This window comes from Carassius auratus, chromosome 8 (assembly GCF_003368295.1).
Source record: "Carassius auratus strain Wakin chromosome 8, ASM336829v1, whole genome shotgun sequence".
Taxonomy (NCBI): domain Eukaryota; kingdom Metazoa; phylum Chordata; class Actinopteri; order Cypriniformes; family Cyprinidae; genus Carassius; species Carassius auratus.
In genome coordinates, this window is record NC_039250.1 from 2,399,991 (window position 1) to 2,521,825 (window position 121,835).

Below are 121,835 nucleotides of genomic sequence, written 5' to 3' on the forward strand. Positions count from 1 at the left end.
AAGCAAGGTGGAACCCTGCCGCTCAAATGCATTAGCATTAGCTCGCATTAAACCAAAATGGAAACACGAACTAGCCGTTCTCATTGGCGGATCGCTGAGAGAGATTTTGCACTCTGCCATAAGCAAACTCAATATGCATTAATGAATTCCATTGAAATGCAAAGTCTAGCAGCAATTTGTTCCATAAAGCTCTTAGGGAAATATGGATTAGACAGGGGGGCGATACATTAGGTGTTTTAAATAGCTTTGAGACGTTGCTGTTTTTCTCCATCTTGCTTGTTCTTGACTGAGAAAACCTGCTGTGGTTTCAATATGCATGAAGCCCTTTTCATGTAGGCCATTCGCGCTCTTTGTTTGGCTCTGTAGGTGGCATGAGGTGGTCAGTAGACACTCAGGCTGGTTGTTCACATGTTTATAGAGTCACAACAAAACCTGATTTATTGTTATGTTGCTGCAGGCAGGTCGAAGATATTAGAACTGGGCTTAAGTTTGAATGAACTACATAAAGGACTTCTAATCTAAGAAATGTTGGATGGGTTGAGAGCATGATTTATGCAAATGTATGTTCAAGTAAAGAAAAACCAAATTCAGATTTGTAGTAGCCGATAGTGCCATAGATTGTTATATATGGTTTGCAATCGATAATAATGTCAAGCCATAAATGTCCATGTTGATCTGAAGCCGTGTCTCTATGCAGGGTTCACTGATTCACATTGAGTTAGGGGCTGTCTGTAGTAAACTTAAAATGTATTTGCATTGCCTTGTAACTTGTAAATCAAAAACACAGTTAAATATTTTTGCTTCTTAAAACTTTTTCTGTGTGAATTTATTCCTGTGTTGCAGCGCTGAATTTTCAGCATCTTCAGAAATCATTTTGATATTCTGATTTACTGCTTAAGAAACATTTCTGATTATCTTCAAAACAGTCATGCAGCGTAATATTTTCGTGGAAACGGTGATACATACTTTTTTTTTGCAGTATTCTTTGATGAGTAGAAAAGAACAGCATTTATTTGAAGCATAAATGAACATCCACCTGTTGCTTTGCGCTGGATTAGCACACATTGCACAAGTTCACAGTGTCTCCATTTGCACTTAAGACCATGTTGTCTTCAGTACTTTATAAATGGAAAGCATCCTACTTAAATCTCATTTGATGTAATTATTTTTTGGAACCTGATGGACACAAGACAAGGCTGGCACATATCTACCATGGTGCATGGTATAGCTTCAGGTCACCAGAATGAGAGTAATTCCCACACACATTTACACTTCCAGGAGGCCTCTGGTGTGAAGAAGAGAGCCAGACGAGAGTAGGGCCAAATCAGTGACAGCAGTGACTGTACGGCTGCTGTTAGACCCTGAAGCGCAGACTTAATTAAACAGACCCTCTCTCTCTCACTCTGTTCCAGGGGGTCTTTAATGAAGTGGTCTCCTCCATCGATCCTGCTGAACATTGGGTCTCCTTCCTCTGCTGGTTTGGCTGGCAGCCATTTGGCTTCGCTCTGTCAGCTTCACGCAGCTAATTAGCTCTGTTGTTCTTTTGCCTCCCTGAGATTTCCTCCCTGTTTCAAGTTGAGGAGGGAAATGCAAAGAGGGCTAGATCAGGCATAACAAATCCAACTGCCACCAGTCTTTACATTAACAGCATCATGCTACAGCATTGGAGAGACGTAGCTTCATGAATAAAACAATGGCCAAAATGTCTGTATTACAGTGTGTGGATCCATGTCAACAAGTTATATCACACTAATAAACTCTCTGACAGTTTTTGAACAGAGTATCAAAGTATTAATATAACTGAATTGTATGTATAGCCTATTAAATATAGCTTTCGTTTTTTAAGTGATGTCAAGCTAGGAGCTTATTCATTGGGAACTGACAGGATTAAAAAGTCTCTAAAAATGGCAGTGCCCATTTTAAGCAACGTTGGTGTTTTCCCCATTCATTTCATTCAAAGGGATTTAAAAAACATCTGCATTCAAGATTTATAAGCCATGAACCAAACAAGCCAGCTGCAAGGTGAAGTGCAAATTTTCTTTTGAAGCAAATAAAAACTAAAGTCAAAATTGACTTTAATGAGGGAAAGAACCACAATCTATGGGCTATATTGCAAAATATGCATACATTTATATATAATATGCATGGCTTCTACCTTCAGCTTTGGAGGAATCTTATTAATGTTATCAGAAATAAACAATACATATACTTCGAACTGGAATTTCACATTGGATTTGTGTCAAACAATACAGTCAAAAGCTATATAGTCAGTTTCAGTGTTTAAATTGGCATTCTGTGTGTGTGGGGTTGAAGATAACAGCGGTGACAGGAGATATTTAAGGTTAGCTCATATCAAGCGCAATTGCAGCGGAACTGCTTCATTGGCGTCATATTCACACCCACCGAGCCAATTTAGCATATGGGAAGCAGCATAATAACAAGATATACAATTATATGCTGGACTGACCCGAAACCATTAGACGGAAATTGTGTCTTATTCAAATAAGACGCGAGATATCTCCATATGTGGGCAAAATGAAGCGCGAGAGCCGCGGAAATCCTGTGAAAAGGCGGGAAAGCGACTGCCGCGCGCGCGAGGACTCTGCGAACTCGGGAATATTTTTATTGACGGGGATACTGGTAATGAGGAAAAGAGAGGTTAACAACAACAATTCAGCTTAGATGTGAAGATATTAAGCGCTGTAAAAGACGGGATTCATTCAGCTGTGAGTTTCCATTAAATGCTGAACTTGGTAAAAAAAAAAATGTTTTTACGATTTTGTTACTATTGTGATTCTTTGTACTTTTTTTCTGTAAAAACATTTAAAACAACTATTTTTTATAATGTTATTTCCCTTTTCCAATTATATCAGATAAGATGGCATTATAAAGCTGATGTTTATCATATGAATACTTATAAATAATGTGGTACTTTTTGTAAAAAAAAAAAAAAAAAAAAATGTAACCCTGTTCAGTATACTTTGTCCCGCAGAGGATTTTCTTTTGATAAAAAATGCTAGTTAATATTATCGAATTGGACTAAAACTTACTGACTTTCCTCTCATATGCAGTGTAACACTTGAAAATGCACTTTTTTCTTCTTTTACTCTTGTGATGTTACCAATCAAAGATGGGCTACAAAATATTGCTTGTAAATCTTTATGCTATAATATTACCAAATATCAGATTCACTCTATATATCAGCTTGTTTTCTTACAGTTATAACAGAGTTTCTTTTTGGAACTGATTAATTAGAGCCCTCACTGATCTGAGTTTATGCACCTCAGTTTTTGAGTGAACACTTGATAATTTTTTTTTAAATATTGCATTTTTCACAAAGGGTTAAGATAATCTTGAAAGTTTTTTTTTTGAAGGCATCAGATTCACAAGCCAGTGAGCACGTGAGCTTGTTCTGCCCTCTGCTGGTGAAAAACCTGAAGTGCTAAAGGTGCTTCAACAACTGCAACTGCATAAATATGCATCAGGTATATGATTGCAAGTTAAAAAGTGCTGTGCCTGAGGAAAAAATGCACATCTATAGGTTTGCTTTTATCTTCCACAACCCTGTCTGAGAATATATAGCTATATACGGTTCTTCTAAAGGAATTTCCGAGCTCTATGCATGTCATCACAACGACATCCATCTGTTTTACCTCAAACGTGTTTGCAAATGAACGGGCCATACCTGTGAGTTTATACAGTCCCTCAGTCTTCCTCACATTGGCCTGAGTATCAATGTTTTAGCGCAGCTGACAGTCCCAGAGAAACACATCTCTAATCATGGCAGGGTGTCTGAACACAAACACCGGGAATGACATCCCGTGCCCACAATGCACATCCGACACTTCTCTCCCCCTCCAGATCCCTCCTTTTTGCTCTCGTGCATTGTTTTCCACGCTTGTCTCCCAGCAGCGAGAGCGTTTCTCTCTCTTAGTGTCAATTAAAAGAGTGAACTCTCTGCATTTGTCAACATATCATCTCCGGGCTCCGGCGTGACGCGTGGATGATTTGTCGGTGCTTCCTGACACGGTGTGGGAGACGGTGATCTCCCTCATTAGAGACAGAGCGAGAGCCATCATATCTGACATGATACTTACCAGCTGAACCCCCCCACCCCCAGCCACGAGTCTGTCAGGCCTGTCACATCAAGCCCCCTCCACCGTCTCCTCTCAGGGAGAAGCCAAGACTGAGAGAAGAGTTCACACGGGCAGCCATTTACTCACAAAGTCAAAGATTTGGTGGACGTGCAATCAAAAGTTTGTTGATGTAAGGATCTCATATAGATCAATCTCTCAAACCTGTCAACATGTCACCTTCAAATTATAACTAAAACCTTACCATTAAGATAAAAAAAAAAAACTGGTGAAGGTTTACTGATATAACCTATTCTGCTGCTGTTATAGTTGTAGTCATATTTTCTACTAGAAATATTTATATTTTGTTTTAATTTTAGTAATTTTATTGTGTTTTTGTATATTTTTGTTCTTTTTAAATGTCATAAATGTAGCACAGGTATATTTGTAGCTATTGTATGGTTCAAAATTATAGATTTTTTTATGTTCTAGTTTTTTTAATAACAAAGATAAAATAATGACAAAGATTTTTATCTTCTCCCACTTTGGCCTGAATATTCGCCATACTTTTTCATATTATGTTACCTTAAAGTAACAGGCTTTCTCTTTATAATAGGGAAATTAGTTTGACTGTAATGATCAAACAGCTTGCAAAATAGAAAAACCAACACAACAAGGAATCGTGATAAAATCATATTTCTTAAAAATATAATTACATTTTTGCCATATCACCCATCCAAACAAACCCATACACCCTGATCATCCCCCCAAACCATATATATAATGTATAATGTAATGTGTGTGTGTGTGTGTGTGTTTGCATGCATATAATGTAGATGCACATGCACATGCACCTGATGCTGATGACAGCAAGTGTGCAACCGTTCCTACCTACCTAAGTTATCAGTTTTCACCAGTGCAAACTGTAGAAGCTTGATTTTGCATTACTTGGCAATATTAAACACGAAGCTAAGTTAACTGATAGGTTGCCTTGGGAAAAAAAGTGCTATAAGAATATAAATTGACTTAATTCCAGCAAATGCTACACAGAATGCAAAAAGCTGTGCTACTGTTAAATTAAATTAATCACTTAGCTGAGGCTATTATAATGCACATATGGAAAAACCATGTAAGCAGTGCAACAATACTGAAAATCAAGAGTAAACCAGAGCAATACAAACCTAGAGAAGACGTGTGTGCAGAAAAGAGATAAACAGGAGGAAATAAAGTGATTTTCTTCATCTGTACTAAAAGTTAAAAAACTTAAACTACTTAAAATAAAATGCCCACAAACTGAAATAAAATACAATATAAAAGTGTTTAACTTGATTTACTAAAACAACTAAAACAGAAATAAAACATTTTGTTAAATAAAACTATTTATTTTAAACATTAACTATACTTTTAAACTTTAATAATTTCACCTAAATTAAAACTAAATAGACATTTAAAAAAAGACAACCAATTTTAAACTTTAGAATTAAAATCAAAACAAAATATAGATGATCAAAATATAAATAAATAAAAACTTGATATCTCAGTGACACTAAAATAACCCTATCTAGTACAAATATTTATATCAGATGCATAAACATTTTTTTTTAGAAAGCAAGACTTCTCATCTCATGACATGTTGCATATTTGTACATAAAAACAAAAATAAACATTTATTTTTTGCTTGTTATAGTTTTTCAGAAAACTTACTTTTTTAAAATTAAAACGTAAAACATGAAAATAAAATAAAAATAAAATAAAAATGTTTATAAAACTATAAGTATCTTAATGATACAAACATTTTGAATAGAACACTTTTTTATGGTTTTAGTTTAATTTCAGCAAATTTACTAAAACTTTAACCAAAATTAAAATGAACCTAAATATGAAAACAGAAACTTTAATAGTATTTAAATCATATTAAAACAACATTTTGTGGAGTTTTCCTACGTGCGCCTACAATACGATGCGCATTCAACCATTGATATATGTGCATTATTAGGAATGATGTGAAGTAAAGTCATGTGATAGACGGAGCACACTCACACACCTTTGAACCCCCGGAACACGAGGACCGAAACACATTGATAAGATCTTCACAGCTGCCTCTGATTTCACACGGCGTGCCACTCGCATTCGATCACGTTAACTGCACATCCAGAACTATCACCATCAGCACTGGTGCCCCTCAGGGCTATGTTCTCTCTCCGCTGCTCTTACTCGTTTTGCCATATTTTCTGGAATAGAAGTAACATCCAGTGTAATTTTAGTATCACTGAGATACTATTATAGTTTTCATCACTAATGGGATATTACATACATATATATATATATATATATATATATATACATACATATTAACATTTCTTTTAGTTAAAAGTTTAGTTTTTGTAATTTTTAAAAGACTATACCGATTTTGATTATTTCAATTTTTTATTTTTTTTTTACTGCAAAAAATAATTTCCTTCCTGAGTATTTTTTTATTTTCAAGTACAAATATCTAAACATTCTTGAATCAACATACATTTACTTCAGAAGCAAAATACTTTAAGATATTTAGCTTTGTTTACTGAAAAATGCATTCTTTTTATTATTTTTTGCTTAAAAAAAGAAAAAATATTTGCCGATAAAAGTAGGTAAATTATAATAATAAGTCAATTGATTCTCAGGTATTTTAAGAATGATGTCTGTACTTAAAAACAAGACAGAAATTACATTTCTTTGCACTGTAGTACATTTAGCGCATTAAGTTTAACTAAACTAAAATGAGAAAAAAATATTTGTTCTTTTTTTTTACTTCCATTAACAATTATTTTTAATGGTTTAAGTTTTAGTTTTCTATAAAAATCTTTTTTTATTATCTGACTTGCAACTTACATTCCAAATTATTTGTATTTGTGCTGAATGAGAGATTTATGTGAGCCCACGTTAATTTCTATAGGGCATTTCAGTTCCAATGAATTAGTTTAGGATTAGCATTTATAATAAATTAGGTTTTAGAAAAATAGAAAATGAATTATTTCAGCAATTTTATGAGTTGAAATTTAGAGGTTAGGGTTCGGGACAGCCACCTCTAAATTGAAAGGAGGTATTTATTTATATTATGCATAATAATATTTTAAATATTATTGTGGGTGTCGATAGATAAAAGACGGATCTTGGTAAACATCTGAGTTTTGAATACTTAAATGCTTTTTAAAGATGTTCTTTGGTTGTGGGAGAGCAGTTTGCACAAATTCTATAGAATGGCCCTTATATAACCCTACCTCTAAATGAAAACATAACTTACATTTTTATTATTGTTAAATTAAATTACTTTATGCATGGCACGTTTGTTTACAATAACAGATCAACACGTGCCTGTATGTTCACAAGGACACTCATAAACGCACGCACACGGACTCAGTCGTCAATTATTAAACAAACATGATACTGTTCAGTGAGAGAAAGAGATCACACAAGCCACAGCCATTTCACACACACACACACACACATCTGATCCTGAACGTCGACACACTCCCACTGGATATTTCTCAGGATTTTTCTGCATCCTGATGATCTCTGACCATCCCTGATGGACTCAGGTAAAGACCGGCCTTCATCATTCATGCACAAACTCATGAAAAACTTCTGTTTATCGTCACGTCAGAGCGGTGGCGAGGCTGGAAAACGGCCAAGAATTTAGCTATTGTTTAAACGCATCCGTTTATAAAACACACAAACAGGAAGACCGAAAGAAGACTGAAATGAAAACAGCAGATATGAAACGAGAACTGCTTTTGTTTGAGCCACTGTTATTTTAGTATCATTGATATATTATTATAGTCTTTTTAAATATTGTGAATTATATTAAGTTTCGTATTTTCTGTTTTCACTTCAATTTTACTTAAAAATAGTTGTTTTTGTCATTTTAATTCGTTTTTTTAATGTCTACATTTATTCATTTTTATTAATTAGTTGACGTTTCTTAGTTCTTTTAGTACTTCAACAAACTAAACAGAAATGTTGCCTTGGATAATATCTGAACAAAACAAGTATTAAAATAAAATAATAATTCAGTTAACCCATGTTTTATTTCAAATTATGAAATTGTTAGTGAAATTTAGTTTGTTAACAATATTAACCCTGGTTTGACCATGTCTTTATGCAAAACAGCTATGAAGTAAAAAAAACACTTTATTAAACAGCAAAAATATTTTAAATCTACAAAAAAACCGAATAAATACTGCTCTCACTAAGATTACAGCTTGTGAAATGGTTCATTATGTCTCTTTTAAAAGAAATCGGTTTTAGATTAGCTATTTATAATATTCAGTGCACACTTAAATTAAAAAGAAAGAAAGAAATTCATAACATCTCTGCTTCTCTAGTAAGAGAATTGCATGTTTATGAGTGTTTGTTATTTCTAAAGTGTGTCAGTTAAGCTGAGAATGAGAAACCTCTTCATAAATGTCCTTTTCTGAGCGTTAAAGGGTCTTGAATATCATGAGTGAATAATTGATGGGCTGTTGTGCAGGTGAAGGTTTCTTCCCGAGCTGAGTTTCCGAATGGAGAGTGAGTTTCAAATAACTCTCAGGTGGAATATTACTGTGATGTGTGTAGCAACAAAAACAAAAATGCAAAAAAATAACAGCCTCAGCCAAAGCATTCTTATGCAATTACCAAAGAAATCACTCAAACTCATGATCCTGGTATAAGTCAGAATTTGACATTTGAAAAAAGTTTTGGGTGGATTTTTTATTTTTAAGAAATAAATACTTTTATCAACTAAGGATGCATCAAACTGATTTTAAAAAAATTTGAACATTTATAATAAAACTTAATATTTATTTCAGCTAATGTTTATGTTATTACAAGTTTAAAAAATTAGGGTTTCGATTTTAAGTAATTAAAATATAGATTTTTTAAGTAATGATAATTGAGCGTGTCCATGAAAAACTATTATCCATTATAAAACGTTTTATTAAACAGTAAAAATAATAAAGATTTTAATATTGTTTTAAATAAATGGATTAAAATTACTGAACTGGAGTCAGAACTGTTCTCCAATTTAATGAAGTTTGAGATCAGTAAGATAATTTTTTCTTATTATTATTAACTTTTATTTAGCAAGAATGCACTAAATTAATCAAAAGTGACTGTGAAAACAATGTTACAAAACATTTCTGTCAAAGAAATGCTGTTTTTCGGAACATTTTTGTATTCATCTGGGAATCCTGAAAAATAAAATCTATTGCAGTTTCACAAAACTATTCTGGAGCACGACTGTTTTCAACATTGATAAAAATCTGAAGATTAGAATGATTTCTGAAGATCATGTGACACAGAAAATACAGCTGCGCCTTACAGAAATAAATTACATTTTACAATATGATCACACAGAAAACTTATTTTGAATTGTAAATGTATTTTGTTTCATGCAAATAAATGCATCTTTGGTGAACAGAAGAAAAAAATTCTAAAATTCTTTAAAAAAATCTTGCCGACCCCAAATAAAAATAACAGTACCCTTAACCTTCCATCTGTCTGTCCCGTTCATCAGCCGCTCCTCCGAACATCCCTGATGACCGAACTCATCCAGGGCCTCCCGTCCTCCAGGAGGCTCATGATTCCTCCAGACAAAGAGAAGCCATGACATTACCCAGCGTTCCTGCATACGACTCGGTCAGCATCCTCACCGCTGGCCCACTGAATGACACTGACAGCATCCAAACATCCCATCATGCATACGACACGGACAGCAACCGCACCCTAAACCCAGCATTCGACACGGACAGCACCCACACCCTGCACCCGCCGTACACGAGCCCCGCTGGAGGAGACGCCTCGACCAGCAGCGTCCCGGCCAACCCTCCTCCATACAGCCCACCGGACCCCAAAGCTGTCTACGTCATGTACCCACAGTACCCCAACCAGCCGGTCATCGCCTGTCAGCCCGGAGCCAATCTACCTGGAGCTTTCTACCAGCCCTCCTTCCTCCCGTCGTCCACTTACCCATCCTACACTATAGTAAGATCCCACTTCACAATACTTTCAGTGCTGGGCCGTAACTGATTCAGACCCAGTTCTACAGTGTAGAGGGTGACATGGGAGTCTCCCATCTCAAAAAAAAAAAACTGGTAGGAAATCCCGTCCTGTCCCAAACCTAGAAGAATGACTCCCATTCCCTTCCACTCCATGCTGTGTTTTTTTTTTTTTTTTGTGTGGCAGGAATCTGAGTTATAGTAAAAAAATAAATAAATAATACAATATAGATCACAGAATGCCCACTTTAGTTAAAAAAAAATAAAAAATAAAAATGTAGTTTATTTTATTTTATTGATCTGAAACCAGCTTAAACAATGCACAGTGTGTATTGTACACACACTAAATTTCAAATCATGCATGCAAACACACACACACACACACTATATAATTATATAATATATGTGACCCTGGACCACAAAACCAAGTCTTAAGTAGCAAGCATTTCAAACTGAAAGCTAAAATGTATAATATTTCCATTGATGTATGGTTTGTTAGGATCAGCAATATTTGTCTGAGATGCAACTTATTGAAAATCTGGAATCTGAGGGAGCAAAAAAATCTCAATATTAAGAAAATCATCTTTAAAGTTGTCCAAATGAAGTTCTTAGCAATGCAGATTACTAATACCAAAATTAAGTTTTGATATATTTACGGTAGGAAATTTACTAAAGATCTTCATGGAAAATGATCTTTACTTAAGTAATATCCGAATGATTTTTGGCATAAAAGAAAAATCTATAATTTTGACCCATACAATGTATTGTTGGCTTTTGCTATAAATATACCTCAGAGACTCAAGACTGCTTTTGTGCAACGTCTGACGTCTGACTTCATTCTGATTATGATTTTCGCGGCTACAAAGTGCATGGCAAAGCCTTCTTCTTCTCTTATATTATTGGTGGTTGGCATTGGCAATCCAACTTGGTGCATTAGCAGCTGTTACGGTGTGGAGCACGTCATTCACTTAACCAGACACACCAAAGCAAACAGGAGGAGAGCAGAAAGAGCAACTAGAATTAAGTATTAATGATTTAATATACAAAACGGTATATCTGTGTGTAAAGTTGGGTATCATAGTGTTATTATGATTCCCAGTCCCATCTACTACCGCTGACATTTTTTCCAGTCCCGTTCCAATCATGTGATTCCAATCCCGCAGGATTCCCCCAAAAAATGTCAGCCTCTACTACGGGGGGGAGATAAAGAGTACAAAGCACCTTTAGTTAAAGATTTTGCAAACAGTTTAATACTTGAAGCAGTGTAGCAGACATGAACTTGCTGAATAATATGCATAGAGTAATAAAGGGGGTAGAAACTATTTTTGCTCAGAAACAGCTAGCAAATTTCACAATTTGTTTAAAGAAACGGCAAGTAACATTGAATTAAACGTAGAAATTTTGAAATGAATTGAAATGAATGTATAGCATTTTCTTGCAAAACCTTTCTTTTGCAAAAGCTTTACTTGCAACATTTTATTTGCAGTGTATTTGTCAAAATTGATTTACTACTTTATTTTTTATTTATATAAATAATATTCTCAAATTGCATTTATTAAAATTGCTTAGAATCAGCTAATGTCCTACTGTAAATATATCAACATTTTTGTTTATTAATATGCTAATGACTTCATTTAGACATTTTTAAAAAGCCGATTCTCTCAATATTTATTTTTTTTTTTCTGCGCCCTCTTTTTTTAATAGTTGTTTCTCAGCCAAATATTGTCATATCCTAACAAACCACACATCAATGGAATGATAATTTATTCAGCTTTCAAATAATGTCTAGATCTCAATTTCACAAAAGTTGACCCTTATGACTAGTTTTGCATTGCAGGGTCACTGGAGCTTCAGGACTAGTCAGTTTTTTTATTCTTGCGGTTTGGATGTTAACGTGTAACACTTGATTTCAGTACATGAACGGTCCGCCGCTGGGAGAGGAGCACCCTCCGTTACCTAAAGATTACCTGGTCGAGTCTCTGCTGGTGACCATCTTCTGCTGCCTCATGAGCGGCCTCGTCGCGGTCATGTACTCGTATGAAGTGAGCACCTGAAACACAGCGCATTAGTACAAATACACCAGCATACTAATATCAGACTGACACTGATTAATGATGACCTCTGACCTCTTTACAGACCCGTGCGGCGCTGACCAGAGGCGACATCCGTGAAGCGGAGAAAACGTCCCAGAAGGCTCGTCTGCTTGTCATGTTCAGTTTGATGTTCGGCATATTTATTTTTGTGGGCTGGATTATTTATGTAGTCACAGTGCTCTGTCCATAGAAACTTTCTCATGCTAACCAAGCATTTATTTAATCAAAAAAAATCTGTAAAAACTGTTAAATATTATTACAACTTAAATAACCGTTTTCAATCTGAATATATAGTCAATTGTAATTTATTTCAGTGATGCAAAGCTGTATTTCCAGGCTTCAGTGTCCTTCAGAAATCATTCTAATATGCTGATTTGTGCTCAAACATTTCTGATTGTTATCCATGTTGAAAACAAGTTGTGCTGCCCAATATTTTTCTGGAAAATTTAATGCATCCCAGCTAAATAAAATTATTAATTTCTATCAAAAAATGTAATCTTACTCACCTCAAACCTTTAAATATTAGTGCAATTGCTGTGAAGATACTAATTTTATAGATTTTGTCCGAAGGTGCACCATCACTTCTTTTTCTTAACTGTTATTTTAAAATGTGATAAATAGTAGTAAAAGTTATGAAGACTATATGGGAACTATATCAGTCGACACGTCATTCAAACATATGACTGTGAAATATGTTGGAAAAGCAGACAGAACTGAAAATCATTGAAAGGGACTTTCAAAAAGTGTGAGATTCAAACATTGATTTATTGCATCATGTTCTATGATACTGTATGTACTTTCAGATGATAATCATCAATGGTTTGTATTTTTCTGTCACTGGTAATAAACCTATTTTTATGTAAAAACTACCATCATCTATGACTGTGAACAAACTGAATTAGATGAACAGTCTTTAAATGTTTATAAGAAGAACTATTGTGTGAAACCTAATGTGTTTCTGTTGCTCTGAATAAAAAGTAACCCAAAAACGACAACACTATTTCATGTCTTTAAATGATCAGTGAAGACCTTGAAAACAATATATAGCAATAAAATGGCTTTTATTACATTACTAAGCTTGATTCTCTCCACATGGCTTGAAGAGTCGCCTTTAAATACAATGAAGAGCAAAAGAGAGCTAAAAAAAAAAAACAGAAATGACCAGCAAGAGCTTCCTCTCAGAAAAAATAAATTACCACATTGGCTTAAATGGGTTCATTTCTACATAACCCATAATGATTTACAATAAAGTAAAGTAAAACATTAAATACTGTACACTGAACAAAATATCTAAAGAATGTTTAGCTGCACTTTGACACTAATATAATAAATAAAGATGAAGCTCTGAAGCCCAACTCTAAACCTAAAAAAGGTTTAAAATAAATAAACAATAAATATATTAATAGGTGTCATACAATACAGGTTGTGCAGTGCAGTTCATTATGGCATAAATAAATCAAGTATGGCTTACATCGAGCAAACTGGTGTATCAGAAATGATGTTTAAAAATGTATTATTGTTATTACTATTATTAAGTAACAAATAAAACAGAGCAAAACGCATTTAAATCAGTAGATGAGACTAAAGAAATAGTTCAGGCAGAATGAAAATTTGCTATAAACTTCCGAGATCTAGATGAGTTTGTTTCTTCAGATCAGATTTGAAGGAATGTAGCATTGCATCAGTGTCATCAATGCTTTGCAGTGAATGGGTGCCGTCAGAATGAGAGTCCAAACAGCTGATAAATACATCACAATAATCCACATCACTCTCCAGTCCATCAGTTAATGTCATGAGAAGACAAAAGCTGTGTGTTCAAAAGAAACAAATCCAATAAGACTTATATATTTTTGCTTAATAATAATAAAAAGTGGTCTGATCTGAATCAGGAGAGAAATCTGCCCAGATCAAAGACCGTTTACAGTCCAAAACAGCCTAATACATAGATGCACTGTCATACGAGAGATGGAAGCGTTATTATAGACTATATTAACTCATATTTTGACAGGAAGCAATGATTTAAAGTAAAAAAATGTCTTGATGTATTTGTTTCTTACAAACAGGCAGCTTTTGGCTTCACGAGACATCTACTGATGGACTATTTGTGGATTATTGTGATGTTTTTATCAGCTATTTGGACTCTCATTTTGACGGCACCCATTCACTGCAGAGCATCCATTGATGAGACACTGATGCAATGCTACATTTCTCCAAATCTGATGAAGAAACTCATCTACATTGGCCCGAAAGTGAGGACATTATGTGCAAATCTTCATTTCTGGGTGAATGATTCCTTTAAAAGAACAATATAGTTTGGCGACAGCACATTTCAAAACAATAGTAGTTACAGTAAAACTCTGTAAATCAGTTCAAACTGGGCATTAAGATGGAGATACTGCATATGATTGTCTAATTAAAGGAGACTTAAAATAATTGTAACTCAAGTGGCACTTAAAGCAGAGCATCTGTACTTTTTCTGAGCATGAGCAGGTATTATTGCACTGTCAAGTTCTTCATGCAAGAAAGACGAGCTTTATGAAGACTTTGAGGCTGGAGATCAACATTCATATTCTGATCTCGATCACATGGTCACTATTGCAGACGTTATTAGCTGTGGTTCATTACATTTGTTACATCTGTCCGCATGAGATACAGTTAAGGCCGTGTTTCATTTAGGCTTACGGAGGTCTGCTAGAAAGCAAAGTCGCCAAACAGTGCAAATATGCTAGTGCTTAGACCTTTGAACATTTAATAGTGAGCTGATATTAGTCTTCAGCTGAATCAAGATGGTTAATTGTATTCTGAAGGCAGGAAAGTCATTCTGAGTGACAACAGGACAGGTTTTAGTGAAGAAAACAGCCACATACATACATGTGATCATAATGAGTGGATGTTTCAGGCATTTCTGAAGTTCGTTTTGCACTGGTGAGTATTTGTGTGATTTAGTGATTTACAAAAAATGTGATGTTCTATGAATTATAATGCATTATTCATTAATTTATAAGGGTTTAATGTTTAGTATTAGGAAGCGGTGGATTTTAATATTACCAAGTGATATCACTACTCCAAAATAAAAGAAAAAATGGCAGAGGCTTCTTAAATATTAAAATAAAAAATAAAAATGAAGCCCCATTGACATGCATGTAAACACACAATAGTTAGATTTTCGGTTAAGAGATGTATGCATGGGTTGATCTCATAAGTTTCTATGATTCTGTGTGTGTGTGTGTGTGTGTGTGTGTCTCGCCTCTCTAGCTCAACAGCTCCAGATAGGTAACAGGCACCCTCCCCTTCTGGTTTCCTCGCTCTCCAATCAGCCAATCAGAGTCGATTCCAGGCACTGTGTACACGGTGATGAGCTGACCGTCCAATCAGATAAGTGTAATTAATTCAGTTAGAGTCTTTAGGATGCTTTTCAAGCAAACACATATAGCAAACTGTCTGAATATTCAATAATATTCAAATGAAATGGCTTAAGAGCAATCATCAGTTGAACCTATCTTTCACTGTAGCCAAATATATTCAAAACATCCATGAACCAAACAGCTTAAAAATCTAGTTTGTAAATGTTTACATAACTGTTCACCACTATATTTACGATGTTTAATTCCACATTGCCAGCAAAATCAGTCAATATACTTCAATATTCAAGGTATCACCCAATTTTACTGAAGAGAAATTTAAACAAGCCAACTATAATGCTTTAAATCATTATGAAAAACAATTCACAATTCATTTAATTTTAACATTAAAGTGACATATGATGAACATTAAAATTAATGTGGTATTTTCAAGTTAGAATGAATATTCAGTGAGAAATAATTCATGGCAGGACTTAATTTTATTCATAACTTGAAAGGATCATGAAAAGTTGGCTTTGATGAAGTAAATAAATGCTTATTATTGGAAAAGGGTTAAATATTCAACATTATTCAAATGAAATAGTTTTAAAAAACCATCAATTCAACTAAACTGTTACTACAGCCAAAATATTTTAACATATTTAAAGCAAAATGCATTAAAAAATCTCCTTTTTTTTTGTAAATATAAAAAATATACGAATATTCAAAACATCTGCAATTTTTATAAAAAATCAATAAAATGAATCAAAAAAATAAACTGGCCTAAATCAACTTATTATGCATGAAATCATCATGAAAAATAATTCACAGTTTAATTGTAACATTAAATGTGACATTAAAATTAACATTAATATTAATTAGAATTAATGTCATTTTCAAGTTAAACTAAATATTAGGTAAGGGCTTAATTATATTCATCACAATTTGTTTGGATTAAAAAAAGGGCTAAATTAAGTAAATAATGTATTTTTATAGCACACATTTTAAATATTCAGAAAATTTTTTTTTGAAAATGAAACACTTCAACCAAACTTTAGCCAAATATATTAAATAATGTTCAATGCAAGAACCAAAACACATAAAAAATCTACATAAAAAAATATATCTTGGTATATTTTCCTCAATGTTCCTCACTATTTACACAATGTTTAATTTTATATTTCCAGCAAACTCATTGTAAATATATTAGAATTTTCAATATCAATCACCCATTTCTACTTTAATGATTAAATAAATAAATAAACTACCTAATATCAACTTATAATGCATTAAATCTCATATATATATATATATATATATAATTTTATTAAATTAAATTTATGCATTTAGCAGACACGTTTATCCAAAGCAACTTACAATAATTATATATATATATATATATATATATATATATAATGTTTGTACATAAGATATATAATAAACAATAATTTTAATTTTAATTAAATGTGGAGTTTTCAAGAGAAACAGATTATTCCGTTAGAAATAATTTAGGATGGGACTTAATTTTATCCATTACAATTTGACCGGATCATAAAATGTAGGCTTGGATATTGTGCAATAATATTTTTCAGAGCCCCTAACACCTCATCAGACCCATACCAGACCATCTCTCTTCCATCAAACATCTGCTCACCTCATCGGCCCGCAGCGAGAGCTCAATGGAGTCTGCAGCGTCGTAGTCATACAGCACTTTGGCCTTGCGTGTGCCACTGGCCGGCGGCTGAACTTCTTCAATCTGCAGAGCGTCTCTTTCCAGCGGAGACGAAGAGTTCAGCGGCAGGAAGGCAGACGGGTCCGTGGGGCTTCTGTCAGGGAGGCAATTCACATCCAAAGAGCCGGGGCATCTTCTGAAAGAGAGGAGACTGATAAGGGCTCTGCCGACTAGTGTGAACACCAACAAGACGACGAACTCGAAACTCACATGTCTCCACTGCAGCTGTGAGCAGACGGATGGGAAAAGTAAAACAGGTGTTTATAAGAATGACTGTGATGTCATGATCTACAAATCAAATATTGAAAAATTTATATTGGATGGATATGTGCTCACTCTCAAGCCATCTGAGACGTAGCCGAGTTTGTTTCACCATCAGATTTGGATTGCATCACTTGCTCAGTAATGGATCTCTCTGCAGTGAATGGGTGCCGTCAGAATGAGAGTCCAGACTGGAGTGCTGTAGATTACTTATGATGTTTTTATCAGCTGTTTGGACTCTCATTCTGACGGCACCCATTCACTGAAGAGCATCCATTGATGAGACACTGATGCAATGCTACATTTCTTCTCATCTACATCTTGGATTGACTGAGGGTGAGTAAATTTCTCATCAAATTGTCATTTTTTTTTAAACTAATCCTTTACGGAGCACCAAGTCATATTTTCCACTCTTAAGTTTTCCTCTTAAAGAAATCTTTAATTTAATAGTCAACACTTTACAATAAGGTTCTATTTGTTCACATTATTTAACTATATTAGTTAACATGAACTAACAAAGAATAATACTTTTACAGTTCATCATTTATTAATTCTAGTTTTTTAATTCCATAATTTAGTTTAATACATCTTTCCAATCAGGTAATGCACTATGAGCTAACCTGAATGAACAACCACTTTTATTGACAAAAATGAACTGGAAGAAATATAAAATAAAAAAAAAACAGATAACTTTTCATATATTGCTCATGTTAGAATATGCATTAACTGTGAGACCCTACTGTAAAGTGTTACCATTTAATGCTCTATTCTAAGCCAAATCTCATTTTGCACAATAAATGAAATCTGATGCACAAGCACCTGCCCAGCTCTCTCTGCAGCTCCAGCATGTACTTGTGACACTGGCTGTAATACATCGCCTGCGCTTCCACAAACTCACACAGGCAGCGCAGATGATTCACCTGCGCAGACAGAAAAGACGTCCTGTCACTTTAAAGCCCACTGCATGCTGTGCAAACACAGGGTGCACTTCATTTGTTTGCATGCATGAGGATAATAGATATTTACAAAGGGTCTTTTGAACAATGATTGTGAACAATGTTTTGAAATGCTTTTCTATGTACTTCAAAGCATGCATATTGAAATATTTTTATGAAAGCCCATCCTAACAATGAGCGTTATCAGTTTGAAGTGGCTTGTTTACATAAAGATATATTATTCAAACACACGCTTCTGTGTGTTAATGCGACTCACATGTGTGCTGCTGATGCCCTCCAGGAGGAGTCTGGTGACCTCAGCCTGTCTGTCAAACTCCGTCTGAGCAACACGCAATTCATGCTCCGCCTGCACATGACAGAGCAAACAAATCCAGAATTGACACCGGCATACGATTCATCTGCATCTAGAGTTGCATGAACATGCATATATAACATATATGACTTTTAAGAACGAATTTGCAGTTAGTAAAGTCAATTATGCTTTTCAGATTGAAACTAGACTGATGTATATTTTAAATACCTGTTTTTTAAGAGTAGTTTTAAAGAAAAAATGAGATGGGTAGAAAAATTATTTTATACAACTGGACCCAGAAAACTGATTCTGAGGATTCTTTCCAAAGACAAATAGGAAAAATTAGAAGGAAATAATAAATATATCTTATATAAAAAAAAATAAAAAATAAAAGATTTTAGGACTACCATGATTTGTGCATTTGTGACATTTTTTTTTTGACAATTTTTTATGACTGAATTTGTATTTTCTCTTGTATTCTTAATTAAAATTAATATTCTCAATGTTTTTGTCATTATTTAAAAAATGCTAAATAGAGTTAAAATATTTTTCATTTACTGAATTTATTTCATGCAAAAAAATGATTCTCACTCCATGAGATTCGTCCAAATTTAAATTAAAAGAACATGTATTTCCCCATCAGATGAGCATTGTTATTTTTGTATAATTTCCTATAGTTTTCTTATTAGCATTTAAAATTTTCATTTTAATTGTAGTTAAAATTATAGCAATTTTGTTGTGTTCCTAACATTTTTATTAGTTTAAATTAGTCCATAATTATATTTTATTAGTCTATAATTCATGTTGATTTCATTTCAGTCTTAGTTTTAGTTTAGTAAACTATGTTAAGTAAATAAGAAAATATCTCTTGGTAACTAGCTGAAAAAATACAAAAATAAATAAATAATATACTTATGTGTTTTTCTTTTATTTCAGTTCACATTTGTTTGTTCAAGTAACAAAAAGTTTTTTATGTTTTTAGTTTCAGTTTTTATTTTAGCTTTAGTTGGCAATAATCCAGCAACATGTATAACGTGTTAAACCTGACAATTAATGACAACCAAACCAGAAGACAGTAACTAAACATTACTAGAGAATATTTATAAACATCAATGTATATATCGGTCACATCACACTTACTTTATCAAGCTCCTCATTCCAGAGCTGATCGGAAGAGAGACACAAACAGAAAGACAAGACAAGATAAACGCACAGAGAGCATTACAACGACAAGAAGAGTTAAACTCAAGATGTGTTTGATTAGAGCAGAACACAAAGGAACTAAGTGTGATCGTTAATATGATTCAGAAAGCTGACATCTCCAAGGACCAAACTATAAATGATGAAAGTAAACATGTAAATAATGTGTGATTAGTTTTGTTATAAAGGTAAGTATTAGGTTGGATGAAGTATGTACAAGAGCAAAGTTATGGAAGGATATTTCTGCCAGGGAATAAACAAACTAAAAAGCTCATTGTGACTTTTTTTTCGTAGAATCTAGCAAATGTAAGTTATAAACTCGTACTTTCGGATTAATGACTTTTTTCTTAGAATTCTGAGTTTACATCTCGCAATTCTGTTTTTTTGCTTCTATTACGGAACAATAAAAAATGATAAAGGTGTTTGTGACTTTTTCTCTCACAATGCTGACTTTGTTTTTATTTTCTTTTTCTTTTTTTCTTTATTCTGTCTTGGAAATAAGTTTCCATATCTGTATCATTGGTAAAATCACACCCCTCACAGAATGAAGGATAACAATGTGATTTTTCAACAGCGTGTCAGAATAATGAATGACAGATTGTGTCTCTCATGAATATTAATCCTGGAAATGTTATATGTGCTTGTGTGGAGGACAGGTGGGATGTTCTTACCGCAGATGCACTGGCAGACAGCACATAATTACGTGGTCTTGTCTCTTGAAAGTCTGGAACAGCCTGAAACAGACAGGAACACACTTAAAGAGACTAACTGGCTCCATCTTCATCCGCTGCACTGGACTATAGCATGATAACTGCTGGGCATTGGGAGAAACTAAAAACTACAATTATTGAAATATGGATTCTCTTCTAAAAGCTTTCATGCATCAGAACTACAGCTAAAAAAAAATCATAAATCAAATAATGTATTCAAGTTCAGATGATGTTTAGCTAATCTTTAATGAAGCGAAAATAATGAAAAAAAATCTGATCTTTGATCATGCTGAATGATGAAATAAAGATTTTGCAACTGAAAAAATTCATCTTTAAGTGCATTATGTATAAATTCTGTTGCATGAATGAAACCCAAAACAATCTGAGTGGGTGTGGATTATGATATGATGGAAGAGATGCTACACTTTCTGTTCATAGATTAGCCACTAGAGGACGCTGACAGAATAACTGGAGCATCAGCTTTCACTCTTGACAGAGGAAGGTTTGATTCATTTCTCTGAACCAAACCCTCGATGTCGACTGTTTAGACATAACTATCACAGACAGCATCATAACTGAAATTAATCCTCAAACATAACTGATTTTCAACAGGGGCTGAAACTCGGCTAATGCTCACAGCAAAAATCAGTAGTTTATAGTTGCATTGTATTGCTAACTTAAATAAATAAATAAAATTATTTAATAAAATAAAATAAAATGTAATTAAATAAAATGGAGAAATGTTGCCTTGGTAGCTACGTAACTGAAATAATATTAAGTGTTAAACAAAAAATAAATCAAATAATAAAAGCTAAATATGAAATATTAAAAAAGCTAATACAAAAGAAAAAAGCACATACAATTGCTAAAACTTAAAATTAAATGAAATTAATGAAAATTAAGACAAAAAACAAAAATAAATACTATAAAGCTATTTAAATAATAATAAAATAACACTGGCATGTTTAAAAGCCAACAAAAATAAACACAAAAATACAAAACATGCATAAGCAGTAGCTATGTAAAATTGTGTACGACACTTGCACATTTGACTTGTTGCAATAAAGTGAATTTTATATAGCAAGAACACTAATATTCTTAGTAATAAAATACATTTTTAAAATGAAAGGCATAACAACCTTTATTTAGAAAATTTAGAAACCATTCCCCCTACTTTTTAGGAGACATAAAAAAATCATAATAAAAAAAACATTATATATATATATATAATGCATTCTGGAATCTATATTTTAAAGGTTCACTCAGATAGAAGTATCATATCATTCCAGAGAAGATCTTAGTAGAGCTCATGAAAAATGAGGAATAAAACTGAAAGGACTTTATGTCATTGTAAGTAAAAAAAATAAATAAATTAAAAAAAACAGCATAACGTGCATAAGAGGAAACGCACTGCGATACTCACTTCTCCCTCACACTGTGAAGGTTAAAGCAGAAACACACAGTTAGTGCTCGATCAGCAGGGGAGAAATCACTCAATATTCACAACCACTTCACAACAAACATGAGGAAGAGACCCACATCGAGTGATGTCACCAAAGAGTGACAATAAGGAATGAGAGGATTGAGAATCCAGAACCAGTTATTATTCACAACTAGTTACCTTTTTCCAGAATACCAAAACCCAGTTACAGTTTGGAAATGTTTGCATTCTGCAGGACAGAAGATGATAATCTAATAAAATACATATAATAAGAAGGGAGTCTTCAAGAAAATCGACTTTCAAGTATTTGATTGTTTTGCAGATTGACAAACTTCTCCAGTGAATGGGTGCCATCAGAATTAGAGTCCAAACAGCTGATAAAAACATCAATGTTTAGTAAATAAACATTTTGATTGATTTGTTTCTTACAAACACTGAACTCTGGCTGAACTATTCCTTTAAGAAAACTTTAATCTGAACCAAAATCAGAAATGCTAAATCCCTAATGATTCGGATCCCCAGAGAAAAGAGAAGAAGATCTTACGGCAGCTTTGGTCTCCGCCGCTTTGGCCTTCTTGAGTCGCGCTTTACAAGCGTCCAGATCCAAGCGCAGATTCTCCAGAAGTTTACGCTCTCTCTGCGAGGACGACAACATTTTTCACTACATCAGCATCAAGTTAAATCAAATCTGTAGGTACAAGAGTCAAACTCACAGAAATGGTCCTCCAGTCGCCCTCCAGGAAGTTGCGCAGGGGTGTGAGGAAGCTGATGGATGAGGTCTGCAGAAACTCTCTCTCAGCGCCGCCCAGTCTCCTCTGACAGTCGCCCACTTTGATCAGGGTGCTTCCTAATAAATAAACAACACTTATGATACAGTTGTTGTCAGATTTCCACAAGTTGATATGATTTTTTAGGGTCTGACTCTGAAATGTCTATAACATACATTGGATAAAAACTTCTCAGTGGTAGTGTAAAGCAACACTGTATTATCCTGTCACATACAGGTCTGTTCACAGCGACTCTTTTCCTTGCATGTCGCTTCAAATGTTAATGAGCTCAGCTCGCCCCGCCCCCTCTCTGAGAAGCGCTAAACTTTAGCCGCATGTGAAACTTGCTAACTAGCACGTTATTAGAAAAGACGATTTGCAAAGATTCCTTAAAAAAAAAAACGTATACTCTTTTCTTCTGTAGATGAAGCTGAACAAACGTGAACATTGATGCATTTAGGTAGACTGCATTTAGAAACCAATGGTGGACTCATGACAGCTCATTCAGGGAGGGTCTGTGGTAAAAACCAAAGCCTGACGCCACTGTCAATCAACGGTCGTGGGAGGGGCCTGTGCAGAACTACATAATTCTGTCAAGAATCTGAGATCGGCTTGATACTTGATACTGAGATCTCACTTCCTCCAATATGGGTCAGTGATTTTAATGACATCACACTGCACTTCAGCTTCTCATCAAACTTTCTACACAGATGCTATATTTTATATCAATATGAGATTTTGACTGTTATATGTGGATTTACTGAGGTCAACAGCTCTGGTAAAAACTGTAACATAATATAATGTAGAAACAAAAGGCTATTGGCTATTTTAAAAAGTGGGCAGGACTGCTTAATATGTTTCAGTTGAAATGACGTCAACAACACCCAGAACAACGCTGCGTGTTTCAAAGCACTTCAGTAGACCATTAAATGTATTTATGTGAAAATTATAACAGAATTTATGGCCAACAACAAATGCAGTCAAAAATGAATCCACAAAAACTCCATCCGTTCATTTTACAAATAGACACTTCAAGGTTTTCTATCCTTTCGAGAGGCTGCATCAGTCTTGTACTTGCAGAGATAAACCATGTATGTCCACTGACTAACACTACAGCCCATCCTAAAAGCATGTGGTCAGTCACAGGACGTTAATGAGCCATTTAAAACCACTAAGTGCACTTTAGTTTGAGAACAGACAGCACACAGTTCTCTCTTCACTCTATGGATCTATTATCTGTGTTTCAAATGGCAACCAAACACTGCAATAGAAGCATTTATCATTCAGGAGATAAATAAAAAATAAAAAAACTCAGCACTGGAATTCATATATATTAACTTATTCATAGATGTTTACTAATACAATCTATGCCAAACCATATTTAATGTTCTAGAGTAAATATTTATTTGTATAGCACTTTTTGCAATACAAACTGTTTCAAAGCAGCTTTAAAATAAAATCATGAAAATTATTAGAATGTCATAATATCTTCATAGCTTATAGTTGCATTAAGCAGATTAGAGCTTTTTGAAAATATAATATAGTTAACAATCAAGCTTTTGAGGTCTGATGTAAATAGTATATACTGTCCTATCTGAATATACTGTATGTGGATAAAGTTATTATAGATAACTACAACTAAAACCATAAAAAATATTTCCATTGCATGAAATAAAATACATTAACTGAAAAATAATAGATATTCATATATATATATATATATATATATATATATATATATATATATATATATAATGTATGCCATATTTTTAAAAAAGACAAAAAACACGCTACAAAATTACTAAAACGTTACTATTAAAATGAACACAGAAAAAAAAGAAAACGAATTAAAAATTTTCTAAATAAGTGTATTTATTTTCTGCACAACTGTACGGTTAATTTCTTTTTTATGTTTTAATAATCCATTTTTATTCAGTTTTATTTGCATTTAGCAATGTTTTTTCTTCCCAGCTGTGCACAACTCGATCAAAACTGAACTGAAACTCAAAAACAGGTCACAGGTCTCGTTTTGATCGTGAAAGACTGCTCACAAATCACTGCTTTGACAAATGTGTTTTCTAGAATGACTTTCTAATAGCTAAGAAAGTATCAAATGCATCCTTCTGTCTGGTTTAAAACCTGAAGCAGAGCTTCAATACTATTGTTTCTGGGAATCAGGTTTACTAATATTGATAAAAATGACTCACAGTTAGGTCTATTTAATTATCATGTAAACTTCTACTGAAGGTTATAAAGGGAAAATCTCTGTGGGAGAATGCTGGCCAGGAAATGACATCACAGACTGCTGTGACCTCTGACACTATCGATCAGTCCGATGGGGAACAGACAGGAAAATGCACTGAGATTTATTGGTTTGGCTGCTTCCACACAGCCTGCGGGGAAAAACCATCAGAGACTGCAAAATCAATCCAATCACACTGAAAACTTCAACATCACAATCGTGTTTCCACATTATATCTGCAAAAGAAGCTTTAGAATCACAGACAAAGACAGTGGCTCGTAATGATACAGCAGGGGATTGAATTAGATTAAGAGCATCATGTGAAAACCAAATGAATGGATTTGTCCTCGACCCAGGAGTTCAGCTCATTTTATTCTTACAGACTAAATAAATCAAGCGTTTACTCTTGCACACACATGCAATGCAGTGTGAGGTTTGCAAAGAATTTTAAAGGACTGATAAAAAAAGAAGTTTGGGAAGTTTTAGATTCTTACCGTACGGGGTTTCTGCTCCAAACTCTTTGGCGGCTTCCAGCATGAACTGTCCTAAGATCTCTCCATTAGTGGGCCGCGGGGGAACCTTCCGGTCGAGCTTTTCATACAGGAACTCTTCGATGCGAGCACCTGGAGCACAGACGGACAGATACAGCAACATCATAAACAACTGGACAAAAGCAAGCAAGATTTGACACTTTTGACATACTAAAGGAAGAAAACACGATGAAAATGAGTTTTGTGTTTCAAAAAATTACGTACTTCAGCATTTTGGTCTACTTTGGTCTACCTAGCCCTACTTGGACACATTAATAAATTTCGAAGTCTTTATTTAGAGGACATTTTGTCATATATATATATATACATTGTGTGTGTGAGTGTGTGTACACATATATACATAAAAACACACACATTTCAATTTGTTTTATTAGGGATCATTTCCAAACTGGTCAGTCCTAAAATTTATTAACCTTTGCTTTAATTTTTGGTTCCCTGTCTAGACTTAAATCTTTCATTAATAATATACAATACTGACAAAAGATTAAAGTTTTTGTGTACGTAATATATGTGTGTACTGTGATTATAAAGACACACTCATACAGAAAATATTTACATTTATATATTTATATTCATATAAATTATATTATATAAAAATATATTTAGTATGCAAATATAAAAAAAATCTTCAATATATACATGCATGTGTTTAAATATACATAATAAATATACACAGTACACAAAAACATGGATGCGATAAATCACGATTAATAGTTTGACAGCACTAAGTATGATATTTTTTTCATAATATATATTCATAATATGTAATATTAAATGAATAAAAAATACTTTGTTTGATCAAAGAATTTTTGACTTACAGCTCCAAGACTTTTCTTCCAATAATGTTTTTATCATCATACAGTAGTTGATGTTTTGATCAAAGCGTTAATAAGATATTTATTCCAGATCATGTTCAAGGTGCCTCAGATGAAACACGTTTCTGAACTGACTCGTGACTCAGATATATTATACACCAGGTGTGTCTGAGTCACCAGCGTCTGCTCACCAGGGTTCGGCTGAAGCACGACTTCAGTCTGTCTGTAGATTTTCTCCGTCCAGTTTTTGGTGCAGTCAGCTCTGGACAGCAGATTCTCAAAGTGAGCGTCCAGCTCGGTCTTCTCAGCCTGTCCCAGTTTCTCCTCTGTAAACTGGAACAAAAGCAACAAGATCAACAAGAACCTGTCACACTCCTCCTGAGAGGAAACGCTTCAAAATAATCAGTGTTGGGAAGGCTACTTTGAAAATGCAATATTTTGCAGTTTACAAGTCACCCTATTTAAAATGTAACAAGTTGTGTAACTATTTAAGAAAGTAACTGAATATATTTAAAATACTCTTCAACGTGTTAAATGTAGTGTATGTTGAAATCAAAAAAAAAAAAAAAGATTACGAGATTCAAGTCGAAAGTCGAAATACTTCGAGAATTAAGTTGAAATATATTAGACTTTAATCTCGTAGTATTTTAACTTTATTCCCAAAATATTTCAACTGTATTCTCGTAATTTTTCGACAGTATTCTCGTAATATTTCGATTTTATTCTCAAAACTTTTCGATTTTATTCTCGTAACATTTCGACTTCATTCTTGTTATATTTTGACTTTATTCTTGTAACATTTCGACTTTATTCTTGTTATATTACGACTTTATTCTTGTAATATTTCTACTTTATTCACAAAATAGTTTGACTTTCTCGTAAGTAGGCCTATTTTGACTTTATTCTAGTAATATTTCGACTTTATTCTCGAAATATTAAAACTTTAATCTCATAATCTTAGATTTTTTTTTCAAGGTGGCACTAAAACGCTGTTGTACAATTGTTAATCGTTTTCAAATATGTAAACCTTACACAGTAAATTACGTTTGTTCTCGACACTGACTACAGTCAGTCTTATCCAAATTATTTTTTTAAATTAATTTAATAATTTTATTTTATTTAATTAAACATTTTTCTTCACAGTAACTGTAACCGATTCCAATTACATTTATTTTAAAATTAAATTAACGTTACGCGATTTATTTAACGAACACTGAAAACAGTAACTTAACGGTATCGTGATAACGTTATATTTAAATACGACTCATGTTCGACTAATCAATATTACTATTTAATTACTGTTTTATAACATACACTACATTAGTCACATTAATTATATTCGAAACAAGATTTAATTGGGCTAAAAGTGGATTAGTGATTTTATCTGTGAATCTCGGTTTGGTGTTTTGTGTATGTTAGCTAAACGCAGATGCGTGTGTCACGAGTTACACATCAACTGTCACCAGCACTCCGACTGCCGCGTTTAAACTCGTATTTATCCAGACAAGGCTCGTTTTTACCTGAACGGCTCGTGAAAAGAATATCCCAGCATCTGTAGCGAATTTCCTCACGTTGAAATCCATGTTGTAAGCGGAGAAAGAGGCGGAATCACCGCGGCATCGGGCGCTTCGCGGATGCTAGTGTGTTTCTGTCTTCAACGGTTTCTTCCTTTCAGGCATGAACCGTTATTAACTGTAGAGGGCGCTAAACGGCTCACCAATACAATCCTCCATTGATTCGCATTCAAATCTCAGAAAGGTGTTTGTGTTACTTTAAATATTTGTGCTGGTAAGAGTATAATCGTTTAAATCTGTTATCTTCTTACGATTAATAGCTGTTTTATAAATAAAAATCATCTGCTGCGAATTCTATTAAATTACTCTTAAATTATAAACGACTGTGATTGGTCCAGTTTAGCAGCGCTGAGAAAAGTAATAGTCATCACGTGAGGTTACGCTGTTTCAGCGTTTGTCCTGATAATTAATTAATAATAATAATTTACACCAGAATATGTACACGAAAGACTTTAAAATAAATGTAATTCATTAAGAAAAACACACAGTGAACAATAGAATAATTATTATGTAAACTAATTGTAATGGACCAATTACAGACAACTTCCGCCAATCCCCACCTATTTGTATAATCCATTCATCTAAATTGCCATTCTGCTTATTGTGTTTCTATGGGCTAGTCAGCCTTATTTAAAGAGCAACAGCTCAATTGACTTGAGATTGCATGAATTTATGAAAGACGAAATTACAGCTTATGAAACCAGAACTTTTCACTTTGTTAAAGCAGACATGCACACTCACCTGATAATTGTGAACTGATAGATAGCTAGATAGATAGATTGATAGATAGACTATAATTTTTTATAAAATTAGGTTGAGCATTTTACTAACTGGAAAATTTTTTTATATATACCATTTTAATGCTTTTAGAAAAAACTAAAGTGTGATTAATGCAATAATTTTACCAACTGTAAATACAGTTTGCAATACATAGCTAAAATTGTTATGTTATGCTATTATATTTTAATTAAATTATATATTATATCATGTAATTTTTAACTGTAAAAGATACTTGTTTCAAAAACCTTTTAAAAAATGTTAGCTATACCACAACTTTTAAATGCTTGTTATAAACTTGTTATCTTTGTTAACTGGTTAAATAAAATATGGCTTTAACAGGGGCCGGATGAATACTTCAACACAGTTTCTTAAACTTTATTAAAAGCACATTTGAGATTCACAAAAACAGTGCGTTACATACAAACACAAGTGAATTTCACTGAAATTACAGACATTTCTTAAGTTGTAGGTCTATCTCATTAATGCAGCTTTAAAATGTTAGCTTATTTGAGATATGAAGGGCTGTGCATTTTGTACTCTTTAACTCACTCCAAAGTTCAAGAACAAGTGAAGATCTCAGTGTTTGGTGCTGAAGAGATGAACGTCATTCTGCTTGAGTGATCCAAAGAGAACCTACAAAGTGTTTAGTGCTGATGTTGTGATTTAGAAAGCGCTAAAACTAATGCCAATCTGGAGTACGTTCACATTACAAGAAATGAGAGAACTCCTTTTTAAAGCTTAAAGAGAATGGAAATATATGAATAAAGCAGTCACAGACTGGTACAAGCACTCGGTTCACATGAGCAGCACCAAAGAGTCGATCACAGCTTATCGAGAAACACAAAACACACTTCATCTGCAGCAGAAGCATGTGTTTCTGAAAAACTCTAGCACAATCTGTATTGAGGGATTGTTTGCTGAAGAAAAATAACCAGCCAGCTGGTTCTGGGGAATCAGAGTTCCTCTGTACTGGAAAACTTTCATAAATTCACTTTAGTGATAAAGACCAACTTTAATGTCCTGATGTTTTGATCTTATGAATAATCAAACATCCATCGGTGCTGCCACTGACTGCATTAGAGTCACACTAAACATTAACAGCTGGACATATAGTAATATATATATATATATATATATATATATATATATATATATATATATATATATATATATATATATATTTTTTTTTTTTTTTTTTTTTGTATGCCGTTTGACCCCCAAAAGTATTTGGGTGAATGTCATGAAATGTCGCCAAAAAAAAAAAAAAAAAAAAAGTCTAGGTCTAATTTTTTATCTCAAAATCAGAATTTAATGAGAAAAGGAAGACTATTATTAGTTTTATTAAGAATTGTTATTTTTGTCATAACATTTAAGTACATTAGCCCATTTTTTTTTAATTAGCAAAATAATAATAATATTAAAAAATAATAATAAAATGAAACAAATGATAATAATAATAATAATGTGAAAAAATAAAAAATAAAGCAATTACTTAACAATAATCAATGTGAATACAGAGTGATGGGAATTAGAAAAAATGTTTTTTATTGTTAAAATAAATTAAAAAATAATAATGATAAAATATAAATCTAAAGGAACAAATGAGAATTTGCTGAAAATGTACGCATCCTCAGATGTAGATGAGTTTGTTTATTGAATATGGAAATATGCAAATGATTATTGTGATGTTTTTATCAGCTGTTTGGACTCTTATTCTGACGGCACCCATTCACTGCAGAGCAACCATTGATGAGACACTGATGCAATGCGACATTTCTCCAAACCTGATGAAGAAACAAACTCATCCTAATCTCGGATGACATGAGGGTGAGCACATTTTCAGCAAATTTTCATTTTCGGGGGTAAAATATTCCTTAAAATTTTCCTAAATTCAAAAATCTCTTTATAAAGAAAGAATTTCTTCTCATGTTGATTTTGAGGTTTAATGTGACCGCGACTTGTAAAGAGATTCTCTTGTAAAGTGCATTAAGCTGGTTTTATAACACTAGAATCTGTAGGGAACGAGTTTAGTGTTGCACAGCAACAAGTTAAAAGATGAGAGGACAAGAGCCAGCAGACAGGACGTCCTGTGGGACAGAGAACATCTCTGGTCCTTTCACAGCACTCAGACCGGCTGGTGCTCCAGGAAAAGCCCACCTATGAGCCCGATCATGTCAAAACTTAGTGTTCAACGCAAACAATAAACATGGCATCAGACTCGGACGACAGTGAAACACAGGTACACTTACAGATGTGAACGAAGACAAGACACACACACACACACAGAGGACATCAATGTGCAGCTGCACTCAGTGGTACACACGGAAGCCTGTTTCCAACTTCGAATTAAAACATTAAAAAACATTGCTACTTTTTAATTTCACAATTAGGGCTTTGTTTCTTGCAAATCTGACGAAAAAAAGTAAAATAATTGTGAGATGCAAAAAAAAAAAAAAAAAGTTTACGCCTCGATTCTGATTTGTAATCCACCATGGTACAAAAAATTAATAAAACATTTATAATTGCAGAATTGTGAGTTTATATCTTGCGATTCTGAAATTATGTCTTGCCGTTTTGAACTTAAATGTTGCAATTCTAATTTTTCTCAGAACTGTTTGGAAGTCTGAATTTTGAGATACAAATCCGCAATTACCTTTTCTTTTATCCTGTCGGAAACATGCTTCCATAGAAATGAGATCAGATCAGAAAAGCGATTGTGTTGTGCAGCATCAGCACACGCCGCAGTGGTCTGGCACTGAGACTTTCATCAGGACTAATTTAGATGTTAATGAAATATCGGATTCAAGAGTAGATTTGTGTGATTCTTCAGTATTTTGATGATGAAGTGACGAAACAGGAACACCACGGCGGTGATCTAATGGCTTTCGATGACGACCGGCTCATAGACTCCTGCAGAGACCCTGTAACACAACACACAGTGAGATCAGTGAGTGTGTGTGTGTGTGTGTGTGTGTGCTCTGATGCTGTAGTGTGCTGTGTGTCTGTGAGGGATCACCTGTTTCCCAGCTGGATGCCGCTCAGCGCTGTCGATCCGTCTCTGCTCACAAACAGTCTCAGGTTACTATCTGAACCCACACACACACACACACACACACACAGACGGATCAGAAGGTGAATGATGACTGACCTCAATGCATCTCCATTGAAAGTGGATTTTGTCAAGTGGAAGGTCAATATTTCATCACTACATACATCAGGACGTCGCCACAAGATCATATCAGGTATGATAAAGATGTTCAGCCAAGTCTTGTGCATTAAATTTAATTCAAATGTAATAAAGAAAATATCATGTGTGTGTGTGTGTGTATGTATGCATGTGTATATATATATATATATATATATATATATATATAAATATATAGTTTGCATTTTATCTGCAATATATAACATTTATTTTTTGCTGATATACAATAAGTAACTAGCATAATATAATAAATAAATAAATAAATATAATGTTATTTAAGTTTTATTATAATTTAAATAACTGCATCAATAATGGAAATGCAAAACAAAACTTTAAAAAATTATTTTGCATATTTTCTATTTTTATTTATCTATTTTATTTAATTATATTATTTATATATTATATCTATGCAATTTATATATTCAGTAACGCAAGCAGACGCGAGTATTTCTGCCGCAAACGTACATTACATCAGTGTTCAGACGCTGCTCATGGATCAGATGAGATCAAGTTTGATTGTCACCTTCGTTGTTACTGATGTCAGAGAAGTTCTGACTCTGGACGATCTTCTCCACGATGTCGTCTGCGTCGATACGAGTGTCGTTGACCCAGGTCGGGCGATCCTCCACCGAATCCTGCTTCCTCCTGGAAATGCCAGAAACATTTACTGTTAGAGCTGCATCATAAATCACAATGAAATCACAGTTATCATGTGTATCTTTCAGTGAAGCACGGTTCTGTGATCAGCAGTAAATCTCCATCCGAAGGCCCGCAGAAGAAACACAAAACAAATCCAAATATTAAGAAAATCATCTTTAAAGTTGTTCAGATGAAGTTCTTAGCAATGCATATTACTAATCAAAACATGGCCGTACCGTGGCGGTCTGTTTGTGGGTAAGATGGGCCGCGGGGGTCGTGGAGGCCGCTCGGGACGGGTGTCACTCTCAGACGGGGGGTCGGCGCTCACACTGCTGCCTGTAGATGTGTTCCTGCGATGGGTCAGATCCGACAGACTGGAGGAGCAGGACTGTTCGGTGCTGTAGCCTGAGCACACACACACACACACATGCATGATCAATAAACATCATGCAACACATGATGCTCATCATGAAAAAAAGCACCGAAGCTTCGCAGAAGAGTGATTTTATGATGTTTGCATCATCGTGTATATTTGAACATATATTTGAGCTTCAAACAGAAGAAAGTTGTGGAATCTGCTTTTTATGAATTAATTCAAAGTAGTCGATGAATGCAAGTTTGTTTCATGAAATGACTATCAAACACTTTGACCATCTCCTGAGAAAAAATCCAGACCGTTTGTTTTAATTAAAGTCCTAAATGTTGACAATTTACAGAGTAACAGAGAAGAAAAATCCTACAGCAAATAAACCATACAAAAAAAGCAATAAAATATAATATGCATGACAAAATGTTTTGATTTCTTATAAAACTTTGACAATTTTTTAAACATCAGTCAATAATATCATATGAAAATCTCATGATTACGGCAATATTCAAAACATGTTTATTAAATCAAAATTATTTAAATTTAATCAATGTTATTTTAGTATAATTCAGTTGCGATTATAGTTTTCAGTATTTTTTTTAATGTTATTATTCTTTGTTTTTATTTTTACAAATAACTGCAATATTTTAAAATCATAGTATTATATTATTTAATATTTTGATCTTTTAATTGCAGTAGAAGTTTTAGAAACTATTGTGTTTTTGTCATTTTTATTCATAGATACATAGATATAGACACGTTTTCATATGTTTTTGTTTTAGCACATCAAGTTAAACTAAAATGAGCTGAAATAAAATTATTAATTTAAATTTTTTTTTTTTGATTGATTGATTGATTTCTTATTCACTTAACGTATATTTTACCATTTCATTCATCTGAATTTATGGTTTTAGTTTTAGTTTATCAACTCTGGATCTATTACTTAAAATGTACTTAAAATGCACCATTGCGCAGAGAGATGAACTGTAATACAGCAATAGTTTGATAAAGCTGCAGCTGAATGTCCTGCAAAACACAGAGTCGTGTGAAAGAGCTTTAAGTGTCTTTTAAGTGTTTTTGCCGGAAGCGCTCCTGAAGTGTCAGTAGCAGTGTGTTAAACAAACATTCCCAACACCTACAGCAGGGAATAAAGACAGGAAGCTGTGGAGGCACTTCCTGAAAATGTACAGAATGCACTGGGCTTTCCTCTCTTCTGGAAACACACACACACACACACACACCTGATAGTTTGCTCTGCTGACTGGCATAACTTGAGTTGCGTGAATGTCCCGTGTGAAACAATTCATCAGGACTTTGACCCTGATCCACCTCCTCGGGAAAAGCTAAAGAACAAAAACAGACCAAACAAATGTAAAATGACTACAGACATACTGCACTGAAAATTAACAAACAGAAAGAACATAAACATGGACATGCACTGTGATATTCTGTGAAATATGTTGCTTTTTTTCTACCAGAGCTGAGTACAGAAGGTCTCTGTTTAGTCAGTCGGGGATAAACCTCAGCGGTTCCTTCTCCTTTACAGTCCAGCTGCAGGGAAGGGTCTCGGCCGGCCACAGAGATACATTTGGCGGTGATTGGGGGACTAGTTAAACACAGAAAGACTCTCATCAGTCACATTGCTCATGATGTTTGTTGTAATGTCGTGTATCAGCCTGAAGGGGGCTCCAGAACTCACGTTTTGAAGCAGGGGTCTCCGGATAAGAGGGTCATTCCGATGGTCACCTTCAAAATCACAGGAAAGAACATGTTAGATCTTCACAGGTGAGTTTTTTGTGAAGAATGATGCTTGCATAAGTTGTTCCCTAGACTTCACCTGAATATTTTTAAGCGAGATGATCGTGACATAACCATCATCCCGCAGGAGAGAGCAGAAATGTCATTAATCACATATTTAGAAAAATCCCAGGGTGTTAATGTTTCCTTTTTGTTCATATTAAACAAAATAAATGTCTGTTTTCTGTCTTTTATTTATTTAAAATTATTTTCTTGTATTTCTGTCTACTGTGCCATGTATGTGTGACCCTGTCCTCTTGAAAAATGTTTATATATATATATATATATTTGTTTGTGTATAATTAATTTCTTGCATTTCTGTGTTTATTTATTTTCATCTAGTTATTATTTATTTATTTACTATTTATTTTCTATCTACAGCTCTGGTTTTGCAGAGCTTTTGGCTTGATTTTAAGAATGATAAGTTTCTATTATACTTATTTATTTTAAATTATTTTTATGTATTTATTTATTTACATTTTATGCATTTATTTATCATTGTAAATCCATTTCGGTCTACTGTCGTTTAAGTTTAAGTTTTATTTAAATATTAAAAATTTATTTCATTTGTTTGTTTATTTTACATTACGTTCTCAAATATCTGTCTCTTGTCCCTTGTTTTTGCATTTATTTTATTTATTAGTCTTACATAATTTTCTTGAATTTCTCTTTATACTCTATTATCTACTCTATATACTATTTATTTATACATTTTATTTCATTTCTTTCTTTTTTTAGCTTTTGTCACTTGTATTTGAACCCTGTTCAATTGGATTTTTATTTATTTATTTGTTATTTGGTTGTTTGGTTAAAGTTTCTGTTTTATTTATGCATTTTCATTTATTTCATCTATTTTTTTAAATTAAGTTTTCGAATTTCAAAACAGGTGGCATGATTTATAAAAAAAAAAAAATTTTCGGTTTTATTTTTAATTAATTATTATTATTATTAATTTTATATAAATAACTTGTCACTCACTTGAAAATGCTGTTCCTAATAAATGAGATAAATGAGTTTGGTGAGAAAAAAAATTAAAAAAGGAAGAAGACGAGCACTGCAGTATGTGAGCTGGTGTTTGACCTCTGACCTTCAGGATGGAGTTGTCCTGCCGTGTGTTCTTGGTGTCGTATCCCTCCAGCAGACAGCAGCGCGCGGTGGAGCCCGAACCAGCAAACTCTGCCATGTTCAGATCAGCAAAGCCCAGCTGATGGGATCACACACACACACACACACACACACTGACGCTAGCTTTTGTTTATAAGCACAGGATTCCCATCATGCCATGCCAAATGTGAAATATGTGCTGATTATAGTTTGGCAGCGTATAGAGCATATGGTGCACATCAGACCGGTTCCCTCCTGCTCTTTCTCAGCCCACAGTTTGTTGAAACTTTGCCTTTCAAAACTAATTTGATTATAAGTTGAACCGAGCTACAGATCCGTCCAAACAGATCACAGTCACCGCAAAACGAATCACATTTTCCCAGAATAATCCACTTCTGGAGCTTTCTTTTGCTCATCAGGAATTCATGTTTTTTTTTTTATCAAAAATACAGTAAAAATTTGAAATAATTTTAGAATTTAAAATAACTGCTTTCTGTTTGATTATGTTGTGAGTTGGTATTTATTTCTGTGATGCTCCGCTGTATTTTCAGCATCATTACTCAGTCTTCAGTGTCACATGTTCTTCAGAAATCATGAAAATATGATGATTTACTGCTCAAGAAACATTTATTATTACTCTCAATGTTGGAAACAGTTGTGCTGCACAATATTTGTATGGAAACCGTGATATTTTATTTTTCAGGATTCACAGATGAATAAAAAAGTTCAAAATATATTTTTTTGTATATTTCTCTTCTGTGCTTTAATTAAACATAAGTTTGGGTTTCTTTTATTTATATATTTATGTATTTATTTATTTATTCTGCTTTCTATTATTGATTTAAAATAGTCTACTGTCTCTAATTTTCACCCCGTCGGCTTTATTTCAAATCAATCCTTTCTATTTATTTATTTATTTATTTATTTATTATTTATTTATTTTATTTTTTTATCATTTTAAGTTATTTTCTTGCGTTACAGTGCTTTAAATTTTCCGTTTTATTTATTTGTTTATTTATAAAAAAATTATACTTTTGCTCCCTGTCGGCTTCATTTTAAAAAAATATAATCTTTTTGTTTTACGTATGTTTATTCATTTATTATTTTTGTATTTCTGTCAACACTTTTTTTTTAAGTACAGCGTTTATTTAAAATTGAATGACTTTGCAACATTATAAATGTCTTTGCTACTAATTGAATGCATGCTTGCTTTCAGTTTCTTTTTTCTGTTCTTTTGTGCAACCATAGTCTCATGAAAATACAAGTCTAAACTGATCACTCTTACAAGTCAATTAATTTCAGTTAACAGACATTTCCTCAACTAAAAAGCAACTTCCAGTGCATTCAGTATTTGCTATTTTGACCCCAGCGAAGCGTCATTCCTGTTGCACGTAAATGTTTAGTATTTAGCTGCTAGTTAAACATCCCGTTGAGTTATTGTCACGTCTCCCCGAGGGTTCATTTCCCCGAACACCTACCGCTGCCAGATGCATTTATTTAAAGAGCCCTTCTCCTGCAGAGCACCAGTATTTTTAGATCGAGGGAAATCCAAACTTAGCTTTGCTGCGGGGCAAAATACAAGGAAAGGTTGTCTAACTGGTGAAGAATGAAGCATTCACGTCTCTGTGCACTATCTAGGGCACTCAAAGGTTACAGCCGGTCAGTCCACCAGATTGAATGCTCTTTTAAGCATTGCTTATGTAAGATAAGCGTCACATGCATGCTCATGGGTTCATAATAAGCGTGTAAATCTTGTGACAAATGAGTTTACAACATCATATTGAGATGAGTTAGGGCCTCCTGTACACAATAATACTGTGAAGCTTCATGATTTTAAGTGTTAATGTGATGTATGACTCCAATAACATCTTGTAAAGGATGCATTGAAGCCTAGCAGCACCTATAGACTAGATGTATTTTATGAGCTTTAAGTGATTTTAATGTGTTGCAAGGATGTCAAGAGAAAACAAAGCATTTGCAGAAGCGAGTAATAGCTCAAATTGGGAATCCACTGATTCAGTTCCAGTCTTTCATAAATTCAGTTTGCTATTTTATGGCTTGATTTATAAGCGACACGACTCTTTATAACATCTCGCGATGAAAGCGACCAATCCTGTGCATATTCAAAGCTTTATGCAACAAAGTCAATGGCATTCAGATCATAATCATCCCTATATTATGCACATCATTTATTTTATGTGGATTAATAAGATTGTACACAACTAATAAAATCAGTGAAATACACAAGCATTTAAAAAGTATAAATATTTGAATGTTTTTGGAAGTTTCTTCAGCTCACCAAGGCTGCATTTATTTGATTAAAAATACATTAAAAAAGGTAATATTGTGAAATATTATTGCAATTTCAAATATATGTTTTCTATGTGAATATCTGTTAAACTGTAATTTATTTCAGTGATCAAAGCTGAATTTTTAAGCATCTCCAGTGTCACATGATCTTTCAGAAATCATTCTAATATACTGAATTACTGCTCGAGAACGATCACTCTGGATGCATCCTGGTTATATTCTTGATTTATTTGAAAAAAAAGTATTGTTATTATTATTATTATTTTATACTTTTATAAAAAAAAATTAAAAAGATTTGAACTGATGTTCAACTGAAATTGTTCAGTTAATATTCGAGCTTTTGAGTGAATGTTAGATTGCTGCATGTTATTCAGAAATGTACAGTAAGGAAGGATTTCGCTCACCTTTGAATAAGCTTTTCCTCCTTTGAGTTCCTGGAATGAAAACAGGAAGAGTGTGAAGTTCAGCGACGGGACAGTCATGGATGTTTATCCCTTCATCATGAGACTGAAGCGTGAAGGATTCCTCTCACCTTCCTGACAGAGACGCGACACACGCAGGGGTCCAGGACGCCGGTGTTGGGGTTGTGATATCGACCCACGCTTCAAGCTGTGGGTCTGTTTGTGATGGCCGCTCACGTAATAAAGCGTTTCCAGGCTGTTTGCGACCGGAGAAGATCAAGACCTTCATTTATTTCCATGCAAGAGCCATTCTGAAGCGTTTTAGACACAATGTAAAGGAGATTCACATCATGCACTGAAACCAGTTTCCACCAAATAATAAATAAGCATAATGTAGTTTTATACGCACTTCTTAATGATATAATCATGTATAAGTTCAAGATGATGAAGACGTTACTATCAGGTGAAGTCATTTATCATGATTTTATAACATTGCGCATAATATTTAGGAATTTTTTTAACCAATCGAGTATAGATGCACACTGGCTTTTTCTGAGGTAAAAGTAATGTGAATTATTGCAATATATGATAATTTTATCAGTTGCTTACTATTCATACAATAATACACATACTGTTGTAGTTTTCATTAATAACCATTGCTATCAACCACTGATAACTAGTTAAAGTTTTTAACATAACTCTGTGAAAATTAGACTGCTGTACTATTCATTCTGTAATATATTTAAATGTTACAGCTTTTGATTGCATTGATAACAGATCAAAGATTTGATTATGTCTGTTGTCTTTTACTGATTGCATTGAAGTAAACACACTGACAGTCAAGTCGTGTCATAGAATAAGCTTAAATTTAACATTTTCTGTCAATGGATTTGGCTAATAAAAGTGGCTTGGGTCATTTTTGATGCATCAAAAGGAAACTAGATGCATTAAGAGCTGGGGGTTGAAAACTTTTGGAAAAATTTGGCTATCTTCATTGTGTTCAAAAGTTTTCACCCCCCAGCTCTTAATGCATCTTGTTTCCTTCTGGAGCATCAGTGAACGTTTGAACCTTTTTTAATAGTTGTGTTTGAGTCTCTCAAATGTCCTCAGTGTGATAAGATGCATCTCAAAATCATAAAGTCACTGCTGGAAAGGGTTCAAATATGCAAAGATGCTGGAAAACTGAAGAATCTGCAGGACCTTAAAGATTTTTCTGAAGAACGCTGCTCAGTTTAACTGTTCAGAACAAACAAGGGACTCATGCACAACCATCACAAAACAGAAAGACAGTCGAGGATCATCAGGTAACAGCATACTGTATTAAAAACCAAGGGTTCACAAACTTTTGAATGGGCTTATTTGAATAATTTCAGCCATTTTTTGTGTTGTTGACTAAATGTAAACATCTTTTATATACAATATCTTACTCAGGACAGTATGATCTCTCTCATTTTGTTAAAATTTATTCATTATCACAGATTCTGCAAGGGGTTCACAAACTTTCGCATGCAAACAAACGGGACGGGAACTGCTCAAAAGTCAAACATTCACAAACCTGGTGCTCATTTACTATGCAAACACACAAGTGTCAAGTCAAATACACACACAAACACATTCACACACACTCACGATTGTCATTGAGAATGTAAAGAGAGGCTTGAACAAACAGTACTCAATATATTCATGAGCTTCTGACCATCTATACGTCTAATGATATGACTGAGAAAACAACCCCAACAACAACTTTCAGTTTTTCTTAAGAAACCACGGAGTTGTGTAACAAATGAAACAGCAAGCATCTGACTAGCACAAATCACCCAGAACAAGCCCATAGCTGTCACACACCACTGAAGCACAGGAGACAAGATGAGGATTCACAGATTTTTAATGAAGAGAGAATACTCGATTGGGGAAACACCGCAGAGATGAACGGATGTGAAAGCCCAGTATCCGAGAGACTTATAAACTTCCACTAAGCAAGTCCTGGTGTACTTCAGGGCAGAGGAGAATGGTAGGCAACTGACCAACGGCAGAAGATGACGTCGATGAGGACGAAGAGGATCTGAGAACTGGAGATCAAGAGTCGGGTAAGTCTTTCACATACGCGATAGACGAGACCAGACGATTAGGAGTCTGTGAGTGCGGGTTTATATGCACGTCTTGATTGGGCAGCGGCAGGTGCAATGACTTAATACTCAGGTGAGGAGGAACGGGAAGGTTGAGCTGTAGGGTCTGACGCTGGTTGGTTGGCTGGATCCGTGACAGTACCCCCTCCTCCACGGGCAGCTCCTGAAGCCCGATGATGGTGGCGACGAGGACGGCCTCTTCCTCTGGGTGCTGGGCGATCGGGGTGATTGGTGTGGAACTCTTGGAGTAAGGCAGGGTCTAGAACATCCTCATGTGGAATCCAGGACCTTTCTTCAGGACCGAAACCCTCCCAGTCAATGAGATATTCCAGTTGGCCTCCTCGTCGCCGTGAATCCAGGATGGTCCGTACGGTGTAGATGGGGTCTTCCTCCGGTTCGATTGGAGGAGGAGGTACCTCAGCCACATCAGACCCTGTGGGAGAAGGGAGAAGAGAAGGTCGGTGAGGTTTTAGAAGAGATACATGGAAGGTAGGGGTAATTCTGCAATTTGGAGGTAATTTTAGACGATAAGTGACAGGATTGATCTGCCTTAAAATAGTGAATGGCCCCATGTATCTGGGACTCAGCTTGCGGCAGGGCAGCCGGAGGCGTATATCCCTAGTAGAGAGCCAGACCTTCTGTCCAGGGAGGTATGTAGGTGTTACTGCTCTGTGAATGTCTGCCTGGATCTTGTGCCTCCTAACTGCCCCTTGCAGATGGACATGTGCTGAGTCCCAGACCCTCTCGCTCTCCTGAAACCAATAGTTGACTGCTGGGACCTCAGAGGGCTCTCCTGACCAGGGGAACAGAGGTGGCTGGAAGCCAAGCACGCATTGGAAAGGTGTTAGGCCTGTGGTGGACTGGCGGAGAGAGTTTTGAGCGTACTCGGCCCAGGGAAGATACCGGCTCCAAGTATGTTGGTGGCCATGGCAGTACGACCTTAGGAAGCGTCCGATCTCCTGAATCTTCCTTTCAGTCTGCCCATTCGATTGCGGATGGTAACCAGATGTTAGGTTAACTGATACACCTAAGAGACGGAAGAAGGCCTTCCAAACTCTGGAAATAAATTGAGGTCCTCGGTCCGAGATTATGTCTTCGGGTAGCCCATAGTTCCGGAATACCTGATTGAATAGGGCTTCAGCAGTCTCCATTGCTGATGGCAGACCCCTTAGTGGAATAAGGCGACAGGCCTTTGAGAAACGATCTACCACCACCAGAACACAAGTGTAGGAGTTAGAGTTGGGCAGATCCGAAATGAAATCCACTCCTAGGTGTGACCAGGGTCGGCGAGGGATAGGCAGTGGAAGTAACTTCCCCTCGGGAAGATGGTGTGGTACGCTGGAGATGGCACAGGTAGAACATCCTTGAACAAAGCGTTTGATATCTCTAGTCATGCCAGGCCACCAATATCTGTTGCGGATGAGCGAGAGGGTTCGTTGGCTCCCTGGGTGTCCTGACCCTAAGGAAGAGTGTACTGAGTTCATGAGGGACAGTCTTAGAGCTGATGGGACATAGGTCAGACCCTCGGGGACTCCCGGTGGAGCAGGTTCAGTAAGAGTAGCTTGGGCGATCTGATCATCTAGAGCCCAATGGATGGGACTGACGATGATGGCTGGAGGGAGAATGGATTCTGGTAGACTGGTGGGTTGGTCTGGGGCATGAATGCGGGAAAGGGCGTCGGCCCTTTGATTCTTTGTTCCTGGACGATACGTCACTGTGAATTTAAACCGGGTGAAGAATAATGCCCATCTGGCTTGACGAGGGTTTAGGCGTTTAGCTTCCCGGAGGTACTCTAGGTTGCGATGGTCAGTGATGACTTCAAACGGATGATTGGCTCCCTCCAGCCAGTGACGCCATTCCTCCAATGCTAGTTTGATGGCTAGCAGTTCTCGATTGCCAATATCATAATTCTGCTCCGCCGGGGATAACTTCTTGGAGAAGAAGGCGCACGGATGGAGCTTCGGTGGGACACCCACCCGTTGTGATAACACCGCTCCCACACCTGTCGTAGAGGCATCAACTTCAACAATGAAGGGTAACTCCGCGTTAGGGTGGATCAAAGTGGGAGCTGTAGTGAAGGCTAATTTTAGCTGGGAGAATGCCTGAGATGCTGCTGGAGACCATGATAGATGCTTGGGTGTCTTCCGTAGGAGGGAAGTGAGGGGAGCTGCTAAGGTACTAAAGTTACCGATGAAGCGGCGATAAAAATTCGCAAAACCCAAGAATCGTTGGAGTTCTTTGGTCGAAGTGGGAATGGGCCACTGCCGGACAGCTTCCACCTTCTTCAGATCCATTTGTATTCCCCTGGCATCAATGATGTAGCCCAAGAACTGAATAGAGGAGCGGTGAAACTCACATTTTTCGATTTTGAGGTACAGGTGATTATCCCTAAGTCTTTGGAGGACCTGTGCCACATGGAGACGATGATCGGCCTCGTTCTGCGAGTATATGAGGATGTCATCTATGTAAATGATCACAAACCGATGTAGGTAGTCCCGGAATACCTCATTCATGAAGGCCTGGAATACGGAGGGTGAATTGGCTAGTCCGTATGGCATGACCCTGTACTCATAGTGCCCTGAAGGTGTGATGAAGGCAGTCTTCCATTCATCCCCCCTCCGTATCCGGATGAGGTTGTACGCACTGCGCAGGTCTAGCTTGGTGAAAATGGACGCCCCTCTCAACATCTCGAGTGCCGCTGGTACCAGGGGAAGGGGATATTTGTACAGTACGGTCTGCTTGTTAAGGGCCCGGTAGTCAATGCATGGTCTTAGGCCTCCGTCTTTCTTGGCTACAAAGAAGAAACTGGAAGCGGCAGGTGATGTAGAAGGGCGGATGTAACCCTGACGAAGAGCCTCTTCTACATACTCTTCCATGGCCTTCTGTTCTGGGATGGATAGGGGATACACTTTTCCCTTAGGTAGGGTTGCACCTGGCAGCAGTTCAATAGCACAGTCCCATGGTCTGTGCGGGGGCAAACGGGTAGCGAGTTGCTTACTAAAAACATCGCGGAATGGGCTATACTCCTCTGGGACTGCTATATCATGCTGACCTAGGGGACTCTCGATGGTTGTGGCCTGGAGGAGTAACTGGGTTGATCTAGTAGGGGAAGAGGGTCTAGTAGGAAGTTTTAGACAACTTTCAAAGCAGGAGGCGCTCCAAGAGAGGATGTCGCCCGTGGTCCAGGAAAGGTGAGGGTTATGCTGCCTAAGCCAAGGGCGTCCCAGGATGATATCTGCTGTTGATCCATCCAGCACCAGCAAGGAGATCCTTTCATAATGGGTTACCCCAATGCGTAGGGTAAGGGATGGTGTACAGTGAGAAATAATACCTTTTCCGAGAGGTTTCCCCAGAATGGAGTGTACATTCATCTTCTGGCAAGGGATTTGTGGGATGTGGAACTGGCTGACGAGGTGTCTGGAAATGAAGTTTCCCGCGGAGCCCGAGTCAATGAGGGCCTTCGCTGAAAAGGAGTTGGGGCCAGAGATCACCGATACAGGAAAGTAGACTAATGATACAACTTCAGCCCTAGAGGTCAGGCTACTCACCGCTGGACGAGGTGGACGAACGGGGCATTCAGACCTGAGATGACCATCTGCTCCACAGTAAAGACACAGGTGTTGTTGCAGCCGTCTTTGACGTTCAGCAGGTGAGAGATGGAAGGAGTCAACTTGCATCGGTTCGATGGCTGATGCTGAAGGATATTGCACTGGGGAAGATAGGGCTACTGCGGTGGTGGTAGGTGAAGTAGGAGGCGCGGGCAATCCCAGATCACATGCTGCTAGCCTCTGGGCTACCCGGATAGAACGTTGGATCAGATTCTCCAAACCAAAGCTATCATCATAGATGGCGAGATGTAATCGGAGAGATGGGGATAGCCCCTGTCTATAAGCTGTGATGAGAGCAGCCTCATTCCATCCGCTCGCAGCTGCTAAGGTGCGGAACTTCACTGCATACTCCGCCACCGAGGATCTTCCCTGCTTTAGGTGATATAATTGGTCATGTACAGAAAGGGAGTTTGCAGATTGATCAAATACCTCCTTAAAATGTGTTACGAAGGTTTCCAGGGAATGAGTTGCAGGCCCAGCTTGTTCCCAGATGGTTTTAGCCCACAGGAGAGCACGGCCAGAGAGCAGTGAGATAATAAATGCGATCTTGGCTCTATCTGTGGGGAAGCGCTGAGGTTGCATCTCAAACAATAAGGTGCACTGCAGTAAAAAGCCGCTGCAATTCTCCGCCGCGCCACTGAACGGCGCTGGTAGGGCCATAGGACCGGTCGGCAGTTCAGGTGAGGAAGCGGCGCCTGGAGGAAAGAGTGACTGCCGGAGCTGATTCACGAGTTCGGCAAATGGATCGATTTGTGACGTGGTCGGAGAACTGGGGTCCATATCTTCGTGAAATAGGGGTCTGGTCTTCTGTCACACACCACTGAAGCACAGGAGACAAGATGAGGATTCACAGATTTTTAATGAAGAGAGAATACTCGATTGGGGAAACACCGCAGAGATGAACGGATGTGAAAGCCCAGTATCCGAGAGACTTATAAACTTCCACTAAGCAAGTCCTGGTGTACTTCAGGGCAGAGGAGAATGGTAGGCAACTGACCAACGGCAGAAGATGACGTCGATGAGGACGAAGAGGATCTGAGAACTGGAGATCAAGAGTCGGGTAAGTCTTTCACATACGCGATAGACGAGACCAGACGATTAGGAGTCTGTGAGTGCGGGTTTATATGCACGTCTTGATTGGGCAGCGGCAGGTGCAATGACTTAATACTCAGGTGAGGAGGAACGGGAAGGTTGAGCTGTAGGGTCTGACGCTGGTTGGTTGGCTGGATCCGTGACAATAGCAATGTGAGCTTCTTAAAAACCTCGCCGTTTCTGGGAATCCAGGTTTGCAGCTGGATCAAATAAAACTGTTGAATGCTTTTAAAACATTATGTCATTATGGATTTGCTGGATATAAACACACACGAGAGATCAGGACCAACTCCATCTACAAAACGTTGTGTGTGTGTGTGGCTTTTTGCCAACAATGGCATCTGTTCCTAATCCTTCTTCACACTCACACACACACACACACACTCACACACACACACACACACACACTTCATATCGCACTGAGGAGTGGCATAAGTGTGTGACTCAGTTTCATGTTCTCAGACGAAAACAAACTGCTTACATGTTTGCTTACACACACACGTTCATCTAAATGAGGACACAACACACACTGGTTTTATAATATACAGTTAAACCCAAACCATGAGGCTTCGAGAGACATGCTTAAATATGTGTTTTAGGAAACAGAAACAACTTAAACTAGAATAGAAATAACAGAACTAGTGTCAAACGTGCATTGAATCTAGCTTCTTATACAGATGGATTTATGTTTTAATAAAGCATGTCAAATGGGTCTTAAGACGTCAGACACTTTTAACGCAACAGAAATAATTGTATAAAATAATATAAAAAAAATACATAATTTTATGATACAAAAAAATATATATTACGTAATAAATGTATATATTTTATATTATAAATAATTAAATTTATATCTATTTATTATTTTTGCCAAATACTCACTTTTATTTGAAACGTCAGTGTTTATTTGACACTGAAGACTGGAGGAATGAAGCTGAAAATACAGCTGTGCATCACAGAAATAAATTACATTTCACAATATATTCATGCAGAAAACTGTTATTTCACACTGTAATAATATTTTCACATTTTTTTATTTTCCTACTGTATTTTTAATCAAATAAATGCAGCTTTGGTGAGCAAAAACATTAAACAGTAGTGCATTTTTATATACGGTCACCAAATATAAAAACAGTGAAATCAATCTGATTGGAAATAAAAAAGATTCACTTTATTCATGCATCATTTCATTTACATTTTAAGATATAAACACACACACAGAGATCCTTAGTATCTGCAGCAGTAACATGAAGCAGCTGATTAACGCGCCGAGGGTCTTCAGAGGGTTTAGTTTTGTACGTTTCTTCTGTTCCAGCACTTGTTGTTATCAGATCCGGTCTGGTTCATTCTCTCCCCCCCGACACATTCTTTCCCAGCATTCCAGGGGCCATGGTACTTTGTTCTATCCCTGTAGCAACCGCAATCACGGTAACACTGACGGAACGAGACAAGAGAAAAGGAGGACACCCATAATGCACCGAGAAAGAGAGATAAATAAGAGATGCATGCACTTTTTCTTCAAGTATCAGTATTGCAATGCAATCCACCAATGCAACATCAGATTTCAAAGCACCAGTCGCTAGAATAAATATTCCCACAAACAACAACACAACAGGCTTTGTTCGTTCTTGCACTTTCTCCTCTCATGCCCTCGGCTCGACTCTCTCCCACGGCGGCTGAAGGCAAACCCAATCAAGCGCTCCTGAATGCACCGATTGTTGGGAGACTCGGGACAATATACAGCGTACAAAAGATCCACGAGCGAGATTCATTTGGGATAAATATGCATTAGATGTGAGGAGCAGGGAGAGAAAAATGACCGGCAGGTGTGTGAGATTCAAAACTCTTTATTATCAGTAATAAAGATGAGATGATAAACAATACAAGCTTTGATAGTTTAAATAACGTGCACGGTTAATGTGTATCGTAATTTTGCACACACAAAAAAAAGTTATTGTTATTACTGTGTAAAAAACAATGAAATAAAGTAGTTTTTAAAATTTTATTTTTAGAAAAATATAACTGTGTAAAAATAAATAATTAGATATTTTATATTTTATAAAACAATAAAAAGTTATTTGTCTGTGTATATTAATATAAAACAAGTTTTGTGTAGTTTTTTTTTTTCAAACAACAAATTTGATTTTAATACAGAAAAATGCATTCAGCAAAGTTTGATACATTTTGATTTTGACACTTTTTTTTGGGGGGGGGTGTATATCATATTTAATAAATATTTAATAAATTTTATACAAAATCATAAAAATATTATGAATGCATGAAATATCACAAATACCATGATTTTTTCATGATGTTTATAAATCTGAACTAACTTTAAAAAGGTCAAATTATCTTTTTCTTCTAATCATTTAAGCTATTCTAATGAGACTTTTTTTCTGAATCCTTAATATTTCACACAAAAAAAAAATATATATATATATATATATATATATATATATATATATATGTATATATACACACACACACACGCACACACACACACACACACACACACACACAAATACAGTTTCTGCACTGAATATTCATGTAAGTCTGATTGTGTGTGGTTTCTGGAGATGTAGCGTGCTGAATGCTCTGAACAAAACACAGAATACAAAACAAAAGAGAGAGGCTTCATTAAAGAGAGGAAACCCTGAAAGAGGACAGATCCTCCCCCAGCGAACACCAACACAATGATCACAATGAGCCGCTCAAACCACAGCTCCACAGACATCAGACCACTGCTCAACACCAGCTTCTGCCACTTTGCAAAATAAAAGCATGCATTCCTGTACCATAAGTATTCTGAATGCAACCGGTGCTTTGGGAGGCCTGTCGCTGTTAGTGCTGTCCAAAAAAAATACCTAATTTCGAAAATTAGTCGAATTTAACATAAAAATCCACATTTGAATGGGAAAACATTGCATTTGAGTTTTAGCTGTGCGTAAGACAGCCTTTAATGTAAGTGTAATTGCATTTGAATGTTTTTAAGCCTATCCAGTTGAACCCAATGTGGAGAAAATATTATTTACGGCAAAACAGAACAGATATTTATTGCATTTTGTAGAGGGAAATCTATCCTCGTTTCACTCGTGTCTCGCACAAGAGAGCGGCATGTTTAGAAAGCCACGAAAAAAAACGAATGCAAGTTCAACTTTAAAGAACCATGTCTCACGACTTTACGGCGTTTTTTTCTGCATCTAATATTTTTAAATGAAAAAGTACTCTTGGCTTTCGTCCCTTTGTATTAAACTATACATGCATACATACATGATGCTGTTTTTTTGTAATTCTTTAACCAATTTAATTAATTATATCTAGTTTATTTTAAAAAAAATTATGCACTTTTTTCAAAGACAGTCGTGTTATTTTATTGCGTTGAATAAGCGTGCATTAGTAATATTTCGCTCAACGAGCCCTCTTGTGGCCTCAGGAGAGAAGCCAAAAACTGATATTATCCATTTTTCTTTATAATATTGATCATATTTAAGCACAAAATTAAAATTTCGATTTTTCAGCAATTTTGACAGTCCTAGTCGCTGTATGACCCTCTTCTGCATCCGTGTAGCCCTGTTTTTGCAGATGATTCAGTCGAGCAGAAATGTGCTGCGCTCAAACAGGATTCTTATCTCCCATCCGTGTCAGAGTCCAGGCGGCCCGTGTCAGAGCTGACCGCGCTTGGACAAACATTGACGTCACCGCAGACCTTCCTTTACTATCTGCTGTCGGACGCTGAGCCTCTGGCCACATGACAGCGCAGGATAACGGAAGGGGAGACGGACAGAGGGTTCGGCTCGTTTCAGCCAGGAAGTTTAGTATACTCTGTTTACACTTGAATTTTAGTTCGTTTTAGCAACTTTCTTGTGCTTTTGTCATTAATATATATATATATATATATATATATATATATATATATATATATATATATATATATATATATATATATATATATATATATATAAAATGTTTCACTAGTATTTTTTTTAATAATACAAGTAATAATATTTTTTATATATTTTGCATATGTATTTTTCAGTAAGATTTGTATTATATTTGTATTTATTATTTTTTTTTAAAATCTTTTTAACATTTTATTAATTTATTTAATTTTTTTATTATAATTTGTAATAATCTTTTAATATTTATATATAATTTTATTTATTAATCGTAGTTTATTTAGTGTGTTTTTAATTGGATTTTAATGCATTTTTTATTATATTACATTTAATTATATTATATTATATTATATTATATTATATTATATTATATTATATTATATTATATTATATTATATTATATTATATTATATTATATATAGTTGAGTTTAACTAGATGTACTATAATTACCAAAACTAAATAAACTTATTATATATATATATATATATATATATATATATATATATATATATATATATATATATATATATATATATATATATATATATATATATATAATAAGTTTATTTAGTTTTGGTAATTATAGTACATCTATATATATATAATTTATAAGTTTATTTAGTTTTGGTAATTATAGTAAATCTAGTTAAACTCAACTTAAAACAAGGAAAGCTTTCTTGACAACTAGCTGAAATAAAATATGTTTTTTTTTTTTTTTTATCAGTTAGCATTTAGTTTATTTCAGTTAACTTTTTAAGATTAAGTTTAAGTTTATTTAACTATTTCTTTAAATGTATAATCACTATAAGTTGTGGGTACATCGGATATAAGTCTAAAAAGCAGAACAGAAATATCCAGTTCTGCAAGTCTTAACACTTTAATATCGAATAAAGTTGCTGATGTGTTGAGTTAAGGTTTCTGATGCACTGATGATGACAAAATAAACACTACATGTGATGTTATCAACTGAACACTTTCTTAGCAAGACGAAATGAGACTGAATGAGATTTATGTATTAAACACTTAATAATTGTTGTCAGCTATTTATATGACAGATTGCTGGTTGAGTGAATCTCTGAAACTTTCATTTTTGCATACAAGATGCGTTTGTGGGTTTATGGCCTTTGAAACATCACTTATACGTGCAAAACGCAAGCAGATCTTGAGTTTGTGAGGTTTTAAAGTTCAAATTTAATTGCAACAGGGGATTTGACTGGCCCCGGAGGGACTGAACGCGATCTGAAGCGTCTTCTCCTGCTGTTTTGTGATGTTTGGCCCTTCTCTGATGTCGCTGGTAAACAGCCGAAGAAATCAGATGAGACGGACTGAAGTCCTGTGGACACTGAATAATGAGGAAAAGCAAGACAGAAGAAGAGCGTTCCCAAAGCAGTGCGTGCTGGACGTGTATCGTTTAGTCTTATCGTCCAGTATTGTTTCGGTCAGGAAGAGACAGCTGTTCACGGTCAACAGTTTCCAGAAAAACTGCTTACACAGATTCACAAATCAGCAGTTATGAACCTGCAAGTCGAGAAAAAACACTCTGCAAATGAGACAGTCGGCACATTTGTTCCTATCTGATGGTCAGTGAAAAACAAGGAGCTCTAGAGTGAGTCGTAATGAGCTTTATGAGTCACAGACACTGAGAAATCTACGGAAGCTTGTTTAAATCAATTCAGACCAATTCAACAACTTTTTACAGTTTTTCTCTGAATTCTCACATTTTATCTCACAATTTTAATTTTTTCATACATTTTTGGTTTATGACTTACAATTTTATTTTATTTTTTCCTCTGAATTCTGAGTCTATATCTCGCTAATTTAAATTCATTTCTGGATTTTGGGTTCATCAACATCACACAATTGTTACTGTTTTTCTTTGAATTCTCACATTTCATCTCACAAATTTTTTTTTTCTGGAATGTTTGTTTATGACTTACAATTTTAATGGTTTTTCTCTGAATTCTGAATTTGTATCTCGTAATTTTGACATTTTTGCTGGAATTTTGATTTAGGCAACATCTCACAATTATAAATTTTTTTAATTTGAATTCTAATGTTTTATCTCACAATTTTTATTTTTTAATGGATTTTTGGTTTACGACTTACAATAAAAGTCATTTAGAGTCTATATCTTGCAATTTTGACATTTGGATTTTGGGTTAAGGTAAAAACTCTACATTTTTACCGTTTATTTCAGTGAATTCTAATTTTATCTCTCACAATTGTGACTTTTTTTTTTTTTTTTCTTGGATTTTTATGTTCACATCTTACAATTTTTTCAGTTTCTGCCACAGAATAAAAATAGTAAAGGTAACAGCATTTTCTATCTTGCTATTTTTTTTCTTTGAAAACTAAATATATATTTAAAAATTCTGAGTTTATATCTCACAATTCTAAGAATGAAATCAGAATTCCGTTTTTGTCCTGTAGCATTATTTTGAATCTACATAAAAGCGTTTGATCATCAATACTGTTGCACAAATTAGTCGAACAGAGTCAAAACTGAGGAAAGCTGCTTCCTTTTTCAGATGAATCAACTCATCAAGAGTAATTCAAAACCATACATAAATGATGATGACAAAAAAATTATGATTATGTGTTGGTGTGTTTTCTGAAAAAGATGTCTAGCTATTTTAAAATGTAATAACATTTGACTAAATTAAGTCAAGAGCCAATGCTGATGCACCACTGTAAAATCTTTTATGAAAAACATATTTACGGTTAAACTTAAACATTGCAGCATGTCTAATTTAATCTGAAGAGGAAGCTCTGCATTATTCATCTTGACTTTATTCATCAGAATGGTTCATCTTTGAAGCGCTGTGATCACGAGTACCTGTGACAGAAGCAGCTCGTATTTCTGAACCTGTGATTAAACTGAACTACAGCCTGTACGTCCAGCAGAAAAACACACAGCTTTCACTAATTAGAGGACAGCTGCACATGTGGCAACAGGCTGGTGCATGGGGCGACCCACACACCCAGTGGTTTGGGCTTTTTATGGTTAACCTTTCAAGAACAGCAGCACAGCAGACCAGCTCTAAAACTACAGACCATTATGCTGCTTTTAAGAAAAGACGTCCAATAACATCGTCATCTAAAAGAGCAAAACTAAAGTTGCACTAAGTTGTCAGCCGATAACAACGAATAGCTTACAAGACTTTAAGCGTAAAACAAACCAAAACATGTTGGTTGCATGAACTGAAAATTTACTTCTTTCAGTAAATTCAACATTTATTCACTCTCAAGTCAATCCAAAAATCATATAAATTCTGTTGTTGGTGGTGTTTTTACATGCAAAAAAAATCATACAGACCAATTTTTATGTTGCTTGAACTAAAAAAGCATCCATGCAACATGGGCAGAAAATAGAGTTAATTCTGCTGGTGTATCGTGAATCAAACATAAGGCGTGCAGCTGGACACTTTTAGCACAGAACCTGATGATTACGAATGACAGGTGAAGAATCTGCTTTAAACATCAGCTGTTTCAGTGTTTTGGTCAATGCACAAAATTAGCAAACCTTTTAAATCAGCCGCTCACACAGGCGTATGAGGAACGAGATGCTTTTCATTTAAGAGCAGACCAAACCCTCCTAATTATAAGGCTGCTTAACGAAGATTCGGCCCACCCAGCTTCCTATGACAAACTACTATTCATGGATTGGAAAATACTACATTTCTATAAATAACAATCTGCATTTGTGTGTCAGGGAAGTATTTGGATTACATTTATAGCTCTTTTGAGTCACTCTTGATACTGTTCTGAAGAATCTCATCTGAAACTATGCTGTAGACATTTATTTTCAGTATATGACATCTTTATGACATTTATTTCATGGATATGTTTTTAGAAGCAGTTTATGAAGAGAAAGATTGCTGTTTATGGCCATGAACTGTTATATTGGTGCAAATGAATGAAAATGATTAACTACAAATGTTCTTTGTGTCTGTTTAGTGGGAACAAGTGTAGATAACCTTCCTTGATTTTGTTTTTTACTAGGCGTTTTTAACATTTAATCATATGCATGCATGACTATCTTAACAAAACATTAAAAGCAACACAAAGGTGTTTTTATGTGTGTGTGTTGCATGCAAGAATTGACCATTTCTTTAAAGAGATGTTTTGTTAATTTTTTGTTCATGCAACTAACTAGTCTTTAGTTATTGAGGCTTTATTTTATTCTCATATGTGACCCTAAGATGCACAGAGATAATTGCAGCAATAGCCAACAATGCATTGTAGATTTTTCTTTTAAGGCAAAAATCATTAGGATATTAAGTGATTATCATGATTCATGAAGATATTCAGTAAATTTCCTACCGTAAATATATCAAAAGTTAATTTGATTAGTAATATGCATTGCTAAGAACTTCATTTGGACAAATTTAAAGATGATTTTCCCAATATTTAGATTTTTTTTTTTTTTTGCTCCAGGGAATGTTTTCTACCCTTTTCTCACTAAATTGACAGAAGGAAGGATTATAGTTAATCATTGACATTAATTTGCACCAATATAATAATTCATTGCAATAAACAGCATTCTTTACCTCCATATATTGCTACAAAAAAAAATGTAATTGATGAAAAATGCAATGCAGGCACTTCTGCAAACGTTCTGGAGTAAATCATTGATTTCTGAATTGATTTACTGAGACTGAAGTGAAATGAATTATATGAATAGAAACTAGTCAAATCGCCCAGAAATAAAATAGTGTCAAACGTCTAATGTATTGCTGTGTCTGCGGGCGATGGCCTCATTCCTCCTGTTCTTGTCATCTGTCTGAAACCGTGCGAAACCAAACATCTATCACCAAACTTCCTACAGAACAAAAAGCAACTTTCCGTTTCTGATTGCATTTTAACAATACCCTGCAATCCTCAAAATCTAGATAAGCAAACAGCAGGATGATGAACCCATAAGACTCAACCGCAGTCTGATCTGTGACCTTCCTCTCACTCACGTTCACTGACGTCTCTGTCTGTCCAAGAGCTTGACTTCCTCCTGAAAACCAGCCCAAGACTCCACTGAAACAAAAGCGGTTTATGTGCTGAGGGAGGTGTGTGTGTGTGTGTGTGTGTGTGTGTTTGAAGGGTGGGAGACGTGTGTGACTTGAATGAGAATGTTTAAAAGAAATAAATTAGACCTTTACAAGCTTGTGGTCTGGCACTGGTTCAGCTAAAAACAGATCTGTCAACATGATCTGATCAAAATAACTGGCCTTAAAGGAATAGTTAACCCCAAAAATTAACATTCGCTCCCCCTCAGGCCATTCAAGATTGTTTCTTCATCAGATTTGGAGAATGGATGCTCTGTAGTGAATGGGTGCCGTCAGAATGAGAGTCCAAACAGCTGATAAAAACATCACAATAATCCATCAGTTATTGTCTTGAGAACCCAAAAGCTGTGTGTTTGTAAGAAACAAATCCAATATTAAGATGTTTTAAGATGTCAACTGTGGCTTTCGGCTAAAATATGATGAAATTTGATCTCATGATGTCTCTCACTTCAAAATCCACCCAAATATTTGTTTAGAGCTGTTTTTGGACTTTAGGCTTGTAAACATTGTCTGATCTGTGCAGTCTTGATGGATGTTTCTTAAAAACATGCAGCTTTTGTCTTCTTCAGATGTTCACTGATGGACTGTAGAGCTGTGGATTATTGTGATGTTTTTATCAGGCTCTCATTCTGACGGCACCCATTCACTGCAGAACAAGAGATGCAATCCTTCACTTCTCCAAATCTGATGAAGAAACAACTTCAACAGAAACATTTTCAGCATTTGTTTTTTTAACCATTCCTTTAATTGCAAATTATTTGTGAGAGCATGTTATTGCAAAGTTATTGCAAACTCCAGCAGTGAAACACCGGGATGCACGGATGGAAAAACTGCTGTCTGAAACAACAACTGATGTGGAGGACAGCGAGTCTTTCCTGTTATTCTCAGACTGTAATGAGCAAAGAGGAGAAAAGACACCAGACAGCCTGGAAAACAACAGCTGAGCTGTAAATCACACTCAAATAACAACTACGCATTGTTGACTTTACTCTGATTATAGGAAACCTAAACTCAGTGTTTCTGTAAAGTGAGTTTGTTTGAAATACTACAGTTTTTGAGTCATGAGTAAAACGAAGGACAACAATGAAATGAATGATTTAGATCACACAGACAAATCCATGATGGAGCTCAAAATGACACGACTTAATGGATGAAGTGAAACATACAGACAGCAGTATCAGACTACAAAAACTAAATACAACAATTCAACAGACACTGCATCTGGAAGTGATCTTGTACGTGTGAGTCTGTCTTCACTTCCCTCTGATCACATGATCAACATCCTCATTTAACCTCTCAAACTGAGAAACTGATCATTAATAACAACTGCAGGCAACCAATCACAACTCTAGCAGTGTTACTTTACAACCAGATCAATGGGCAGAAGAATCTGAAATGTGATTAATAAAATAAATAAATTCATCTTCTAGAACCAAATACTCCAAAATCCAAAAAAAAGAAAAAAAATGCTTCTTGACAGTAAAAAACAAAAAAAAATACTACTTGAAATTAAAAAAACATTTATTTTATTTTAATATTTTAACTAATTGCGAACGCAACATTTTCTCATTTTCATTTAGCTTAACTTGGAAGTACAAAAAAAGCTCAAACTAAAATGTGAAGAGAAAAAGAAGAAGAGAAATCCACAGACATAAAAAAAAAAATATTTTATATGTAAAAACAAAACTAATAACAGACAAAAACAAAACAAAAACAAAAAAAAACTTGTAATTAAAATATTAAAATACTTTTTCAGAAATTACTCAAAACTATAACATCTCAAATAAACTCTGCAAGAAGGTCCTGCTCAATTTAAAGCAAGTATCTTTGTATTTTAAAGCTGCAGACCAACAAGTACATTAAAAAGAAAAAGTTCCCTGGTACTTTTCAGAACTTTTTGCAGGTTAAATACTTCGGAGCAGAATGATGCATAGATACAATGAGTCACTATGAGAGCATCTGAAATTACAAACAAATACTGCGATGATGAGGAAGATGAAGAGGTGTTTTACCTGGATGATGAAGCAGTGAAATCTCCTCCATCCAGCAGTCGGATCTTACAGAACAGCACTCCGTTGACAAACGGCACAGCTGTCAGCTCCTCCAGAGTAACGAGGGTCTGAAACTTGAACTTCTTCTTCTTGACGAGAAACGCCATGAACTCGAGCTGGGTCTATTCTTTAGTGAAGTCTAATGTTTGAAGGCTCTGATCTGGCTGTGGGAGATCTCTCTGAGGGTCATGTTCTCATCAGCAGAATCAGTCGAGTCCTCGGTGTTTCTGTCTGCAGTGTTTCGATCAGACGAGACTCTGTTTGGATCAGGGATTGTGAAGCTCCGCCCCTTTCTCTCTCTCTCTCTCTCTCACACACACACACACAAACACACGAACACAAACACACAAACACACACACGAACACAAACACACGAACTGATCTCCGGTCAGTAGTCATTTTAATATTGCCAATGATAAAAGCTTTAAATATAACTTCCAAATGTAATTTATACTGAAATATCAATATTTTAAATATATATAATTTATCATATAATACATCATATGTGGAGATTCCAGAACAGAAACCCCCAGCTCTCCCCCTCCTCGGTGAGTCATTGGAGTTGTCACACACACACACACACACACACACACACACACACACACACATATATATTTGTGTCCAAACTTTTGGTCTGTACTGTAAATATATATATAAATATATATAAATATATAAATATATGTATATTCAAGTTTTTGAACAGTAAGATTTATATATAATTTTATACACTATACCATTTAAAAGCTTAGGGTAAGCATATTAGTATTCTTTTTTTTTCTTTTCTTTTTGATGAAGACATTTATAATGTTACAAAATATTTATATTTCAGATCAATGCTGTTTTATGAAATTTATATTCATCAAAGAAACCTGAAAAATCTATACTAAGCTTTTTTCAACATAATAATAATAAAAAAGCCATGTGTTCTGAGCAGAAAACTAGAATCTAGAATCTTTGAAATAAATTGCATATTCAAATAGAAAACAGTTATTTTAAATAGTTAAAATATTTCAGAATATTACTGTTTTTGCTGTACTTTAAATAAATGTAGGCTAAGTGAGTAGAATAAATGTATTTTATTCTGTTTATTTTATTTATTTTACTTACTGTTCAAAAACTTTTGACTGGTAGTGTCGATATTTTACATTTAGTCATTTAGCAGACTTTTATCGAAAGCGACTTACAAATGAGGACAATGGAAACAATCCAAATCAACAAAAGAGCAATGAAATATAAGTGATATTTTAAAATAGAAAACATATATTAAACATTTTTATCAGCTGGTATATTATTAAAAATACTTGAACATACGATTACACAGATATCTCTCTATGTTAAAATACTAAAAGCTAATTTCTTCATGTCAGAAGTATAAGTGTGGAGTCCCTCAGATGAAATAAAGTGCACTTTGTCTCCCTCTAGTGAAAAAGTCACCTACATGCAAGAAGACTGAAAGTCAAAGGGAAATGATGTTACATTGTTTAACTAAAGTAGAGAAACTGCATTAAAACTCCTCATATATTAGAAGTGAAAGTAACAACATATAACTAAAGTAGTGGAAATGTCTAAATGAAATCATATATGTATGTCTTTCCAACTGTAAACATGTCAGAGTACAGTTAATCAGCTTGTTTAGTGCTCGAGTGAAATACATGTATACCCAAACGTAAATGTAAATGGATATATTTACAATAAAGCCTGTGGCACACATCGAGAGTTTTAAGCATCAATAAAACACAAATGAAGACTCAGACGTGTGTGGAGAGTTTCTTTATTTAGCATACTTAAATAAAAAAGGCAAATTCTCAAAAGCTAAAGAAACAAAAGCCTCCACAAAGAACCGCTGAAAGTGTGTTTTCTGTAGGCCTCTGACCCAGATTTGGGTTTTGAAGGTTTGTTTTATGGTCAATTGCACTCCCAAAAATAAAATGTCTTTGCAACTTCTTTTTTTTTTTTAAGCATCCAAATGTAAGCAACTTAAACTGAAAGGACTTTACAGTTTCTTCAAATTGTCAAAAGCAAAAAAACTGAAGTCTTTTGTAAAGTGAAACGTCAGTATTTTGGCCACTTCCTTAAAACTCTCATAAAAGTCCTCATTATGCTGCATCGCTCAAGCACATATAAGCACAAACTCTTTGAGGCACCGTGCTGTACAATAATTTACAGTCTATTCTAGACCACACACACACACACACACACAGGTCTCTATTGTGCGTCTTCTGTCTGTGGCGCTCCTTCTCCGGTCTCTGTGGCAGCCGGTGGAGCAGTGTTTGGGCTGTTGGCGCTCTGCAGGAACTTCCTCAAGTCCTTCAGAGCGGGTCTGAACATCTGGATGAGGGCGAGCAGGGCGGCCTGCGTTCCCTCCAGAGCCTGGGCTTGTCTCTCCTGAGCGCAGGCCTGGGCCTCCTGCGAGCGGCGGATCATCTGCAGCAGGTCGTTCTGGTTCTCCAGGTGCTGGGCGATCTCGCGCACGTGCAGGTTGGTGACGCGGTGCTCCTGCAGCAGTTTGGCCGAGTTGAGCGCGATGCGGCTCTTCAGTTCCTGCGGTTTGCACTCGGCCTGCGCCAGCATCTCCACCGGAGCCTCTGTGGTGACGGTCACCGGCGTCTCCGTGGTGCAGTACTCCACCATGCCTTCCTCCAGCGTGTGGTACGTCGTCTCGGCTGCGGAGGAATAATCACACACACATATGTGACCCACAGTTTGGGATGTAACTAAATTCAGAGATGCAAACAGGTATGCATGCAGGAGCATGATCAATATGTTATTTCTTGGAAAGATATTTGCTTTAAATGCTCATTTGTAGTTAATTTAAGGTAATATATATCCCTAAACAAGATTTTATTCATTATCGTCAGATAACATCGTGCATCCCTAAAAATTGTTTTGCAGTTTTGGACATTTAAGTAAAATATATATATATATATACGGTTCGGTTCGGTTTGCTGTGGTGGCAGGGTTCATGTCATTTTACCAGCAATGCTAAGGAACAATAGATTCACTTAATTTAATTATAACAACAAAAATAACTTGTCTTTTTCTTATTAACTTTGGCTTCACATTTTTAGTGCAGTCAGCATACCTGAGAAAACAAAAATGAGATAAATACTTCCAATGTAGACTAGTCAGAATAAAACATTTATCTCTTTAGTGCAGTCAGCTTATCTGAGTGAACTAAAATTAAAATATATTATAAGTTAAAAATGTATATAAGTATCGTTCACCATTTGATATGGAGACATTTGATATGACAAACATTACAGGGTGCAGGAGTGCCTGGCTCCAGTTGAAATAACTTTCCAAACAGTTCAGAGATTGAACTGATTTTGCTGGAGGATCATCACTGCTGGATGCCACATCTAACTGCTCCTCTGAGACCAATTTAACGTCATAGTTATCTTGTATCTTCATTCTGAAGGCAGTGGGAAAGGTTTCCTGTTTTTTAGGCTTCTTACGTATACCGCTAATAATATCAATGTTGGGGTGATGTCTCCGGAGATAAGTAAGTTTTGAGAAACAGTTACAACAGATTGTGTGTGCTTTTTCTTCGACACAAATTCCATTCTTGTACTCCATTGGAAAACCAAAATGTTACCACACAAGAGAGACTTAAATGTGTCCGTGGGATCTGCAATCTCAGGGAGCAGCCCCAAGGGGCAAGGAACTCGACCGGGAGTTGAAGTCGGCTGGGGGCTGCCATCTTTTAGCAGAACTTCACTTGCGTTAGCATTCCCATTGACTCCCATTCATTTTGGCGTCACTTTGACAGCGAATAACTTTACATCTGAGGCGTTTAAAGACTCTGTTTGTCCATTATTTATTTCTAAAGATACACGACAATGTATAAAGGGCTCCATTACCTTCTATGTTACATTATGGCCCCGTATAAACAGTTTTTGTAAAAAAATAGGCTAACGATTGCGTCATAACCACTCGGCTCTCTGTCGCATTACCGTACAGACAGGAGGAGAAGCTCGCAGGCAATTAACTTAATATGGCGTACTGGCGTTACATTTTAAAATACTATACAAAATAATTAAACAGAATACTTACTCCTGCTCACTCACGACAAAGAACTCCCGCTCAAGCTCGCCGTCTCTGCAAGATTAACGATGGCAGTTTGCACGCACAGCTACTAGAAGATTTACATCTGGGCAGACAGGTTGCTGACGTCATCAAGCTTCGTTTGAGTCTGCGCGTCAGAAACGGAAGTGATAAAAAACGCTAAAACTGGGCTTCATTTGTCTCAATTGAGTTCCAATGGGGTCGCTGTGTCCATTTCTTTTACTGTCTATGGAGCAGCCATCCTGCGTATGCTTCAGAGCGGGTTTGCGAATCATTTGAATCAGATCGGGACCTCATAACTGGTTGATTTGAGTCATTTGAGTCACAAGATCAAATCGCGACTTCATAGCGGGTTCGCGAAACATTTGAGTCATTTGAGCCAGATCGGGACTTCAGAGCTTACTCGCGAATCATTTGAGTCGTTTGAGTCCGATCGGGACTTCAGAGCGGTCTCGCGAATCATCTGAGTCAGATCGCGACTTCAGAGCGGGCTCACGAATCATTTGAGTCAGATCGCGATTTCAGAGCGGGTTCGCGAATCATTTGAGTCAGATCGCGACTTCAGAGCGGGTTCGAGAATCGTTTGATTCAGTTCGCAACTTCATAGCGGGTTCGCGAATTATTTGAGTCACATCGGGAATTCAGAGCGGGTTCGCGAATCATTTGATTCGTTTGATTCAGATCGCAACTTCAGAGCGGACTCGCCAATCATTTGAGTCGTTTGACTCAGATCGGAACGTCAGAGCATTCTCGCGAATCATTTGATTTGGTTTGTTTTATTATTTGCATCCTTTTTATTTTATTTTATGTACTTCAGTCTCTCTGTCAATGCTTTACACTCATCATGACATAATGACAGTCTGAATATTATGCATTAAATTTTAGTGGAAACACTTTTTTTTTACTGTGTTGAGACATGCTCCGTTCGATCTCGTACTCTATCGCAAAAGTTGTCAGTGTTGTGCTCTTGCTTAGACCTTTGCTTCATTTTTTATCTTTACATACACACACACACACACACACACACACACACACACACACACACACACACACACATATATATATATATATATATATATATATATATACACACACACAAACACACACACACACACACACATATACATATACATACATACATGAACCATCTAATGAATCATCTAGACTGTTTTTGATTAATCTGTTAAAGCAAGTTCAGAATGACGCGTGTATGATAATAAACAGTAATAGCGCGCGCAGCATCAGCGTCCCCCGGGTCCTAACGCCCTTCTGTAAAGCGTTTCGATCTGTAGGGGGCGCTGTTGGCCTACTTCTAATTAAATAAAACATAAATAAGGCTACCCAAATAACATTTAGACTGTGTTTCTGATTAAATAAAGCAATAATTAATTTCATAAAATAATGAGTAAACTTCAATGTACTGTCAAAAAAAACGTCATTGTTGTTTATTTAATTCTAACTAATATGTTCTAGTTAAAAACTAACCAATATTACAAATATTTTGCTAATAAATTCTGCACAGGAGAGACTTGGTGTTGTTTCCAAACAAAAGGAAATATATCGGTATCGGCCAAAATGAGGTGAAAACTATCAACATATCGGATATCTGCAACAATCCAATATTGTGCATCCCTAATATTGTTGCAACATTTTACAAATATCAAGATTTAATATATTTTAGCAAAATGGCATGTTATAAAAGATGAAGTGCTATGATATTGCTCAAAAAAATATAAGACAACAATGTTTTGGGAGTTTAGGACACAAAACAGGACACAGGCTTAAGCAATATCTTTTATTTACTATTTGGGTTTATGTTTGTGCTTTGTTTTTTAAGATTAACTCTTTTTTTCCAAGGCATGGATTTTGTGGTGGCTATGCATTATAAATGTTATAATGCTATGCTATTATAAAGAGAAAATAGGCTTAGATGAAGGTCATAAGTCACGCTAAAATCGTACCTTCAAGAGTTTTGATCTCACACGCTGCTGCGGCTGCTGGCTGAATGCCTATGAAGAGAGAATAGCACTTTTATTTCCATTTTTAAAACTCAAAATGTAAGTTATAAAACATAATGATTGTTTCCTTTCGAGATATCATCACTCTGACACTGCAGTCAAAACCTTAGTTTTTTCAGGCACTTTGGTGAGTTTTCAGCTATGTTGCTTTTATATAAAATTGACATTTAAGAGCTTATTTTAGTACTATTTATGTATTTCTGTCTGTAGATTTTCATTACAATACATATTTTTAAAGGCCTTTTTTTCCACATGAGACATTTTTTATCTCACAATTCGGACTTTTTTCTTGCATATTTTGATTTTATATCTCACATTTTGGTCTGTTTCTCCCAATTTTGATTTTTTTATCTCACAATTTTGACTTCTTTCTTGCATATTTTGATTTAATATCTCACAATTTGGTCTTTAACTCCCAATTTAGAGTTTTTATCCCCAAAATTTGGTCTTCTTTCTTACATATTTTGATTTTATATCTCACAATTTGGTCTTTTTCTTCCAAATTTGAGTTTTTATCCCCAAAATGTGGTCTTCTTTCTTGCATATTTTGATTTAATATCCCACAATTTGGTCATTTTCTCCCAAATTTGAGTTTTTATCCCCAAAATGTGGTCTTCTTTCTTACATATTTTGATTATATATGTCACAATTTGGTCTTTTTCTCCCAATTTTGAGTTTTTATCCCCAAAATGTGGTCTTCTTTCTTACATATTTTGATTTTATATCCCACAATTTGGTCTTTTTCTCCCAATTTTGAGTTTTTATATTTCTTGCATATTTTGATTTTATATCTCACAATTTTCATTCTTCCCTTCCCAATTCTGAGGCTATATCTCAGAATTAGTACTTTTTCTCTCAATTTTGAGTTTATATCCTACAGGTTTTTTTTTCTCACATTTTAAGTTCATATCTCACAATTCCAAATAAATTTATAGTAACGTTACATTATAATTTCATTCCTCCCTATACAAAAAACAGAAACCATCTTTCACATACATCTACATGTCTGTCTCTTTTAAGTAATTAGTGTCTATATTATTACTATATCACAATTCTTAACCAGACCCCAGACCTCACTAATGTCTGAGTGAGTGTCGAGTCTGCGCGCGTGCGGTTACGCAGCAGTCACGCTATTGTCTTACTCTGCGTTAGCGCGGCGGCGGCGGCGGAGCTGATGGGCACCGTGATCTCGGCGGTCGCGTCCGCCGCAGGGAGGCTGATGATGGTCGCTTCTCCCAGCAGATTGCAGATGCGCTGCTGCATGGAGCTCAGGATGACGGGCACGCTACTGCAGTCTCCCGTGCCCTCCATGGCCGCGCGCGCCTGGGCCACTTTCCTCCGAACCTCCGTCTTCAGATCGGACCATTTCTTCTTGACCTCCGCGAGCTCGCGCTGGCAGGTGCTCACGGCGTTCACGCGCTTCAGGATCTCCACCCACGCGCTGTTCTTGGCGATGTGCGTGACGCCCGCGTTAAAATGATTCACCAAAATGTGTTTCTGCTTCTCCATCTCCTCCACGATGATCTCCACCTCCCTTTCGGAGAAATTAGTTTTTCTCTTTTTGGCCTGAGACGCCATAACGTATTTAATTGGACTTAAGAGAGGTGGGGGGGTAATATAAAATTGCGTAGAATACGTAAAAATAGTAAGTTTTTGTCCTGACACAATTGCGCAGCGTAATGGCTTCTTGAATCGACTTCTCCTCCAACAACAACGTTCGCGGACGCAAATGGCTGAAGTCCCGCCCATTCGTCGCCTCTTACGAATCTCATTGGCTTAGATTTGCCATTGTCGGTGACGAACTTCTTTTTGATTGGTGGAAACTGTTATCAGTTATCAGGTATTACGACGCCATACGATTGCGCCAGACTTATTTTCAACCACACGAGGGAGCTATTTCATAATATATATATATATATAAAGAGAGAGAGAGACAAACACACAGCTTTGTAAATATGTAAATGTTGACCATAATAAATTATATAACAGAGACAAAAGAACATATATAGAACTTTGAAAGGTTTGGTCCACTTGAAATGTAGACTAGTGTGTGAGTGCATATATATATATATATATATATATATATATATATATATATATATATATATATATAATGAATATGAATGATATAGTTACATAAAATAATTATTCTATTTTGTTATATTATAAATCTCTACATTTAAAAAAAGCAAAATGATCCTGGTCTTATTGGCAAATTATGATGCAGATGCAGATAAATGTGGCACATAATATAAACAACAGCCCTGATATCCGACTGAAGTATCTACAGTACGACTCAGACTATTGTCACAACAAAACCCTCTAAAAATAGTCTTAAGTGCACTGGCAGGATGTTTTCATCATCCTCAAGCTTGTGCAAATACGTGCACTTGACAGTAAAGATTTGACCCGCGGCATTTCTAAGAAGTGTGCAAACTTATAACCTCACTAATTTGAACAGGACAAAACCAGAGCTTTGAAGTTCATGCAAACTATAAATCTTCTAAAACGGGTTTGTCTTTGATAAAGGCTTCACAGAAGTATTAGCAGTGGACTGGAATAGACCGTTCTGAGAATTCAGATTGATATTATAGTTTAATAAAAACTGAATTCTTAGAATAAAGTCACCTATTGTAATCAAATGACAGCAAACACACAACCCGAGGCCTTCGTATACGCTCAGACTAGCATGTTATATTTAACAGTTACAATGTGATCTGCTATTAAAGGAGTGTTGACCGCATCTGGTTCATTGTGTGAAGTGTGAAACAGCTGGAATTTAGTAACCTTGTACTCTTTATTATCAAAACAATAGCATCTGTCTGGGACAGAAATGTTCCAAAATTGTTCAAAGATCACAACCACCAACCTGTTTAAGTTATATATTATCCTCAACACACTTGACTGAAGTTAATTTGTTCTCATGCAGAGATTTTTAAGAAACTGTCTCTCGTTCGTAGACGTTTGTGGGGTCAGACATGCAAATTAAGTTCTTGGAATGGAGAAAATCTGTTATAAATCTCTGTCCATCAAGGGCTCTTGCCTCATCTTTTCACTTGACTGGCAGAACTTTGTGTTTCATTTTCACGGTCATGACACGCTGAAACACAGGAACAGGAACCTTCACAGCACACAGGGATCTCAAAAAGCTTCTATGCCTGTTATTGTTTCTATTGCGCAATCTGAATATGAATTCATGATGCTCTTGACTGCAATGAAAATGTCACCATGAAATTTCCAGCTGTTGTGGTTTTGCCTGCAACTTGTGAATGTAAAACACACTACCATGCAATCAGGGTTGTTTTTTCATCAAGGATGCATTCAACTGTGCACAAAAGAGACATTTATAAAAGATTTCGATTTCCAATAAATTCTGTTCTTTTGAACTTTCTATTCGTCTGTGAATCCTGAGAGACAAAATGTATCATGCTTTCCACAAAAAAAAAAAATAGTTTTCAATAATATAATAATATTACGTGTTTCTTGAGCAGCAAGAATGTTTTCTGAAGTATCACTGAAGACTTCTGAAAATTCAGCTGTGCATCACAGAAATAAATTACATTTGACAATATATTGACATAGAAAACAGTTGTTTTAAATTTAAATAATATTTCACATTTGTACTGTTTTTACTGTATTTTTGATCAGATAAATGCAAACTTGGTGTGCAAAAGACTCTTCTACCAAAAACATTTAAAAATCCTAATGACCACAACCTTTCTAACAGTATTTCTATAGAATATAACAGCTGTTTTGTCCATTTTATTATTGAAAAATTCTGAATCCTGTTCAGTAAACAGATCTGGTATCAGTGACTTTCTTAAGCTGCTCTTTTCTCCTGTTTTTGTTGATAAGAGCGTTTGAGAATCTCAGCAGATTCTTGATCAGTGTCCTCTATACTGAGAGACAAACAGTGACTGTGAAGCTGTTAATGGCATGTTAAATCTGAGATAGCACATTTTGTTTTTCACCCATCAGTCTGACCTCCAGGTGAAGTTTATCAGTGGATCAGACGTAATCCAGACCAAGCTCCAAACAAACACAGGACCTTGTGTCTGTATTGTGGTTAATATACACCTTTAATAGCTTCTGCACCAAAGATCAGTCTTGAGTTTGACTGAATGGAGTCTTTATGAATGGGCCGTTTATCTTCATGTACAGGATCTATTTGTACATGACATAAACTGATAAAAGGGTCAGACCTGGGCCTTATCATTATATACCGTAAATGTACTGCAATGCACTGATCAGAAAACTGATTTCTCAATATTACCTGAAAAACTACCTATAGATCCGCATTATGACCCCAAATAAAGTACTTATTATACTTTTGGGGTAATTTGTAGAGGAACAAAATATTTGTGCATTTACATAATCTTTTTTCTAAAGGGTAAATTATATTTAGACCTTAAAATGCAATTTTTAAAAACAATTTTAATACATTTCTAAAATGTTAAATCAATCTAAAATTAAAAAAGAAAAGAGAAAAATAAAAACTATAGTAATAAATTTAGTAATGATGCTAAAATAACACTTCTTCAGTCATCACAACATAAAACCATATATATATATATATATTTCACTCAAGTGCAACTTAGACACTGTGTCCTTATTTAAATATAATTTCTCAGTAATTTATAAGATACACTAGGAAAATGAAAAATAAACATATTTTAAGTTGTAAATAAAACAAAGATTACTGGCACAATTTACAAGAAAATACTTTTTCTACTTCCAAATAGTTTTCTACTTCAAGATTTCATTTGTAGTTTTCATTTCTTTGTGAAATTTTCTATCAATCTGTGAAAAAAAAGTTACTAAATCACACCAGATAGTTTTTAGTGTAAGAAAAAAAAAAGTTTATTTGCTGTTTCATGCATGCATCAAAGGTCTTGAATTAATGAGATATCACAGGATGTCGTTTCACACGGGTTCTGTTCACCGAACATCCCTGCTGGATGAAATCAGAGCTCTGTACTGACTCCCAAAGCCTGCGTCTGTCCCCGTTCATGTGTTTAGTGATCCCTAATGTGTGACTTGGCTAAAATTAGTTTTTAGAGAGCACTGGAGTCAAATTCATGTTGCATACAGTACATGAGTGCACTGCTTCTCTCCAGCTGAACTGGATTGTGTTACAAAGCTGCTGATTAGTTCCTATTTTGGTTTTGGTGTAAAGGAACCGTCATACTCACACTGAAGTTCACTAATTACTTTATCATATGACACTGTACTTATATGGCAATGCAATTGTATGTACATAATTTGTACTGATGAATAAAAAGATAACATAAATTCTCAGAATACCTTTAAAATGTACTAATCTTCAGGTCATCTAAGATATTAATGAATTTGTTTCTTGGAGAAAATAACTTGTTCAGTAATGCATCCTCTGCAGTGAATGGGTGCCGTCAGAATGAGAGTCCAAACATCTGATAAAAACATCACAATAAAACACACCACTCCAGTCTTATCAATTAACATCTTGACAGATTAAAAGCTATATGTTTATAAGAAACAGAAAACAGAAAGAAGTTCTTCAAACCATTGCTTAAATATGATGCTTCCCAAAAAGCCCTCTTGTCTGAATCAGGGGAGGAATCTGCACAGATTGAGCACCATTTACAAGCCAAAACAGCGCTAAACAAATATGTGGCTGGGTGTTTTCACTGAAGGAAGCATTATTATGAACTCATATTTTAGTTTAACACAGTCGCTTAGTTAAAAATGCCTTGTTTCTTACAAACATGCAGCTTTTCTCTTCTCCAGATGTAACTGATGGACTGGAGTTCTGTGTGGATTATTGTGGTGTTTTTATTAGCTATTTGGACTCTCATTCTGACGGCACCCATTCACTACAGAGCATGCATTGCAGAACAAGTAATCCAATGCTACATTTCTCCAAAATCTGATTTGACAAAAAACAAAACAAATCTAAATCCGATATAGCCTGAAGATGAGCACATTTTCATCAGACATTCATTTGTTGTATTAACTATTACTTTAATAATTCTGGCATATAAAGAGATCTCAACAGTCCTCTCCATACACCGGGCTTTTCCCTCGCTGCGTGTGAATCATGTCCTGTATTCAGGTTACAGATGGTGAAGGTTGGTGTCCCCCTCTGCACAGATACCGTATAAATCTCTCTGGAGTTGGTCTTGGCACAGACGCTTCTCCTTCACCAGACTCTGACGTAATATTGCAACCGGAGCAGACAGCTTTCCTGCAGGATTGTCCCCCACAAAGTTCAGCATTGCAGTTTATATTTGAGCCTAACATTAATTGCTGCTGATAGCCAAAAACGCTGCAGTGAGTGACCTGCTGGTATTTTTACCTCCAAATAGTTACATTTAGGCTTCAGTGTTATTTCAAATATTTAATCTATTTAAAGACAATTTGATAAAAAAAAAAAAGATATGCATTGGGATATGCATTCTCATAATCACAATAAACATATAAATATTTATAGTAATGTTATAGCCTTTTATAATTTCATATGCAACCACATGGACTTATTTATTCATTTTTTTGTTCAGTTTTTAATTAAACTAAGTAAAATACACAGGTATTTTTTAAAAGTCAGGTACAATTGCACAAAATAAGTTTAAACTCATAGGTTTTTCAGCAATGAAAAACAACTCAAAATGTGTTATTTTACTAGTATTGATATCCAATTATATTTCTATTAATATTTTGAATAGTTTTTTATATTTTTAACCTGATGCATGTTCACTAGCTTTTTAGGTAGGCCAGTAACTTTTTTTTTTAATAATTCTGTATTTTTTGTTTTTAGTTTTTAGTTCGCTGCAGGTCTGTGCCAGTTTCTCTGTTTTGTAAGGAGATTCACTGGAGAAAATGTGAAATTCTTTATTGAGTCACTTATTTGGAAATTTCCCAGCATGTCACATTTCTGTTCTGGCAGCTAGTGCATTTCACCCATGATTGGACGATTAACCTCTGACGTCACGGACGCCGTACAAATGTACAAATCACAATGCGGACTTCTTGGTAAAATGGGCTGTCCGCCCCCTTCCGCTCAGGGGCGTGTCTAAGGACATTTCTAGAAGTGATCACGCGCTTTACCGGCATTTCAGCGTTAACCGTCGGCAGGCGAGAGAGTTCTCGTGTTATTTATTTATTTATTGTCGAAGACTTTTATAATTTTCAAGATGTTGTGCCTGTGCCTTTACGTGCCCGTCCATAACTCGGATCAGGTCGAGGTGGAGTATTTTGAATCAAACGGATTACCCTCCGAGCTGAAATCGCTGAAGTCTCTCAGTGTGCTTCTGCCTTCGCAGGAATTCTCCACATATCGAAAATGGAGGAAGGTGAGAAAAAAATATACAAATCTGTATATTGTTCAAGTCGTGAAACCGATTAAACCTAAAAAGTAGTTCACTTATTTATTTCATTTTTTTAAAGAAACTACACATTTTTGAAGCATGACGTTTCCGCTGCTCCTTCCTCTTTTCTTGCGCGCGCGCTTCCGTTCAGGTGACCATATATGGAGTTCCCCCGAACTAAACTTAAATGCGCTGGGTTTTATTGCGGTCGACTAATTAAAGTGTGTCAATAATGTGTACTATTGTACAAATAATGTGTTTAATCACATCAATACCATGGTACTGTAACTGTAAATACATATTAAAGTTGTATGTCGTTGTCCTTGAACTGAAGGCTGTATGGCGCCCCTAGAGGTGCAGTTTCATTGCATAATACACACTATTGGAATTGATAGGTTTGAAAGTTGATCGATTTTTATTATTCTGAGCTGCTGCAATCATCTGGATGAGTGTCTAAATATGATTTATAATCTCATAAACCCATGTTTTAGTGAATGCATTCAGTAATGACAATTAAATAAGAGTAAATGAGTCACTGTTCCTATCAGTGGTTAAACATATATTTTTAATAGTAGTCAGATTGACCATCGTAGCTAATCTGATCTGCACGGTTTCTCATTTAAAAATACACTCTCATTCTGTCTGTTCTAGTTTGCCAGGTGTTGACATTCCCACATTAACTTTTACTGATTGTGGAATAATTTACATCTGCAATGCATTGGATATTCTCTCACACTTTTGCTTGCATCTTTTTCTCCTCACAGAAAACCATGAAAACTGAAGAGAAAGAGCATGATGGACAATTGGACTTTGAAGAGTTTGTTCACTACCTCCAAGACCACGAGAAAGACCTGAAGCTTGTCTTTAAAAGCCTGGATAGAAAGATCGCCGGTATTGTACCTTAATGCAATGCTTTACACATTTGCAGCTTGGTGATTTTAAAACCGCTGACATTTATTTGTTGCATTTCAGGTCAAGTGAATGCCAGTGACATTGTGAACTCACTGCGAGATCTCGGCGTGCATATTTCCCTCCAGCAAGCAGAGAGAGTCCTTCAAAGGTGAAATATTGTGTGAATAACATCGGTGCAGCATTGTCCTTTTTTTTTTTTCTTGTGGAGCTTTGACTAATAATATTCAGTGTGAAAATTAAGTCTTAAAACTGCTTTCATTTAATCTTAATTTTCAGTGTTTGACTGACATTCAATGAAAAGCTTAATCAATTAATTACTTGTTATTGCTATACTATAAAAACTGTTTTTATTATTGCATTACTTATTTGAATTTTACTCATAAGTTCGCTGGAATTTATTACCGTAATACATAATTAAATGACCAAACCCTTTGTTTATGACTATATAAATGCAGTGCCTCCTTGATCACTTTATCTCTGAATGGACTGAGTCACAGCTTTATTGGAGGATTTTATCATATCTTACATTTACTGTAAAACACAGAATTTGATAAAACGCTCTAAATGATCTTCTTTCTCCCACGTTTCCTATTTTCTTAACGCAGCATGGACAAAAACGGCACAATGACTATTGACTGGAACGAATGGAAGAAGTATCCCACATTACAGCCTGCCGAAAACATTCCCGAAATCATCCTGTACTGGAAGCACTCGACTGTAAGCATTTTCTCTCCCACAAACCCTGAACTCAGTCCAAATCCTTCAAAACAACCGACAAAGCTTATTTAGTAAAAGCTGTTTTATTCATGCCGACTGCAAACTGGCATTACTACAATGATCTGATTAACACGTCTACTGGGAAAGACTCGGATTCATTGAAATGTGCATGAATTAGTCAGGTTTGGGGTTTGGGATGGGTTCAGAGCGTTGGCCTGGTACATGGTTGATGATAGTCCTAACGTGACTGCCTAAAATAGTCCCACTGGAACACCGTGATCTAGGACGGGGTCCAGTTTAATAGATATAGTCTTGCAGCTACCAGTCTGTCTCTAGAGCATCCTTCTATTAATACAGCCGCCAGAGTTTGTGCATAAATACATCCATTAGAAATGCAAATCAAATGTCAGCGTGCTCAGATTAAACCAGGACTAACCGTCCCTCCACTGCAACGTCTTATGCAACACTTGTTCATTATCAATGACCTACTTTAGATTCTTAATGAACTTTTCTCAGCCTTTGTTCTCACGAGGCAGAGTTCAGCCCACGGCGAGACTGACCTGGAAATCTGATGCAATGTGCAGGAGTTTGCAATCAGTTTTGCAGTTTGTAAAGTCCACGATAGAGTTTTTTTTTTTTTTTTGATGAAATGGCACAATAGTGCCTTAAAAAACACGTAGACTTGTTCCAGGTTTTTAACCACGTCATTGGTCGGATCAGACGACTCTGACGCACACGCTGTTGCAGCCAAGGCCATTGCACTTCACTTCTCTTGCAGATGATCGTTGCACTTATGTTAAATACTACACTGCAAAGAAAAAATCTTTTTGGACTCAGAAATTGATATTAAATTTGAAAAATGATTTCAAAGAAATGGCAAGAAACGCGGTTAAGTAAAAGTGAAATTTTGAAGTTAAAAGATGGAAATAGTTTAGTTAGTTTTTGGTCAAATGTGCTTTTTTTTTTTTTTTTTTTTTTTTTTTTTTAACTCAAATTTACTACAAACTAAATACAATGACATGTCAAATAACATTGACTTGAATGTCAAATTAGACTGAAATAGTATTTTCTTGTAAAACACACTTTATCTTTTACTTAAAATGAGTTTCAGAAATTGCTTGTCAGTTTCACAACTAATTAAAAAGAAAAGGCAAATCACACAATGATTAAATGCAGAATTTGTAAGTAGAAAAAAAAGTAGAATTTTTTTTTTTTGTAAAACCTATTCCAATAATATTTTTTACAACCTAACTTTTTTTATATATAATTTTCACTAGTAAATTTCACAGATTACAATAGACTAGTTTTTAATTATTCATTTAAAGGTGAGATTATACTGACATTGTATTTCTCGTGCAAAAAGAGATTATTGGAGTATGTTTAAGATAATTTGAGTGTAGCTGTCGTTTACTGAAAACAGTGCTTGACGGATATCTTCATATGAGATAATAATGTCCCGTGTTTACTGTGAGTTGTTTAACCGTGATCTGTGTGTTTGCAGATCTTCGATGTGGGAGAGAACATGATGGTCCCAGATGAGTTCACCTCGGAGGAGCACCTGACGGGGATGTGGTGGAGACACCTGGTGGCCGGAGGAGGAGCTGGAGCCGTTTCCCGAACCTTCACCGCTCCGCTCGACCGACTCAAAGTCCTCATGCAGGTACAGAATTTAAATTACATGCAAAACACCAAAATCACGGCCCAAAGTCAGTCACTGCAAGGTGAAGAGAACTACATCAGTGTTATATTAAAATAATAAAGCCATGACTTATTCATTAAATCTCTGAAGGTTTTATTTACTCAAGCATTTCCCTTTAATCGAAGTCCAAACTGGTTGGCTGCTCGGGTTACATCTGAACAATTGGTTTTGTTACCCAAGAGTCATTAAAGCAGTTAATCATAAATGCATGTTCCAGTGAAAGGATCTGGACTCTGAATAGTTCTACAGTCCAGCCGGGCGACCAATCAGAATGCGAGGAGTGAAGCACTCCCTCCTGATTGGTCCGATACGAGATAGTGTTTGACGTTGTCACGGTCGAGTGATAGTGGTGATCTGTGTCATGTTCACGTCAGCTCTTGTTCAAACGGACTTTGAGAGTTCAGAGATTTGGGCCAAGACCTTTTACCTACATCTTTCTGAGCTCTTCAGCATTGCTCTAGTTTTAATTTAATATGTCAAGTCTGAAATCATCAGTTAATAATGACACACCGTTCTGTTTCAGGTGCATGGATCTCATGGAAACAACATGTGTATCGTGAGTGGACTCGCTCAGATGATCAAGGAAGGAGGGATGCGTTCCTTGTGGAGGGGCAACGGCATCAATGTCATCAAAATCGCACCCGAGTCGGCCCTTAAATTCATGGCTTATGAGCAGGTAAGAGAAATAATGAAGAAAAATGACTAGTTCAATGCCATTAGAAAAATACGCTTTATGGTTAATGTTTGAAAATAAAGAAATTTTTGGGTTTATTATTGTCCACTGAAACCAGAAAACAATTTTCATTGCTTAAAATAATATTAATAACTGAATAATTGAAGAAAAATAAAAATGTTTAGCCAAAAGCAGCTTTTATTTATTTCAAAGATTAAATGCTAAAATAATTTCAAATTCAATCAACTAAAACTTAAACCTAAAAGAATAAACTCATTAAAAAAAATAAAAATAGATTAAACTAAAAAGAAATGCATTCACAATTAATTAAATAAATCTAAAAATAAAATGTCATCCAAAATATTAACACAAACTATAATATTTATCAATAATACCTAATAGCATGGCAAGGAACATGACATAAATTTAAGTAATTTATATATTATACTCTTTATTATTGCTATAATATAGTATCATTGCAATATAATGTTTTTTATAGATTATTATTATTAGTGCATAGTCAAATTGAATGGAAGAAAAACGGGTTTTCCTTTTCTGTCCTCAGCTGATCACATGCTTGCTCTGTGTATAAACGCCATCTCGTTTCTTCTTTGTCAGATCAAGCGTCTGATGGGAAGCAGTCAGGAAGCTCCTCTGGGGATCAGCGAGCGCTTCGTGGCAGGTTCCCTGGCAGGAGTCATCGCCCAGAGCACCATCTACCCCATGGAGGTGCGTTTGTGTCATAACAACCTTAAACTGGTCTGGTTGCTATTTACATCAGTATCTCAGACATGGTTTTAGCCTTTGAAGTGAAGCTGGCATGGTGTTAAAAATCAAACCTCTCTTCTGTTCAGGTTCTCAAAACCCGTCTGGCGTTGAGAAAGACAGGCCAGTACAAGGGCATCTCAGACTGTGCCAAACACATCCTGAAGGGCGAGGGAGTGTCTGCGTTCTACAAAGGCTACGTCCCAAACATGTTGGGCATCATCCCGTACGCTGGCATCGACCTGGCCGTGTATGAGGTGAGCAGAGGAACACAAACTAAAGCCATCGCTGCTGCTGCTGGTGGCACTGAAGCAGAAAGAGCTCATCTCGTTCCCTCTTTTTCTCTTGATAGACGTTAAAGAACACGTGGCTCCAGCGCTATGGGACGGAGAACACGGATCCGGGTGTGTTTGTGCTGCTAGCCTGCGGAACGGCTTCCAGCACCTGCGGCCAACTCGCTAGCTACCCGCTAGCTCTCGTACGAACACGCATGCAGGCGCAAGGTGAATAATACATTATCTTAACTAATCATAGATCTTATTTATTATCTAATATACATTTTATTTATATATTTGATACATTTAATTTCATGTATTTTATTTAATATACATTTGATTATATTATTTGATATGTATAGTAATGTTTAACAAATTTATATTATATTAATACACTATTATATTTAATAACATTTTATATATATATATACTTTTTTAAAATAATTGCAGTATATACATGTTTGTTTATTTAATGTACCTTTTACTTATAAAATTACACATATGCATGAATAAATATATTAAGTAAAAATGTACATCAAATATATGAGAAAACTTGTATAAGCTGCAATTATATTAAAAAGTATATTTAATAAAATGTTATTAAATGTAATAGTGTATTAAAATAAAATAAAATTTATGTTAAGTATATAATTATACACATTAATTGAATAAAATGTGTTAAAATACATTAAATTAAATGTTTAGATAAACAATATACATATAAAATTACACATGCATAAATATATTAAATATGTTTATGTATTTAATATTATTTAATTATATTATATATATTATATTATATATTATTTAATACACTATTTTCTATTTAACGCATATTTAAATTATCTTTTTTTTATGCATTTTAATTTATTGGTTTAATTATTTTAAAAATCCATAAAAAAAAAAAAAAAAAATCTTCTTTTTTTTTCAATTAATGCACAACCTTTTCCAAAGTTTATAAAATCGCGTTCTTGATATTGACCAATACCAATAATTAGGGTTTTACTATAATCAAGCAGCCTTAGTTTTTGGTGCATTTTAATGCATGCATTTACTGAATATAGCTGTTCTTTCTGGAGCTGCGGTTGAAGGCGCGTCTCCGGTCTCAATGACGGGACTCTTCAAGCAGATCATGAAGACCGAGGGCCCCGCGGGTCTGTATCGGGGCCTGACCCCAAACTTCCTGAAGGTCATCCCGGCCGTCAGCATCAGCTACGTGGTGTACGAGCACATCAAGAGCACGTTAGGCGTGCAGTCAAGATGAGGCGGTGAAACTCGAGGTGTGGAGGCCATCTCATTCTGTGAATGATGCTAACCAACATCTCATTATTTATTTAGTGTTCTAGAACGGTAAAAAAGCTCAAAATCAGGGACCAGTGTTTTTTTGAATCCATGTTCGTCATGTACATGTGAAGACTCGAGTTCTGTTATGATGCAATTCAACCAACACTACAAACTACTGAAGTTGCATTGCCCGTTTCTTACAAAAGCTGCTTTATATCGACTGAAGTAATATATATTTATACATCTTGATAACCAGATATTTATACATGTTGTGGCATCTTTAATGAATGTGTTGCACGGTCTCTGAATTACGGAAGCCATTGTTTTTGTGTTTTACAGTAGTTCAACTGCTGTCTGATTTAATCTTAATTGTGTTTATTTTAAATCGACACACTGTTGTTGTTCATAATTTTGTCTTAATATAATATCTGGTTGATTTGAAGACGAATGCACTTTAATGCTTTAGTCCGTTGTGAATGCAATGCAATGACTGTAAACGTTGTCAGAGGGGGTGTGTGTGTGTGAGTGTTTTGTTACGGGGACCATATGTTTGAGTAATAAATGCACATGATATGCTTAAACTAATTTCAACATATAAATGCACAGATTGGTGTTTGTATCTGAAGGAAGTTGCTTTAAGATGGATGTTCTTGGGAATAAATGATTCAAGTGTCCGACATGTTCAATGTAACAGCATTTATGTTTCAGAATGGCTGTTTTAGTTTAGTTTTTTAGATCATTAAAAAAAATAAGAAATATCATATGTAATTTATTTTTTCAATAAAAACGTAATATTCATTGTTTATCGTCTCTGGTGGTTTTGCTTTTTACAAATGCTTCCAGATTTTATATCAATTGCAAATACATGTCACGAAAATGGTTTTTATTTCTTTTCTTTTTTTTTTAACGTATTTAACAAGTTGATGCATGTGTATAACACAAGCTTTTTGAAAAAAATAATACAATTGTTTAAAATAATACATTTTAATTCTGTAAATTGGACAAAATAATAAAACTAGAAAAAGGAATACAACTACAAAAACTAAATATATATACACGCACACACACATATGAATACATTCTACACTTTCAAATCTACTGATATTTTTCTTGCATAATCAGGTGAAATGGCTAATATTATATTTCACCATCTGACCTATTTATACCAGATTCAGTCCTAGCTAGATCTGACCTGGTGTCACTTCCAACAGTTATGGATCATATCTCTTGTAACGAAATTAAACTGCAGTGTGTGCAGGATTTCATGTAGTGCTCTCGGTTCTGATCAGACATTGAACACTGCCACCTGCTGGTGATTCTGAACACGACGTTGGCGATTTACTTTTTAAACTTAAATATAAATATGAACAGTACATTGTCATTTTATTTTAATTTTATAATATTTAATTTAATACATATAAACCACGTAGTTCCAGAACAGTTAATTTCGAAAAAATTCTATTTTGAAATCTGACTAGGAACGTGACTTTTATTTTGAAGTCCAATCTTATAATATCTACTATATAGAAATATCTATAACCAAAATCAGAGGAATAAAAAACACACGACCAGCGATTTCGTCTCAGAAATGAGCTAAGACTGGTTCAATTTATGTTAATGTATTATTATTTATTATATGAGTACACACTGAATAGAAAGAATAGAAATTATGTATATATATATATATATATATATATATATATATATATATTATATATATATATATATATATATATATTTGTGTGTGTTTCACATATTATATGCATTATTTTCGAATTGGGGGCCACAAATAAAAAATTTATAAAATAAAAATACAATTTAATTAAATTTAATTCAAATAAATAATCAAATAAATATAATACAAATATTTAAATTTGATTAAATAAACCAAATGTGATTAAAAATAAATAAATAACAATAAAAAAATTAGGTTTATTCTTATATTTAAATAACTAATAAATGATTTGTATTACAAATAAATCAATAAAATGTTATTTACAAAATGTGATACAAATAATAATTTAAAGTACATTTGATTAAAATGAATACAATTTGACTTTAAAAAATTAATTAAATACATCAATAATAAAAAGATGATAGAAGACATGATTAAAATAAATAAATATTCAAATAACTAAATAAGGTTTTATTTGAATAACTAATAAGCAGATATATTTTGATTAAAATAAATTTGATGTAAATAAATATATGTGATTAAAATAAATAATACAATTTGACTAAACTATTATTTTATTTAATTATTTATTTATGCATTTAACAGTGTTAAAGTGTGGAGAAAAAAGTCAGAATGTTAAGCAACAGAAACTAAATAATATTTTTCCCACAGTTATATATATATATATATATATATATATATATATATATATATATATATATATATATATATACACACACACATGAAATATATTTTATTTTAAAGTTTAAAATAAGGAGAATGAATGTGAATGAATGAATCCCACAGGAGCAATTCATTAAGCTGATTTGCAGTTTCCCCTCATTACACACTCGACTGTCAATCAAGATTAGACGATTATCAGTCAACACCAAGATGCTGTGAAAAACTGATGTGCACAGTCCAGCTGGGTTCAGAATAATATTGTTGACTAGTAATATTAATTGCTAAGAACTTCATTTGAACAATTTTAAAGATAATTTCCTCAATATTTAGATTTTTGCACCCTCAGAAAAATAGTTGTATCTCAGATGTATGTCAGCCAAACACTGTCGTAAGTTTATTTATTCAGCTTTTCAATTATGCATAAAACTCAGTTTCTAAATATTTACCCTTATGACTGGTTTTGTGGTCCAGGGTCACATTTTATGTAGTAAAACTAACAGGAAATATATGTACAGTATCTACTTTATAAAATAATTAGGCCATTAATCAACCTGTGCCACTATTACTGGGTGTTTGGTGTTAAGAGAAGGATTCTTTTTTCTATGCATTTGTTTCATATCTGTTAGTTTCATTAAACTTTGCTTTTTTATTGGTTTAAGTTAATTTTATATGTGACTAAATAAACTTTTGCACACAATGTTTACTGACTCACTAATGAAAAGGACTTAAATTATTTAAAACAAGAAAAACAAGTATTAAAAGGAGCCACAAATCCAGATATTTACTATTTTAATTTACCCCCTGAAAAAACCTGGATATATAGGGGATCCTAATTTTAAAAGAATGATAATGTACAGTTAATAATATTTGATTAGTAGGCAAAACTCAGTAGGCATTTATATACTGTACACACACACATATTTCCATTAAATCTATTTTATTGGGAAGAATTTTTTAATTTAAGTTTTTTTTCAGTAAAATTACTGAAATTTTTTTTTTTTATATATATATATATATTTTTTGCGTTAAAAACATTCAGGCCTTCAGACGCGTTTTTTAAAAGTTTACCTTTTTAACATAACCTTGGCGTTTTAACGACGTCTTTCCTGCCTGGGGCGCGAGCGCTACGCTCAAAGACGTCATTTTCGTTAATGTTAGAAAATAATAGAAGAGCCGCGTTCTCTCAGATTTCCATCAAAAATATGTTAATTTGGGTTCCAAATACAGAAATGTTTTATGGGTTATGAATAAGTAAGTAATGACAGAGCTTTCATTTTCGGTTGAACTAAGCTTTTATACTCCGGATTAAACAGAGTCCTGTGTGTTCACATAGACAGTAAAAGAAATGGACACAGCGACCCCATTGGAACTCAATTGAGCTAAATGAAGCCCAGTTTTAGCGTTTTTTAGCACTTCCGTTTCTGACGCGCAGACTCAAACGAAGCTTGACGACGTCAGGAACCTGTCTGCCAGATGTAAATCTTCTAAGTGGCTGTGCGTGAAAACTGCCATCGTTAATCTTGCAGAGACGGCGAGCTTAAGCGGGGAGTTCTTTGTCGTGAGTGAGCAGGAGTAAGTATTCTGATTAATTATTTTGTATAGTATTTTAAAATGTAACGCCAGTACGCCATATTTAGTTAATTGCCTGCGAGCTTCTCCTCCTGTCTGTACGGTAATGCGACAGAGAGCCGAGTGGTTATGACGCAATCGTTAGCCTATTTTTTACAAAAACTGTTTATACGGGGCCATAATGTAACATAGAAGGTAATGGAGCACTTTATACATTGTCGTGTATCTTTAGAAATAAATAATGGACAAACAGAGTCTTTAAACGCCTCAGATGTAAAGTTATTCGCTGTCAAAGTGACGCCAAAATGAATGGGAGTCAATGGGAATGCTAACGCAAGTGAAGTTCTGCTAAAAGATGGCAGCCCCCACCCGACTTCAACTTCCGGTCGAGTTCCTTGCCCCTTGTGTGTTCACTTGCAGAACCATTTTATCTCCATTCAGGTGACATGTTGTGAGAGCTTCGTTGAAATCCCGCCCTTTTAGTAGCGGTTCCAAGTCCCGCCCCGCCCCCCACAGGCGCCGACCAATCAGAGAGCGGGTCTGCGGACAGACGTCGCTCTCGGCGGGTTGTTCTGTAAGGGGCGGGGCTAATTTTCGAGCTCGTGTGGGGCGCGTTCTGTCCGAAAGAGCGCGTGAGAATCTGCGTTTCTTCCCTCGCGTTAAGTTTGTGTGCATCTCTCTTCTTGTCCTATATTACAAGTCTTCAGGAAACCGGGTTTCAAGGAGGACGATCTTCTACCTCAGCGAGTTTAGAAACCACAGCACTTGATTCTCACTGGAAACTCCTCTCGTCGTGAATCAGTGAAATCATGTCTGCCTCAGCGGCTAAAGTCAGTAAAAAGGAACTGAACTCGAACCACGACGGAGGGGACGAGACCTCGGGTAAGTGAGAACAATCGGCGGCCATTTTCACTTTCTCTTTTCTCTCAAGCGGGGTTTTAATCGCTGTTATCGCTAGTTAATTAGCAGCGACTCAAGTGTGGCTCGCTTGTGTAGACTGTGGCGAGATGCAGGGCTAGCGGTTGGATGTTTTCGGAGGAACGGCTGCAGCCGGCGGCGGAGGCCATGTTTGATTTCTGGCCGAACTTAGCGCGCAACAAAGCCCTGTTAGAGCGCACAGAACAGCCGTTACATTTCAAAAATCAAAGCGCGGGAGTTTGTTTTATTCGAACCGCTAACGGCTTTTCCGAAGGAACGCGTGCAGTTAAAGAGCGTGAAACATGCGGAGCGGAAGCGTCCGCTCGCTTTGTTGTTATGCTATAGCTTTAGCCTAGCTGAGCCACGTCTCCGCCATGATGTAGCACGGTCTAATGCTTGTTTACGCACGTTAACGGGTGAATTATGATGGAAATGAACGCTGAAGCGACTTTAAACGTGGTTAAGCGTTCGGCGGAAACCGGTGCAGCGCGATTCCGTTCACATTTAAACCACGCGGCATGAGCGCGGCTCCCCTGACTTCAATACATTCACGTCACAGAACACTTAGTTTATAATAATAATGATGATTAGTCGAAGGAATCATGCCTAGAATATGATGTAAAAAAATTATACTTTAATCGTTTAAAGTACGTAAATTGTGAATATAAGTATTTTAGCGCTAGTTTGTTAATGTTTGGTGAGAGAAAAGCCATGAAGTGTTTGCATTTATTGTTCTTTAACACTGTTTTATTGTTTAGAAAAAGAGCAGCAAGAAGCCATCGAGCACATCGATGAAGTCCAGAATGAAATCGACAGGTATATTTATTATTGTATGAATATTAATTATCGCGGTTAATGCTGTGATGCTTATGAATAGTTATTAATTATTTTTTGTTTGGTTTCTAATCTTGTCCAGACTGAACGAGCAGGCGAGTGAAGAGATTCTCAAAGTAGAACAGAAATACAACAAACTTCGCCAGCCGTTCTTCCAGAAGAGGTCAGAACTCATAGGCAAAATCCCCAACTTTTGGGTCACCACATTTGTCAACCACCCACAAGGTAAGGTCCCTTGCGAACTGCTATTGCACTATTTAATCATAACGTTAAATAAATGTTCTATTCGATATTATTTGATGATTTAGTCTCCGCTCTTCTTGGGGAGGAGGATGAAGAGGCGCTTCACTATCTGACCAGAGTCGAGGTCACAGAGTTTGAAGACATCAAATCCGGCTACAGAATAGATTTTGTAAGTGGTAAAAATGGTTTATCATGACTTAAAGCTCGTGTGTTTTGATAACTCATCCTTGCTTTTCTGTTGGCTTTTAGTATTTTGATGAAAACATGTATTTTGAGAACAAAGTCCTCTCCAAAGAAATTCACCTGAACGAAAGTGGAGACCCAACCTCAAAGTCGACAGAGATCAAATGGAAACCAGGAAAAGTATGTATGATGTCTTTTCGTTATTATTACTCTGAATTGTCAAACGGTTGAACACTTCTGAGCTTGTGAATCTTCTTTCGTAGGACCTCACGAGTAGGTCCAGTCAGACACAGAGTAAAGCAGGTAAGAAGAGACAACACGAAGAACCCGAGAGCTTCTTCACCTGGTTTACTGATCACACCGATTCAGGCGCCGACGAATTGGGTGAAGTCATTAAAGACGACATCTGGCCGAATCCTCTGCAATACTACTTGGTGAGACTTGAACTCCCGTCTGGAGCAACATCCACAAAGAAATGGGAATTTAAAAATTTTTTCAGATTAAGCTTATGCAGACTCGGTATTATTTGATCTAAGAGAAAGTTTCCAGTCATTTTAAATCATTAAAAAGACAGCGGAATGGACGTTTTGTATTTCAAACCTCAACAGGTTCCAGACATGGAGGATGAGGAAGGAGAAGGCGAGGATGAGGATGAAGACGAGGAAGGTCTGGATGATATTGATGAAGAGGGAGAAGATGATGGGGAAGAAGAGGAGGATGATGATGGAGAGGTTTGCACCAATTTAAGACTGTCGTGCATCATTGATCTTAGTTTTTATCTTTTTCTCATTTAAGAGTGCCAGAATGGCTTTTCTTTTTGTAATACATTTGTGACAACAGTTTATTTTCCAATGAGTTCTTGGAAGTCTAGAACGTGCAAACTATTGTTTCTCAAACTAGTCAATCAAAAGTGCTTCTAAATTTAAAAAAAATAAATAAATCACCCATTAATTGTCTTTATTTTTATTGCAGGACGATGACGGTGAGGATGACTGAAGCTGAAATATAGGAATATTATCCACATTTCCCCAGTCCGGTTTCCAAATTGCTTCTTTGGCTTTTTTGTTGTCATTTTTTTTTGGAAAGCAAGATGCTGCTTTTTCCATTTTTTTATTTTTTTTTTTGGTTTTGAGCTCCATCTTTCCTTGCTGTGTTGAAGTTCCCCAAACAGACTCAGAATAAACTGACTGCAAAATCTTGCCAACATGGCATCCACCATCTCAATTTCCAAATACATTTCAAGGTTAAAAGCAAATCACTGTAGTTATCGGCCACACGTCGTCTGGAGTAGACTTGCGAGTAGTGTTTTCAGTTTTTTTAATTCTAAATATATGTACAAATATGTATAATTTTTTCCTGTTTTGTGGTTAATTGAACAGAAGCCATGGTGCGCAGTGATCTGCTAGCTCTAGCGTTCTCCAAGTTTTCATACTTTATTCTTTTTGTCTAAACCCTTCATGGTTGAATCAGCAGATAGACAACAGTAGTGAATCTCTGATACCTCTTGTAACCATGTCTGTTCAGGAGGACTGAGGAAAAGAGGGTATGTGGGCACCATCATTGAGTCTTTGATTTTTATCTTGTCTTGTTTTACAGACATACACCAGATTTGAAATGGATTACATTTTTGATAAAATAAAATATTTAAAAAAAGGAGTCAAATCACGCTTGTAAATTTTTCCCCTTACAGCCTCAATGGACTTGAACTGTTCAGTTGGTTTCGTTCAAATAAACCTATGTTTGGGATTCATCCAGTGGAATAAAGGTTTAAATTGTTTGCTTTAAACTCAATGGAAGCTATGTTTTTACCCTAGGGTCAGGTCAAGAACAAAGCCAGGCATTTACCCATAGAAATATCTTTATTAAATGGCCTCAAGTGTGGTTTGGCTAATCGTCAACTTCTAAAAGATTTTGGTGTCATAAGCAGCGTGGACGCAAAGTGTTCCTGCAGAAGTCTGTCGATTATGAGCGCCACAAATGTCTGGTCTGAACCTTCAAACTCTTCTCGGGTCACCGTCCTGGGCCAATCACTGGGCTGGAACGCCCAACCTAAATCGAAGGCAAGAATTGTTATACAAAAACTGACATTTTGGGTTAAAGGAATGGTTCACATTAAAAGGAAAAAATGGTCTCAAGCCGACCAAGATTTAGAAGTTCTTCATCAGATTTGGAGTTATGTAGCTTTGCATCAGTGTCTCATCAAAGGATGTACCACAGCGAATGGGTGCCGTCAGAATGAAAGTCCAAACAGCTGATAAAAACATCACAGTAATCCACACCACTCCTGTTTATCAGTTAACATCTGGAGAAGACAAGAGCTGTGTGTTTCTAAGAAACAAATCTATCATTAAAATGTTTGGTTTTTTTAAAACTTGAAATAGTCACTTCGGTCTAAAATACAAGTCCTTTATTTATAATATTGCTTTCTCCAATGAACAAGTCATCTGAATCTGGAGAGAAATCTGCAAAGATCAGGCATCGTTAACATGCAAAAAAAATCAGTTTTATTAATGGACTAGTGTGGATTATTGTGATGTTTTTATCAGCGGTTTGGACTCTCATTCTGACGGCACCCATTCACTGCGGAGCATCCATTGATGAGACTGATCTGAAGAAACAAACTTATCTAAACAACCAGTTCTTTATTTACCCTTACAATACCCCACCAAAACATTTTCATTGACTTAAAGCAAATCTCATAGGTGACTTATTTTGATCTCAGAAAATTTAAATGAGAAGTTATATGCATAAAAGAAAAAACCTATCAAATTCTTTCTTTTGACCTAGAATGAACTCATCACCTCCATGTCGCAATTGCAATGCTCTACTGTTCTTGGAGCTTTGTTTTACTTGTACTTTTAAATGCTCGCTTATGCTATGTATATACAGTCAATGTCTACAATATTTTCAATGCATTTCATTTAAGTGAATACCGAGCTCTTCAAACACCGACCTAGGTGTGTTTTGCAGCGCGGGCAGGTGGCGACGGTCCACGCGTGACCCGGATACCAGCTGAAGTGAGAGTCTGCGGGCCAGTGCTTCAGCACATCCGCGCGCGCAAAGGTCACGACTTCGAACTGGAAGCCCTGCGGATTCTCGAAGAGCTGAACGGAGACGCGCTTCCCTCCGAGCACCGTGTGGTTCCGGTGCGACAGCGCCAGGCGGCTGGGGACGAACCTCAGGTCCGCGTCCTCCGCCACCTCATGTCCGCAGGAACGGCACAGCAGCAGCCCAGAACAGCCCAGAGCGAACCGAACCCAGCCGCACCACAGCGCCACGACACACAGCGCCGCGGGAAACTTCTTCAGAAGCATCCTGAGAGACAACAACAACAACAACACTTCCGCCACTGACTGATGAAGCTGCGTGTAACGAGCGCAACATAAAACAACAAGTGCTCCTAGTTTAAAACTCGCTCATATAGAATGGAATTATAAAACAGTTGTTTAAAATCGAACTACATTTCTAAGCGCCTACAGCTGAAACAACACAAAGCGCCGTCACTGCGCAAGCACTAAATGACAGCGCCCCCCAAAGGCGGGAAGTATTCGTTTATTAAATACGTATGTGAACACAAAACCAAAAAAAAAAAAAAAAAAAAAAAACATTTTATTTCCCTCAAAAATTAAGTTTTGTTATTTTTACTGTAGGAAGTTTACTAAACATCTTCATGGACCATGATCTTTACTTAATATCCTAATGGTTTTTGGCATAAAAGAAAAATCAATAATTTTGACCCATACAATGTATTTTTGTCTATTGCTATCAATATACCCTAGAGACTTAAGACTGCTTTTGTGCTCAAGGCAGGACACATGTGAGATTTTTTATTTTGTTTAATTTTAGATGAATGCAATATTTTAGTATCAATGAGATACTATTAGTTTTTTGTTAATATTTTGAATTTAATATTTTATGGGTTCATGTTAATTTCAGTTAACATTTTAGTAATAGTCTTTTTATATTTGTAATTTTTATTAGTTTTTGTTTTTTAAATATGTGAATATTTTTATTTCAGTTTTAGTTTAGTTCATCCAGTTAAAATAAATGAAAATTATAAATGCTGCGATGGAAACTTGCTAAAAAAAAGTATATTAGATAATATACCCAATCATATTCTGAAGTACTGGATAAAATATTGAACTTATTTTTAAAAGGTAGTCACAATTAAGTGAACATTAGGTTCATTTGTAATCATTTCTTTGGTCTGGATGCTTTTAATGATGTTGTCATTTTTGTCATGAAGTGTGCCTGAATAATTTGTATTCTGAATTATATTTAATTTTGTAATAAGCTGAGCTGAAATGCATCTGATGAATTCTGTGATGTGCTTTATCATTAAAAATAGCTAAATATTTGTTATAATTAATTAAGTCTGCTAATCCCTTTTCTAAAATATTCCTTGGATAATAAAATATAATACCAGGTTTGTAATACATTCCTCTTTTATCCCACGGTTCTCATGTGGAAACAAAAGGAAAGCAACTTTCTTGTTCATCAGATTTAAAAACAATAAAAATACACTTGGTGTACTCAATTTAATCCTCAAGTCATATAAAATCATAAATATCTGCATCAACATACAGTACATTTAATCTTAATGTACGCACATGAGATCACACTCCATCATCATATTGAAAATAAGGCTTATATTTGGGGTAAACTAATTCCCGTTAACAATCATTTGTCTAAAATGTGAATCATTTTCATATATTCGAGATCGGATGGATAGATTAAGACACCAACATGTATTAAAAACAAATTAAAGGAGTTCTTACATGCTTAAATGAAGATGGCATGATGCTCTATTAAATAAAACCTATATATGAGAAAAAATACATCAACAATCATGCGTCCTTTAAACAGTGTTGGCTTTTTCTACTTCATCTCAGTCTAGGATTGACACATTTGTCAGGTGTATTTCCACCAATCAGGAGCTGAAGAAGGCGGAGCCAAGCTCGCTCTTGGGAACAGGAATCTGCTTCGTTCTTAAAGACGTCTAGATAAGAGAGAATACAGATGCAGTGACTGTTAGCAATTACAAATCTAATGCTACAAACCAGACACTTACCTCGAGAAACTGTTTAAGTCTGGTGACAGAGCCCATCTGACCGGTGCTTGTGACCGCTTCGATCCTGAGCAAACAAGGTTTAGTTTAATCAATAAGGGCTGTTTTGAATTTATTTTGGTGATTTAATCACTGAAGGAAATTTATGTTTCGCCTGATAATGAAAGAATAGTTGACCCAGAAATTACCTTTTGATGAAAATGAGTTTGTTTCTTCATCAGATTTCGAGAAATGCAACATTGCATCAGTGTCTCAACAATGGATGCTCTGCAGTGAATGGGTGCCGTCAGAATGAGAGTCCAAACAGCTGATAAAACCATCACAAATAATCCACATCACTATTGTGATGTTTTTATCAGCTGTTTAGACTCTCATTTTGACGGCACCCATTCACAGCAAAGCAAGTGATGCAATGGTACATTTCTACAAATCTAAGGAAGAAACAAACTCATCTCAGATGGCATGAAAATGAGGACATTTTCAGCAAAAAGTCATTTCTTGGTCAACTATTCCTTTAAAACAGCAAGAATTAAACAGAAAGACAAAAGGAAGATTTGGAAGCTAATCATGTTGCTTTTCAAAGGCAATAAATACAATACATTTACAATCAATTCAGTAAATGTCTTTTAAAGTACCTAGGGAAGTATTCTTCATAAATAAGCAATATCAGTTTCCAGAACTGCCCTCGATATAGTTTCATCAAGGCATTTCCACAGACCTAAAGAGATAAGAGACATGCCACAAAAATAAAGCAAATACTGAATGTGTGGAATAACCAAAAACCAATCATTTGCAAAAGGAAGATGAGATGATTGTACCTCCAGGAAGTCGAAGAGGATGGTGGCTGTGATGTCAGCGAGTGGCTCCATGTTGAGGATTTGTGCGAGCCAGCGCCAGCCGTGATTCAAACCGTGAGGATGAGGCTGATGAAGAGACACGCTTGTGTTAGAGATTCAGCGTCTTACATGTGCCTCACACATCAGGAACGAAGCTCTGTGTTAATGCATATTGTGGGACAGGAATATCACACACCCCTTGTTTGCCGGTATAAGGCCATCTCATCTGGATTATTGCTGCATAGAGACGAATCATTCCTGACATTCTCTTCAGAAAGCTGTCCTGCCCTTCCACTTTGGAGTCATCCACACGGTATCCCAGAATCCTGATGGGAAAGACACACTCATCATGCTCTGAACAGGTGAAATGCCGAAGGATTGGCTGCTGAAAGAGCTGCTCTTGTATTGTATGTGGTGCATGTATGGCATCAACTTGTTAATAATTTATTTGATTCACGTTGCAGGCTTTTGATTTATAACATTTAACAGAATGCATATTAATATGCTGATCTTTTTAAACCAAAAACAACTAATTTAGTAAGAATTTGCATACTTTTAATGTTAACTTTAAATGTTTGAGAGTTTAAGGTCGTTACAGTAAAACTGTAGCTACTGCACCGTAAACACAGTAAACATGTTTTCCTTTGACATTTAATGTAAATGTTGGATATGTTCAAGGCATTAAATAAATCTCTCTTGGAAATAAAGAGTGTAATCTGTTTTTCCTATATACATTATAACAGTAATAATACCAAGTGTTGATCTTGAATCGCCATTTATACATAAAGGAAACTGATATTTAAATTGCATTCAAAAGTGAGTTAGGAATTTAAAGGGTCTGTATGAATGCATGCATGTAGATTAAATTAAAACTAAAAAAACTTTACATTTAGTTTTAAACTTTACTTACTTTACATTTAGTTTACCCTGAAACTCTAAAATAAAGTAAACCAATGCATTAAAATGTATTAAATAAATGAATTGGAAAATAATATTTAAATACAACAAAATTGTTAAAAATATAAAATAAAAATGTATAAAATATTATCAATGATACTTAAATAACAATTAGATTTTCCTGTGTGCATAGACTTATGACTCTAAAACCAGTGCGGATAAGAATGTAAAAACACTTTATTTGATTATAAAATGCTTCTGGCCAAGTGACTGCTGGGTGAAGCGACACACTCACTTCTGGTAATCCTCCACAGACGTGCCTCGCTCCATCGGTGGATAGTGTGGCACAGCGTATGGGCATTTCTTGTGGAGGTGGGCGAGTATAAGCTCTCCAATTTTAGGATGCAGTTCCCAGATGCCTGAGGCCACAGCGGCGATGGGGAACGCAGCCGAATGATTGGACGCAACCTCCTCTTCTCCTTGTTTCTGTGAATGAGTTATTAACGCGGTCATCGGCTGAAAAATTCACTTCTATATGTTGTTTGAACATAAATGTGTGTTGGGAGTATATCACCCTGTAATAATGATAAAAATCCACCAAGTGTTTTTTTTTTTTTTAAATCCCCAAAATAATAAGCCAGTTACACAGACCCAGGCTCCTCCCACAATTGTTGACTGACACTGGTGTTTGATCACAGCTCCGCCCTGAGTGAGCTGATATCAGTCTGCCATTGTTTAGAGGCAGGAGCAGATTTAATAATGAACATAGACATCTGAGCCGCTGAAGACGCAGTGGATAAGCTGTTTCTGAAGGGAATGCGCCCCCGATGTACCTAAATGCATTTAAGTTCATGTGAATCATTCCTGATCCAGTTTCACCAACAGAAAAAGTGAGTATACAGGGTTTTTAATAAATCTTTGCAAAGCAAAGCCTTTTTTAATAATGTGCTACTTAGCAAGATCAGCATCTAAAGTAAACGGTCTGCACGGAAGGGGCGGGGTTAGTAGAGCTCATTAGCATTTAAAGAGACATGCACCGAAACGGGTCACTGTGAAAAGAGCTGATTTATTTTGACGGGGTAATAACAGTGTCGCTTTACACTGCCATTGAGTAATCTTAACCAATGGACTGCCCTAAAGAATCATATCAACTTGTGGAATCACTTTAACATCAACTTTATTTGCCTCCAAACATCTCCTTGTTTCTTTATGTAAATATCTGCCTTACCACAAACTTTTCTGCCAGTTTATAACTGACAAACTCCAGCCCCTGAGGATGCTGGGACGTAGAGACGGTCTTTCCAGCGGACGTCACCGGACGGCTGGACAACAGTTTATCAATCTTCTCAAAGGCCTCCTTCAGCGGCGCACCTACAAACATGAGGTCAACTTTATGTTAGTGGTGCACTGAAAATATTATCTTAATCAATCTTCATTTTAATGAACTGACATTGATTCTTATATAAATATCAGTGTCTTTTTCAGTTGATGTGTAAATAAAATGTCACTAAACTTATTTGTAACAAACGTATGCTTCTGATATGAAACAAAGTCTGAATTTTCAATTGAATGCCATTTTGGCATATTTTAATATAACTTGTGAGATCCAAAGCTTGATAATTAGCCAAAATAACTCAATAATGGAGCATTTTATTAAATATGTGGAATCAATTTTTTAATCACTGTTAGTTATGTCTTCATTATTTGATGTATGTTATGAAAACAAGTTTTTATTACAGACACTGTTTAAATGTTTAGATTACACTTATGAATTAGAATAGAAACATCAATTTATTATTATTATAGATTCTAAATGTTTGTATAAAACATATAAACATGTGAAACAGTCATTAAATTAAGTTCATTAAATTATTATTATAAAATGTTTAAATAAAAATATTTTTGTTACTTGAAATAAAATGAACTTTTTTTCTAATTTTTGATTGATTAACTTGAAATATCAAAATAACAAACTAAAATTAATAAAAAAAATAAAAATGATATGTAATGTTTCTACATGTGTATATATATATGTGCACACATATGTAACAGTACAGACATGACAACATAATTATTAAAACTAAACTAACTAAAACTAATGAAATATTAGGAAATATAAAAATAAAATCGAAATATTAATAAAAACTAAAATAGTATATCAATAATTATACTGAAATTACACAAAGAAAAATATTTTTTTAGTTTTTTAAAGAGAATGTTAATTTCACTTTCTGTGTTTCTGTCAGAAATCATTTGAGTTCATCATAACTTCATGCTGCTCTTCCTCACGTTCGTCTCACCTGAGATGTTTGCGATCTGGCTCACAGGTGTGGTTGCTGCCTTCTGCAGCTCCATTTTTAATTTCTTCGTCTGCAACATAAGTGCAATGTAATTACAGACTACCCCACCATACGGTCTCCAGATACATGCTCCACAGAGCTGCCAGGCGTCTAACCTGCGTGTCTTTAGCTCTGCTGATCTCATCAAACGCCTGAGCGCACTGATTGGCCGCTTCCTGCAGCACGCTGTACCACTTCAGAGTGCTCTCATCTGCTCCCGTCTGAAGACCTGCAGATGACAGATTTCATTAGTGATATTTACATCACACACTGCTTCTTTGGAGCTTGGTGCATGTTTTTTTGCTTCCTCACCCTCTCTCTTGGGTTTCTCTTTGGCGGACAGCGCTGCAGTTTTCTTTTGCTCCTCTTGCTGTGCTTTCAGCTCCTCATGTCTCTTCTTCTTCTCCTCCTCTTCCTCCTGCTCCCTCCTCTTCCTCTCGGCAGCCTGTGCCACCTCGCCCTGCAGGTTTCTGACTAGTGACCTCATTTCCTGTAGCGCTCGCTCCGCCACGGTCAAATCCTCCACGCTGGGAAACTGACCCTGCACAAATACATTTATGAATTTTGCATTTATGCAAGTCACTTATGTTGCATTTAAGAAAATTCAGCTTTGATCACAGGAATGATTTAGAGGTGGATGTGGACTCACATCTGCAGATGATGGCACCACCTCGGAGACCTGCGAGCAGAGCTGGTTCCCGCGGGTGATGTAGGGGGTGTGGTCAAGGGCGGGGTCTGTATGTGTAGAGGGGCGTGGCTGTAGGAGCTGGTTGAGCTGTAGCACCTCCTCCTGTATGGCGTTGATGGCTCTCTGCCGCTCTCTGCCCTCCACCTGCCGCTGACGCTCAAGCTCCGCCTCCCGCAGACGCTGTTGCTCCGCCTCCCGCAGACGCAGGTTCGAGATCTGCAACACAGAAAACCAGGCTCTTACCCAACATAGGTCTGGTATTCAAGGTACTGCCATTTATTTAGTGGTATTTTTTGTGGTATTATTATCTAACCTGCAGACAAACCTAACCGATGTTGATTCGGAGTTGTGTTAATGTTACAAAATTAAATTAATGTACAGTAAAATATAAGATACGTAAGATATATAAGATAAGTGTTATTTAGTTTTTATTAATAAATTAGTTTTAATATTTTTTGTTTTGTTTTTATATTTATGTATATATACATATATAAACTCTATTTTCATTTGAAATCAAATAAAAAATAAAACTTTTGTAATTTTCTATTAATTTTTTTAATACGTCTGTAAAAAAATAAATAAAAAAATGTTGCTTTGGCAACTCGCTGAAATACAACACTTGTAATTAAGTTCTTTATATTTAAAAACTATATATATTTTTAGATTTTTCAGATAACATTAATTTTATTTCAATTGAAAAAATATTTATGTATTTTTTTAAGTTACGGTTTTAGTTTAAGCTACCTAAAAAAAGGTTCCACCTTTAGTATAATCTTTACTGACGAGATTTTTTCACTGGAAATTTACTTTAAGTTAAATTTCACTTCAACTCATTTTATAAAATCTTCTCTATTTAAATCTCATTTAACTTAATGAATGAATCTGAAGATGAAAATCATTATTTCGATGAGTTGGTAATAGAAAAGATTACTGTATATTGTCATGACTTTTTACAGTTGATTTCAAACATTTTTGCTTTAACAAAAAAAATTAAAGCTGCACATTTCTGCTTTTAAACTCTCTGGAATCCAGAACCGGTTTTAAAGCATTTATTGATTATTTAAACAAGCCAAAATGATTTCCTGTGTTAATGGACATTATGTCAGAGATGCTGTTGATAAAGCTCAACTCGAGCTCAATCTGGAAGATTTCTGAAACATCAGATCCATTCAGACTCACTTTCAATCTGTGTCTGTGTTCCTCTCGCAGCTTCTCCTGTCGACCGAGACTCTCCTGTGCCCTTTAAACACAAAACACGGCTTTAACAACTAACTGATACAGCACATGATTCAAGACACATGGCATGTAATCATCTCAACTGGTAAATGAGAATGAACAGATCAGAAACCCGTACCCTTTCTCCATCATGTCTCTCATACTCTGTTGCTCCTGTCTCTGTTTGAGCTCCATTAGTTCCTCGTAGCGTTTGAGCTGCTCAGACTCACAGATAGAGACGCTGGCCACCAGCCGCTCCTGCTGCTCCTGTCTGAGACTCAGCTCCGCCTGGGAAAGGAAACACACGTGCATTACATTCATCAATGATAGAAGTCTCTTCTGCTCACCAAGGCTGCATGCATTTAATTCATGAAAATACAGTCAAATTGGTAAAACATTTGTACAATTTAAACCACTTTTTAATATTAGGATATACTGTAAAATGGATTTTATTTCTGTGATGCACAGCTGTATTTTCGGCATCATTCCTCCAGTCTTCAGTGTCACGTGATTGTCAGAAATCATTCTGATTTGCTGCTCAAGAAACATTTCTGATTATCATTAACGTTGAAAAACAGTTGCTTCATATTTTTTGTGGATGCATTTGATTTTTCAGGATTCTCTAAAGAACAAAACGTTCAAAAGAAGAGAATCTTCTGAAATATTATAAACACATCAATTTAATGCATCTTTGCTGAAAACGGTATTCTTTCAAAAAAACTAAAAAAGTGCACGGAAACATTTTGATCGTAAGGTTCCAGGTGTGTTACCTTTGCTCTGGCCTTGTGTTTGTGCTCACACATGAGGATGCAGCCGGCCATCTGTGTGGCTCTGGGAGACAGGACGGAAATCGCCGGAGGTGAGCTTGCTACAGGACTCACAGCAGAATCCTCCTCCGGTATTCCTTCAGCTTTCTGAGATCAAAAATAAATGAAGACAAAAAACCCCAAACAATTAACTAAATTAAATGAATATGAATTATAGCTTTGATTTAAACTAATAAAGTCCTGATGAAAGAAAAGTAGCAATAGATCCTTTCTTCTGAGTATATCAGCTTATCGAGAAATAAAAGTAGGATGGGGTCTTTGTTTTCTGCATCCAAGCTGTTTATCGGATGTGATTACAAATCAGCTTAAACCAGATTATCTTGAAGTTCCCAGTTAAGTTGTCCAAAGCTGTTATGCAATGAAATTTGCACACTTACAGTGGGGCTTGAAAGTTTGGGCACCCCTGTTTGTTCTGAACAGTTAAACGGTTCTTCAGAAAAATCTTTAAGGTCCTGCAGATTCTTCAGTTTTCCAGCATCTTTGCATTTTTTAACGCTTTCCAGCAGTGACTTTATGATTTTGAGATACATCTTATCACACTGAGGACATTTGAGGGACTCACACACAACTATTAAAAAAGGTTCAAACGTTCACTGATGCTCCAGAAGGAAACAAGATGCATTAAGAGCTGGGGGTGAAAACTTTTGGAATTTGAAGATCAAGGTAAATTGTACTTAATTTGTGTACCGGGAAACATACAAGTATCTTCTGTTGCTTACGTAGGGCAGAACTATCTCAAAATCATAAAGTCACTGCTGGAAAGGGTTAAAATATGCGAAAGATGCTGGAAAACTGAAGAATCTGCAGGACCTTAAAGATTTTTCTGAAGAACGCTGCTCAGTTTAACTGTTCAGAACAAACAAGGGACTCATGCACAACCATCACAAAACAGAAAGACAGTCGAGGATCATCAGGTAACAGAAGTTACAGAACACAGTACTAAGAACCAAGGGTTCCCAAACTTTTGAATGGGCTTATTTGAATAATTTCAGCAAATTTTCTTTGTCTTGTGGACTAAATGCAAATGTCTCTTATGTAAAGTATCTTACTCAGGGCAGTACTAAATAAAAAATAACATGCATTTAGTATGATCTCTCTTTCAATTTTTGAAAATTATTCACATTTTTACAGATTCTGCTAGGGGTCGAGCCCCACTGTACATCTCTGTTAAAGCTCAAACTTTCATGAGCGATTCTGAAACTCGGTTTTGCAACACTCAAGTTATTGTCTGTGGTATGAATAAATCACATCACCTGCTCATCCTCCTCAGCGTGAATGGGAGATGAGATCTGTCTGGGACTGATGGGAGCTGAAGCAAGATCTCGTGAAATCTCGGGACTCGTATCTCGAACACATGAGGACAGAGAGCGGGTCTTGAGCAGCGGACGAGGGCTCAGTCTCTTCAGAATCTGTCCTGAGAGACGAGACAGACTGGACACCTCGACACAGCCCGCCAGAATATCCTAAAAACAGACCAGGGTTACAAGAAATCAGACAGGACTCAATCATTTGATTCAATACTTTAAAGTTTTAGTATTAATGAACACTTCGATTTCGGTTTTAGATGAAGGAGAGCACAAACGTCCAGCGAATGTGACCAAGACAAATAAGTACATTTAATGACATTTGTCTTGTTTATGAATGTTTTTAACCCTTTCTAAAATACTTTTAATACCTATGTGAAAAATGCTTAATAAATTGAGTTATATGTACCATTATGTCATCATAATTATTATTATATAATGCATCTATGACCTATATCTTTGTCCAGTGGCTCTACAGTGATCGTAAAACATTACAATACCATGATATTCTGATATATACATGTAGCTTTGTTATATTCTTATACCTTGGAATGATACAAAAACAGATCTAACACTGAATACATGTCGAAAACATCACGGTACGCTTGTTTAGTAATAAATGTGATTAATACTCCATAACGATCAAATGTGAACTAAATGAGGCGTTAATATTTTTCGGCAAATTTACCTCCCCTTTTTCCAGCCAGTCTGGACTGTATTTGAGTTTCCCCTTCGGAGAGTTTTTCAGGGCTTCTAAAGTCTCAAATCGTAGACTTTCGGATGGCATTTTGGAGGCATTAAAGTGTTTCTACCTCACACCGATTTAACTAACTAACGTAACTAGACACCTAAACAAGCCGGCGCTCACTTCCGCTTCCGTTTCCGCTTGTATACAAAGTAAAAGTCTGGATGACGCGTATCGATTATTCTTACACACTACATATTATGTATTAATATATATATTTAACGCAAACGCGTGAATCGAATGTTAACAGAATTATATTCCACTTTAAAAAAAAATATTACATTTATATTAAATATTCAAATAGTAATTTATTTGACATTGTCAGTAGATGGCAGTGGAGAAGTAAAGCATTGATCGCCACGCGCTGGAGATCAGCAGAGAAGAGCGCGCGCGCAGTTATGGCAGGGTCACAATCAAACTGGAGGGTCAGTCTGATTACTTTTATCTCTGTATTTTTCGTTTCATGTTGATTAAGTAACTCGTTTTGCGGTTACATTGCAAATAATACTGTGTCGTACTTTTACAGTGAAGTGTAGTTAACCTAGCACTGTCATTGTACTCCGGATTTCATTTTCAACCGAGACCAACACATTAAAAAAAAATGCTTTTGAAATGATTTGACCATGTTTTTGCTGAATAACTTTGGTAAACCTTGGTATTCTTAGCATTATACATATTGTATAAATACACAAAAACAAAAGGTATTTTGGCAATACCATTGTACAGTAATAGGAGGTTTTGTAAGTGTAATCTTTCAGTACTACAGTATGGATTAAAATATGATTATCGTCAGAGATTAATATGAGTTTTTTTCTTCATCAGATTTGGAAAATTGTAGCATTGCATCACTTGCTCTGTAGTGGATGGGTGCCGTCAGAATGAGAGTTCAAACAGCTGATAAAAACATCACAATAATCCACAGCAGTCCAGTCCATCAGTTAACATCTGGAGAAGACAAAAACTGTGTTTGTAAGAGACATCCATCAAGATGTTTTACATCAAACTGTGGCTCCTGGCTGAAATATGAGTCCATGGTCTGTAATAACACTTCTGAAGCATTTTTATGGATTATGGACTCATATTTTTGCTTCCTGGAGAAAAAAAACTTTGCTTCTCACAAACACACAGCTTCTTGCTTCTCAAGACATTAACTGATGAACTAGAGTGGTGTGGATTACTGTGATGTTTTTATCAGCTGTTTGGACTCTATTATGACGGCACCCATTCACTTCAGGAGCAAGTGATGGACTGCTACATTTCTCCAAATCTGACGCAGAAACAAACTCCTCTACATCTTGCATGGTCTGAATGCGATTCATTTAAATTTGATGAACTGTTCCTTTAAAGAATATATTTTTATGTTTGCCCACACAGCCACCACGTTCATGTGACGTCTACTGGTGTGAATTCAAGCATTGCAAGAGTTTATTCAACAGATTCCATGAATACTACACCTACGGCAGAGCGCCGGACTGCCAACAGTGGAAAGAAGACTATTACACCTGCAAAGAGTGGGAGAAAAACCACAGCACACAGGCCAAGGTGAGTCCAGAGCAATGCATAAACATTGCTGTTTATTCTGGCCACTAATCACTTTGTTTCCTTCTACTCATCTATCATCTCATATGCATCATTAGGAATCCCTCCAGGAGAGCGAGAGGAAGCGAGTTGCCGAGCAGAGGAAGTTCACTCCGGTCTGGGAGCTTCGACAGACGCCTCCGGCTGATTGGCACATGCCGCTCAACCAGGGCAAACCACAGGACTCATAAAGGACTATTTAAGACACGAGAAAGTACTTGAGTTGCTGGGAATCTCCTCACACTACCTCTCCAGGACTGATGCACTTCTGTTCCAGTGCAGATCTGATTTTCCTGATGTTTAGTGCAAGGCATCCTAAAAATCCTGATCAACCTGAATATCGAATTAATAAAGTGAACACCTGAAGTATAAGCATTTGACGACCCTAGTGAAAAATAAATATACTTTGGAGATGCATTTATTTCATGCTAGGTAAACTACAAATACATAAACATACTTATGTGCTTAATAAAATACAGTGCAATTGTACTATTAGTGTAATAAACTGGTATACAGTCTGCTAAACTAGAACTAATGGTGTGCTTAATGCACTTTAATTGTAGAGCTGAAGCCCAATTAAAGATATACTGAAGTATATTTGATTGTGATTAAAGTGGAACTATTGCAAGAGTACTTTAAATCTCTTGCATTTAAAGACCTATATAATTATTGAAAGACCATGCAATCATCATTAGACACACATTAAAGGTTTAATATTAAGAAATGGACATTGTGCACAAGTAGTTCTTCAAATAAAGTTAAATTGTAATTTTTAAAATCTTGAGCGCTACAGATTTGAACTATACTTAGTGTGAAATAAATGCATTTTAGACATACAACTTTTTGCTAAGGTCACTATAACACAAAAACTTCTACTTCTGCTTATTTTCCATTTTAAATATCACAAAGCTACATCTGTTAATCAAAAGGTATTTCAGTTCTGTACATGTGTTAATGAAAGCAAACATGCAATGATAAAAGCTTTTGTGGATGTTTTAACAAGAGTTTGGTCTTTATTGCTTCACTGGAGACTGCAGAAATCAGATAGTTAATGGATAATTGTTACATTTATTTGTAATTAAGTTCCTGTGACACTAACCAGCTAAAAGTCATTGGAATCACTGGCCTGAAGCTAGAAACATTAATAAAGGTATGGTAACATTTTATTTTAAGGTATCCTTGTTACACACGTTGCATGTACTTAGTATTAGAATAACAATTAATTATGCATAATGACATGCAAGTAACCATATACTGAATGCATGTAGTTAATTAATATTACTCAGTGCTTTAAAAACACCTTAAAATAAAGCTTAACCGATGGTATTAATAAGGAAACAAATGATTTAAAGCCCACATCAAGAATTAAAAAAAAATATATATATATTTTTGTATTCCAGATACACAAGCTGTACTGTAACGGGTGTTGACAAATATTAATTTGCATCAGCGTCACGGATCCTGGAGAGAACATTAGATTGAATTCAGTTCAAATGGACCGAACCACAACAATAAGAGATTTAACACTTCTTAAGTTTGTTTTCCCTTTCTTTGTAAGAAATAAAATTTGGGGAAAGTTTAGAATAATTAAGATGTGATTGAAAGAAGTTTCTTCTGCTCAACAAGAAGACAAAAATGCAGTAATATTATGAAATATTTTTAAAATCCAAAAGCACTGTTTTCTACATTATTATTGGTGCTCAGTTATTATCCTATAAATTAATATTTCTGTCGATGACCGTTTTTTACTGCCTTTCAGGAAACATGCTTTTTTTTTAAATTATGTGAATCAGTAAATACAGTTTTGTCATGACAGGAATAAATACAATTTTAACATTTTCACATTTAAAACCGTTTTACATCTACTTTTACAACCGTTTTAACATTGATGATAATCAGAAATATTTCTTGAGCAGTAAATCAGTATATTAAAATGATTTCTGAAGACTGGAAATTCAGCTTTGATCACAGCAATCAATTACAGATATACACATAGTTCTAATAATAATGTTTCTGTTTACTGCTTGTGTGATCAAATAAATGCAGTCTCAATCTCCGCCATAATTTACTAGAAATATCGACTTTATACGCATCAGTGTTGAAGATTTATGAAGTGTTTTACACATGCGGAAAAAGGGTTAAAAAAAACACGTTCGCTTTCACACACGCACTTTCCGCATTAATGTATTTTCATCTTCCATCGATATCAGGTATAGTTATATATCATAATTATTAAATGGATATTTTAAAGTGTATGTTCACCTGATAAGTAAGACATTGCTTTACATAATATAATATTTAAGAGGTTTGTCGAATGTTGTGAAGTGAATGTTGAGGGGAAGTGGGTGAAAGGTCGGCGCAGGAGTGTGTGTTTCTGTCCGCAGTGAATCTCTCAAACGGTCACGAACTCAATCATGTCTCTCCTGAGAGGTAATGCTAAATTAACAAAACTTTATATGTTGTTTCTTCGAAATCATGCATTATATTGAACCTGTCGAATGATTTGTTTTGTTTTATCTGGTTTTGCGCTTGTTTTCCGCGCTTGAAGTTCAATGTCACTATATAACGTTAACATTACCTTCCCTCCGTTTCGTATTTGAATTAATTTATTCTTTTTTTCCGTTACTGGTAAAAACACTCTAAATATTAATAGGCGAACAGTTAGTCTACTCTTTATTAAGATGTCAAATTTATTGAGCAAATTATTAAGAGGTTCAAAGCTTTGGTTTAAAACTAGGTTAAAGTTGAGTTCAGTGACTTATTGTAATGTTTACGCTTTGGCATGACCCTTACTTATAAGTAGTATAATCCAAGTTTATTTTATTAAGTATACTTAAGTGAAGTTCAAGTATATATTTTTAGTATACTTTATGTATTAAGTATACAAATATCAGTGTTCTAGTAGTATACTTGTAAGTTTACTGTTTCAGTACTCCTTGGGACTAAATTGGCTCACTTTATAGCATGTAAAAGTATACTTTTAAGTTGCAAACTTTTAGTACACTACTAGTTAACCTCTATGTTTGTAGTTTGTACTGCACTTATACTAAAAGTGAACTTATAGGTACACTGATAGTGTACTAATTAAATAATTTGTACACTTTGAAGTATAGTCTCAGTAAACTACTAGTCTAGTAGTCTTTTCTTTAACTGAACTTTACATCATACTTCATGTATAATACTATGTCACTACTTAGGTTTGAATTTGTATATATTTTGTTAGCTGCAGGAAACTGAGCGTCTCTGTCTCTTCTTTGTGTGTTTGTGTAGGTGTGTTCATCGTCTCTGCTAAGAGGACACCGTTCGGCACGTATGGAGGAGTTCTGAAGGAGCACAGCGCCACGGATCTGGCCGAACACGCCGCTAAAGCTGCTCTCGCCGCGGGGAACGTGGCTCCTGAGCTGGTCAACAGTGTCATCATGGGAAACGTCATGCAGGTGAGAGACACACGGATGGCACTGACTGAACGACTAGATTTTTTGCACTAACCCTGGTTTTCTGAAGTTGATTTGTTGTGTCTGTCTGTGATCCAGAGCTCTGCTGACGCCCCGTACATCGCACGTCACGTGGGACTGCGGTGCGGCGTTCCCATCCCAGTGCCAGCGCTGGCCGTCAACCGCCTCTGCGGCTCCGGGTTCCAGGCCATAATCAACGGAGCACAGGTACAAGGTCTAAACGAATGTGAAACGGCCCAGAAGTCTCCTCAGATGAAGTGCTGATCGCTGTGTGTTGTGTGTCTGTAGGAGATCTGTCTTAAAGAGTCAGAGGTGGTTTTGTGTGGAGGCTCAGAGAGCATGAGCCAAGCGCCTTACGCCGTCAGGAACATCCGCTTCGGCACCAAGTTTGGAGTGGATTTGAAGGTAAAGTCCATATCATTTAAAGTCACTGATTCTGTATTGAATTTGAAGTTTCCAATAATGAATTAAAATTGTTTGAGTTGTGGTCTGGTTGAAATATTTCATTGGATTTAAAGAGAGTGCAATTAAATGAGTTTTATCTAGTGATGACAAATGAGCAACAGAAATTTACTTGCATAAAAACACCTTTAGGAGAACGTTAAAAAGCATCTACGCAAAACATGCAACAAACAAAAAGAATACCCATGCGTATGCAAAATTGATAAAAGGATAATTAAAACAAAAAATTTATTAAATTAAATTACAAGAATTGACATGGATAAAAAAAAAGAATATTAAAAAGAATACAAGCAGACTAAATCTTATCAGTAGCATTACCAAAAGGCCTATTTCTCTCAAAATATTGTTCACAAATCTGTCTAAATCTGAGTTAGTGAGCACTTCTCCTTAGACAGATGTGTGAACAATATTTTGAGAGAAATAGGCCTTTTGTGCACATAAAAAAAGTCTAATATCTTTGAGTTCAGCTCATGAAAAATGGGTGGAAAAACAAAAGTGTTGTGTTTTATAATTTTGTTAAGTGTATCTATATATTTTCAGGAATCTGTCTTTTTTTATGACTAGTTAAAAGAGATTTGACAAGTGAGAAAATGTTGGGGGGAAAAAAATCTTACAAAATAAATAGACAATAAATACAGTGTTTGAAGTGTCAGTATAAGAGCAAATAATTTTAAATTAAAGTTAATAATATATTGATTTAATTAAGGTTATTAATATAAAATAATATTAAGGTTATTATAAATAATTCTATGTAATAATTTCTTATAATATTAGTTCGAACAGTGCTTAGAACATCATGCATATTTAGATACACTCAGATTGACAGGTATGTTCTGTGTGAGATTTTAAAGTGGACTTTGAATAAAAGTGTTGTCTGTGTGTGAGTCAGCTGGAAGACACGCTGTGGGCAGGACTGACAGATCTGAACATAAAGCTGCCCATGGGCATCACCGCAGAGAACCTGGCAGAGAAATACCAGATCAGCCGCGAGGACTGTGACCAGTACGCATATCAGACCCAGCAGAGGTGGAAGACAGGTGAACAGATCGACCTCACAGCGGTTCAGTGCTGCATCAATACAATACACACACACACACATGCTCACATGCACATCTGTCTCTGCTTTAGCTCATGAGGCTGGATACTACAACGCTGAGATCGCTCCCATTGATGTGAAGGCCAAGAAAGGGAAAGTGTCCATGACGTGTGATGAACATCCTCGTCCTCAGACCACACTGGAGCAGATGGCAAAGCTGCCCACCGTCTTCAAGAAAGGAGGCACCGTCACTGCAGCCAATGCTTCGGTGGGTACCAGTTACAAAATAAGAGTCAGAGAGAGGATGTGCTTTATTTATAATTTTATTTGTTATATATTCATTTATCCTGTTTATTTGTTATAAAAATTATTGTGTGTAATTTTGTGTAGTGATGTTTTTGAATGATGTTTTTGGCTCCTCCCACAGGGCGTGTCTGATGGGGCTGCTGCTGTGGTCATAGCCAGTGAGGATGCACTGAAGGCTCACAAACTCACCCCATTGGCTAGAATCGTGGCCTATCATACCTCAGGCTGTGATCCCAGCATCATGGGCATTGGTGAGTGCTCTGTCCCCAAATATAATTTTCCCACTACGTGTAAAAGAATAATAGATTTAATCATCCATCATGTTTTGTGAATGCGACAGGGCCTGTACCTGCCGTCACAGAAGCCCTGAAGAAGGCTGGTCTTTCACTCAAAGACATGGATCTGGTGGAGGTAGATTACGATAACATACTCAGGATTTCTGTTATTATATTACACTATACATGCATTTAGGATGTGACGTTTCCAGAGCTGGTCGAGCAGGTTTGATCCAGAGTTTCATATATCCGTCAGGTCAATGAAGCGTTTGCTCCTCAGTATCTGGCTGTGGCTAAAGCTTTGGGCTTGGACCCTGCAAAGACTAACGTGAACGGAGGAGCCATCGCCATTGGACATCCTCTCGGGGCTTCTGGGACGAGAATCACTGCGCACCTCGTTCATGAGCTCAGGTAAAGACACAGATTTATATAGACGCTCTTCAACATCAACATGAAATGAGTTTCCTAATGCACAGGTGTATCGTTCATTAATGTATTTTATTATAAAGAAGGAAATGTTTAAGTTTGTAATTTGTCCTTTTCTTTTACTTAAATTTTATTTATTTTTCTAGAAAATATTCATACAGTATTTAAATAAACACAGGAAAAGGGGGAATAAATTACAATTTGTTTTTGATGTAAGAATAAGTTTGTGTTAGGAATTATTTTACTTTATTATAATTTTTTCTAGTAAATGAAAGCCAACACAATAACTTTTAAAAATATATAAATAAGACACCTTTTTGTGTAAAAGTAAATTTAAAAAACATAAAAACTATTTTTGAAACGTAGAAAATAAAATGTTAAAAGTTTTAAATAAATGAATATATATATATATATATATATATATAGCCAACTGAGAAATATTCATGCAAAAGCATTAACATAAACTAAAATAATAAATCAAAATTTAATAAAGTAAAAAAATCTGATGTCAGAACACAAACAAAATAAATTAAATATAAGTAAAATCTATAAATATAGATATAAACGTCTATAAATAAAAACAGCCTTTTCTCAAGAGATTTATATTCATTGAAATTTTTTTTCTATTATATAGAATATAATATTAAAATATTTAGTTATCTTTTTTTTAATATAGGGCATGAATAGAAATTAAACAAAAATAAAATGAGAAATATCTGTGCAAAAAACAGGTAGCCTCAAAAGTTTTTTTCTGAGATCTGAATGCAAACCCAATAAATAAATCATATAAATGAAAACTTTTTCATAAAAGTAACATAAAAATAAATAAACAATCGACTAGCAACTGCTCAGCTATCAGGAGGCAGTCCTGTGTTTTATGTTGACTTATTTTTAGGATGTGTTTATATTACATGAAGTCATTCTGTTTTCTGTTTGCAGGAGACGCGGTGGAAAGTATGCGGTCGGCTCTGCCTGCATCGGTGGAGGTCAGGGCATCGCCGTCATCCTGGAAAACACAAACTGAGAGAAACTAACACACACATGCTGAGGAGACTCACTGCGAACAAATAAAGTCAAATTCAAAACCTAATTCACACCGTCCCAAAATCTGAAGCAAAAGATTCCGTCCACACATGTGGAGTAATAACGGTTTATTTTGCACATGATGATTGTTCCTTTAAATATCCCCACCTATGATGGCATGTTTAGATGTTTGGTGCCTTATTTTTTTCTCTGTGCCTGATCTAACATAAGCTGTGTTCCAGAAATGTAATATTCGTCATCGTGATTCAGCTCCATGTCACTGATGACACTCTTGATGTGGACTTGAAAATGGTTTTGTATGATGATAAATTGTTGGGAGTGAATTCTTGTCAGATTCAATCAGCTGAGCTCTGACTGTTCTTCTCATCAATAAAGAATGAGCTGAAAAACACTGCATTTTCTCTCTTTTGGCCTGCAGGTGTGTTTATATAAAACTAGATTTATTCATATTACAATAACAAAGCTTTGAATGCACCATGATTCCTTAAATAAATTAAGGATAACCTTCTGATTCAGTTTGAGTTAATCCAGGATTATTTTTCTTACATGTTTCATGTGTAGCTGTGTATAAATACAAATGACAAGTGTTACATATTGTATCTGGGATTAAAAATGTTAATAAAATGTGTGTATATATACAGTGTGCATGTATACTAACATATAATGATTACTGAAGACTGGAGTTATGATGCTGAAAACATGGGTTTGATCAGAGAAATCAATTACATTTTAAAATCTATTCACATAGAAAATGGCTGTTTTAATTTATAATATTATTTCACGATTTTTAATGCATATGTAATGCATTTTTGATCAAATAAATGCTGCCAGATGACCAGAAGAGTCTTTTAAAAACATAAAAAAAATCGTAATTATTTATTTATTTATATATATATATATATATATATATTATATATAAATTGCAAGCATTGACAGCAGTAAAATAATCAAATGAACTACTCAATTGTATAATTGCAGCCTGACCTTCAGTTTCTAAATCAAATTAATTGCTTCGATTTATTTTCTAAAATATATCAATTGAGCTCCAGTTTTATTAAAATACTTTACAATAACATTTCAAGTATTTCCAAACCGCCCGATGATCGGCGCTCGATTCCATCTAGAAGCGCCTGCGCCTTTAAGACGCAAACACGACGGAAGAAGAACCCCGAGCGTCTTACGTCACGACTATATATACGTCAAATGCCCGGATGTCGGTCTTTTTTTCTAGCTGAAGGTAATTGTGACTTCCATCTCAGTTTTCTCCAAACACAATCTGCATTAATCGGTTTCATCTAATCTTAAAATCTCACTCTGGATCGTATATAAATGTTTTAAGACACGTGTAGCGTTACTAACTGAATATTTGCGTATGTAATGTGTGTTTTATGTACATTAAGAGTGTTCGGCGCGAGTTGAGGCCTGACTCCGAGTCTGAACCGAAGCGGGTTTTCTGTCTTTATATTCACAGTAAAGATTAAGTATGACGTTTCGGGTAGTCACATGTATATACTGTCGAATAAGTTATATAATGTTTATCAATCAATTTAAGTGTTAACGTATGTGCTTTAGCATGTTAGCAATGCTACATCAGGTCACGTTGAGTTACTGCAGCCCCATGCTAAAGTCATATATATATATACATGTGGATGTATACATGTATCTATGTTCATTTGTATCATTTTTGAGACTTGTCCATTTAAGTGTTGTACTATTAACAGTCATTATGCACCATGTCGGATCTTTTGAATGTAAATTGCTGTCTAATTAAGGACTAATCATTGATTTGTGTATAATTATTGGAACAGTTGTGTTTTTGTGAAAAGCATTGAAGAGATGTCAAGTCTGATTTATTCATATGTATAGTACTTTTCATAATGGACCTGTTTTCATCAAAGCTCAGCTCTTGAGTGATGTGTGTGTTTTTATGTCCATGCATGTGTTAATACCTGTTGTGTTTTCTCAGATGGCTGAGGGCGATAAGAAGAAGAAGGCCCATAAACATGGCAGCCGTAACCCTGTCCTGGTGCGGGGCATTGGCCGGTATTCCCGCTCGGCCATGTACGCTCGCCGGGCTATGTACAAGAGGAAGACTAAAGCTCCCGTGACAAAGGTCAGCGCCTGTGTCTGAAATACAAGAGCACAGATCTCCGCTCAAACCAGGGGTTTTCTGACGCTTTGTCTTGATGTTTCAGATCGAGAAGAAAATAAAGGAAAAGGCTCCATCCACAGTCACCAAGACTGTCGGCGGAGACAAAAACGGAGGCACTCGTGTGGTCAAACTGCGCAAACTGGTGAGCAAAAGACATGTAGAACCATGAACTTCTGTTTTGCATTCGTCAGTTTTAACTTTGCATTTGATTTAATGCAGATTTCTGTGACCTATAAGGATAATTAGTCTTAAAATGCTTTTGTGAGACGTCTTTAGCCTTGTATATTCTTTCCCTCACACTTTTGAGACTTGAGTTTTGTCGATAAACATGAACATATATTGCAAAATTAAAAAATATGAGTAATATTTAGGTGTGTAGGTTTCATAACTGTTTTTTTGCATCCATAAGTCAAGTTATAAGTAATAAAAAAAATTGATTTTAAGTCCATTGATTTGCATTTTATCTCGTTAGTGCTCATAACATTTGAAAAAGCAATAAATAATAAATTTAACAAAATTAAGGAATTTAGTTGAATCCATCCATTGATTTCAAAGGAGTTGATACTGGATGGACATTTTCAGATTTTATATGGTATAAATTTCATAATGCTGGTCAAATAAAACTAATGAATATTGAAAAACTTGATGCAAGAAAGTATAAAAATAATTATAACGAGTTTAACTGAATTCAAAAGGAGTTGAAACTGGTAATTCACGGATTATATTTTTGTAAATTTGATATCTAAATGAATATCGAGAATTTTTTTGTAGTTCACGTCAAATTTGAAAGTGGGCAAATGCAGTAATAGTGTAACGTTTAAAACTTTTCGTGCATTAGTTCATTGAAATTATTGATCTAAAGATACAAATATTAAGTTATGACTGTTTTCAAGCTTAGTTAACAAAACTCAGCAGATTTGAAGGGTTTTGTGATCTGAACTGTATTCATGTTGCTGTGTGTGGTGTTCTGTGTCCAGCCGCGTTACTATCCCACAGAAGACGTGCCCCGTAAGCTCCGGAGCCACGGCATCAAGGCCTTCTCTCAGCACCGCAGGAAACTACGCAAGTCCATCACCCCCGGGACCGTCCTGATCCTGCTGACCGGACGCCACCGCGGGAAGGTACACGCACATCTCCATCTATCTGTCTTTCTGGGATCCCAGCATGGCATTCAGTACATTTACATTTTAGTCATTTAGCAGACGCTCTTATCCAAAGAGACATAGAGATGAAGACAATAAAAGCAATTAAAACCAACAAAAGAGCAATGATATACTAGCTTAACACATGTAGCAAGGTGTGTATATATGAGACCCTGGAGCATAGAAGTTTCTGGGGTATATTTGTAGCAATGGACAAAAATACATTGTATAGGTCAAAATTATAATTTTTTTTTATGCCAAAAATCATTTGGGTATTAAGTAAAGATCGTGTTCCGTGAAGATATTTAGTAAATGTCCTACCATAAATGTATCTCAACTTCATATATGCATTGCTAAAAACATCATTTGAACAACTTTAAAGATGATTTTCTTAATATTTGGGTTTCTTTTTTGCACCCTCAGATTCCAAATTTTCAGATATTGTCGTCCTAACAATCCATGCATTAATGGAAAGATTAGTAATTCAGATTTTTGAGTGATGTATAAATCTCAATTTAAAAAAATGGACACTTAAGACTGGTTTCGTGCTCCAGGGTTATATATATATATATATATATATATATATATATATATACACACACACACAAAACAAAAAAGTAGATTGAATGAAAAAATAGAGAACATTGGTGTAAGAGGCAGCGTTTGAACAGCGACTGGAGCAAACGCTGTCCTCCACACAAACACTGATCTGATCTCTATTGAGCTGCAGCGGAGTTTGATGTGAGGACTAACAGTGACTGTGTTTCCTTCTGCAGCGTGTGGTCTTCCTCAAGCAGCTGGGCACTGGTCTCCTCCTCGTCACTGGTACGTGATCGCCGTCTGCTGCTGAAGCCATGGAGGGTTCTGTCACCGTGTATAACTGAACACCATCTCTCGTCTCTCTCAGGTCCTCTGGCTCTGAACCGAGTGCCTCTGCGGAGAGCTCACCAGAAGTTCTGCATCGCCACAACCACCAAAGTGGACATCTCTAGCGTGAAGATCCCCAAAACACTGACCGACACCTACTTCAAGAAGAAGAAGCTGAGGAGACCCAAGCACCAGGAGGGAGAGATCTTCGACACGGAGAAGGAGGTTAGATTCGGTCTGGATCTTCAGGTGCTTTAGCAGAGCTCTGTGAGTTGTGAAGCTGATTGTTTTTGTCGTGTGTTTCTGCAGAAGTACCAGTTGACGGAGCAGCGGAAGGCCGACCAGAAAGCGGTGGATTCTCAGCTGCTTCCTCTGATCAAGAAGGTTCCCGATCTCAAAGGATACCTGCGCTCCACGTTCTGCCTGTCTAACGGAGTCTATCCACACAAACTGGTTTTCTAAAATGCAAATAAAATCTGTCATCCCAGATCATTTTCAGTGCTTATTCCTTGCATAGCATTTGCTCGTCTATAAACATATAAAAAATATAAGGATATAATGAGCATTAAAATTACAAATTCATACTTTGATAGTTTACTGGGCAATAAAAAGTAGTTATATAGAAGAAAATTAAAAGTAATCCATATACGGTTCAAATAAGTTTTTTTTTTTCTTGGAAAAGGGTGCTCTATCAAAAAAGGTGCAACCAAAAAGCCACTCACTTTTGAAACAGTCCCAACGTTTTTGGTTAAAATGCGTGACCAAGTGCAAAAAAAAAAAAAACACTAACTAGATTGGATTATTTTCTGAGACATCACATGTGATTGACCAATGAAGTGTAATGTTTTCAAAAAGTAAAAGCAAATCTGCAATAAGATCCATCCTTTTAAAATGCATAAATAGTGGAATTTCTAAGTCTATTAAAGTGCATTTTAACAGGCATTTCTAATAATCTTTGGGTCAATGAAACTATTACTAATTCACAGATATTTGTCTCATAGCAAATAATCACTCTGCATTTTAGTTTGTGACCGCTATTAAAAATGTAGCTCTGTGAAAACAGCTTTGCTAATGTCTCCCTGGAGTCTGCTTAAAATGAATGGTAAAAATATATATATATATATTGTAATTCGGTCTGCTTTGAGCTTCATCTTTGGTGGGTATTTTTTTTAGGTTTAATGATCACAGTGTGTTCACACCTTGATTCTGTTGTGCAGCTGTGATCATTCTTTATATAAATGGAATAATTAGTGCTGAATGTGTTTCTTGCCGCCTATTTTTCCTCAGCTCAATACTATGGCTGATTTGTAAGAATCTTTTTAATCATGTCTAATAAGATGCACAACTCTGTTAGATGTACACTGTATTAATACTCGAGGAAATCCACAGCAAACTAAAGTTACAAAGCTGAGGAAATAATGAAGGATGACTTCAAGTGAATATAAATGGTTACTAAACCAATATTAGTTGTTAAAATAATCAAATTATTGAATGTGTTAATATTAGAATTTTAGTGTTTCTAGCAATTTAGTGTACATTAAAACTAATGTTTGTTTTTAAAATATTAATCTGTTTTTATTACGTTAATATTATTTAAATGTTAACTAATTAAAATGCTAAAAACACAAATATTCTTTTTTTTTAATTGTTAAATTATTTAATATTTCGTATTTACACACACCATCATATATTTATTATATCATCACATATTCTTCTAAACTATTTCTATTTCCTAGCTTTGAGAAAATTGGAAATTGTGTTGGACGATGGATAGTTAAAAAATCTAAAAGTTTAACTCTTTATACGCCGCACCATCAACCTTCTCAGACAAGAAACTCCAGGCCGACAGCCAAACCATTTTGCTTTAATTAAAAAAAAACAGCAGCTGACATAAAACGCTCACACCGTGTATAGAAAATAAAGATAAATACAAGTGTTTCTTGATGGCATTTCCCTCTCACACTGGCTTTTTCTTAACAATAATCAGAACGAAAGTAGAAGCAGCCGAGAGAAAGAAGGCAGGTCCCAGAGCAGGAATGGTTCGCCTCGTCGGTAGTCAGTTCATAATGGGCTGTTGAAACGAATGGGTGCCGTCGCTCAGCCCGATTTGAAGAGCAGGATGGCCACCTGACCCAGGTAGAAGTAGATGAAGTGTTTGGTCTCGTGAGTCACGTAGCTGCCGAAGTTCCTTCCCACAATGCAATGCCAGGTGGGGTTGTACTTTTTGTCGAACTCCTGCAAGAAAGCAATACATTTAAAGACAATTTCAAATGCAGACTTTATTTTATTCAGATTTTTTGTTTAGTGGCATTGGTTGCTGAAGTATTTTTCCCATCGGGAAGCAAAATAGTACTGTAAAAAAAATTGGAATAATGTAAACTAATCAATAAAAGCATTTACTGTCATCTGAGATTCAGAGGATGACTAAAAATTATTTTAATGAATATAATACATATTATTTATAAATGATAAGGATCTAACTTAATTAAAAAGCTAAAATAATAATTTCAATGTCTTTCACTATTTAAACTGAACTGAATGGACTGTAAGTCGCTTCGGATAAAAGCGTCTGCTAAATGCATACATTTAATGTAATTTTAAATTGGGTAAATTTTAATGCATTAATTATATATATGATAACATTCATATTTTTAACATAAATTAGAAAAGTCAAAATACATAATTCAATCAATAAATAAAAAAATCTAATAGATGAATAGAAATCAATTTTTATATTTTTGGCTTTTTAGTTCAGCACATATTAATATTATTCATATGCATTTCAATAATTTACAATGAACTTATCAATGCAATAAAATCAAATGTTCTTAATGAATAAGTTAATAGATTTATATTAATATTTATTCAAATTAATAATATTTTGGTTTGATTTTGATTTGTTTCTATTACTTAGCTGCATAGAATAAAAGCCTCTGCTAATTATATAAATCAGCATATCTACGTCTAAAAAAGCGTTTTGTGGCCCACTAAAGCGGCGTTCACCTTCTTGATGTAGGCGGCGATGTCCTTCTCGATGTTGTACTTCTCGAGGGCCTGTGTTGCACACTCCACAGAGTCCTGCTGCATCTCCTCAGACATGTCTGCGTTCTTGATCACCGCCTTTCTGTCCGACATGCTGGATCTGGAGAGAGACAGAGACTTTACGAGTTAAACAGGACTCGATCTGAGCAGCACCCTGTGATGCACCCTATCTAGTGCTCACCCCAAACCCACAGTCCTCCAGCATCTGCTCAGAGCCAAGCGGATGGGTGTTATATAACATCATCAGCACGTGAGATGCTTTACAGCCTTTATTCCATCTTTCTTGCATAACGTCACGTGGCATTATTTCGCCAGGTTACTGTTGCCATGGACACCTGAGCTTAAGACTGTCCTCAGCACCACAGACTATTATTCATTTAATAACAATTTGTGATACTTATTATGCTTATATAACTATTCATGAATTACAGTTAACTAAGCAAAACTGTTTTTACTTACTGAATAGAATTTAAAATGATTGTTTTGATTACGTGAATGGACGCATGGTTATTTTTAGAAACAAGAAACACTCTACATAACCTTTATAGATGTTAACTTAAATGAAATAATTAGGCTTCGTGTATTTTTGTTTATATTCTAAATAAAATCCTATCATTAATAATTGATTTAATTTGTATTTAAGATTTTAAGTTGCTGAAGCATGGTTAACTCGCGTTAGTTAAAACATCGCTTACTCTGAGCCAGAAACAAAACCTGATATAATGTGCAACAGACTAATATACATTGTAAACTGTTATAAATCGTTGAAAGTACAATTTTTACCTTATTTCTGTGTAGATTTCTTGAGACCGAGAGAAAAGCGACTGCTGCTGAGTGCTTGATCAAAAGTAATGTAGCTGCTGTGCAGCTGCCGTTGGCTCCTCCCGCCCTCGCTTCCCATTGGCTGTCGCTGCCATACCGGGCTCTGCGATTGGTCGGCTGTGCAAGAGTCTCGCTGCATTCTATCTCTGCATTTTATTTCAGACCGGCATGCTTTGCGTCTAAGACGCTTCACAGGTCTCCGTAGCAACAGAGAGTGGGCCAATTTGCAAATGTTTTAAAAAGTAATATCTTAATCTGAACCCAAAGTAATCTTGATAAATATATATCATTGGAACGCTTAAAGACTGTAGTTATGATATTTGGTGACTGTTTTTTTTTAAATATTTTACAGAGCTACTGTAATTTACTAATGTACAAAAATAGTTCTCATCAGAGAGTGAAATCATGAAAAAACAATAAAAATCTTTATTCATTTTCAGGGATAATGTTTAAAAGATAGCATCCATTTTATTTTTTGAGGAAAAAATGGTCTAAAAGTGTTTTGAATATGTAGAAAGAACAATAGATTATCCTTTGTTGATGCTTTGTGAACTATAACGCAGGTCCAAGGTTCTCGTAGCATGTCTTTTATGTGTTTTTTTTAGGTTGAATTGAAATCAAATACTACCATACTGACCCTTAATGCTTCTGATTGTGATGTCTACGTCATAAATATTGAGAAAAGTATGGAAAAACATGTTTCAGGTCACTCAAAACATTTATGGAAATAAAGGCGCCCTTAAATAGTTACTAATGTGGTTTGATGGTCATGTAGTGGACAAGCTTGTTACTAAGCCTAAACAAAATCTCACTGAAAGCTCATTTTTTGAGATATCGACTTCAAATTTGGAACATAACTTGTTCATAATATTGGTTTAGATTTTCTAGCAGTTTTAGAGTAAAACAGGTTTTGTAAAAAAAAATAGTGTATTGCGTTTGAGCTCCGTCATGTTATTTTTTTATCAACTATTTTCATCTTAAAAATCTATTTTATACAGCATCATTTTCGTTCCTATAACGTGTGAATATATCCTTTACCATACTCTACAACTAAAACAATTAGCGCGCCTTGTTATCACTCGTTTTATTTTGATTACCCAGGTCTGATATTTAGCTTATAGCCCGTTAGCATCAGCAGCGTGGTAGCTGCTAACTGAGCTTGCATTGCTAATAACTCTACTCACACATGCTACAATTTCTTTACTCACTGTTACTTGCTTTAATGGCGGATGTATGTCTACCTTTGATTGCAGGTGAGGACACGTTCGAACTGGTCAAGCAAAATGTCACCGGGTCCGCTCATCGTTTTAATCATACACTAGATTTAATTATATCGCAAATTGATAAAAACTAACCTGGAGATTTTTAGAATTACATGGAAAAAGAGTATGTCCAGTTATAGACAGGCTCTAAAAACTGCTAGGGCAGAGCATATACACAAACTCATAGAAAATAACTAAAACAATCCAAGGTTTTTATTTAGCAAAGTGGCTAAGTTAACAAATTACCAGACGCCACCTGATTCAAATATTCCACCAACGTTTAATAGTAATGACTTTATTCAAATTATAGGCCTATTTCAAATCGTCCATTTATGTCTAAAATTTTAGAAAAAGTTGTGTCTGCTCAATTGAGCACCTTCCTGCACAAAAATGATCTATATGAAGAATATCAGTCAGGTTTCAGGCCCCAGCATTAAATGTTAAAATTACAAATGACCTGCTCCTTGCGTCAGATCAAGGCTGCATCTCATTTCTAGTCTTACTTGATCTTAGTGCTGCGTTCGACACCATAGATCATGACATACTCATAGATCGATTACAAAACTATACAGGTATTCAAGGGCAGGCTCTAAGATGGTTTAGATTCCTACCATATGCACAAAAACTGACAGTCACCACTTATAAGCTACTCCTAATTATTGTTGAAACTTAATTTTCTGTAAAGTTGCTTTGTAACGATTTGTATCATAAAAAGTGCTATACAAATAAACTTGAATTGAAATGAACTGAAAATATATATTTTATATAAAATATAAATATTTAAAATATTATATTGTATATTTTCATGAACTTAAACTTCTAAAACTTTTTTGTTGCATAATCTTTATAACTTTTTTCACATTTTTCATTTCTACAATAATTTGCCAAGTATCTGCTTTAAAAAGAGACCAACCTTAAGTCTGTGGACCAAAGCATTCAAAATGTATAACAGTTTAAGTTGGAAATGTCATTCTCATGTCTATGCTCAAAAGGTGAACCAGGTTAAATATAAAACAAGGATGTTTAAAAAGACAACCAGCATTAAGGTGGAAATTCACTTTCCTTCGCAGAAGATAATTGAAACTGCTAAAATTATTTTTTTAGTCTTCCTTTTTGTAAGTCTACGAAACCAATGCTATCACGGCATAAAATGCTATTTAATAGTTAATATACAAGGACAATCAGTAAATATATCACTGTAGGATTTCAACATGTAAAGCAAATAATCTCACAGAGAATGATTAGTTCATAGTTTATTCAAACAACCATAGCACAGATTTATTCAGCTGACCTTGAGTTTCTTACATTGCAGTGGAACTTTATTATAAAATGTGTTTGAACTATTGCTGACGCTCAGCTAACGCTTGAAGAGGAGAATATGTTTGTTTCCATCATAGAAACAGACAGAACAATGGCATGTAATGTAGCTTCCAAAGCTCCCCACAATGCAGAACCAGGTGGGCTGATACTTTCTGTCAAATTCCTATAAAAACACACACACAGTAAAATTCCAACAGCTCAAAAATTTCATGATTCCAACTCACAATGTTCACAATACTGAACAAACCGAAGCTTATCAAGACATTTCAATCACTCAGTGAATCAAGGAGCTCATAATAACCTTCGCAATGTATCTAGCAATGTCATTGTGGTCTGTGTACATATACTCAGCCATAAGCACACACTGAAGAGCGTCCCGCTGCATCACAGCACTCATCGTGGCATGTTTGACCTCATACGATCTGTTCGACATAGTTGCTCTGTAGCCGCAAGCAAACAATCGGTTTTAAAATCTGAAACAGCACCAAATCTATAGATTATGGTTCACTATTCAATAATTGTTGACTTATAATGCTATTGTCAGTGAAACCAAACTAATATATTATATAAAATATACTGTCTTACCTTGTTTATATGGTGATTTCACAGACACCGCTCAAGCTGTGTTTGCCCAAACGTAATGTAAAATGTGTATTTGACTCACAAGCCAACCTCCCTCTCACTTGACAGCATTCCTTCATTTAAAATACCCTGCAACATGCTTAACATTGAAGATATGATCATGTCTGCATTATTTCATGGTTCCTAAACATCCAAAAACAAATGGCATGTGGCACTTTTACTAAGACCTGGGGTTTGTATTAATTGTGTAGCATGTCTAGGACTAGACACCCTCACAAACAAGGATCACACGAACATCAAAGATGAGATCCAGTGCTTTTCTTTAATCTGTAATGAGGAGAATTAATCGGTGGATTATAGACAGCTACATTCGATATGAGGACATGTGGAGTCAGTTGCACATTTACTTTATTAAGTTGGGTTGAACACAGCTTGAGCATCACAGACACTTTGAGAGTTTCATCACACAATCACTGATAATCTCCAGATTCTGACCTGCTTCATTGATTTGATACTTCCTCATTGAATAATAAAGCAATTAAATAAGTAAATGAGAATTATAAAACAAGTTCAGATTCAAAAGCCTCTAAGTGCCATCTAACATTTTCTCCTAAATGGTTATTTTCTCAGGCTCCTATGTTTATGTTTAGTTATTTTAATTTAATGGCAAAGAAAAGAAACAATTTCACCAGTGTGTAAAAGGCTCTGACTTATTTTAAAGATTCTATGCTGGGAACTTTAAATATTTAACATATTTTTTAAACTCCAGTGTTTAGTTGATCCTGATAAGCGTTCGTCGTCACAGATGTAAACACGCTGGCTTATGATGAATTCAACACTTCTGAAGTTTTTCCACTTTTGTGTCCCATATGCATCAGATGTTAAACCAAAGGTCTGTGGGCATGATGTCTTAGGCTGAGACTAAGGCTTTTGCATCTGAACTCTTCATATGAAGTAGTAATCAATTTACACTTTGAAAATAATATTTTATTTTAAGATGTGCACCTTCACTCTTATTTGTCTAATAGTCGAAAATCGCAAACCTCTTTTGTTACGTCGACATCACGACAAAAATAAAGTTGTTTGTTACGTCGACATCACGGCAAAAATAAAGTTGTTTGTTACGTCGACATCACGGCAAAAATAAAGTTGTTTGTTACGTCGACATCACGACAAAAATAAAGTCGTGATCCCTAAAAAACTTTTTTTTACATCGACATCATGACAAAAATAAAGTTGTTTGTTACGTCGACATCACGACAAAAATAAAGTCATGATCACGAGAAAACAACTTTTGTTACGTCGACATCACGACAAAAATAAAGTCATGATCACGAGAAAACAACTTTTGTTACGTCGACATCACGACAAAAATAAAGTTGTGATCCCGAGAAAACAACTTTTGTTACGTCGACATCACGACAAAAATAAAGTCGTGATCCCTAAAAAACTTTTTTTACGTCGACATCACGACAAAAATAAAGTTGTTTGTTACGTCGGCATCACGACAAAAATAAAGTTGTTTGTTACGTCGGCATCACGACAAAAATAAAGTTGTTTGTTACGTCGGCATCACGACAAAAATAAAGTCATGATCCCTAAAAAACAACTTTTGTTACGTCGACATCACAACAAAAATAAAGTTGTTTGTTACGTCGGCATCACAACAAAAATAAAGTCGTGATCCCTAGAAAACAACTTTTGTTACGTTGACATCACAACAAAAATAAAGTCGTTTGTTACATCGGCATCATGACAAAAATAAAGTCGTGATCCCGAAAAAACAACTTTTGTTACGTCGACATCACGACAAAAATAAAGTTATTTGTTACACCGAGATCACGACAAAAATAAAGTCGGGACCCCGAGAAAACAACTTTTATTATGTTGGCATCATGACAAAAATAAAGTCGTGATCCCGAGAATTTTTTTTTTTTACATCAGCAACATGACAAAAATAAAGCGGGGGCCCCCGAGAAAGCAACTTTTGTTACGTTGGCAACATGACAAAAATAAAGTCATGATCCCGAGAAAAAAATATTTTACGTGGGCAACATGACAAAAATAGTCGTGATCCCCAGAAATTTTTTTTTTACGTCGCCAACACAACAAAAATAAAGTCATGATCCCAAAAGAACTACTTTTGTTACGTCGACATCATTACAAAAATAAAGTCGTGATCCCGAGAAAACAACTTTTGTTACGTCGACATCACAACAAAAATAAAGTCATGATCCCGATAAAACAACATTTGTTACATCGAGATCACGACAAAAATAAAGTCGTGATCCCGATAAAACAACATTTGTTACATCGAGATCACGACAAAAATAAAGTCGTGATTCCGAAAAAACAACATTTGTTACATCGACATCACAACAAAAATAAAGTTTTGATCCCGAGAAAACAACTTTTGGCCATCAGCGTCAGCTGACGAGCAATCAGATCAACGACAGGTGCGTCTTTTTTCTGTGGGCCTACTTATAGTCCTGTGTTTGTCTTGTCTTGTGTCTGATCGTTTGTTACTGTTCTCTGTCATTCTCGCTCCTTGCATTGATGTCTAGTCCAGTTAGCAGTGAAAAAAGGTTGTGGGTTCAATTCCCAGGGAACACAAATACTGGTCAAAAAAATGTTATAGCCTGAATGCACTGCAAGTCACTTTGGATAAAAGTGTCTCAAATGTAAATGATTTGCTGCTCAAGAAATTAATTTACGATTATGTTGAGTAATTTTGTGTAAGCTGTTATACATTTTATTTTCAGGATTCACACAAAAAAAGAAAGTTCAAAATTACAGCATTTATTTGAAATAGAAATCTTAGTAACGTTATACATTTTTTTTACTGTAACTTTTGATCAATTTAATGCATCCTTGCTGAAATGTTTATTTTTATTAAATCTTACGGGCCCAAAAAAAGCAGACACATGAATACAGACATCAAAACCTATACAGACAAGTGTGAGACAAACAATTTATTGCAATTTAACGCTCAGTTTTACACATCCTATGGAAGTAAAATAATGACAAATGTCTTTGAAACAAAAAAGCATGCTGAATAGCACTAACTGAAAAGAATATGCATTGCATTAACAGTACTTGTATTTTAATGCCTTGTATTTCCAAGGATTGCATTTTTAGGTCCTGAAATTTAACATAGTTGTTCGTTTAAGCTGTGAATATTTCAATTAAAAATATTTCACACACCTTTTCATAATTAAAAAATTAATAATTCATATTCACGGTCCAGAATTCACTTCCAAAATATTCAATCGGTTTAAAAATACGATGTATAATATTCGACAGGCAAATTTCGGTCCATTTTATTTCACTTTCCAAATTCGCTTCCACAAATTCAGTGGTTAAAATTCAGCAGATAATTCGCCCTTTCACATCCGGGAGCTGCAGGAATAGCAGTAGAGCACAGAGACATGATCTCCATCTCCTGTCAGTCGCTCACCAGCAGGTGGTGCAAGCGGCTTCTGATGAAGACCAAAGCAACAGGTGGGTTAAATAATACAGTTACAAAAACTGATCTGCATAAATGGAGCAAGCTCTAAGCAGAAGTTTTGATTATCGGAGCATGTGGAAAAGCTGATTGTGTGAATGTGAATGTTTATTTCAACATCTTTGCCTTTACCATAGACTGTATAAAGGCTGTTACCCGTAGCCTATTAAGCAGCATTCTCTACCATAAAGGAGATTATAATGGGATTTTACCCAACGCTGAAGTACAGAACTAACATTACGTTACACTCCAGGATTCCCTAATGACGAGTAAGGGGCTTTTCACATATCGCGCTTAAAAACGAATGGAAAATGCAAGGCACACCGCTTTCTCCTTCTTTCCAAAGCACTCCGGCAGTTGAGCTCCTGAGGCATCTGCCGTTGCTAAGCATCCATGACGTGCTCTCTCCATGAAGACGCGGAAATTTCAGCAAAGGATAAATGGATTTGCAGCACTAAAAATCGCTTGCAGTAGCTCTGCTACTACATTTATTTCAAAATGGCAATCCATATACAGCTATGCTCAGCTGTTCCTTCATCTTGGCTGAGCTTTCAACTTTGTTATGGGAAAGCATAAAGCCGACTGGTTAGTTCTTGCCACATGATCCGTGGTGCGCTTGCGGTATTCTGAAAAGTTTAGATGTTTTTAACTCGGTGCGGTGCGGACGCACCTAGAAAAAAAACTAGGCGTCTTCATGGAGAGAGCAGGGACCCAAGGGACCATCTGACAATTCCACTGACTGGGTTAAAAGGTCCAATGTGTTTTAATAAAAATAAATAACGTACTGTCAAATTCTAAATCTTGTGTTTCTCATAGTGATTATCTACAGGTGAGATTTTGCCTATACCTCCCTTCATATATTTACAGTATACAATTATTTACATATTAAAGATCCCTGGAAAGGGTTTTTCATGTTCCAACAGTTGTTGTACATTGCTAGATACAAGACTGACTTACTATTTTTTTCTTGAACGATATGTGTAGTGTCCATACAAAGAGAAATAAGTTATTGGCCATATATATTTAGTCAGTTTGAGTTCATTATTAATTTAGTGTAAACTGATTAATTTGAATTTAATATTGTATACTACGTTTCATTTTGAGGTAAATTTGCAGATGGTCCCTAAAGCAGCTTAGGCGAATAGACAGCAAATATCAAACATAAAAGTAAAAAACTACTGCGCTTGGTTTTCTTTTTACGAAAAAAAATTTTTTTGGTGAAACTTTTTGGTTTGTGGGGCTCATTTCTGTGCTCATCTGCTGAAATGTACATAATATACAGTAATATATTGTACTATTAATTAGATGCCGAATTTAATATATTGAGGCAATAAAATACGTTAATTTTTTAACGTTAAAGTTTAACACAGAGTTTTTCTTATTAAGTGACTTGGATAAAAGCGTCTGCTAAGTGAATAAATGTAAATGTAATCGCTGTTAATGCGCTGAGCCAGTTTTTTCTTCTTTAACAGATTTCTGAGGGAAACCGCGTGAAACCTTGGGCGTTCGTTCATATTTTATGGGCCCTATTTTAACGATCTGAAACGCAAGTGTCAAAGCGCAAAGCGCAAGTAACTTTGTGGGCGGGTCTCAGCGCTGTTGCTATTTTCCCGGCGGGATAAATGGCTCTTGCGCCTGGCGCAAATCTAAAATGGGTTGGTCTGAAGTAGCTTCATTATTCATAGGTGTGGTTTGGGCGTAACGTGAAATAAACCAATCAGAGCGTCATCCAACATTCCCTTTAAAAGCAGGTGCGCAAGTTCCATTATGGATTGCTATTATTATGGCGTATTTACCAGGCGCACGCCAGGAGCGGTTCACAGCCGAGGAGACTGATGATCTTGTAAGAGCAGTGAAAGACAGAGAAGTTGTGTTGTATGGGGATGGGAGAAACCCACCCAAAATAGCGTCATGATTTCCGTCATCTCATGTGTTAATATTTTTTTAGTGTAACAATTTATGATTTGCAAAAATAACTGTTGCATCTGTGTAGATTACATGAGCAAAGTGTATGCGCGTTGTGCAGGCTATACATTATGGTCAAGCATGCGCCCCTAAAATAGCATAATGAACAACGCGCAACGCGCCACTGACTTTAGACTAGGTTTTTTCTGGTCAGTGTCACAATTGTTTAATGGAACAGCAAAATAGCACCAGGGATTGTTTGCGCCGGAACACGCCTCCTTTTTTGCGCTGAACCGCCCAGGGAGCGCAAGTTCATTCACTAGTTTAGCGACGTGCTTCTGTGGAGGGAAAAGCGCGCTTTGCGCAGGTGCAAAAT

The 121,835-nt window shown here is 35.6% G+C and overlaps 10 protein-coding genes and 2 pseudogenes across 20 annotated transcripts; 6 read left to right on the forward strand and 6 right to left on the reverse strand.

Annotated features, from left to right (window-relative positions):
• The first annotated feature begins 7,296 nt into the window (after nucleotides 1–7,296).
• prrt1b (proline rich transmembrane protein 1B) lies at nucleotides 7,297–13,429 on the forward strand. The gene is made up of 4 exons (XM_026269045.1): nucleotides 7,297–7,651; nucleotides 9,610–10,076; nucleotides 12,004–12,132; nucleotides 12,227–13,429. The coding sequence occupies exons 1-4, from the start codon at nucleotides 7,642–7,644 to the stop codon at nucleotides 12,371–12,373; spliced, it is 753 nt and encodes a 250-aa protein (XP_026124830.1). The 5' UTR covers nucleotides 7,297–7,641; the 3' UTR covers nucleotides 12,374–13,429.
• sh3glb2a (SH3-domain GRB2-like endophilin B2a) lies at nucleotides 13,228–28,193 on the reverse strand. 10 transcript variants are annotated; one of them, XM_026269035.1, is made up of 13 exons: nucleotides 28,012–28,193; nucleotides 26,683–26,824; nucleotides 25,620–25,748; nucleotides 22,830–22,963; nucleotides 22,661–22,753; nucleotides 22,099–22,110; nucleotides 20,637–20,699; nucleotides 19,906–19,929; nucleotides 18,730–18,819; nucleotides 18,337–18,437; nucleotides 17,467–17,481; nucleotides 17,179–17,389; nucleotides 13,228–15,542 (listed from the first exon to the last, which is right to left on the reverse strand). In XM_026269035.1, the coding sequence occupies exons 1-13, from the start codon at nucleotides 28,072–28,074 to the stop codon at nucleotides 15,435–15,437; spliced, it is 1,185 nt and encodes a 394-aa protein (XP_026124820.1). In that variant the 5' UTR covers nucleotides 28,075–28,193; the 3' UTR covers nucleotides 13,228–15,434. The 10 variants fall into 10 exon arrangements, with proteins under 10 accessions (XP_026124820.1, XP_026124819.1, XP_026124823.1 ...); XM_026269034.1 differs by having other exon boundaries at nucleotides 17,179–17,392; nucleotides 28,012–28,177; XM_026269038.1 differs by lacking the exon at nucleotides 17,467–17,481 and having other exon boundaries at nucleotides 28,012–28,192.
• Nucleotides 28,194–30,580: 2,387 nt separating this feature from the next.
• On the reverse strand, nucleotides 30,581–56,785 carry LOC113106956 (protein FAM102A-like; annotated as a pseudogene).
• Nucleotides 56,786–58,257: 1,472 nt separating this feature from the next.
• On the reverse strand, nucleotides 58,258–64,340 carry naif1 (nuclear apoptosis inducing factor 1). The gene is made up of 3 exons (XM_026269046.1): nucleotides 63,728–64,340; nucleotides 62,529–62,576; nucleotides 58,258–59,165 (listed from the first exon to the last, which is right to left on the reverse strand). Exons 1-3 carry the CDS (start codon nucleotides 64,332–64,334, stop codon nucleotides 58,708–58,710), a joined length of 1,113 nt encoding a protein of 370 aa, XP_026124831.1. The 5' UTR covers nucleotides 64,335–64,340; the 3' UTR covers nucleotides 58,258–58,707.
• Nucleotides 64,341–69,654: 5,314 nt separating this feature from the next.
• Nucleotides 69,655–77,056, forward strand: slc25a25a (solute carrier family 25 member 25a). Of its 2 annotated transcripts, none has more exons than XM_026269047.1 (10): nucleotides 69,655–69,913; nucleotides 70,693–70,819; nucleotides 70,901–70,988; nucleotides 71,446–71,557; nucleotides 73,059–73,217; nucleotides 73,780–73,932; nucleotides 74,548–74,658; nucleotides 74,784–74,951; nucleotides 75,047–75,197; nucleotides 76,034–77,056. In XM_026269047.1, the coding sequence occupies exons 1-10, from the start codon at nucleotides 69,755–69,757 to the stop codon at nucleotides 76,231–76,233; spliced, it is 1,428 nt and encodes a 475-aa protein (XP_026124832.1). In that variant the 5' UTR covers nucleotides 69,655–69,754; the 3' UTR covers nucleotides 76,234–77,056. The 2 variants fall into 2 exon arrangements, with proteins under 2 accessions (XP_026124832.1, XP_026124833.1); XM_026269048.1 differs by having other exon boundaries at nucleotides 69,755–69,913; nucleotides 76,049–77,056.
• Nucleotides 77,057–80,765: 3,709 nt separating this feature from the next.
• LOC113106959 (protein SET-like) lies at nucleotides 80,766–84,021 on the forward strand. Its single transcript, XM_026269050.1, has 8 exons — nucleotides 80,766–81,063; nucleotides 81,858–81,915; nucleotides 82,016–82,158; nucleotides 82,242–82,345; nucleotides 82,426–82,539; nucleotides 82,623–82,793; nucleotides 82,968–83,090; nucleotides 83,332–84,021. Exons 1-8 carry the CDS (start codon nucleotides 80,991–80,993, stop codon nucleotides 83,353–83,355), a joined length of 810 nt encoding a protein of 269 aa, XP_026124835.1. The 5' UTR covers nucleotides 80,766–80,990; the 3' UTR covers nucleotides 83,356–84,021.
• A 178-nt stretch (nucleotides 84,022–84,199) lies between these two features.
• si:ch211-51h9.7 (CRBN_C_like domain-containing protein) lies at nucleotides 84,200–85,896 on the reverse strand. Its single transcript, XM_026269051.1, has 2 exons — nucleotides 85,313–85,896; nucleotides 84,200–84,408 (listed from the first exon to the last, which is right to left on the reverse strand). Exons 1-2 carry the CDS (start codon nucleotides 85,671–85,673, stop codon nucleotides 84,254–84,256), a joined length of 516 nt encoding a protein of 171 aa, XP_026124836.1. The 5' UTR covers nucleotides 85,674–85,896; the 3' UTR covers nucleotides 84,200–84,253.
• Nucleotides 85,897–86,882: 986 nt separating this feature from the next.
• gle1 (GLE1 RNA export mediator) lies at nucleotides 86,883–96,416 on the reverse strand. Its single transcript, XM_026269052.1, has 16 exons — nucleotides 96,222–96,416; nucleotides 95,483–95,692; nucleotides 94,173–94,316; nucleotides 93,542–93,690; nucleotides 93,367–93,427; nucleotides 92,149–92,403; nucleotides 91,812–92,040; nucleotides 91,616–91,728; nucleotides 91,461–91,530; nucleotides 90,389–90,531; nucleotides 89,456–89,646; nucleotides 88,460–88,589; nucleotides 88,246–88,350; nucleotides 88,063–88,145; nucleotides 87,431–87,494; nucleotides 86,883–87,358 (listed from the first exon to the last, which is right to left on the reverse strand). Exons 1-16 carry the CDS (start codon nucleotides 96,318–96,320, stop codon nucleotides 87,290–87,292), a joined length of 2,115 nt encoding a protein of 704 aa, XP_026124837.1. The 5' UTR covers nucleotides 96,321–96,416; the 3' UTR covers nucleotides 86,883–87,289.
• Nucleotides 96,417–96,533: 117 nt separating this feature from the next.
• On the forward strand, nucleotides 96,534–98,855 carry c8h22orf39 (chromosome 8 C22orf39 homolog). Its single transcript, XM_026269053.1, has 3 exons — nucleotides 96,534–96,703; nucleotides 97,653–97,820; nucleotides 97,916–98,855. Exons 1-3 carry the CDS (start codon nucleotides 96,677–96,679, stop codon nucleotides 98,045–98,047), a joined length of 327 nt encoding a protein of 108 aa, XP_026124838.1. The 5' UTR covers nucleotides 96,534–96,676; the 3' UTR covers nucleotides 98,048–98,855.
• A 1,307-nt stretch (nucleotides 98,856–100,162) lies between these two features.
• Nucleotides 100,163–105,252, forward strand: acaa2 (acetyl-CoA acyltransferase 2). The gene is made up of 10 exons (XM_026269054.1): nucleotides 100,163–100,286; nucleotides 101,127–101,293; nucleotides 101,390–101,518; nucleotides 101,600–101,716; nucleotides 102,663–102,810; nucleotides 102,902–103,077; nucleotides 103,237–103,366; nucleotides 103,456–103,526; nucleotides 103,647–103,801; nucleotides 104,756–105,252. Exons 1-10 carry the CDS (start codon nucleotides 100,271–100,273, stop codon nucleotides 104,838–104,840), a joined length of 1,194 nt encoding a protein of 397 aa, XP_026124839.1. The 5' UTR covers nucleotides 100,163–100,270; the 3' UTR covers nucleotides 104,841–105,252.
• Nucleotides 105,253–106,078: 826 nt separating this feature from the next.
• On the forward strand, nucleotides 106,079–109,510 carry rpl6 (ribosomal protein L6). The gene is made up of 7 exons (XM_026269055.1): nucleotides 106,079–106,097; nucleotides 106,827–106,973; nucleotides 107,056–107,154; nucleotides 107,990–108,133; nucleotides 108,931–108,979; nucleotides 109,062–109,246; nucleotides 109,331–109,510. The coding sequence occupies exons 2-7, from the start codon at nucleotides 106,827–106,829 to the stop codon at nucleotides 109,481–109,483; spliced, it is 777 nt and encodes a 258-aa protein (XP_026124840.1). The 5' UTR covers nucleotides 106,079–106,097; the 3' UTR covers nucleotides 109,484–109,510.
• A 1,347-nt stretch (nucleotides 109,511–110,857) lies between these two features.
• LOC113106965 (dynein light chain 1, cytoplasmic-like) lies at nucleotides 110,858–112,964 on the reverse strand (annotated as a pseudogene).
• Nucleotides 112,965–121,835: the final 8,871 nt, after the last annotated feature.

Coding starts and splice junctions, on each gene's coding strand:
- prrt1b (XM_026269045.1), top strand. Junction 10,077..12,003: donor CTTACCCATCCTACACTATA/GTAAGATCCCAC, acceptor ACTTGATTTCAG/TACATGAACGGTCCGCCGCT. Junction 12,133..12,226: donor CGGTCATGTACTCGTATGAA/GTGAGCACCTGA, acceptor ACCTCTTTACAG/ACCCGTGCGGCGCTGACCAG.
- sh3glb2a (XM_026269034.1), bottom strand. CDS start 28,074: ATGGATTTCAACGTGAGGAAATTCGCTACAGATGCTGGGATATTCTTT. Junction 26,825..28,011: donor TCTTTTCACGAGCCGTTCAG/GTAAAAACGAGC, acceptor CTTTTGTTCCAG/TTTACAGAGGAGAAACTGGG. Junction 22,754..22,829: donor GCGACTGGAGGACCATTTCT/GTGAGTTTGACT, acceptor TCGTCCTCGCAG/AGAGAGCGTAAACTTCTGGA.
- naif1 (XM_026269046.1), bottom strand. CDS start 64,334: ATGGGCGGGACTTCAGCCATTTGCGTCCGCGAACGTTGTTGTTGGAGG. Junction 62,577..63,727: donor CGCCGCCGCGCTAACGCAGA/GTAAGACAATAG, acceptor CTCTCTTCATAG/GCATTCAGCCAGCAGCCGCA. Junction 59,166..62,528: donor TGAGATCAAAACTCTTGAAG/GTACGATTTTAG, acceptor ATTCCTCCGCAG/CCGAGACGACGTACCACACG.
- slc25a25a (XM_026269047.1), top strand. CDS start 69,755: ATGTTGTGCCTGTGCCTTTACGTGCCCGTCCATAACTCGGATCAGGTC. Junction 70,820..70,900: donor CCTGGATAGAAAGATCGCCG/GTATTGTACCTT, acceptor GTTGCATTTCAG/GTCAAGTGAATGCCAGTGAC. Junction 73,218..73,779: donor GACTCAAAGTCCTCATGCAG/GTACAGAATTTA, acceptor GTTCTGTTTCAG/GTGCATGGATCTCATGGAAA.
- LOC113106959 (XM_026269050.1), top strand. CDS start 80,991: ATGTCTGCCTCAGCGGCTAAAGTCAGTAAAAAGGAACTGAACTCGAAC. Junction 82,159..82,241: donor ATTTGTCAACCACCCACAAG/GTAAGGTCCCTT, acceptor TTGATGATTTAG/TCTCCGCTCTTCTTGGGGAG. Junction 82,346..82,425: donor CCGGCTACAGAATAGATTTT/GTAAGTGGTAAA, acceptor GTTGGCTTTTAG/TATTTTGATGAAAACATGTA.
- si:ch211-51h9.7 (XM_026269051.1), bottom strand. CDS start 85,673: ATGCTTCTGAAGAAGTTTCCCGCGGCGCTGTGTGTCGTGGCGCTGTGG. Junction 84,409..85,312: donor GCGCTGCAAAACACACCTAG/GTCGGTGTTTGA, acceptor CCTTCGATTTAG/GTTGGGCGTTCCAGCCCAGT.
- gle1 (XM_026269052.1), bottom strand. CDS start 96,320: ATGCCATCCGAAAGTCTACGATTTGAGACTTTAGAAGCCCTGAAAAAC. Junction 89,647..90,388: donor AACTGGCAGAAAAGTTTGTG/GTAAGGCAGATA, acceptor ACTCATTCACAG/AAACAAGGAGAAGAGGAGGT. Junction 88,351..88,459: donor CTTATACCGGCAAACAAGGG/GTGTGTGATATT, acceptor TCTCTTCATCAG/CCTCATCCTCACGGTTTGAA.
- c8h22orf39 (XM_026269053.1), top strand. CDS start 96,677: ATGGCAGGGTCACAATCAAACTGGAGG. Junction 96,704..97,652: donor GGTCACAATCAAACTGGAGG/GTCAGTCTGATT, acceptor TTGCCCACACAG/CCACCACGTTCATGTGACGT. Junction 97,821..97,915: donor ACCACAGCACACAGGCCAAG/GTGAGTCCAGAG, acceptor ATGCATCATTAG/GAATCCCTCCAGGAGAGCGA.
- acaa2 (XM_026269054.1), top strand. Junction 101,717..102,662: donor AGTTTGGAGTGGATTTGAAG/GTAAAGTCCATA, acceptor TGTGTGAGTCAG/CTGGAAGACACGCTGTGGGC. Junction 103,367..103,455: donor TCCCAGCATCATGGGCATTG/GTGAGTGCTCTG, acceptor TGAATGCGACAG/GGCCTGTACCTGCCGTCACA.
- rpl6 (XM_026269055.1), top strand. CDS start 106,827: ATGGCTGAGGGCGATAAGAAGAAGAAGGCCCATAAACATGGCAGCCGT. Junction 106,974..107,055: donor CTAAAGCTCCCGTGACAAAG/GTCAGCGCCTGT, acceptor TTGATGTTTCAG/ATCGAGAAGAAAATAAAGGA. Junction 109,247..109,330: donor TCTTCGACACGGAGAAGGAG/GTTAGATTCGGT, acceptor GTGTTTCTGCAG/AAGTACCAGTTGACGGAGCA.